The following is a 143,236-nucleotide window of genomic DNA, read 5'->3' on the forward strand; positions in this document are numbered from 1 at the left end:
CTGTCCTCCAGCAGAGAAAAGTTCTTACTATCTGCTTTCTAATGTGTTTCCGAAACTGTGTATGTGGTTGAGAGAGTCTTCTATCCAAAAGTTCAAACTATCAGGTGCCTAATTTACTCGATAATTCGAGTGTTTTCTCCCTTTACTAAACCTTCACAACATTTCTTGTCTTGTAGTTTTTTACTTTTTATTTACCTGGTCCACTATTCAATGTTAGTGCGAAACTAACAGTAGATGGAGAAACAGGAGCCAGGAAGAGAGGGAAAGAGATGGGTTGGTTTGTGAACATCAATCCCCAAGGATGAACACTATTCGACAGATGGACTTATTAGGAGTGACAGATTCCACACCCTCAACGCTCCCCCACAGTGCATTCTAGGATCAATTCAACAGTTTTCAGGGACTTGATAATTTGTGGCCATTGTAGTGTACATTGAAAACTCCTACTACTGTTATGAGATTCGTATGTAAATCTAAACTCCATCATTTGGTGAACAATATAACAGTACAACTGCACAGGAAACCCTGAGAAGGGGAGGGAATCACTTCTGGAAACTTGGGCACTGATACGTGTATACAGGTAAAATTAGTCCAGTCGACTTCTTCCAACACTGAATCTGTTTTTATTTGCCATTTACTATAAAAATTGAATCTTTATTTTACACAAAAGTTATTTTAAAAACAGTAAAGTTTACCAAAACCTACTGAATCTCAGGCAGAGGGATTTACCACCAAAATGCAGATTTACATGGTAAACCTGAGGGCCAAAATCATTCAACTCAAAACAATCTCACATTTTCTAGTAATCCATTATCAGAAGCGAAAACCAATTATGTACATGTTTCAGAACATGTGGCAAAGACAAAAAAACAAATGCTAGCCTTCACTGTGAAGCTAATCAAAGAAAATGTCTCTACTCAGGATTGGCCCATTATTTTGCTGAGAGTGAAACATTTGAAGAGTTTTAAAATATTTAAGCATAAATATTTAGGTTTATATACAACACATATATACACAAACACATCCATTCTAATTCCATGCCCCTTTGTATTTTTTAAATTGCACCGTCTCTGTTAGAGATAATATATAACATGCAGGAGGCATTCCTAATTGTTTTTTCTCAGCAGCAGTGTTCTATACAAGACAAATGCAAAATTTAAATATGAATTAATTTCAACCAGAAGCCAGCTCGACTCAGTACTTTGGTTCATATGTTCTATGTTAATGCTTTAGGGTTGATGAAATTGTTCATATAAAAAAAAAAAGTTGAAGAGAATGTAGTCCATTACCAAAGGTACTTAGTAGATAGTTCCCAGTGGATGTAGAAGTGATGGACCAAAAACAGGAAGAAACCAATTAAATAGGACTGCAGTTTTTTCACTGCTTCAGCTTTCATATCCAGCTGAAGATAAGAAATAATTATATCCAGGGCATTTTGCAACAGTTACTAGTTTAGGCCATTTCATGTATATAATGTCTTCATAATTCAAACCAGGATGCAAAATAACTCCTCCCCTCTCCCACCAGCCTTCCTCTTGTTTCCAGAAAGAAATAAACACAGATTCTGATGCAATATACAGTTCCTGAAAACAAAGTTGATTTACAGTTATATGCTCATGCTGCTGGTACAGATGAGGGATCATTGGATCAGCTCTAAACACTGCAGGGATGGGTCAAGGAGAACTATTCAATTAGGCATAATTACAGGCTCTGGCTTCCCCCCAAATAAATACACGCTCAAGTAGTATCGCAAGTTCTCTAGCACAAATATATTTTGTTACTACATAAATTTAAGGAGATGGGTGAGTGGAGAGGGAAAACAAAATACCTTATGTGGATGGGACAATGCTAAGAGAAAGTGACGATGGAAAGAGCATTTGCTTGAAAATACAAGGAAATAAAGCTATAAGTCCACAGAATAATTGTTTGATTATTTTAATGGTTTCTGAACCCATCAATATTATGCAATACTTTAATTCAACATACAAAATTTGAATCATGAGACACTGAAGAACAGAAACAAATATTTTCACTATCAAACAATAATGTTATGCAGATAACTCACTGCAGCTCACCACAGCACACACATTGGAGCTATGCCACAACAATGAGACCTTGAGGATCTCTATTTACCCTGTTTAACACAAACATTTGCTAAGTGACAGTGAAACATGGTGATATCAGAGGAACAATGAAGACTGAGGATGAAGAATGAAAACACCGTATCTATGTGCCACACAGATATACCCTGATGTATGTTAGTGAAGGAACACCACACCTTACAAGGAATGCTCAAAACCACTTAGGTCGCTGACCAAGTTTGAGCATTTAGTTTTAACATTACAACTAAGAGAACAGAATACTCCATGATTACAAGTAAGGAATAAAAAAGAATTAATATCCTAGCATTAACCTACAACCTCTTACAACTTTGGAGAAATATTAAACATATCCAAAACTAATAAATTACATTTTGTATACATGGGGCGTGTGTGTGTCTGTGTGTGTGTGCAAGCTCATCATTGTGTATCTGTGTGTGTGTATGTAAATAAAATGAACCAATGCTAGCATAAGCCTTCAACTTTGTTCTGAATAACATCCATATTTATTTTTTGGAAAATGCACTACACATTCTTGGAAATCAACTAAAGTCTTAAAATTATAATTGAATAAACTTAATTTTCTTCATTTAAAATCCTCTTCCAAATTGAATATCTGCTCCAACACTGCAGTAAAGGTGGCATCAAACATCACAATTTTGTGTGTTAAGTGGTGGTCTCAGAGTTCATGGCCTCAGTGCTGCATCATTTCAAAAGTTACCTAAACACTGGAGTGTAGGATTGAAATAAAAAAGTAAACCTAAAAACTATGGCATGAAGAACAACAGAGTTTGCATTAGTAACCAAACCCTAGTGTTTGGAAAGAAGCTTACAAAACTCATTATTGATCCTGATAGTAACTTGCTTCCAGAAATTTAGAAGGGTGATAAGGAAGGTTTGGCTAGTGACTTCTGCAGGTGAACAGAACTGGTGACTAGCCGGGAGGAGTTGTAGTTTGTCAGGGGAATAGTAGCAAATCTGAAATTTGTTTTAAAAATTCTTCCTTATAGAAGGGGGTAAGATCTTTCATACACATTATGGCTAATTATATGGCCCAAAACATTTAAACATATTTCCATGTATCATATTCATGTTCCAAACATAAGATAATCCTATCCAACACTGGAATCGGTACACATGACAATTCTATTGTGCAACAGAGATGTGAAACATTAAAATGACAAAGAACTCAACATTCAAAAGATTGAAAATAACATAAAACCCTAGATATGGTCAGAACCTGTTTTCTGAAATCCTACAAGAAAGTTTCATCAGTTGTGCCTGGCTCCCTGAGAACTTGAATGTTCTGACTAAAGGCAAGTTTTGGTAAGAATTGCATTTTTACACTGTTCTTTGTCATTCAGAATAAACAATAATGTTTTAGGCAGCCTTTGGTGTTTTCTATTTTTTATAGCTATTACTCAAATTTCATTTGATGTGAACAACTCTTTTCTCTGAATGTTAGTCCAGGGGTGTGTGGCAGGTGAGGGAAGCTACATTTTGCCATCATTTAGACTTTCATCTTTCTGGAAGGGACAAAGCAAGAAAAAACATACCATACAACACAATTCCATGTTTACAGTACTCTTTACCCATAGTGTTTTCCAGTTTTGTCTAGGTGCAGTTAATAGATTACTTCATAGTTACATCCAAAATGAGACAGCATCACAATGCCTAGACCCATTAGAGAAAAACACATTGAAAATGTACGTTTCCCCAAAATGAGTCAGTCGATTTTATTCATTTTACAATATGTATGATAATAAAAAGCCAAACACAAAGCTCTTTATAAAAAAGAGCAAAATGTATTCCAGAAAAGTTAGACAAAGGCATGAGATGAATTTCAGTTAACCAGATCTATTTCTTTGTGAGCTCTGAGAACTCATTTTAAGCGCTGAATTTTAAGCTGAGTGTTTTACATTATAATCCTATCTAGAGATCATGCAGATGGAGAAGAAAGTATTTTGCTTAACTCTTACTTAATTTCTACAGAATGCTTTAAAATCAGTTTTAAAGATTCAAATCTGCACCTCTCCCCTCCATCACAGTTTTTGAAGTAATTAAGAATTGTACCCGTACAATAGCACAGCACTAGGGAAGAGAGAGGTAGATGATGTGGCCATCCTCTTACAAAGGAAACCCCCCAAATATTTTAGGGCATGAAACACAAGGCTTTTGTTATCCAAAAGTAATTAGTTGCAGAGTACAAAAACATTTTGGAACAGAATGTGCACAAATATGAGAATCATACGCAGCCAAAACCAAGTATATTAATAGTAAATTCTTAAAGAAAAGGATGTGTTTCTCTGTACCTTACAAAAATTATTCTCACAGATTTTGAATCCAAGATTATACAATAAAAATATTTGTATGTTTACATTTAATATAAAAATGATTAGCAAATAAAAAAGGCTTTGATGATATACAAGAAAAAATTTGAGTATACATTAATTTTTAGGATGCCCCGAGGGTGACATGTCCTAAGTACCCTGCTCCTGTTCTATGCAAAGGCCAAAGGCAGGCACTTTCTCAGGGTTCATCATTGTTGTTAAGAGAAAATCAGATGGAGGAAGACTCAAAACAAGCTGGGACAGGAAGTAAAAATTAAGCCAGAAGGAATTCTGCCTAGCACAATGTACCCTGCCTAAAAATATTTAAGACCATAAATCAAAGACAGTGCTCAGTGTACACATCAAGGGAATTTATGTTGATGAGTTTATGGTCTAGGCGATAAATATCAAAACAGGAAGTCAGTTAAAACAAGTATGCAAATAAGTAATACCTAATCTTCAAAAGATACAAACTGCAATGTAGAGATTCAATAATTTCTTGTCCCCATTCCACCCTCCAAGCGTACTTCTTATATTTCCATAAGTTAAAGATCAATTATTCACAAAACTTTAGTTCAGTGTTAATACTTTTTACCTGTTTAATTTAGGGATAGACACTGAGTTGCTTTAATAAGACATTTGGTTATAGTTAGTCATAATTATCCATTGTTCATCTTTATAACTTAGGTAAATTGAGTTCTCAGATAAAGCCCTGGAGTGTACTTTTAAAAATTATTTTCCTCTTTAGGTCAACATTTATCTAAGCATGTCTGCAAACGTTCTGTTACAGGGGGAGGAAGAGTATTGAGCAAATTCTCCTCAACAATCAGACAGCTCCGTTTGAGGGACTGACATCCTTCCAGTTCAGGAGGAAGTGTTTCCAGGTAATTACCAATGAGCTCCAGATGAGTAAGGTTCGACAGCTCACCCACGTGAGGGGACAAGCTCATCAGGCTATTTTTCCCCAAAAGTAAACACTGCAGCTTTTTGCACTGAAACAGCCCATCTGGTAGCATCTCAATCTGGAAAGGGAAAAAAAGAAGCCAGTAAAACTGTTTTTTGATGGCCTACCATAATACATCTATTTATCTATACCCCTACCTTTTCCCAAAAACATTTCTAGACATTTTACAGAGGTACATATAATAATGATGATACACTTGAAGTAGATGGGAAAGATAAAGGAAAAATACGGACATCCTGACATGGAGTCAGGATTGAGGCTACCTTGAACTTCTATAAACCCCTGCTGCATATGCGTGGGCAACAGATTTGGCTCTGAACATTCTAACAAGCAACTCTCAATTCTCAAAGGAAACCTAATCGGTTACATACTCATTGTCCCTGAGATAAAAAACAAATCAGTGGGCTTCCCTGGTGGTGCAGTGGTTGAGAATCTGCCTGCCAATGCAGGGAACACGGGTTCAAGCCCTGGTACGGGAGGATCCCACATGCCGCGGAGCAACTGGGCCCGTGAGCCACAACTATTGAGCCTGCGCGTCTGGAGCCTGTGCTCCGCAACAAGAGAGGCCGCGATAGTGAGTGGCCTGCGCACCGCGACGAAGAGTGGCCCCCGCTTGCCGCAACTAGAGAAAGCCCTCGCACAGAAACGAAGACCCAACACAGCAAAAATAAATAAATTATTTAATAAACTCCTACCCCCAACATCTAAAAAAAACAAAACAAAACAGTGACTGAGGAGAAGTGTAATTATTCTTGAGTCCTAGTCAGAAATCAGGGATCTCAAGAGTCCTCATAACGAGTTTACTGTGTGGGATAATGAGCTATACTCTCAAAAACATCCCGACAACAGACACAAGGCTATTTTTTAGGGTTTCACAGTAGAGACTGAAAACTTTATTCTGTTAAAAAAAAAAAAGCTGACAGGAGTAGAGACAAGAAGATATGACAGACAATCTATACAGGATATGACAATCTATAGATATAGATATACAATCTATAGATATACAATAGATATAGATACACAATCTATAGATATACAATCCATGCAAGATATGACAATCTATACATGCACATTTCATTCCCCTCTGCATACACACTCACGAGTATCTACTCTTCTTCCTGCTCTCTGAGAGTTTCGATTAAGTCATACGACACAGAGAAATCATTTAAAATACGATGAAGAGCCTGCAATTAGGTCAACTCCTACAACTGCTCAACTGAACTGCTCCCCTATTTGGTGGGAAGGTTGCACTGGAGTTTCTAATGGAGCCACAGTATGTATAGGAAATAGGGTTTATTGGGGAAAGACACCCAGAGAAGGGCTGAGCACACTCAATGTCCTCAGCTCTCATCCTGCCACTGAGGGGCAAGTGCGCTCCAGGAAGAGGTGGATTGCATGCACCCCACCCTGTAACGTTCCCCATATTTATACAGGCCTGGACCAGGCATCTTTGCAACTATGAAACAATGTAGGCTCCTTTGTTCCAGAAGCGGCTTTGTTAGAAACAGGGATGAAAGGGGCGCTGCACATTTCAATCTGTTCCTATGATGGGCTAGTGTAGCCCCACGGAGCCAGTTCTCTGCTGGAACTTCCGGGGCCTTCCAGAACTGTCTCTTCCAAAGGATAAACATTCCCTATACAGCATAAAAAATTGGTCAGATTGCATTCAAAAATGCTCATTATGTTGGAAATTGCCTTCTCCTCCATCACCCACATATACTCTCAGTAATGGCTATCCTTGAAAATAAATCTAATGATCACTGTTGCTAAGTCAGCCATGCATTATAGCTCATCATTCTACACCAAAGTACTAGGTATAAGCAAAGGAAAATATCTACCCTTTTATTTCACTCCTTCTTAAGAATGCAGATGAAAAACCATAGATATGTCAATTTCAGTATAGAGCTATGAGAGAGATGAGAGACAGAAGAAATGTAACCTCCTTCTGATTAGAGATTGTCTGCAGCTCAAAAGTAGTGTCAGTGACGTACAAGTAGAGGGAATGATCAGTCCTGTGCAACGTGCTCAGGGTTGAGAGTACCTGCTGGTGCGAAAGGAGTGACTTAGGCAAAGAGGCTGGGAAGAGGGAAGACTTGGCTCACCTGTATTCAGTGAATGCCTGCTGGGAGCCTCATTTTGTGCCAGGTTCCCAGCTAGGTGTTGGGGATAAAGTAGTGAGCAAGACAGACGGGTCTCTCAACCTTGGCATTGTTGACATTTGGGGTGGGATAATTCTTTTTGTGGGGCTGTCCTGTGCATTGTGGAATGTTTTAGCAGCATCCCTGGCCTCTACCTACTAGATGCCAGCACCACTCCCCTCTCTAGTTGTGACGACTAAAAATGTCTCTTGACTAATGTCTTCCACAGCGTAAAACTGCCCCCATTTGAGAAGCACCGGTCTAAAGGGGGAGAGAAATATGAAACAATTATAGAAATCATTAGTCTACAACGGCTGCTAGGAAGAAGAGTGCCTTAACCAGGGCTGCATCAAGGAATCCCAATCTCCCTTCCTCATTCAGCTTCCAGGCCCCCAGCAGGTGCCTTGTTTGATTGTACTGATTTCCTACTGAATGAAGACCCTAAAGCCGTTGTCCTCATTCTCCTTCTGTCTGGCTGTCAACACTACCATGTCTCACCCATCTTCTTTCATCTCTCTCAATTTGTGATTTTAGCTTCTTCTCAGCCCCCAGAGTACAGGCGAGGGATTTCACCAGGCAATGAGAGCGAGCCTCTGGGGTTGGCCCCTCAGTTGTGTCGTAAAAGTGAGTTAAGGACTGTGGTCAGCAGCACACTTCCTGAGCGGTAAGTATCCGTCTCAGGGGCTTTCTCCCAGCATCATCACGCAGCTCAAGCACAGGGCCTTAACTCACGAGGCTGGGGAGCTGTGTTAGAGACTCAAGACTTTCTTTCAAGTAAGCAGTTTTATCTTGAAAAATCGACTTACAAATTTTGCCTGAGCCAATAAATTAAAAAAAAATGTCTAGATAGCATTTATTTATACTGAATTCATTTAGCATGCTCTTTCTTAAACCAAATAATACATGAGCCAGAAAGGAAAAAAATTCCCCAGTGGACCACTGATTTCTTCTCAAAAATCAAAAGAAATGTTTACAGACTATCAGATGATAAACTATATAAACAGAATGGTTTTATAGAATAAACTGTATTACATATATTTAACAAACTATGAAATAAACTGAAAAAAAACTCACTATGGTTACATTATCACTCTATATCCTAGAATTTTCTGGCAACCAAATACTTTCAACAAAATGTATTGAAGCCCCCAGAACATCAAAGGAAGGATAGTTCTCATCCTATATTCATGGCTGACATTGATAATTAAATATTCCACTGTTTCTCAGAGGCTGGGACCTCATTTCAGAATTCTTTTCAGTGTCAGATTTCCTATTTTTCTGCCCATTGACACATGCTATCTCAGAACATGTCAACCTGAATCTATAAAATCCAATCATTTCAAGAAGCAAAGCTGAATACTTCCATATCTAAGTGGTAATATCAAAACCAACAAGGAGCACTGCTACATAAATGATCTGCAGAAGGAATTTCTACATTATTCACCTTCTGGCTAAAGTCTTTGAGTTGCATTAAATGCTGAAATGGAGAAACTGGAAGACCTAGGTGCAAATTGGAGTGGTTTTTAAGATTTGAGGGAGGTTATTAAATCCTCCCCCTTTCCTGTGCTTCTCCATCACATTCAACACCATCATAATCCAGTTACACTTTGGCACTGGATAGAGGTGGATGCTGCCTCTTCCTCTCCCATCATCTACACACACCACTGCTTCCCGTGGAACATCATGTGGACTGATGCATCTGAGCTGTAGGAGAAAGAGCACTAGAGCAGGAGCTGGAACATGGGTTCCATCCCAGATCCATCGCTGGGAAGCTTCGGACCTCAGTCAAATTGCTCTGAGCCTCAGTTTCAGTATCAGTAAAGTGAAAGCGGTGGACTAGAACAGAGATTGGCAAAGTTTTTCTCTAAAGGAGCGGAACAGTAAATATTTTAGGTTTTGCAGGGCAAGTGGCAAAACTGAAAATATTCTGTAGGTACTTACAATAACAAAAGAGAAAACATTTCATACATTTAAGTGATGTAATTAAAAATACAATAACACAATTGAGTACAATTTCTTTGTAATACAGGCCCACTAAGGAGAACAATGCAACTTATTCATGGACACTGAAATTTGAATTTCATATAATTTTCATATGTGATGAAATATTATTATTATTCTTTTGATTTTTTTCCTCCAACCACTTAAAAATTTAAAAACCATTCTTAGGTCAGGCTGTGGGAGGATCTGGCTCCCAGGCTGTAGCTTGCTGACCTCAGGACCAATGACCCACAGTGTTCCTTTCAGATACAAGAGTCTCTTAATCTATATTCCTACTTCTAAATCATAATGATTAAACCTTTCCACTGGGTTTTGTTTCTTGATTGTCCTCTCCCAACCCTTGTGTATGCTACAACCAGAGCCTCCTTTGAAGGTACTGATTCAGGCTAACTGGCACTTTCAGGCTCAAGCCTCACCTCAGCTACTATCCAGTGACTCAAACCTGAACTAGACTGGTAGAATTCAAGGCACTCTCCACCCTGACCCACCTTCTAAAGGCTCCATCTCTTATTACATCTGCCGATGCCTGTTGCAATCCTCTGGGCATGATCTCTATAGTCCTTTCACATTTCCCCAGTCAATGTTCTCAGGAACACTCTTCTCAAGAATTACCATGGAAAAGAACGCCTTGCTCAACTATGTGTGGCAAACGTTGCACACCGTATCTCCCTCTTGGAGAAGCACGGTGCATGTTCATATGTTAACGTCTCTGAGGAATCCTGCAGCAAAAATATGCTCAAAAATGTTTAATGTTTTTTTGTGATAAAACTTATTACTATTCAGTGGAGTAAACTCTGGAGTGCCCTCTCAGTGAATGTCTGTCATTTGGGGGGCTGCCCCACATCTTCTATGTCCTGAGAATTCCCTACCTTATCTTGGTGGGACTCTTGGTGGGAAGCAGAGCCCACTTCCAACTAGAGGAACTGCAAACACAAGATCCTTGTGTTCCCAGATAACTTACAGCTCAAGTGTGAGCATTCTTAAGCTCTATCAGGTGCTCAGAGGTGGGCCTTGTGTCACAAAGCAGCAGAAACCATGAAGAACCGATTTTGTGGGAGGGCAAGGGCCACAGTAGCAGCAGCATCGTTTTCAGGATAGCATTGGTGTGCAGTGCTGGTATGGTCAGTGTCAAGGTATCTTCCTCATTTGACTTTTGTACTATGATTTGGGCTGCATTTCTTTCGCTATCTAACTTTGTGCTTGATTGTTTTCCAAGCTTCATTCTTCAGCCTTTTCAGTGATGAGATACGTGACAGCCTTTCAATAAATGTCTTTTCTGCGTAACCCCAGAGTTAGTATTTGTGGCCTCCATCTATAAACCTGACACACTGCCCAAGTCTTTAAAAAAGAAGAGTCTTATATACACACTACCAAATGTAAAACAGATAGCTAGTGGGAAGCAGCCGCATAGCACAGAGAGATCAGCTCCGTGCTTTGTGACCCCCTAGAGGGGTGGGATAGGGAGGGTGGGAGGGAGGAAGACTCAAGAGGGAGGAGATATGGGGATATATGTATATGTATAGCTGATTCACTTTGTTATAAAGCAGAAACTAACACAGCACTGTAAAGCAATTATACTCCAATAAAGCTGTTTAAAAAAAAAAAAGAAGTCTTTAAAAACTGTTCTTTCAGGAATCTTTACCAACTTCCATTCCAAATGGAGGAATCAACTCACGTTTCTGAGTATATGCACATCTAAGTATTTATGCAGCAGGTTTGATGTTTTATTTTCTAATTTTTATACATATTTTGGTCTACTTCATAGACTCATGAGAACCTTAAGGTTTCAAGAAGGAACCTTGAAATTAGTTAAATCCCTATATGAAACAAGAATCCTTAAATCCCTTTAACAATATTCCTACCAAGTGGTTGACAATTTATATCTGGACAGTTTTATTAATAAGAAAATCACTTCTCCCTTCTCAAATGTTCATTCAGTCTTTGGACAGCTTTCTGGGGAAAGATGAGAAATCTCCTGCTTGTCCAAGCTCTAACACTTACAGCTACTCCCAATAAGCTTTCTTTCCTATGTAAGGTCTTCCAAATATTCGAAGACCAATATTGTGGACTATTCTCTCTCCCTTCCCTCCCCAGTACTTCCTATAATTAGGATACACTATACCATCAGAGAGGAACGTTTCATCTGTCTGGTCACTGTCTTCTGAGTTCCAGTTTCTCCACATCCTTAGCAGGTAAGTCTCTTCATAGCTCTGATGAAGTGATCCTAACCCATTCGAAGGTGTCACAGTCATCGTTATGGCCTGGAGGGCGCTCCACAACTGCTGGCTAGCCCACTTCTGAGACAACACAGCCAAAGACACCGTTGTACTTTGGCCATAAACTTTCTTCAGCATAAGACTTTTCATATGCTACAAAGTACCCTTCAAGACAAAATGTGTCTGATACTAACACCTAGTCTCCCTTTTAGCCACAATCAAGAAGTCAGTAAACTTGGTGTCAAAGGTACCAATGATCTTAAAGTTAACATTGAACTACAGAAAGCCGTTAACCTGCTTGTACATTTAGATAATTCATGGCCCACTGACAATTTAACCAGCCACAACTTTCAAAAATGTATGGAGTGGTCAGGAGGAGCTTCAAGATGGTGGAAGAGTAAGACGCGGAGATCGCCTTCCTCCCCACACATACATCAGAAATACATCTACACGTGGAACAACTCCTACAGAACACCTACTGAACGCTGGCAGAAGACCTCAGACCTCCCAAAAGGCAAGAAACTCCCCACGTACCTGGGTAGGGCAAAAGAAAAAAGGATAAACAGAGACAAAAGAATAGGGACGGGATCTGCACCAGTGAGAGGAAGCTGTGAAGGAGGAAGGGTTTCCACACACTAGAAGCCCCTTCGCGGGCGGAGACTGCGGGTGGCAGAGGGGGAAAGCTTCGGAGCCGCGGAGGAGAGCACAGCAACAGAGGTGCGGAGCGCAAAGCGGAGAGATTCCCGCACAGAGGATCTGTGCCGACCGGCACTCACCAGCCCGAGAGGCTTGTCTGCTCACCCGCCGGGCGGGCGGGGCTGGGAGCTGAGGCTCTGGCTTCGGTCGGAGCGCCGGGAGAGGACTGGGGTTGGCGGCGTGAACACAGCCTGCAGGGGGCTAGTGCACCGCGGCTAGCTGGGAGGGAGTCCGGGAAAAAGTCTGGACCTGCCGAGAGCTCCAGAGACGGGCACGAGCCGCAGCTATCAGCGCAGACCCCATAGATGGGCATGAGACGCTAAGGCTGCTGCGGTCGCCACTAAGACGCCTGTGTGCGAGCACAGGTCACTATCCACACCCCCCTTCCGGGGAGCCTGTGCAGCCCGCCACTGCCAGGATCCTGTGATCCAGGGACAACTTTCCCAGGAGAACGCACGGCACGCCTCAGGCTGGTGCAACGTCACAGTGGCCTCTGCCACTGCAGGCTCGCCCCGCATCCGTACCCCTCCCTCCCCCCGGCCTGAGTGAGCCAGAGCCCCCAAATCAGCTGCTACTTTAACCCCATCCTGTCTGAGCGAAGAACAGACACCCTCAGGTGACCTACATGAAGAATCAGGTCCAAATCCAAAGCTGAACCCCAGGAGCTGTGTGAACCAAAAAGAGAAAGGGAAATCTCTCCTGGCAGCCTCAGAAGCAGCAGATTAAATCTCCACAATCAACTTCATGTACCCTGCATCTGTGGAATACCGGATTAGACAATGAATCATCCCAAATTGAGGAGGTGGACTTTGGGAGCAATATGTATACATATATATATATTTTCCCCCCTTTTTGTGTGTGTGTATGTATATGCTTCTGTGTGTGATTTTGTCTGTATAGCTTTGCTTTTACCATTTGTCCTAGGGTTCTGTCTGTCCGTTTTTTTTTTAGTATATATTTTTTTTCTGCGGTACACAGGCCTCTCACTGTTGTGGCCTCTCCCGTTTCAGAGCACAGGCTCTGGACGCACAGGCTCAGCGGCCATGGCTCACGGGCGTAGCCGCTGCATGGCATGTGGGATCTTCCCGGACCGGGGCACGAACCCATGTCCCCTGGATTGGCAGGCGGACTCTCAACCAGTGCGCCACCAGGGAAGCCCTTTAGTATAGTTTTTAGTGCTTATTATCCTTGCTGGATTTGTTTTTTGGTTTGGTTGCTCTCTTTTTCTTTCTTTTTTTTTGATTACTTAAAATTTTTTATTTAATTATTATTTTTATAACTTTATTTTATCTTCTTCTTTCTTTCTTTCCTTCTTTTTTTTCCTCCCTTTTTCCTGAGCCGGGTGGATGACAGGCTCTTGGTGGTCCAGCCAGGAGTCAGGGCTGTGCCTCTGAGGTGGGAGAGCCAACTTCAGGACATTGGTCCACAAGAGACCTCTCAGCTCCACGTAATATCAAACGGGGGAAATCTCCCAGAGATCTCCATCTCAACGCCAAGACCCAGCTCCACTCAACGACCAGCAAGTTCCAGTGCTGGACACCTTATGCCAAACGACTAGCAAGACAGGAACACAACCCCACCCATTAGCAGAGAGGCTGCCTAAAATCATAATACGGTCACAGACACCCCAAAACACACCACTGGACATGGACCTGTCCACCAGAAAGACAAGATCCAGCCTCATCCACTAGAACACAGGCACTAGTCCCCTCCCCAAGGAAGCCTACACAACCCACTGAACCAACCTTAGCCACTGGGGCCAGACACCAAAAACAACGGGAACTACAAACCTGCAGCCTGTGAAAAGGAGACCCCAAACACAGTAAGTTAAGCAAAATGAGAAGACAGAGAAACACACAGCAGATAAAGGAGCAAAAAAACCCACCAGACCTAACAAATGAAGAGGAAATAGACAGTCTACCTGAAAAAGAATTCACAGTAATGATAGTAAAGATGATCCAAAATCTTGGAAATAAAACGGAGAAAATACCAAAAAATGGTTAATAAGGACCTAGAAGAACTAAAGAGCCAATAAACAATGATGAACAACACAATAAATAAAATTAAAAATTCTCTAGAAGGGATCAATAGCAGAATAACTGAGGCAGAAAAACAGGTAAGTGACCTGGAAGATAAAATAGTGGAAATAACTACTGCAGAGCAGAATAAAGAAAGAAGAATGAAAAGAATTGAGGACAGTCTCAGGGACCTCTGGGACAACATTAAACGCACCAACATTCGAATTATAGGGGTCCCAGAAGAAGAAGAGAAAAAGAAAGGGACTGAGAAAATATTTGAAGAGATTATAGTTGAAAACTTCCCTAATATGAGAAAGGAAATAGTTAATCAAGTCCAGGAAGCACAGAGTCCCATACAGGATAAATCCAATGAGAAACACACCAAGACACATATTAATAAAACTATCAAAAATTAAATACAAGGAAAAAATATTAAAAGCAGCAAGGGAAAAACAACAAATAACATACAAGGGAATCGCCATAAGGTTAACAGCTGATCTTTCAGCAGAAACTCTGCAAGCCAGAAGGGACTGGCAAGACATATTTAAAGTGATGAAGGGGAAAAACCTACAACCAAGATTACTCTACCCAGCAAGGATCTCATTCAGATTTGGCGGAGAAATTAAAACCATTACAGACAAGCAAAAGCTAAGAGAATTCAGCACCACCAAACCAGCTTTACAACAAATGCTAAAGGAACTTCTCTAGGCAGGAAACACAAGAGAAGGAAAAGACCTACAATAACAAACCCAAAACAATTAAGACAATGGTAATATTGTCTTAATATGAACATATGTCTTAATATGAACATACATATCAATAATTACCTTAAATGTAAATGGATTAAATGCTCCAACCAAAAGACACAGACTGGCTGAATGGATAAAAAAAAAGACCTGTATACATGCTGTCTAAAGAAACCCACTTCAGACCTAGGGACACATACAGACTGAAAGTGAGGGTACGGAAAAAGATATTCCATGCAAATGAAAGTCAAAAGAAAGCTGGAGCAGCAATTCTCATATCAGACAAAATAGACTTTGAAACAAAGACTATTACAAGAGACAAAAAAGGACACTACATAATGATCAAGGGATCAATCCAAGAAGATATAGCAATTGTAAATATTTATGTACCCAACATAGAAGCACCTCAATACATAAGGCAAACACTAACAGCCATAAAAGGGGAGACTGACAGTAACACAATCATAGTAGGGGATTTTAACACCGCACTTTCACCAATAGACAGATCATACAACATGAAAATAAATAAAGAAACACAAGCTTTAAATGATACATTAAACAAGATGGACTTAATTGATATTTATAGGACATTCCATCCAAAACAACAGAATACACTTTCTTCTCAAGTGCTCATGGAACATTCTGCAGGATAGATCATATCTTGGGTCACAAATCAAGCCTTGGTAAAGTTAAGAAAATTGAAATCGTATCAAGTATCTTTTCTGACCACAATGCTATGAGACTAGATATCAATTACAGGAAAAAATCTGTAAAAAATACAAACACATGGAGGATAAACAATACGCTACTTAATAACCAAGAGATCACTGAAGAATTCAAAGAGAAAATCAAAAAATACCTAGAAACAAATGACAATGAAAACACGACGACCCAAAACCTATGGGATGCAGCAAAAGCAGTTCTAAGAGGGAAGTTTATAGCAATACAATCCTATCTTAAGAAACAAAAAAAATCTCAAATAAACAACGTAACCTTACATCTAAAGCAATCATGGAAAGAAGAACAAAAAACCCCCAAAGATAGCAGAAGGAAAGAAATCATAAAGATCAGATCAGAAATAAATGAAAAAGAAATGAAGGAAACTATAGCAAAGATAAATAAAACTAAAAGCTGGTTCTTTGAGAAGATAAACAAAACTGATAAACGATCAGCCAGACTCATCAAGAAAAAAAGGGAGAAGACTCAAATCAATAGAATTAGAAAAGAAAAAGAAGTAACAACTGACACTGCAGAAATACAAAGGATCATGAGAGATTACTACAAGCAACTATATGCCAATAAAATGGATAACCTGGAAGAAATGGACAAATCCTTAGAAATGCACAACCTTCTCAGGTTGAACCAGGAAGAAATAGAAAATACGAACAGATCAATCAAAAGCACTGAAATTGAAACTGTGATTAAAAATCTTCCAACAAACAAAAGCCAAGGACCAGATGGATTCAGAGGAGAATTCTATGAAACATTTAGAGAAGAGCTAACACCTATCCTTCTCAAACTCTTCCAAAATATAGCAGAGGGAGGAACACTCCCAAACTCATTCTACGAGGCCACCATCACCCTGATACCAAAATCAGACAAAGATGTCACAAAGAAAGAAAACTACAGGCCAATATCACTGATGAACATAGATGCAAAAATCCTCAAAAAAATACTAGCAAAAAGAATCCAACAGCACATTAAAAGGATCATAAACCATGATTAAGTGGGGTTTATCCCAGGAATGCAAGGATTCTTCAATATATGCAAATCAACCAATGTGATATAACATATTAACAAAGTGAAGGAGAAAAACCATATGATCATCTCAATAGATGCAGAGAAAGCTTTTGACAAAATTCAACACCGATTTGTGATAAAAAGCCTCTAGAAAGTAGGCACTGAGGGAACTTACCTCAACATAATAAAGGCCATATATGACAAACCCACAGCCAACATCGTCTTCAATGGTGAAAAACTGAAACCATTTCCAATAAGATCAGGAAAAAGAAAAGGTTGTCCACTGTCACCACTATTATTCAACTATTCACTATTATTCAACAATAACACCACTATTATTCAAGTTTTAGCCACAGCAATCAGAGAAGAAAAAGAAATGAATCCAAAACAGAAAAGAAGAAGTAAAGCTGTCACTGTTTGCAGATGACATGATACTATACATAGAGAATCTTAAAGATGCTACCAGAAAACTACTAGAGCTAATCAACGAATTTGGTAAAGTAGCAGGATACAAAATTAATGCACGGAAATCTCTTGCATTCCTATACATTATTGATGAAGAACCTGAAAGAGAAATTAAGGAAACACTCCCATTTACCACTACAACAAAAAGAATAAAATACCTAGGAATAAACCTACCTAAGGAGACAAACTACCTGTATACAGAAAACTATAAGACCCTGATGAAAGAAATTAAAGACGACAAAAACAGATGGAGAGATATACCATGTTCTTGGATTGGAAGAATCAACACTGTGAAAATGACTATACTACCCAAAGCAATCTACAGATTCCATGCAATCTCTATCAAACTACCAATGGCATTTTTCACAGAACTAGAACAAAAAATTTCAAAATTCATATGGAAACACAGAAGACCCCGAATAGCGAAAGCAATCTTGAGAAAGAAAAATGGAGCTGGAGGAATCAGGCTCCTGGACTTCAGACTATACTACAAAGCTACAGTAATCAAGACAGTATGGTACTGGCACAAAAACAGAAATATAGATCAATGGAACAGGTTAGAAAGCCCAGAGATTAACCCACGCACATATGGTTACCTTATATTTGATAAAGGAGGCCAGAATATACAGTGGAGAAAAGACAGCCTCTTCACTAAGTGGTGCTGGAAAAACTGGACAGCTACATGTATAAGAATGAAATTAGAACATTCCCTAACACCATACACAAAAATAAACTCAAAATGGATTAAAGACCTAAAGGTAAGGCCAGACACTATCAAACTTTTAGAGGAAAACATAGGCAGAACACTCTATGACATAAATCACAGCAATATCCTTTTTGACCCACCTCCTACAGAAATGGAAATAAAAACAAAAATAAACAAATGGGACCTAATGAAACTTAAAAGTCTGCATAGCAAAGGAAACCATCACCAAGACGAAAAGACAACGCTTGGAATGGGAGAAAATATTTGCAAATGAAGCAACTGACAAAGGATTAACCTCCAAAATTTACAAGCAGCTCATGCAACTCAATATCAAAAAAACAAACAAACAAATCCAAAAATGGGCAGAAGGTCTTAATAGACATTTCTCCAAAGAAGATACACAGATTGCCAAGAAACACATGAAAGGATGCTCAAAATCACTAATCATTAGAGAAACGCAAATCAAAACGAGGTATCACCTAACACCAGTCAGAATTGCCATCATCAAAAAATCTACAAACAATAAATGCTGAAAAGGGTGTGGAGGAAAAGGAACCCTCTTGCACTGTTGGTGGGAATGTTAATTCATACAGCCACTTTGGAGAACAGTATGGAGGTTCCTTAAAAAACTGAAAATAGAACTATGATACGACCCAGCAATCCCACTACTGGGCATATACCCTGAGAAAACCATAATTCAAAAAGAGTCATGTACCACAATGTTCATTGCAGCTCTATTTACAATAGCCAGGACATGGAAGCAACCTAAGTGTCCATCGACAGATGAATGGATAAAGATGTGGCACATATATACAATGGAATATCACTCAGCCATAAAAAAAATGAAATTGAGTTATTTGTAGTGAGGTGGGTGGACGTAGAATGTGTCATACAGAGTGAAGTAAGTCAGAAAGAGAAAAATAAATATCATATGCTCACACATATATATGGAATCTAAAAAAAAAAAAAAGGTTCTGACAAATCTAGGGGCAGGACAGGAATAAAGACACAGATGTAGAGAATGGACTTGAGGACTTGGAGTGGGAAGGGTAAGATGGGACGAAGTGAGAGAGTGGCATGGACATATATACACTATCCAATGTAAAACAGATAGCTAGTGGGAAGCAGCCGCATAGCACAGGGAGATCAGCTGGGTGCTCTGTGACCAACTAGAGGGGTGGGATAGGGAGGGTGGGAGGGAGGGAGACGCACGAGGGAGGAGATATGGGGATATATGTACATGTATAACTGATTCACTTTGTTATAAAAAAAGAATGGGTTGTTGCCTCATGGAGTAACCCTAAGCAGCAGAACTGAAGGGTCTTGGGGTATTATTCTTCCTACATATATTCAGAGATTGCTTAATAAAAGCGTGTTAATCTGTTCACACTGGAAGAAAAAAAAAATTATGGAGTGATTTAACTGTATAGCAACTTGGTGAAACCAATGCCTTTCAAAAGAATTATTTATACTTTTTATTATAGGTTTAACAACAGAAAAAGTATAACCAAAATACTAATACTAATCAACTGCATAATTAAACAACACTTCTGATAAATCTCTAGACCTGTAGTTTTCAAAGTATGGTCACCAGAGCAGCAGCACCAACTTCACCTGAGATTTTTAGAACTGCAAACTGCAGACCTACTTACTGAATCAGAACTGTGGAGTGGGGCTCAGCAATCTGTGTTTTAACAGGCCCTTCAGATAATTCTGATGTAAACTGCTAATCTAGATCAACCTTAAAGGGGTTTTAAAACCTCATGATCCTTTAAGACATGAAGATGTTTTGTTTATTGTATAGTGGGTTCTATCCTTTTACGTATAAGTAAAATCATAGCATTCTAAAAGTCAGTATGAATTGTGCCTCATTCCCCACCTCTCTGGTATTTTTCCAACAATCCATGGTTTCTGAAAATACTGTCTGGTGATTAACATGTTTACTAGCCAACACTATGCTGGTAGCTATATTTAGCATGAAATATGAATTATAAAAAGTCCAGGAGATAGTACCTTTTTGGGTAGAGCAGAAGAAAACGGTTCCCATTTTTAACTAGAGGAGGATCACTTTCATCTTTTGGCAGACCTGATTTCTGACAGGTTTTTTTTTCTTTTTCCCGTATAGATATTACCGTCATTCTCTTGCCCTTTCAGCCCGCATGATTTTTTGTCTTTTTCCTCCTCCTTCACATTTTAACCTAGGAAACTGCTCATTTATTTTGTTTTTTCTTGTTTCAGCAAAGTTAACTTTTCCTTAACTTGGCTTTACTGTTGCAAATTATGGTTCATTTTTAAAGCACAGATGCTGGAAAAAGCTTCTAAGGAGCCCTAGTGTTGCATTATAGAACCAGGCCTTTCATTTTGAATTGTCTTTCTAGACATGCATGGACATTTCAAGTCTTTCTTACTGTATCACAAAAAAGACTTATGAATAATTCATGATCACAGTATTTTTAACAAAAAGTCCTCCTATGACAGATTTGGAAAGCTGAAAAGTTTTATGAAACTTTCTAAATACTTAAGACTTTTCCGAAATGAAAGCAAGCCCTGCCGTAACTAATTAATTAGTTTAAAACACTTCAATTGTAACGTTTATGTAAAACACAGAGAAAGAGGATAAAGAGAACACTTGTTGAGTACCTACTATGTGCCATGAACTGTGCCAAATGTTTATATATTTTTTCATAAAATCTCCATGACAACTTGTAAATTAGATGAAAAACTGATGCTCAGTGTTTTGATAATTGGTCCATGGTCACATGTCTAGAAGTGGTAGTCAGGCCGAGCTCAGGATGCTTAGTATGACTTAAAGTCCATTATCTTTAACTACATCACACACTGCAACAGCAGATGCTCAAATGACTGGCCAAATAAAGGGCAGAACGGATTTACTTACATTGTTGTTGGTCACAGCAAAGTACTGCAAATTACTCAGATACTGGATTTCTTCTGGAATGAAGGTCAGGTGGTTATAGCTTAGATCCAAATAATGTAGTTTGGTGCATAGGAAAAGCTGCAGGGGCAGATTCTCAATGTTATTATGGTCCAAAGAGAGTTGCTCTAGATTAGATAATGCCCCAATCTGGGCCGGAATATAAGCTATGTTATTGTGCCACAACTTTAAGCAGGAAAGATTCTGGAGATGCTGAAAGCTAATGATCTCTTCCACAGTTTTAAGGTTATTTTCTTTGAGGTTTAACTCATGCAAATTGTTCAGACTGAAAATGGAGTGCGGAATGCGTTCCAGGTCGCAGCTGATCAGCTCCAGGCTTTTCAGATTGACCATCTTTTTCAAGTTGTTCAATACAACCAGCTTGCTCCCCTCGTTATCGAGGGACAACTTCTGCAGCGAAGGCAGGAGGTCTGTAATGACTTGTGGGATCCGGGAGATGCTGCTCTTCAAGTAGAGGGTCCTCAGGTTTTTCAAGTCCTGAAAGCCCTCCAACTGCATGGTACTCACCTGCTCAGGTAGAACACAGCCTGACAGGTAAAGCTCCTTGAGATTCTTCAGATGAAATACCCAGCGTGGAATTTTCCCCATTTCAGTAAATTTCAGGCGGAGGATTTTTAAATTCTCCTCTAGAAAGGCCAGGGCAGGATGGTCGACCACCAGAGATGAATGGTACACGTGGAGCTCCTTGAGGTTGACCAGCTGCGAGACCGCAGAAGGCAGCTTGACCTCAGGGATCAGCTCCAGGCTTAGCACTTCAATTTCTGTCAGCTCAAAGACATTGTCTGGAAGACCGTTTAGCATGAAAAGATGCAGTTCTATCTTGTCCTGGGAATTTTTCACAAGCTTGCTTTTCAGTTTCTCGACCGTCCATTCGTTGTTGAGGTTGATCTGTTTCAGTTTGTTCTCACTGACCTCCGACAGGAATATGGAGAAGCGTTTGGAGTAAAGGGGATCGTACTGATCAGCCAGATGCAGAATGAAGGCGAAGTCATTCTTGACATCCGGGATGTCACTGTAGTTGCTTTTTTCTCTCAGCGCCTCAAAAGAATATTGCTTCAGAGAACTCCGCAGCATCCACCACAAGCTGTAGGAGGAGGTAAGACCATAAAGTATAACCAAGATGACATAAAATGAAGCCAGGACCTTAAATATTTCTGCCAAGGAGTAGACACACTGGTAGCGCTTATATCCAGTAAAAGCCTGCACATCCACTGAACAGTCAATTTCAAGAGTAATGTAGGTTAAAAAATACGGAACGTAAGTTATGATGAGGACAAACAAAATGACTTTGACTATTATCTGCTTCAGATACACTCTATAAATGATATCCTTCTGTTCCACGTGCATGCGGAACCTTTTCACTTTTTCAAAGATGGCTTTGGCCTGTTCGCCCTCCTTCTTGTCCAGGACGCTAGAAGTTGGGCTTTCTATGCCAGCTGACTCTAAGCCAGGCTGTGGGTAGGGCAATGACTGCTTGTTGGAATCAACCTCAGCTGAGCACCCTGAGGAAGAAAGCAAAACCTTGGACTTGGAGAGTGTCAGGGGCCTCACTGACTGCTCAGCCACCGTCTCTGACAGGGCACGGGTGGTCCACGGAGAATCGAAGCACTTGTGAAGGATGGCCACAAAATGCTCGAGCCTGGAACTGGTACTGGGGTAGTGCAGCCAAAAGTTGCTGCAGGCTGCGAAGATGAGCGTGTGCAAGAGCACCAGGTAGGGAAAGAACTTTGCGAACCAGTGGAGCTGCTTCTCATAACAGACGGCGTCGATGTAGGAGTACTGCTGTCGGTGGAGGTCGTTCTGGATTCTGAGGGGGAGCGGAAGCGGCGTCCCGGGATCGGAAGACGTGTTCACGCTGGCTTTCAGGATGTCCCAAGGCACGGCGCAGTGATTGTCGAATTCCACCTTACACGGAAGACAGCACAGAACCCTGCTCTGTGTGAGCTGGAGGGCTCCAGCCAGCACGGCCACCAGCAGCATGATCAGGGTGATGTAATACCAAAAGACGTCCCACCACGGTTTTAGGATGTGATAAGACGACTGGGCGTCTGCTAAACATTTTAGCTCTGTTAGTGTAATCATGACTTTCCCTTGTAGGAGGACAGAAACTGGAGGAGGAAAATAAAAGAAAAACCACTGAAGCAAGTACCCCAAATAAGCTTAAACTCTAAGGCTTGTACATAACCAAGTAGGATTTAACTCAGGGGCAAAACCTGGGAAGCAGGGCTGATGATCAAAAGGTATCAAAGTTTCCTGGTTTCATTCGAAACCTTAGGCTATGCCAACTGAGCACTGTAAATTCCCTTAGATGAGAGACCATTTGGTGACAGGCAGATTGGATCTGTAAAGGTATTTATTTGGTGCAGGACGTGAAGCAACTATCTAGTTTCCTCCTGCATCTTCACTTCATGCTAAGCTACTAAAAACCAGAAGCCGAATTTTCTTCAATCAACATTAGGAAAACTTGTTCTTATGCTACTAATTTCTAACAGCCACATTTTGTACCTTCCAAATGGTCTGAATAAGCTCTCTTTCACATTCCACTCCCAAGTCTGGAGCGTCGGGTACAACCTAAGAGTTGTGTTTCAACCATGACAAGGAACTTCCTTTGAGCAAGCACTGCTTTATAAAATTATCCCTTAGGATTAGAGGGATGTACCAGTTCTATGTTCAGAACAAACTGTGATTTAATACATTATCTCCTTTCCCCCCAAGCTCTTGCTTTGTAACTTACGTTTGCATCCAACTTAGAATACTTAAAAGCTGGCACAAAATGGTAATGGCTTAAAAAATGGATGGGGAAGGAAGCCCCAGTTACAACACTGCGGAAGGGACTCTCTCTCATGTTTAATGTTTTGATGGCAAAGTACTAATAGTATAAATGATTAAGGGCACATGCTATTATTATTTTTGCTTTCAAAAACAAGGTGGATTTTGCATTTTCGTATTTAAAGTATTCAGACAATGCTCTTTACAGAAATGATTTATGTAGTATTCAGCCTTACCTAAATCATTTAAAAAATTGTTAACTAGTAAAATCCAGACCACCTATAGGACGGCACAGAGTAAGACAGATAAAGGAAATATTTGGATTTATAACAATTCTGGTTAAAAAAAATCACAGTAGCATCTTTGCTGGTGGTTCAGCTGCAACCTTCATCCATGGACTTCTCTTACACTTTTTTGAGTCTTAAGTCTTATCTTTTCTGGGTCTGAGTTTCTTTCTAGATACCCTAGTACTGGTAGCACCCCCAAGAAAAACTGTTTTGCTCTCATTAGTCTTCCTTCAAGGGACTGGTACCCTGCCTTGAACCCTAGAATCCCATTACAGAGGCTCTGATACCTATGAATAACTGTCTTTTCTTTTGCTGGTCAGCCCTAACATATTCCTGACCATCTGACTCTGAACCCTATACCTTCATGCTCTCCCCCTTGCTAAGGTATCCCAGGATCCTTGATTTTAACTACTAATCTGGAGCACCACTTTCCACCTGCGTCCTCTCTGGCCATCATCATATTATATGGATTCAACTTTCTCTTAGGACCTATGGCTTGATCAAATAATTTTCCAGAGTTTCCCTCCCTTACTCTAGTTTAGTGGGTCTATTTCTAACTCTCAACTCCTCCCCTTCTGCTTCAATCCACTGCAGTTAATCATAACTGTGTGTCAAGACAAGACAAAAACCAAAAACAAGAGGATTATATGCGACAGAAAGTCTGGGCTTAGACCCCAAAATAGCATCAACATGATGGGAGGAAAGGAGGGCAGAAATCATTGCTGGATGAACATGTGAAAAATACCTAAGGATTTTAGTTGACATGAATGCACGCATTAAGCTAATTGTGTCATAGCTATTATGCAAAATATAGCTATATGCTATCTTTATGCTAAATATAGCCATAACATGACTATAATCTGCGGCCATATTAAATCATGAACCCAGATAAAGGCGCAACAATCCTTCTGTGTCTGCCTGGTAAGATCACACCTGGAACCCAACATTCAGTCATAGGTTAAAAACTAATTGGGCAACAAAATAATCAGGAGCTACTTGTCTACGGACCATTTCCTATGGAGGAACACAGGTAACTGATGATACTCAGCTGAGATAAAAGATGACTAGGGGAACCTGAGAATTTATCTTTACATTTTTGCAGGACTACCTCTTGGATTAAAGAATAAGTGGATTTGTTCCAGAGGCAGAACTAGGTGGGTGCACATTTTAGAAAGTGACATTTTGATTTAATCGGTAGTAGAACATCCATAGAAATAGTTCTGTGAAATAGTTCGGGCCCTTCTCCTACCTGGGCTGACCTGAATAAGATGACCATCCGTCAAGGATGTTGCAAAGGAATTTCTTGTAATGGATAAAGAAAGTGAATGACATCATCTCTAAGGGCTCTGCCAGCTCAAAGTCTATGGCTTTGTTTGTCCCCTCAAAGATGCTGGGAGTTATATTCATTTGAGACACACAACTGAAATTGTAGAAGAATGTAAACACAAACAGCTCTAACGATGAGGGTATTTGACAGACAGCAAATATTTATTCAACAAAGAGCACAAGTCAACATTGGCCAAAACAATATACTTTAAATATTTATACTTACTATAATGAAAAAAAATAAATCCAATAAGTTGACTGTGCTTCAGTCAGGAGGCCTACACCTTTTGAAATTTCTTAGACACACCATCTCTGTGATTGTCTTCATTCTGTGAGAAAGTATAGATACCTTGAAATAGCTGTGGTCATACAAACAAACAAACTTGGAGATACTGTCGTTAGAGACCCTCTCCATCATAAAACATTACATGGCAAGTGGATTTTCATAGACCAGTTTACTTTTCACACTGGGAGACATTCTGGCAAAGCTATTTATATAAGACCCCATCCACATACCAGATTGCACTCAGCCTCTGAACTTCCTTAACTTACAGAGAAGTTTCTACAGAAATTTAGATGTTAACATATTTTAAAATGCTGTATCTACAACACTTAGATGAACACTTAGCTTCTTCCAAGCAGTCTGCATATGCTAATTTCGCTCATTCAATCCTCATACACAGTTGGTCTTATTTGCATTCATCAGATGGCCTGTCAAACCATATAATTTCTGCACTTTATGATACATCTATCCAAATGAGACTCAGTGCTCTTAAAATTTAGCCTACTGATTCATTAAATACAGTTACAAGTCAATAACTTTTTAAGACACAGCTCAGAAATATGACTGAAATTCTCTGAAATTATGACATTATTAAATGTAGCTACCTTTTATATTAAAACCTATTGGTTTTTGTTTCTCACCTTATAGATTAATATAAGTCATTTTTAGCATCTACTTCAATCATTTGCAATAGCTTAAATTACATATATACTGATTAGTTTGAAATGTGAGAACATTCTAAAACACACAAAATTTTTTTAGTTGGGTGTGAAAATTGCATTTTTTAGTGCCTATGTATCCTCTGAAAACTTGTTGAGAAGGTTTATATATTTGCCTGGAAAACACAATCCTTTTTTGGTTTATTAAGTACTCAAAATCCGGCTCAGAGTACTGACCCCAAATTGTATTTAAGGTATTTTTAGCAATACTCTTGCAACCTTGTCATTTTCAAAGATCAAAGAGTTAGCATGTCTGAAATTTACTTTGGTTTTACCAATCCATGTGTAAAGCCTTCTTTATAATTACTACTGAAGATCAAATTATTTTGCAGGCCAGAAAGCACAGTTAGTGTGTGACAACTCAGCATGTATTAATTCATACTTAGCACCACTGGAATATGAGTTTCTTATTCACAATTCATTTTTAAAAGACTGACAACATACGATACACAACTGCATTTATGTGTAGTTAAGCACAATAAAGACATTTGATCTTTGAAACACTTTACATATTCTTCTACTGCATTGCATCTGTAATGTGCCAGGAAAGAATTTATTGCATAACTCCAGAATGCTACCCAGCTGTCATGATACTTCCTGCACAATACAGTTTCCTTTAGATGTTGCAAATATATTTTCTACTTTAAGCACAAAAAGAAAGAAGAGTCACAAACCTCCAACTACAGTAATATTTTTAAATAATCAGAATGAGAAACTACTATAACTAACCTGTTAGCAAACCACAACTGACGACAAGTTCGCTATATTTATTCTTTTTCTTATTTTATTTATTTAATTATTATTATTTTTTATTTGGCTGCGTTGGGTCTTCGTTGCTGTGTGTGGGCTTTTCTCTGGTTGCGGCAAGCAGGGCCTACTCTTCATTGCATTGCAGGGGCTTCTCCTGTTGTGGAGCACGGGCTCTAGGCGTGCGGGCTTCAGTAGTTGTGGTACGCAGGCTCAATAGTTGTGGCTCATGGGCTCTAGAGCACTGGCTCAGTAGTTGTGGCGCATGGGCTTAGTTGCTCCACGGCACGTGGGATCTTCCTTGGGCCAGGGCTTGAACCCGTGTCCCCTGCATTGGCAGGTGGATTCTTAACCACTGCACCACCAGGGAAGCCCTGCCATATTTATTCTAACTGAGAACTATTTGTAAAGAATTTTTCCTGTTCATCTTTTTAAGAATTATAAACTTTTCCTCTAATCATCTAATTCAGATTTCCTTTGATGACTTCCTCGTCAATCAGAGAACAAATAAAAATCTGTTATTAATAATCTAATATCTGTTTTCCTACTTTCAAAGCACTTTCATTTACATTAATTTGTTTCATACCTACAACAAACCATTAAGATAAATATTTTTCTTCACATTTTATTAACATGGAAAATAAGGCAGGCCCAAAGGAGTTATCTCGTCCAAGGTGACGAAACTGGCAAGAAATAGTAACAACTAGAACCCAGGTCCTCAGGCTAAAATCTTAGGGCTTGTCCACACCAGACCACACTGTCCAGACCATTTAATCCAATTAAGCCAGTCTGAGTTTTTTCAAAAGCTAAAAAAAAGTTGAATATTTAACTCCCTTACCTAACTGCGACGGACTGAATGTTTGTGTCCCTGAAAAATACATATTTTGAAATCCTAATCCCTCAATGTCATAGTATGAGGAGGTGGGGCCTTGGGAGGTGATTAGGTCATGAGGGTGGAGCCCTCGTGAATGGGATTAGTGCCCTTATAAAGGGGACCCCAGAGAGCTCTCCTGCCCCTTCCACTATGTGAGGAAACAGCAAGAACGTGGCCATCTATGAACTAGGAAGTGAGTTCTCATCAGACACAATCTGCTGGTGCCATGATCTTAGACTTCCCAGCCTCCAGAAACTGTGAGAAATAAATGTTTGTTGTTTAAGTTATCCAGTCTGTGGTAGTTTGCTATAGCAGCCTGAAGGGACTAAGACATCAACTTACCCCAACATCTGCATTATAACTGGGTTCCATTTTAATCTTTGAAAGACAAGGATACAAAGGATATAGCTTTCCACAATGTCTCCATTTACATACTATATAATCTGCTTTCTCAGCTAGACTTTTTCTACTGAACATTTTCCACTGAACAATTTAAGACTTTATATAAATATATAGCATCTGGATTTAATGATGTATGAAAAGTCTCAAGCATTCCTATATGTTAAATGATGTTAATTTTTCTAATTGAAGTGCTTAACTGGAGAGTTAGAGCATAGCTGCCCTTTGTCGTTACAAAATTTAATACTGTTTGTGTGTCCAGGAAATTTTTTCCAGACCGGATTTTTGCAAACAATGAGGATCCAATCCAAATCAGATCTCTATTTCTAATATACAAATGCACTAAATCAGTTCAAAGAAACAATGTTAAAAGTAAAGGATTTTATGGTCCTAATCCCATTCCTTTAGCTTTTAAACCTCGTTAAAAAAATCATAAAAGCTTCTCAAAGCACATGAATTCATCTGACAATCTCACCCCAAAGTCTCTAAGACTGGAACAACAACACTCAAGTTAGCCAGTCTTTACTTCCCACTAGTCCTTGTTTTACTTTGAAAGCATTTCCAAAACAACCAGTGAAAAAATAAACAAATGATGATCAGATGGTATTTAGAGTCATTGTATGATGAGAACTGGATGCTACTTCAAAGCTCTCTGTCTCTGGCCCCAGGCAGGGACACAGCCAAACAATACAGAATGGGGTTTCTCTATACTACTCTCACTGAAAATTGATTTTAAAATCGCCTTACATCCTTTCAAAATGCTTAGTCCTACTTCTCATCAAGATGTTTCTTGGCTCTGGGCTTCCCTGGTGGCGTAGTGGTTAAGAATCCACCTGCCAAAGCAGAGGACACAGGTTTGAGCCCTGGTCCGGGAAGATCCCACATGACGCAGAGCAACTAAGCCCGTGCACCACAACTACTGAGCCTGTGCTCTAGAGCCCACGAGCCACAACTACTGAGCCCGCGTGCCACAACTACTGACGCCCGTGTGCCTAGAGCCTGTGCTCTGCAACAAGAGAAGCCACTGCAATGAGAAGCCCGTGCACCACAACAAAGAGTAGCCCCTGCTCGCCGCAACTAGAGAAAGCCCGCACGCAGCAACAAAAGACCCAATGCAGCCAAAATTAAATAAATAAAAAAATTTATTGAAAAAAAAAGATGTTTCTTGGTTCTAACATATATCTAACTGCAATTTTTTTTGTCTTTCTTTTTTTTTGTTTAACATCTTTATTGGAGTATAATTGCTTTACAATGGTGTCTTAGTTTCTGCTTTATAACAAAATAAATCAGCTATACATACACATATATCTCCATATCTCCTCCCTCTTGCGTCTCCCTCCCACCCTCCCCATCCCACCCCTCTAGGTGGTCACAAAGCACCGAGCTCTTTGAGTTCTCTCTCTGAGAAACGATGCGTCAGTATCCAGGATTAATTTGCTCCTTTGCTTTATACTATTATAAATAACCCCCTGAACCACTCTTCAGAGAACTGATGACAATTACTTAGCATTTTGCAAGCACTTAAATGATCACTAGCCAGACACTAGTTTTGAGATCTAGAAGGGAACTAGGATTCATCTAGTAAAGTGTTTCTCTAACATCAATGTTCATATATCACTGGAGAGCTTATGAAATCACAATGTGATAGGTCCCACCCTCGGAGTTTCTGATTCATTAGGTCTGCATTAGGCCGCAAGAATGTGTATTTCTAACAAATTCCTAGTTGATGTTGCTGGTGCAGAGACCACTTTTTGAGAATCACAAATCTAAGACAGTGGTTCTCAACTTTGGCTTCACATTAGAATCACCTGGGGTACTTTTATAAGAAACGTAAACCCAGGGCCACTCTTAAAGAACACTTTAATTGGTCTAGGTGAGGCCAGCAATTTTTTTTTTTTTTTTTTCAAATCTCCCAGGAGGAGAAAGCTCACAGGATAGATTGGCAATGAAATATCTGGGGAAAATGCCTACCTTTTAAGTCTTCCTGAAGTTTCAGATGTCTAGAGTGCTCCCCACAAACTACAAAGTAACAGCTACCATCAACTACAGGAACCTTCAGAGATTCAGGTGTAAGGTGGGGGAATACTGAGTCACTGAGCTAGAGAGATTTGCAGGATGGATTTGAGGAGAAGGATTAGAAACAAGGGGCTTGAAAGGCTATTTCAATCACGTGGGCCAGAAATAATATGGAAAACTTTTGTAATATATTTGAAAAGAAGACAGTGAATGAAATAGTCACTGTAAATGAAAATTCAATGCCACTTAGCAACATCAAATGTCCTAAGAGAGGTCCATGGAGAAACGGGGTCCAAAGGATTCCGATTCTGATCCTGTGGTATTATAGGATCTTCCACAGTTTATAGCACATAGTGTACAGTAGGTATTTGTACAATAAATAACTGAACGTACAAAAATGCAGAAGGCCGAAGAATATTACGTTCACATGTTAGGCAGGGTGTATCTAAGGTGATTAAGCCTTTCCACAGAGAGGCTAGAACTTGGAAGCATATAGATGGGAAGGATTTGGCTAACTATTCTGCATATTCCAAACCTTAATAGCTTAAAATAGTTTTATTTCTTGTGATTCTGTGGGTGGTTCTTTTATTTCCTGGTGTTGGCTGGCACAAAGATGGCTGGAAGGTCCAAAATGTCCTCATTCATCAGGTTGGTAGTTGGTGCTGACTGCTGGCTGGTACTTTGTGTGAGACTTCTTGTGGCTGTTTGAGTGTCCTCGCATAGCTTGGTGGTTGGGTTCTAAAATAGTGCATTCCAAGCAAAGAGATAAAACCTGCAGTTCTTTTATGGGATAGCTCTCAAAGCTACACGGTGTCATGTCCACTATATTCTGTTGGTCAGAGGAGTCAGGTACCAGCCCAGATTCAAGGAGGCAAATGCCTCCTCTCAGTGGGAAAAGTGGCAAAGAATGTGCAGCCGTGCTTAATCCACTGCAGTCTACTCTCTGCCCACAAATGATTTACATTCCTCCCACATGAAAGCCTCACCCTCTGCCAAGTCCCCCAGAAGTTTCATTCTGCTACGGCATCAAGTTCAGGCTTGAAGTCTAGGATCTTGTCCTCTAAATCATGTCCAGGATGCTATGGGACAACACCCTTAAGATTCTTAGAAGCCTTTCTATCTAGCTGAGAAGACGCACTGCCTTAAATCTTTTTGAAGTCCTAATACAGGGTCCTATACCTGTGCCCTGGCTTTTATTTGCACCTTAAGACCAAGTTTTACTGCACTAGTGCCACTCTGGATCTGATCTTTCAACCTGAGGCCATTTCTTACTTTGAAAGAAACAGTTTTATTCACGACCCCAGAAAATTCTGGATTGGAAATATGTCCTCTAAAGTCTACTTAAAATCTGAACCATTTCTTCTATAATTAATCTCTCTCTTACAATACTTTGGTCATAAGTGGTTTAAAAAAGTCAACTGGTACTTCCAATATGGGAAATCTAAGCTAGATCCACAAATCAGTTAGGTTCATTTTTTATCTTCCATGTTACTGTGTCAATCTTGTTAATTTTTTTGTCAATACATAACAAAGGTACCGTTTTATATCCTCCAATAGCAATTTCCTCACTGCTCTTCGAGCCACCATTAAGAATCTTCTTTTTTAAAAACTTTTATTTATTTATTTATTTATGGCTGCGTTGGGTCTTCATTGCTGCGTGCAGCCTTTCTCTAGTTGCGGTGAGTGGGGGCTACTCTTCATTGCAGTGCACAGGCTTCTCTTTGCAGTGGCTTCTCTTATTTTGGAGCACAGGCTCTAGGCACACGGGCTTCAGTAGTTGTGGCTCGTGGGCTCTAGAGCACAGGCTCAGTAGTTGTGGCGCACGGGCTTAGTTGCTCCACGGCATGTGGGATCATCCCAGACCAGGGCTCGAACCCGTGTTCCCTGCATTGGCAGGTGGATTCTTAACCATTGCGCCACCAGGGAAGTCCAATAATCTTCTTACTTCCCCTTCAGGTTCACTGCTACCTGGTCTCAAAGCCAATGCCAGATGTTTTCTTGTGGCAACACCTTCCTTCTAGGTACCAATTTTTGTTTTGGTTCCTTACTGCTATGTAACAAACCATCCCCAAACTTAGCAGCTGAAATAACCATTCATCATTTCTGATGAATCTGTGGGATGATGAGGCAGTTCTGTTGCACATGGTGTTGGCTGGAACGCTGTGATGGCTGGAAGGTCCAAAATGCCTCAGTCACAGGGCTGGCATTTTGGCTGGCTGCTGGTCTGGAGCTCAGCTTGAGCTAATGACCAGGGTCTTTGCCACTCCTCCACATGGCTGTTTAGGCTGCCTTGGAGCAAGGTGACTAAGTTCTAAGTAGGAACGTTACAAGCACACAAAAGCAGAAGCTACAAATCTCCTCAAGGTCCAGCCTTAGAAATTACTCCACACCATTTCTTCCTTTTGATGGGGAGAAAAGGAAACAGATCCAGCCCAGATTCAAAAGGAAGGGAAATAGACTCCATCTCTTGATGGGAAAAATCACAAAGTATTTGCAGCCATCTTTAATCCACTATAGGAAGTTGAGAGCATTTAAGTAGTAGATGGTGCCACAGAAATGAATTAATTCTTTGAAAGCATTTAGTGAGTGAAGAATAGAATCTCTCTCCCCTTTATAACATATCAGATGAGGAAGGACTATCAGACAAGGAACAGTAAAGGGGGATAGAATAGCAGGGTCAGTGAGGTGAAAAAGCAGCACAGTGTTTCTGGAGCACAGAAGTCAAAGGGTTTGACATCATAGTCAAAACAGAGAAACCAAAGGAGAATAGTGATGTAACTATCATTCTGCAGCTTCTAACACAAAGCCGTAGAGTGGAAATGGATCTGTGAAACAATCAAATAATATGCTAAATATTAGAAAAATTACCCATATCATCTGAAGTCCCAGGAGAAAGTTACTGAATACGACAATTAAGAGCATGTGAACAGCTCTAGAAATCCTAATTAATCGGAGTTGTTGAACTTTAAGGAACATTGTTTCACTATTCCTTGTTTCTGATGGTTACGAAATACATCGTGCATTTAATTTAGATGGTAATTGTGTTTTTAGAAAAAGACCTCTCAATTCTTTGATGCTTTAAGTAAGCTACCAAATTATCTAGAATACATTTAAAATGAAGAGAAGCTGCAGTCCCATTACTGTAATATTAACACTAGAGCATAAGCCACCAGTGGCTACATAATTCCTAGAATGTGTAAACAGACAGCAATCTCAAACCCTTCTCCGCCATCTTCATTGTTTATAAAACCGTTTTCCTGACCCCCTCCCATCACCCCAGAGTCGCAAGCCATAAAGTCGAGCCAAACCCAGTCCCTGTGCAGTCCCTGGGGCATCACACATGCTCTCCTTTCAAATGACTAGCTGATAGCACTGATCATCAGCCCATTTGCTTCTACAGTAATTCTTCCATAGGTGACCTACCTTTCACAGGAGCAGAATCATATGGACTATTTAACCCAAGAAGAAACCGCAGAGATCAGAGTCTAACTCTTCACAAATAAGGAAACTAAATTTCAAAGATGTTCAAGCAGCTTCTCTAGGGTCACAGGGTAGTAGAACATGGGCTCAAGGCCACCTTGCCTAATTTGAAAAGAACTGGGAGGCTGAAAGCATTGCTTCTGGTCACCTACCCTAAGTAATAATAGGCCAAATAAAACAGGGTTTTGGAACATGAAGTTGCAAAAATAGTCCAGAACATTTCTGTGTTATAATTTTTTAAAACTATAAATCAAAATGAGATTTTTTTTTTAGCTCTGGGACACACAAACCAGTGTATTCTAGAAATACTTAAACATATGATTAAGCCACTAGTCTTAACCCTTTCTCTAAAGTTAACATTTATATACATTCAATTATGGAGGTTAGGACTACAAAGGCATACCAAGGAAATATGAGGCCTTGTTTCTGCTTTCATGGGATTTACAATCCTATTGTGGAGAGAAGACATACATAGTTGAGAGTTAGCAGCACCATCTTACACTGTCATTTCAGTGCCAAAATGAGTGGGATGATGGCCAAAAGTAAGCAGTGCATTCGGTTCTACACAAACAAAATATCCAAAGAGAATGGGTGAAACATTACTGAGAATGGTAAAGCAGTACTTGTCAAACAAAGGTCAGGATTTAGTCTGTTCATGCAACAAATATTTAGAATGTTTACTATGTGCCAGGCAGAGTTCTAAGTGTTAGGGAAATATAGATGTGCAAGACACAAGATCCCTGCTCTCAGGGACCTTACTGTGTAGTAAGGAAAGAGAGAAAATCAAATCCACACACATGATAAAATCAGAAATGTTGTGAAGAATACATAGCTACTTCAGACTGGGGAGTGAGGAAAGTCCTCTTTAGAGGGACTACCATTAGAACACAGATCTAAATGGAGCCTACCAGATGATGATACTGGGGAAGATCATTCCAGGGAGAAGGAGCAAGAAGCTTAGGATGCGTGCAGATCAGAAGGGAGGACACCTGGCTGGAATGTCAGAAGCCTGGGGAAAGTACAGTAACAGAGGGCCTGCAGTCAAGATAAAGAGTTTGGATAGTAAGTAGTATAGGAGTGGTGGAAGAGCCACTGAAGAGTCATAAGGAGAAAAGTAGCTGATCTGTTACTAGCTTTTAAGAATTCACAGTCAACTCAATGAATCAGCAGGGAAATGCGGATATACTCGAGAAGTCCAAGTATCTACCTTCATCTGTAAAAAGAATGGTGTTCATTCTTTTTACGGCAGGGGATAGATCTACTGTCCTCACCACTGCTTTACCTGGACTATATGTTCAGAGCTGGGTGACACAGCTTTAAGACATGTCATATTCACAACACTGGAGAGCCATGCAATTTAATACAGTGTACAGATTAATCATTCATCATGTCAAAGTCAAAAGCTCTGCCACAGAGCTAATTCAAGATTAAACTTCCACAACTGTAAAAGATGAATGATGTTTGCAGGAAGCAACAGGATATAGAACTTGTTTATTTCTGACTTACCTACTCTAGGAAAGCATGGCCATGTTTTCATTACCGAAACATGGCAAACCAATTCTATACATTAAAAATGCTACCCTAGGGACTTCCCTGGTGGCGCAGTGGTTAAGAATCCGCCTGCCAATGCAGGGGACATGGGTTCGAGCCCTGGTCTGGGAAGATCCCACATGCCACGGAGCAAATAAGCCCGTGCACCACAACTACTGAGCCTGCATGCCACAACTACTGAAGCCCACGAGCCCAGAGCCCATGCTCCGCAACAAGGGACGCCACTGCAATGAGAAGCGTGCACCGCAACGAAGAGTAACCCCCGCCCGCCACAACTAGAGGAAGCCCATGCGCAGCAATGAAGACCCAATGCAGCCAAATTAATTAATTAATTAATTTTTAAAAATGTTACCTTAAACAAAGATCAGAAAAATATAGACATGGAGTCATGGAGTCTAAGTCTCTCATAGACATTTATTATATTCCTTAGATCTTTAATGTTAAAAAATGACAAATATCAAACACGTACACATATCCTTTCCTACATACAAAACTAACAAAGGATAGGAAGATGACATTTTACCAAAATGTATACAGATTTAATTTTCTGTTTAATTGGTTTAAAAACATCAAAAGGACTTTACTCAAAACATCTGTAAGAATAGTAATCTCTTTTTACACACTAAGTATTCAGTACTTATTTGCCCCAAGCTACCAGTGTAATAGTAATTATCTTTACCATGTGTTCACAATTCAGAATATTAATCTTACCCTATGAATGCCTGGTCAACCGGAAACTCTGCAATTAGTTTCTATTTGAAAAATTCCTAAAGAGAAATCATAAACATATTGTTATATTTTATGCATCATAGGACTGCAAGACAATTTATCCACTTATGTGGTTCTAAAGTTTCAAACATCTATAATAACTTTATGAAACATATAAAAGATAACTTTTTTAAAAAGCCACTGCTGTTAAAGAGATCACCTTCTGACCTCTTACAAAAGGTGTCAACTAAAACCCAGGGAGACAAACAAAATCACTGTCACAAGCTACACATTCCCATCACCATGGCAATCTACAAGGCATAAAATATGAACTTTAAACTTTTAATGAAGAAAGAGGTAAGCATTATGAGGCACCACTCATTTTATAAATAAAAGATAGAAAAACTCATGGAAAATATCTACGCTTCTTACAGAAAATAGGGAAACATGGGGAAAAAACAACTTAATGTTTAGGATCGTTTTCCCCTTCCAGTTTTGTTTTTGTTTTTGCTGGCCTGCTAGTTTTACACAACTATGCCATTATAAAGTTCAGTGTTATGATATTGAGATCTCTTTTTGCCTCATCATTTCTCATAGGCTTTCTCGATGTTGTTGTAGTTTCTTGAAACATCATTTCTGAAGCATATATATATGCTTATATATATAGTTCATACATGGCTATGTCATAGGTTACAAAATCATTTCCCTACTGAACCTTATGTTTTCCCTTTTTATTACTAATAATGTTGTAAACATCTCTAACTCTGTTCATATGATTTCCTTTGCATAGACCTCCAAAAGTAAGAGTAATAGATCAAAGAGCATGAACAGTTTAAGGCTTCTGATATATAACATCAAATTACTTCCCAAGAGGATTATACTAATTTTCTCTCCTATAAACAATATGAGGAGGACTCTCACCAGATGTGGGAATCATCATTAAAAATAAAAGTCTTTGCTAATTCCACACATGAAAAGGATCTTGTTGCTTTATTGTGCATTTCTTTGAATTGGGTTGAATGCTTCCCAACATGTTTTAACAATGAGTTTCATTCCTCCTTTCTGTTTCACATTTACCTAAACCAGAGTAATATTTTGCTGAGAAGATATAAATGCAGAACTTAATGAAAGCTCTCTCATAATGACAACTTGTCATCTCAGAGTGCAGCCATTGCTGCCAAGTAAAAAAACAAAATGTAGCTCAGTTTCTGTATCCAGCTTAAAATCACTCAAACTAATTTTAGAAACAACAGCAAACATTATCACCTTTCTTCCTCCCCAGCAGCGAACCAAAGTATAAGTTGCAAGAATGAAATGTGAAAGTACTAAATGGCAACGCTTCTAAGAATAGAAATAAACAGTCCATATTAGGCAAGATCAAAACAGGACTTGGACTGTCACAGTACTTGTGACAGACCCAGCTGCTGAGGAAGCATCAGTGGGCTCCCCAGCTAGCTATGCTGGATGGGTGTTATAAAACCGGCTTTACCTACCCTCTGAAAAACATTTACTCTCCCCAGGGGCAAGACACAAGATGTGTATTTTCACTGAAAAATTCAATTCCAAGATAACCTAAAAAAATATATCCTGGAAGATTTGGAGATGACAAGCCTAGCACTGAGAGCTCCCTTTCTCAAATAAGAGCTCCTTTCAGAAGGTTCCCAGTGAGGGACACAGAAGGGAATGCTCCCAAGTGACTGTGGATTAAGGAGCAATAGGGGATAATCAGCTTTCTGATAGAAAAACAAAAGGCCAAAAGGCTTTTACTTTGAAAACTGAGAAGTCTGGGTGCTCTTATTTCCTTCTGGTCAGTGGAGACAGTGGAGACTGACAAAACAAACTCCTTTGTAGTAAAAGCAAAGGCCTACTATAAAATTTTAGAATCTGAGAAAGGCTTTCCATTTGGGAGAATTTGTCTTTCAGTGATAGATTCCTTTTTTATTTTTATTTTTATTTTTGCGGTACGCGGGCCTCTCGCTGTTGTGGCCTCTCCCGTTGCGGAGCACAGGCTCCAGATGCGCAGGCTCAGCGGTCATGGCTCAGGGGCCCAGCCACTCCGCGGCATGCGGGATCTTCCCGGACCGGGGCACGAACCCCTGTACCCTGCATCGGCAGGCGGACTCTCAACCACTGCGCCACCAGGGAAGCCCTAGATTCCTTTTAAGATTTAGCAAGAAGTCAAGAATCTTTGCAGATCAATATGGCAAGAATCCCTGCAATGTCACACTTATTCAACCTGCCTTGTGCAATTCCATAAGATTAAGGCTTTAGGTTGCGTAAAATTAAAGTATCCTATTTTCATCAATTTGAAAGGTTCAAACTCTGAATACCAGATTTACTTAAGAGAGGGACATTTCACTTCACCATCCGTCCCACCCTAGGATCACTCCATGAATCACCGCCATAAGCCACGCTGACCTCCACAGGCTGCGTTCACTGCTCTTCCATCTGCTTTCTTGGAATACTTTATCAATAGTTCTCTCACACTGTTTTATGACATGTAATAAGCTACTGCCTCAAGTTCCTTGAGGACTGGGGCAGAATCTTATTTACCTATATTCTCAGGATCTATCCCAGTATCTCTTTCCGAGGCTAGGTTAAGCGCCTCGATATTACGGCAGCTTCCCTGTACCAATTCATCAATGGGGTGTTGAAACATCTTTGGAAAGTTAGCTAAATTAAACTAAAATAGTATCTACCAGACTTTTCTCAGGGGTTGTTCAGAATGTGGTTGGAAGGAAAGACAAAGAGACTTCTGGTCAGTTGAGATCCTGGGAACTGGCAGAAGGGGGAACTAGAGGGGCTCTTTGGCTACCCTCCTCCCTCTCATACAGCTCCTGGCTTCTATTCAAAATGTTGTGGGGCTTCCCTGGTGGCGAAGTGGTTGAGAGTCCGCCTGCCAATGCAGGGGACACGGGTTCGTGCCCCGGTCCGGGAAGATCCCACATGCCACGGAGCGGCTGGGCCTGTGAGCCATGGCCGCTGAGCCTGCGCGTCCGGAGCCTGGGCTCTGCAACGGGAGAGGCCACAAGAGTGAGAGGCCCGCGTACTGCAAAAAAAAAAAAAAAAAAAAACACAAAAAATGTTGTGAACAAATATTTAAAGAATAGCAGTCTGAAGTGACATCAAATCGTTAGCCTGCCCAGAGTGACAAGTTAATAGCCCACCTAGGGGGCTCCCATGTCTCAGTCCTGCCCCTGCGCTCATCGTGAATATTGAGTAAGCAATTATTGAGTGAACCAATAATACCAGATCAGGTTTCCCCACCCAGTTAGGAACCAAGGGTATGGAGGAGCAGGCCTGGCTCTCTGGAAGACCTGTGCACACATCTGCTGTACAGACACGGTGGGCCTGGAAGGGTGATAAGCAAAGCAGTGGGGACAGAGCCTCGGGCGTTGCCACCTGCTGAGATTCAGAGGCAGAGGCTAAGCCTTCACCCTTCAGAAAGAAAGGAGAAAATTTCATATGTGCCAGCTTACTCACCAAACATGACATCTCACAAGTCTGAATGCAGAAGTGCTGCCAAACCCAGCCTGACCGGCTACATTATAATGACAGTGAGTCAGCGTGAATCAGTGACGGACCAACGCATAAATGCCACAGCAGTCTTAAATGACCTTAATATCATATCAAATTATGATTTCAAAATTCTTCTTTTGTACAAATTAACAGTATAATGCAACAGGAATAAAGCTGGGACCGGCAGAAGCGTCAAGATACCACCCAACAAGGATACTGTGTACCATGCTGTTCTGTGCCCATTTCTTGCCCAGTCCACCTTCCCCCAAGACCACAGGCTCTGGGAAGGTAAGGACTTTGTCACCCAGGGCCTGCCACATATGAGATGCTCCCTAAGTGTCGTAGTTCTGCAACCCTGTATGCTATTATCAAGCTAACAATATTTCAGGTACAGGGATGGTTTCAGTCTCATAAAACCAGTAACTTCTGATCGTGATCACTATAAGGAATGCTATATCTGCTCTACCACATTGCTAACCCAACGACAAAAATCAAATTGCCATGCATTGCAAATCAGACTAGTGTTTACATCAAGCTCATTTCTAACCACAAAACACAAAAGTTTAAGGTTCACCAAGTACTGAATGACCGTTAAACACAAAAGATGTTTAAAATAAACACTGCTACTCACTCAACCCCCTCCCCCCACCCCCAACAAGTAGTTATTCCATACCTGGTGCTTCTTTGGCATCGAGGGAATGGTGAGTGCTCTACCATTTCTATTAAACTGCATCACAAATAGCTGGTCAGATGCCTCCCTGCCTCTCACTATGAGCTCTTAGAAGAGTTCAGTGTGCAAGACAGGAGCTAACACACAAGAAGTTCTCAGTAATTGTCTGTTGAATGGAGAAAGGTGGTGGGAGGTGGAAAGGGGAAAGCTACCATTTTACTGTGCACTTAGTGAGGTACATATTATGACCTCAACTCAACGGTGGGAAGGGTGAGGATGGGAGGAACTAAGAAGCTTGCTCAGGCTCAAGCTCACAAAGGAGAAGAATTCACACCATCTGCTACACCACCTCTCCAATAAGCTATGTTAAAAGGAGTTTTACATAGAATGTGACATCGCTTAAAAAAACACCGACAATATCTTTTAGAGAAACTGAAAGGCACAATCTAAAAATCAGATCTATATAGTTTCCCTGTTCATTACTCAGTATTCCATCTAGTGAAACAGAATCAGCAACTGCTCCCTCCATCCTGCTTGCCTCTATTAAGTAATGAAGATCAGCGTGAACAGGAGTGCATCCTACTGACACAACCTCTTACAGAGAAACATTCACCCACCCCGTAACGACAAGAGGAATAACCCAAGTTTAATCTGTATTTAAATGATCTTTTCCATGGGTTTTCTTCCTGGCCTTCCTATTAAAATGTGGTTAAACTAAATTTATGCCACATCACCTAAATAGGACCTTCTTTCTGAATGACTTAATAAAGAAGTATCGCATGTCTTCAATCTGTTAGTTACTTTGTTAGGCTTAGTTCTTACCTGACACTCTTAGGAGGAAGGGAGTATAGCAGGATGGTTAAGATCAAGTTCTGACTGTGTCATTTACCATCTGCTTGATCTTAGGTAAACTCAGTATCAATTTTCTCATCTGTAAAATAGAGATAATAATGGAGTTGTTTCAAGAATTAAATGAGATAATTATAAATCTAATGTTTAGCACAGCAGGAGGTACAAAGTAAATGCTCAAAAATGACAATTTATTAACTGAGTAGTAGGTTTATTTAAAGTGAATTCTTTAAAGGTTGGCTTTAAATTATCCTGTAAAGAGAAACCAGACTGGATATTAGGGGGTTTGGTTTTCCACCCAAGCTAGAGATTTCCATGCCATGTTTTGCAATGTGTCACATGACTCCAGTTACTAGAAAGTGTTGTGCAATATAAATATAAATGTAATTTACCTCAATTATTTAATATATGACACACAGGGAAGACCAAGTATCGTGAAGCCAAAACAATACAAGGCGATGCAACATTTTTAAAAAGTTAACCTGTGCAAGTACCCTCTACTTTTTGATGCAATGCCTGTCTTCCCAATCAAGATTCATGCTGCAGACAAGTCCGATATAGCCAGTATCACCCAAGGCCATATTTTAAAATCTATAATCACAGATGCACAACAATGTGAACGTGCTTCATGCCACAGAACTGTACACTTCAAAATGGTTAAAATCGTAAATTTTATATTACATATATTTTACCACACAAAAAAAATCTATCATGTAAAACAGGAAGACTGTTCTGACTGCTTTAAAATGAACACAAATGGATTACACAAAATAAATATACAGTGGGCCCCCATGTACTAGAAAACATACCAACACATACAAATATTATTTTACTGTGTCCAATTTGCTTTGTCCATAATTCATAGGTTATTAGAATAAATACTAAATATTTCACTATCAATTTTTTTTACCTTTAATTGGAAGGATTTGGGTGGGGGAGATATGTTCTCACTAATTTGCCTAGAAAAGGTGTGGGTCTCTTTTATACTAGATAAACAGCCATATATGAAGCTAACACATTCAAATATCTTCTAGTGACTAGCTAGGTAAACACACACGAGATCTTTTTTTCCTCCTAAAATAACCACTGAAGCACCCACATGTTTACAGCAATCAATAATAACTTGAGATGAATTTGCAAAGTATTTGATCCTCTTGTTAATCTTTTATTTAGAGGTCAATTCAGCAGAAAGCATCTAGGACAGCCTTACAGGGTGCGAGTTGGGGTGAGGGAGAGGTTGGTGGTAAGGCAGAGAGATTGTGTGTGTGTGTGTGTGTGTGTGTGTGTGTGTGTGTGTGTGTGTGTGTGTGTGTGTGTAAGTGGTTAGAGAAGAGCCAGCATAATCCTTTACCTTAGTCATAGCAGACATACTTATCAGGCACTTACACTAGTCAATCAATCAATCCCTGAGGCTTTCACAATAACACGTATTTTTGTAGGACTGCCTTGTTACTTCCTTGGTCTCTGGATTATGTGTGGTAGAAATGTCCATTCAAGGCACGAGTGAATAAAGGTAGTGATCCATATCAAATGAGAGACAATTTAATAGCAATAGCTGCTCTGCCTCTCTGTAGGGCTATACTGAAGAAGGATGAGGGAATGTAGTAATGAAACAGGATGTTTAAATGAAGGAAAGTAACCATCACCATGGCACACAGAAGACGACTATGAGGCATCACACCCTAACAGAAAGAACCCTGACTAAGTGTCAGGAGACCCGATTTCTACTCTCTACTTTACATCTAACTGACAGTATAGTGTTGGGCAAGTCATCTCACATCATCTGACCTGACTTCCCTCACTTGTCGTGTTCGAGAGACAGACAAATGATAGCTGGACCCTCCACTTCCTGCAATCCACTATCCCGCGAGTTGATTAATTGCTGCTGGAGCTAAGGGAGACCCAATCTGAAGAAACTCCTACGGAGTGGTGAGAATCAAGAAGGGCTTTGAAAGAAGAAGGTGACAGCACCAGGAAAAGCATTAACCCGAAGATGGCTGCTGCATGTTTCCTTAGAAAGAGAGCACACTGAATGATCTGCAATTGGAAACTAATAAATTGGGCTTGCCAAAAAGAGTAAAAGTGGGTCATAGCAAGAAAAGAAGGTCATCAGGTCAAGCATATGAGGAAAGCATTGATTTTAATTGAAGGGAAAAAGATAAGAGGGAACCTTGGAAGGGTCCTAATACTACCATCTCTCAGGCAGCGGGATTCGCCAGGATTCAGTCACTGACCAGTAGCTTCTCTGCTCATGCACATGCTCTCCTGGGATGACATCCTCTATTCTTAAGAATTATCCAGGGCTTCCCTGGTGGCGCAGTGGTTAAGAATCTGACTGGCAATGCAGGGGACATGGGTTCAAGCCCTGGTCCGGGAAGATCCCACATGCCTCGGAGCAACTAAGTCCATGCGCCACAACTACCGAGCCTGCGCTCTAGAGCTCGCAAGCCACAATTACTGAAGCCCTCACACCTAGAGCCCGTGCTCTGCAACAAGAGAAGCACTGCAATGAGAATCCTGTGCACCCCAACGAAGAGTAGGCCCCGCTCCCTGCAACTAGAGTAAGCCCATGCGCGGCAACGAAGACCCAACGCAGCCAAAAATAATTAAATTTAATAAATTTAACAAAAAAGAAGATAAAGGAATTATCCACCACCTCCCTGTAGATGATTCCCCAAAATTATATGACAAGCCCAGCTCCCTGATCCTAAACTGCAGAATCATCTCCCCGCTATCTTCCCAGCTATACACTGAGATGTGTAGAAAACAAACTCAGCATGTCCCAAACTGAACCTGCCATTTCTTCTCACACCCACACCAAACCTGCTCTTCCTGAGTGCCTGAGTATTGGAAGCAACATTAACACTGAGAGCTGAATGATGTTGAAGGTTGACAGCAACATCAAGAGCTCAGGCACCTAACCCCAAACCTTCTTTTCCTCTATTTTCTGAAATCAATTGGTTCTTTTCTTAAACTACTCCCTTCTTTTGCATCCCTGCTACCACTGCCTTGGGTGGAGGCTGCCTCATCTTTGAGGAAGACAGCTGAAATATTCTCTCTTCCCTTCCTTCGTCCCATTTCCATGTTGCAGCCAGAGAGCTCTTTCTAAAACACATCACCTCCTGATGTGGTTATTTGTTATTATAAGGACAATGTCTCAGGGAGGTGGTGGGGGGCAGCAGCTGGCACTGGAACACGACGGAAACGAGTGCTATCCAGCTTCTCTTGTGGTTTTATTAGCTCTTGCTATTTCCTTCCCAGGAATGCTAGTGTCTGACCACAAAAGGCTGGGCAGACTGGACATATTCTGTGATCACTCACTTGAGGACAGCTGGAATAGGAAGAACCACACGGCCACATGGCTCACCCTGGGCACGCACACAACCTCACAAGTTGGATATGGCTGCCTTTAACTTCAGCTCATGCTGCCCGCGTCATGGATTCTGATACAGTTTGGACTACTGCTGTGAGAGGAAGGAATTTTTAAAGCCTCTGGCTCTGTTTTCATCTACATGTTACTGGTGTCTATGCTCCCAGAGATCAGGCATTTTTACAGAAGTTTTATTCTGCTTCCTGGACAGCAGCAGTCATTGCTAGGGCAGTCAATTCTGGAAGCATAGAGCCATGATCACTCCTCCTGCTGAGATGTTGCTCTGTGGATGTCCTGGAGCTGCTTTAGGTAACTGCAAACTGCCCACTTTTTATTTATCTTCATATCTTTTGTTCCCCTAACTCTCCACTCCCCCCACAAGTGAGGGTAAGAGGTAGGGGCTGGTTTTCTCTGCTCCCGGTGTGGAAAATATGCACTGGAACGATTCCCAGGCCCGTCTCCACCGCCATCTGCATGGGCTAAAGCAAACCACTCGCCCAAGTCCAGACCGCCATGTCCTCGACTTCAAAACGTGGCCAATCATACTGGCCCTAAGCTGACAGTAGTGGTAGAAGAAATACTGTGGAAGCATTCTGAAATCATTAAAGGTGCACATAAATGTAAAGGGGAACTCATTAGAGAAAACTTTTTTTTTTTTTTTTTTTTGCCAGTAATTTTAGAAGAGGATGTTTTTGGCCTTGGAGCATTATCCTAAACTGAAACAAAACAACCCATGGGGGCTTCCCTGGTGGCGCAGCGATTGCGAGTCCGCCTGCCAATGCGGGGGACACTGGTTCGTGCCCCAGTCCGGGAGGATCCCACATGCTGCGGAGCGGCTGGGCCCGTGAGCCATGGCCGCTGAGCCTGCGTGTCCGGAGCCTGTACTCCGCAACGGGAGAGGCCACAACAGGGAGAGGCCCGAATACCGCAAAAAAACCCCAAAACAAAACAAAGAAAAACAACCCATGAAATGAGTCTTATTTACACCATCTTGGTTCCAAGGAAACAAAACGGCAAGTGTTACAAGGTCACTGACACCCCCTCACACTTAAGTCCTACTACAAAGTCAGAAAGAATTTTTTTAAAAGGCACAGGGGTCCAGGTAGAAATATGTGACCAAAACACAAAACTGGCAGTAGTCTCCTCACTGTGAGAAGATAATAACGCGAGCAGAAAGTTCTTCTCCAAATCCACCTTGCAATGATGGACTGAAAATGGACCATTCACACTATCAACTAGGGATTTAAAAAAGAAAGAAAAAAACAACACCTGCAACCTCTGGCTCACAGTGCCAATGAACTGCAGCCATGCCTGTCTGCCCAACCCAGCGAGGACTTTGAAAACATCACGGTCAGCCAAGACTGCTTATCTCTTCCAGCTCCTATTTTCGCTGGAAGAAGGTGTGGGAAGTAAAGGATTGAGCAAGAGAATTAAGAGAGAAATAGGTCAGTTTCGAAAAAACCAGCTCTTGTGTCATCGGTGTTTCAGGTAAAAAGTCCACTTTCACCTCGGTGTTAAATCAGTGCTTCATGTTTGCAACTTGGTTAATGGCTGCTGGTGGTCAAAAACATTGGTTTTCATTTGCTCCTCTGCTGGAGCAGAAAAATGTCTGGTCTCCATTTAGGATAAACATAGTGAGTTGTCTCTTTTTCCGACATTACCTTCTCTGACACCACCTGGGTGTCCTGCGATGCAATCCTATCCTGATACTTAAGTTAGTGCAAGATTCCACAGGTCTAAGTGCTCAGTCCCACAAGACTGCCCCCACTTTAGATGCCAGTCTCAAGCCCCAGTTACTCAGATTACCCACACTTTTGTTCAACTTAATTACAAATTCAGGGGCTCCCACAACCCCCTCCTCAAGGTTGATAATTCACTAGAATGACTCACAGAACTCAGGAAAACACTTTAGGTTTACAGGTTTATTGTAAAGGATGCAACTCTGCACCCGTCAAACGGAAGAGATGCATAGGGAAAGGTATTTGGTGGTGTGTGTGGGGAGGGTGAGTGGTGGGTGTGGAGCTTTCACGCGCCGCCTGAGTACGCCACCCTCCCAGAACCTCGATATGTTCATTCACCTGGAAGCTCCCACACTCTGTCATTTAGGGGTGTTTCTGGAGGTTTCATTACATAGGCATCATTGATTAAATCACAGGCCATTGGAGACTGAAAATCTCTAGCCCTTCCCCCGTCCTCAGAGGTCAGGGGGTAGACTGAAAGTTCTAACCCTCTAGTCACCTGGCTGGTCCCTCTGGCAACCAGTCCTCATCCTGAAGCTCCCTAGGGGCCCATCCAGAGTCACCCCATTAGCATAAAGCCAGGTAGGGCTGAGAGGGGCTCATCATGAGTAATAAAAGATGCTCGTGCCAGGAAATTCCAAGGGTGTTAGGAGCTCTGTGCCAGAAACTGAGGGCAAAGACCAAATATATATGTATTTCTTATTATACCACTCATAGACTCCCACTGCATGAGAATAGTCTTACAGGAGGGCTAATTCTTATTCAAACTAGCTGCAATTTGCAACAGTGCCAAGCAGTCCACTTAGAAGGCCAAGCTCACCTGCAAGGGCCAAATAGAGCAGGCAGTCATTTAAGCCACGGATGTCCTGAGTTAATGACTTAGAGAAGTTACTTCTTAAGGGACCCCTTCTCTGACCAGGCCCTTCACAATGTGTTCTTTTAGTTCTCTATTCCTTGTTTTCACAGCACTTAGCACACACCTTCGTGTAATTGTTCGATTAAGGTTTACTTCTCTCCCACTAAAGTATAAGCTCTATACTTTAGAGACATATACATGTCTCATGCTCATCATTGTATCCCCAGGGCTTAGTAGGCAGAAGCTGCTAGTAAATATTAAATGAACATTAAAAGAATTAAAATTAGAACCCCCTCCCCCCCCTTGCTTGGAGCAAAGACCAGAACAACTTCCTATAGTGACCACAGTATCTTATCTTCAAATCACCTAATTCCACATGACATGCAAAGGCCGCTGAATCCTTTAGGAGATAAAGTCTCTATTCCAGCCCTATCAAAAAGAGAAAAGAGATTTAGCTTAGCCATGGCCTTAAGAATAATTTGAGGCAGCTCAAATTATTACTGAAGTGATCAGATACTGAAGTGATCAGAGTAAGGTCAGGCTTCTAAAAGAACCCACAAAGAACTAATAGCAATCAGGTAGATTGTCCACATTCCAAAGAAGGTGAGTGGTAGGGTTTCTGCACATTGGGTTGGCCTTGGGCTTTAGAATTCAGAGGACTCTGCAGCTTCACTTGGTGTTAGCAAAGAAGAGAAGCCACGTTCTCTCTGGAACTGTGATGGCTTCCCAGGAAACAAAAGCCACATTCCCAGTCTGGAAGTTTAACACATGACTTCTAAACGAGGGTGGGGCTTGGTGTGGCTCAGGGACAAATCCAGCTGCACAGCGTGCATCCTCTCCTGTCAGTGACCGAGTTTTCTCCTTTGTGCACAGCAAATGAATCTACGGTTATTTCTTAGCAACAGACTTGAAGGTAGAAGGATTGCAGCAAGAAAGCTAATGGTGTCTTTTCTTCCTGTCTCCATTTTTTTCCCCCTAACCCCTACACAAGAAATAACATTTTTCTATTTACATTTGACAACATCTTGTGTTTCCATTGTGGGAAGTCTTATTCACTGAAGGAAGGCAACAACTTAGTCACTGTTAGTTGAACAGAGATAGAAATGAAGAGGGCCCTATGTGCCACCAACTTGTGTCATGGCCAGAGATGGGGTACCGAGAGAGTATAGGAGGACTGTCACATCTTGCATCCACTAAGTGTCCTCAACAATCATGACCTAGCTTCTGCTGGGTGCGAAGCATCATCATCCCAGATTTTGAAAGGGACAGAAAGGTGTCAAACTCAAACATGAACTTCAAAAAGACCTTATGCTTTGGTAAATAAAGCGTGAATACAAGAAAGATCAAACAAATGGATTACACAGTTATGTTTTAAGGCAATATATGCCAAAGAAATAATAGTCATTGCACAGGTGTTACGAGTTGGACCAAGAAAAATGCATAGGATTTATATAAATGGGAGGTGAAGGGATGAGGGGTAGAAGGGAGGATTAATATTTTTTGTGAAGGAATGAGGAACAAATAAAGAAGGTAGGAGGAAGCCAGGGTGAATTTAAGGAGTTAGTGAAGAGACATGTGTGGGTGGAATGGAAGTTTTGAGACAGTAATAATGGAGATAAGAGTGGAAAGTAGATTTGGGTCAAATGAAGTCTAGAATGTCAGGCTAAGAAGTTTTCAAGACACAGCTCAGCCCTTAGCATATAACAGGCACCTGAGAAATAACTGTTTTGAAATAAAAATATCACTTGTTGAATTAACAGTCATATATTTTTATGAGAGCAGAAAGGAATTTAGATTTGATCATACAAGCAGTAGGGAATCACTGATGGTATCTGAGCAGAGGAATGATGGAAAAAAATACATGTAAGGACATATTAGTGTATATTAGGGAAATTAATTTGTAAGCATCAGGAAGAATTCATTGGAAGGGATTTGAGAATGAGAGCAGGAAGCCTAATTCTATATATAGAATTATATAGAATATAGAATATAGAATATATTCTATATAGAATATATAGAATATAGAATATATAGAATATATTCTATATAGAATATAGAATATATAGAATATAGAATTCTATATAGAATATATAGAATATATATATAGAATTAGGGTATATATCAGATCACCTTGTGAAATAAAACATAAAGGACTTCATAATTAAAATATCAAGTAGAAAAGTAGTTATGCTTAAAAAAATTACGCTTTCAGATTAGCCAGTAAAATGATACAACTGGACAAAACAATTAGATTTTGAGGGAGCAGACTTTTCCTAAAAGTCTTAATTGATGTTTTCAAAAGAGAAGTGGATTTGATTAGGTTTTCTACACTAGATGGTACTTGAAAACTTTGGTAGAAATTAGATGCATTGGGATAAAAATATCAGTTTTAGAATTAGTAGCCAAATATTTCATGCAATGTTATAACACATAAGAACAGTCATTTAAAACACACACACACACACACACACACACACACACACACACACAATGGTGCCTGATACACTAGTGGCCATGTTAGATACACCCTAAGCAAGCCATCAGCCCAAGAGTATACCGGGCCTTTCTTTTGGAAAAATCATTAGGCATTATGTCACTCACCATGCAATCAAATCTCTGTTTAAAATCAAGTTACAATTACTCTAATTATGGGCCTACATTTCACTTGATTCACAGCTGGTGCCTAATCAAACAGTTCTGTAGGCTTCAACACAAGGTAACTTAATTAAATTCAGTGGAAAAGTTTTTTTTTTTCCCCCTTAAGTTTTCTTTAAGCAACTGACTTACCAATTTAGGCATCAGAAATCTTATTTCTATAAAAATTACTACATGAACTAAATCTAAATCAAACCAAAATGCATCTATTAAAAAACAATACTCATGTCTCATAAACACTTTGTTTAAATATTTCCCAGCAACAGCCTTGTGTGGACAAACCGGGAAGTGAAACCAAATATGATCATATTGTGAAAGCAGAGTAAAATGAAAGAGTACATTTGGAATTAGCTGAAGCACTATTAAGATTTCATTTAAAAACTCATCCCTTGGAAACATCAATTTAATTAAAGCAGTAATAAGAGGAATTGCAAAAGCAGAAGTCTTCATTTTGTTGTCTGGCCATTTCCCTCAATGCGAATGCCTTTTCCTGTGGCCAGGTTGGCTCATCTGAAATGCTAGCGCTTACCTGGTGAATGCAGAACAGGGTTAAGCTATCATTTTCATGCTACTAAGTCAGCCCTGCAACAAAACAATCACAGTCTTTAATGACTTACTTTGGAGAAATGTACCTTTTGCTTCTAAGGTAACAAGCAAATCCCACTTCTCCTAATTGTTTTGCTGGGATTACTGTCATTTCCTGTATTTTACTTTAAATTATAAACTCCTTAAAAACAGGAACCATATTTTACAGTTGGATTAGATTGTTTTTTAACTGAGTATGAAGACTCAGTGACCCAGACATAGCAAGAGTTATAAATATATAACGATTATTCTTATTATTATTCTTATTCTTATTGTTCAAGGATAGTGTCATCAAACAAGACTCGTCACAGTTCATATTTTCCTTCTAGTCAGAATCATAAATCCCTGCACTCCACCACCATATCCCTCATTCCTAGAAGAATGCCTGGGGAAGAGGCAGCTAGAAGATACCTGTGCAAAAACAGAATGAAGTCTCACTATTATTTTTTATTCTTATTTTTGATTTTAAGCAGGATTTGAGTAAGCTTAATATGAGAAATAATGCAATATTTGTACGGGTATTTCTTAGCAATCTAAATAAGGTAGTTCCTAAACTACTTATGACTTCAGCAAGTAATCAGGTACCCCCTGTCAGACACTGCACAAACACAACGCAAATGCGAACATCAGTGCTACTCTGCAAACAAAGCAGACACACTGCTGCTACACACGAGGATGAAATTTAAAGGGAAAAAAACCTATGTAAGTAGTGACATCCATTGGCATGTACATGAGCCTGTATAAACATGTGTGTGTGCATAATAGTATACATAATCATGCGGGTAGGGAATTCGATAAACATTTGCTAGCCTACTCTGTGCAAGAAGTGTATTACTCCTAAGAAGATGAGGCAATTCTATTGCCATCGCGTAAACAGATTGAAGAGACTGCCTCTGGGTCTAACGAGCTCGGCTATGAACCCATAAGTCAGTATGGAGGCAGGCCAGCTGCCTAGGCCGTCTCCTTCCCTCTGCTCACCTCATTTTCTCCTGGTTACCCTCTCACTCCCTGTACTTTCACTCTAGTGCCTGATACTTTATGCTTGTAATTACTGGATTCTCTTGACGGGGGAGAATTTGTTGAACATTTGCTGTGGTGTGGGCTAAATAGGACAAGAAGGAATGACAGTCACTAAATGACAATTTATTTTACTTCTGCATTTCACCTCATATCTACCCTTAAAATACTCAAAGTTAGGGAGACGGGAAACATACACAAAATGAATAGGGAACAGGAATACATATAATCAAGAATTAAACAGCATAGTTGAGACAACAGTGAGATACCTCTGCATAATGCTTTCAAGTTTATGGAGCATTTTTTTCCCATAAGTCATTTAAATCACTCACCTGACTTTACGATAAGGATACCAGCTCAGAGAGAAAAAAATAAGCTGCCTAAGTCAGATGTCTGGTGAACAAGAGCTTGATCCCATAACTGACACCAAATATCGTGTTGTTCTCACCATCAGAAGCTGCCTCTCACAAAGGCCAACAATTATAGTTCAGGGAATGGAGAAAGCAGCACAGCTGATGTGCGTCTGAGCCTTTCGGGATATGCAGGAGCTAGATCAGGAAGGGCAAGAGCAGGGAGTCTTGAGTGGGGAAGAGCAATGAGGCAGCAGGTCCCACTGGGGACGGAATCTTCATAGCCAGAGATGACTTCACAAATAAGTGAGGCACTTAGGACAGTTAGGACTTAAGATTCCAGAATGAAGAGTATGGCTTGACCTGACTCACAAAAGAGAACCATTATAGATTCTAAAACAGAATGCAAGCAATGTTTTAGGAGAAGTAACCTAGTGGGGCATGGGAGATACACTGGGGCAGGAGAAGGGAGGGGAGGCAGAATGGAGGCAAGGGTACCAGGTAGGATCCTACTGCAGTAATTCAATAACTGAGTAGTCAGGACCTGAACAGGGGAGTGTCAGTGAAAATGACAGGAGTGAATTTAAGTAGCAGTAACAGAAAAAATCGGACACTATTGGCTGATGGGAGAGATGAGGAAAGGAAATAGGAATAAAGTTGGGTGAAAGGCTTGATCATAAAGTGTGAGTTAATATTCCAATATTCATTGGAAGATCAATGAGCAATCTGGTGAATTTGCTCTTTCACTATGAATCAAGGATAATTTACTAACATAATTAAGGTTTTATACCTTTATTAGGGATTTGGTGTAGCTAAGTTTTGACCAAGTACTGCTCTTGGGAGTGAACCCCATGGAAAAGTTGAAGAAGGTGAGGTAAAAAGGCCATTTAGGTTCAGATCATAAAGAGACTTGGGTACCATGCTATGGAATCCATGAAGGTTTTTATACAAGGAAGTGAAATGATCTGGTCAGTGTCAAATTTCAAATTTAGAAGTTTAGTATTTGCTGCTTTGATAGCAGCATGGAGGGTTCATTAGAAGGGGGAATGTACGATATAAGTTAAGAGACCAGATCAATAGTCCAAGGGATAAAAACAAGAAAGAAGGCTTGAACTAAGATGTGACTAAGCATGAGGAGAAGGGGGGATAAAAGCAAATACTTTTAAGCACTTTTAAGTACCATCATTCTTTAGTACTTTCAAGCAGGTACTCTGCTAAATAGTTTATGGGCATGGATTCTAGAGTTACTCAGGTGTTGATCAGGACTGGTGGCAGACTAGATATTAAGCCAAGGCTGAAGGACAAAAGACCACCCTGGTTTTGGCCACAAGGTCAATGGTGAAAATTGGTCAGTGGAGGCTGATGAATGTGGTTTTTAAAAACACTGAGTTTGCAGTACCTGTGGGTCATTTAGGTGGTGAGGTCTAGTAGGCAGCTGGAAATAAACTGGAGCCTGGGGAGAGGAGAACATATGTGTTTGTTAGACTGTTCGTTTTTGCTGCTGACCTTGGCCAATGTTGGATTTCAAGGCTTGCACTTGGTAATTTGGAATAGAGAAGTAAACATAGACTGAGTCCATCTCCTGCATAAAGGAGTTAGTTCACTTAATACTTGCCTTTGTGAATATTTCTATTTAAAGATGAGACAATTTAATTTTTTAGGAAGGCAATCAAGTTGACTAAAACATGTCTATATGTTATAAAACACACACACACACACACACACACACACATCTCTTTGTGTGGCTTCTACTTGTCTGCCCAACTGGAGGTAAATAGGACTCGAAGATTTTTTTTTTTTCACTACGCGGGCCTCTCGCTGTTGTGGCCTCTCCCGTTGCGGAGCACAGGCTCTGGACGCGCAGGCTCAGCGGTCATGGCTCACAGGCCCAGCCGCTCCGCGGCATGTGGGATCCTCCCGGACCGGGACACGAACCCGTGTCCCCTGCATCGGCAGGCGGACTCTCAACCACTGCGCCACCAGGGAAGCCCAGGACTGGAAGATTTTAAATAACTTCCAGGCTCCCTGTTGTAGGTGCTCACTACCATCCTGATCATGAATGGCCAACTCTCTAACAAAATGTGTAAGGGCATATTTTTCATTGTACTTCAGTGTAAAAAAGCTGCTCTCCCATGCTAGTTAAACTTCATTTTGCGCTTTAAACCTGCTGGTTGGTTGTAGGAACAGTGAATATATTTAGCTCATCAACAGAGTTAATAGAAACAGGAAGGAATTTCAGATGTGGTATGTTTTGTATTTTTATAAATATCAATCTTTCCTTTGCTAGCTTTGTTAGAATTGGGAAATGTATCCTTGGGGAATCTAATTCTGAAGAATACTTCTTGTTTTGTTCTTCTCTATGTAATTTATCTCTGTTTAATGTACTATATAATTATTTTGTCTATTTTCTGTGTCTAGGCGGTAAGCTCCAAGAGCACAGACCTTTTATCTGTAAGGTTCAATGATGTATCCCCAGCTTTTAACTCAGATAATAGGAGCTCAATAAATAACTGCTGAGTGAATACATCACAGTCCTGTGATTACTGTACTTCAAGAACTTGACGTGTTTTTCCTTAGCAATCATGACTCAATCTCCACGTTCCAACTTCTTCTTGAACCATGCTTTCTATTTACATACTCCAGAGAAATTCTTTTAGGACCTGTATCATGGTGGGATCCTGCAGGGCATTGAAGGTTATTGGTACAAAGAAATGAACATGGGGAAAACTGTAGTCAAGTGTCAAAACCTCCTAGGTTCTCCAGGTGATTCCTCTGCGTAGTTCTGTCTTATAAGGAAGAGTTATGATTCTTCTACCCTCCTACCCTGACTTCTGGTTTCCTGATCTCAATTCCTGTTTTCAGCATCTGCTTCAAGCTAGACTTCCCTTTGGTATTCTGACCCCAGCTTACCTGAGTTTGACATCTGTTATTTTCATTGCTTGACATTTTGATTTTGTGGGGGGGGGGGCGGGGGGGGTTAAACCTAGAGAATGGTCTAAGCCTGTATTTCTTACACAGCCTAGAAACTCACATAACTTAAAATTATAAGATATTATAGACTACTTTCCCCTCAAGGTTCTTATTGCCCTTCCCTGTCCCCCTTATAAATCTAACAATTTCCGCACCACTCTGTCTGATGGGCTAATCACCGTGACCACTTGCATTCCTTATTCTATATAAATTTTTTTTCTGGTCAACTACATTTGGTAAGTAGGAATTATTATACAATCAAAGACACGAAGAAAACCACTACCATTCTCCAGATGCATATTACGAATGAAATTTAAAAGGACTTCAAACTTAGAAAAAAAGAGATGTGTTCTAAGCTACAAATTTATGCTACAAACTATCCATTTGATGTCTAGATATATACTAGAAAAAATACTGTACTTCTGCACTTTTTTGTGAGATGTAGTCAGTATACAACCTAGGCTATGTGCTTTAAGTCATTGGATTGGGTCTAATTTAATTCATAGGCCAACAATTCCAAACGCATCAATTCTACCAGCAAGCCAATGTTTAGAAAGGCTCTCTTCATCTGCAGAGAAGACAATTCACTTGACAGCACTCCTTTCTTGAGAAATGACTCAAATCAGTTAGACTGAAAATAAATCTAGAGGGTACACAGCTGTCATACAGCCCAAAGTAGTCCTCTGAGCAATAACTTGATTCATTTTTCCCTAACTGTACAACTGGTTCTGCAAACAGGATTGCAATCCAACAATGCATTTTTGCCCCACTGTGAAGAGAGAGCTTTTCAGTGCCCGTGTTGGATTCCTTTATACTTACAGGTATGGTAAACTGCACATAGTGATTCCTTGATTTTATTTAATGAGAAACAGACATTTAAGCTCAATGATCTATGTCAACCAGTTACAAATAAGGTCTCTAAAATTAGACAATAATATTTTATCAATGTTAGCATCAAAGTCTGAGGGACAGACAGGTACCAGATTGCCTCCTGGGTATAGGCAACTTATTTATTTATATTGTAACATTCCTTCATTATTAACTTTTTATTATGGAAAATTTAAAACATACACAAAAGTAGAGAGAGTAGTAGTATAATGAAGCCCATGTGCCCATCACTCTGATACAACAGTCCTGATACCCACTCTAACTGGATTATTTGAAACAATTTCTAGACATTATATTTTATCTGGCTTATTTCAGTATGCATCTCCAAAAGGTAAAGAGTTTAAAAAATATAACCACAATATCATAATCATACCCAGTAGTGTGCTGATAGGTATTTTACAACCAGTTCTCTGGCCAGGGGGGCGGGGAGGGAGGAGGGGGATGGCCCTGATTTGTAGTCTTTGCCAATTTCCGTGGGGTTGATAATAAACGTGCAGCACACATTCAGTACCTCGACTATGCAGACATTAGCTATAAATAACCTTAAGAGCACAGATAACAGCAAATTATAGAAAAATTAGTAGGAAGTGATAAATTTTGGGTGTTACTTTTATTTTAATACTTCAAGTTTGTGTAATTTTTTAATGCTTGTGTTTAACAACTGGCTTGCAAAATTCCTGAAAACATAACAATCGTCTCTTGTCAACTCTAGCATACCACTGAATCACATCCAAATAATTAATAATTCCTTAATATTACCAACTATCCAAATTTCTCTCCTATTTTTCCTCAGCAATAGAGAAACATTTTAAGCAGGAAGGAAGAGGGAACTTTGCTTCAGAAAGCTACAGCAAAGAGTTAGGCTTTCTAAACGGTTGGGTGCTTCTGTGTGTAACTGTCTGCTGTTAAAGGCTGTTTCCAGGTGGTTAAATTAGGTGCCGTCATGCATATGTGCCTCTATATTACTGGGCAATCAGCAGTGTTTTTATTTCGCTTTTACTGCCCATTCTCAGGCACACGAGAGAGAGAGTTTAAAAAGGAGTAGAGAAGGAACTTGGCAGATGGGAAAATAAGTCCTTTCCAGGTAAACAACCATAAAATGATGGAGTGTTCTACAAGAAAGATTCCTAAGATGTGACACCTTCTGTCACACCACTGTTGAAACTCAGTTTGTAAAAGCCCTCTTTAAATGTGCCTTCCAGAACTGAATACGGCATGTCAGGTGTGGTGGCGGCTAAGACACCCCCTAAGTGGGTCTGCTGTCATCCCTGATGAGGATGCCAGGCTGCACTGTGACCCCACCTTCAGCTCATAGTCAAGTCCAACTTAAGTCTCGTAAATGAACTAGTGTCTACCGGCACTCACCCAGACTCCAGAGTGTACATTCATGAACTCCCTCCCACCACCAAATGCGTTTCCAAACTATCTTTCCAACATCATTTCCCACTGTGCCTTTGAACAAACCCTTTATTCCAGATAGGCCAGCCTACCCACCGTCCAAAAATATTACGTACCATTTTTATATTTTAAACTTTTTATTATGAAAACTCCCTAATACAAAAGTATAAATAATAGTATAAGGAAGCCCCATGTACCCTTCACTCAGCTTCAACAATTATCAACTCATATCACACCCATGCCCAGGATTACTTTGAAGCAAATCCTGGACGTATCATTTCACAATTATTTCAGTACTGCATACATTCTGTCCCGTACGTCTCTGCTCAGATATTTCCCTTCCACCCCCTTCACCTTTCCAAATTCTATCTCATCCTGCCAGGCTCAGTTTGGGTCTCACTTCCTACATTGTTTCCACTGAACTTGTCACTTAGTTATATGTCTCCTTGGGCATCTCTCTTATTGCTGTCCTGCTGTTCTGTACCTCCTAAGCTGTATACTCACAATGTCATTAGCCTGGAAAGCAGGAAACTGCTCTCACTACACAGACAGTGCAATGATAATGCTTAGTAGGAAGAGTACTAAAGAATAACAACCTGGTTTTAGAAAGTTTATTAAAATTTGGTACACCAATTTCACACAGCATATTGACTCAATTGCTTATATGGCAAATGTCTCATGGCATAGAACAGGGTGTGCCCACAAAGTATGACAGGCCAGAAAGAACACTAGACATGAAGCTAAAAGAACTAGCTCTTCTCCTAGTCCTTCTGTTTGTGTGTCATGTTGGGTTATATTGAGTGACTTCTCAAAGTCCACCTATAAAATAGGAATTAACTGTAGCCATTCTCTATCTCTCTCTCTCTCTCTCTCTCTCTCTCACTGGACTGTCAGAGTCAAATGCGATTATGTATGTAAAGATGGCCTTGTAATTACAAAGCATGTTGTTGATACAAATCATTACCGGTAAATGCAGAAACGGCTGGCCATCTGATTTGATAATAAGAAAAACTATTGCTTTGGATCCTGCATATATGAGAATAAATTTAAGCTCTCAACAGGGAAAATGGGAATGTGAAAGATAGTACAGAGATCAGATGGGATTTAGAACCAACAAAATTAACCCTAGAGGAATTCAGGAGCATACCTGGATTCTAGTTCAAACACCACTGCCTTATAATTAAAACAGACCAATTAAGGGACCCCGAAAAAGAGACTGCAAAGGAAGCAAGATATACTGTCAGCTATTTAAGAAAAATTCCTGTTACGTTACTTAAATGAAAAGGCAAAATTCAACATCTGATGCCCTCCTTCAAATAAAACTGCAGAATTATCCCCCAAAATGGCTATAATTCTGAATTTATTTTCTCCTAGGACATTTTCAAAGTCTTTGACTTCTCAACTTTTCCTTTTGCTTTGTCAAAGAACAATCATTACTATCACTCTGCAAACATTTATCATATTATACTAAACACTACTTAAATTACAATAGAATTGAGGTCTCTCCTTCCTCCGGCAGAAAAGAGGATAGATGGCTTTATCAAAAAAATGCTGTTCTGCAACTGACACTGCTAGCTGTCATTGGAGTCCTGTGAGAGACAGGTTCAGCCTATCTAAACCATCCATTAGAATATTAATATTATACGTTTTCTTGCAAGTAAACGAAAATTACAAGGGGTGAGGAAAAGGCTTAAATTTTTTAAAACTCTGGATAATCTAGGCCAATGTAGAAAAAAGGGTTTTTCAACTTTGGACATTAACAGAATTTAGCAATAGTTGGTAAAAACAACAGCTGCTAAGCCTGGTAAACCCACATGAGATTATTAGGTCAAAAATCACAGAAATACAGAGAACATTTCAAAACTCCCAGCACACTGACAACAAAGCACCAAAGTGAAATCTCATTAGGAAAGGAAATGGTTTTAGAAAGAACTTTTTTTTTTTATAAGACTGCTGCACCATGTGTAACATCTCTGAGGACTTCACTAGAGAGGAAAAACACAGAATCAAGAGTGAACTACAGAACAGTTTCCTTCCTCTGTTCCCTTTCCCCTCTCATCATTCTCCAATGCACACACCAGGCAACTCTCTGCATCCTTACAACTCATTCTCCATTCACAAAAACACTGATACAGAGATTTAAAAAAAAAAATCATCATTTTTCAAAAATGAGATCATATTGTTAGAATAAACTTTCTCTCGTCTAGATCACTTTAAGATAAGGAAACTACCAGTCACTGATTCAGTCACCTTCATGCAGAACAGGAAAAGAAACAAAGGAGCTCCAAGGCTTCTAACAGATAAAAATGAGAATTTTATGCTCTCTAGATTTATGTGGCTTCTGAGTATTGTTACCCATGCCGATCAATTATCATGAAAGACTTTTCAAAGTTAAAGTCTACACATCGCAAAATATGCATTAAAAATGTGAAGGACCATACGTTTTTTACTTGTTCATTTGCTGAATAATTCAAGGTTGAATTTCAGAGAATGTGAAGATTGAACAAATTTCAGGCTATAACAAAAACTTAGAGGCTTTTCCAATCTGGTCCTGGGACAGCTATAATTTCTTCTAATTTGTAGTGTTCCTGTACAATCAATAACTATATAAAAGCCTAATTTTCCAGCACTAGGTACTTTGACTCTAAAAATAACCAGGAAAAAGTCCATTTAAGCCTAGTTAACTGAAACAACAAATTATAAATCATCAAAAGACAAATCAAGTGGAACCTACCCTAATAGTTCTTCCTAGGTAGATAAGACAAAACAAGCCCAGTGTTTTGTGAGGCCCTTACAAGTAGCTGATGTGAGGATGAAGTAGTCAAGTTCGCTCAGTATATTGTAACACTCAGTTGTGGAAGCTAATGCTCACTCACCACAAGATAACCAACCACATGTAAATATTCTTCTAAGCCCTTTATATCCATTAACTAATTTATGCTCCCAACAACTCCATGAGGTTATCTCCACTTTACAGATGAGGCAACTGAGACAGAGTTATGGGATTTATCTATGCCTGCACAACCAGTAAACTCGTAAGACTGGCAAGAATGTGAATAATCTTCAAAGACATCTCTGAGGGGAATAAAAAGTAGCTCAGCTCAATAAAATGAACAGCACACTAAACGTACATTCGTTCATTCACCCCTTCCTTCAGTCATGGGTGTAGCAGGAGGAGTCAGCAAAATGACTAAGGAGAGTGAACTCTTATCCTGACTAACATCTACCTTATTTGCGAGCTAAGCTACACAGTCTCTCAGAACACCAGCTTAATCGTAAAAATAGACATAGCTCTACCTGGCCTTTCTCCCTTCACATTGATGATAACATCAAATGCAATGGATACTCCTTTCGCCCAGGAGGCTTCAGAAAACAACTGCCCATGAAGGAGGAAACTCCTGGCAAATACAAGCCCTGCTCCCCCCATAAAACCTACCCAACGTGCCCACAGTTTTCAAGCCTTCTGGGAAACAAGGAACTGTCCTGTGTGGAGTGATTACCTGCTTTCCACAGACTTCTCCTGTGCAAAAAGAGTCATTATTCTTCCCACAGAACACACACTACTTCTCCCAAGTCTTCTCTCATTTCTAGTAAGACACTCATGTTTAGAAGCTGTCTTAATCCATTCGGGCTGCTATCACAAACTCCCATAGACTGGGTGGCTCAATCAACAACATTTATTTCTCACAGTTCTAGAACCTGAGAAGTCCAGTACCAAGGTGCCAGAAGATTCAGTGTCTGGTGAGAGCTCACTTGCTGGTTCACAGAAGGACCTCTTCTCGTTGTGTCCACACATGGTTGGAAGGTCAAGGAGCTCTCAGAGTCTCTTTCATAAGGGCACTAATCCTATTCTTGAAGGCTCTGCCCCCATGACTTAATTACCTCCCAAAGACACCCCCCCAATACCGTCACCTAAGGGTTAGGTTTTAACATATGAATTTTGCGGGGGACATACTCAGCCTATAGCAAAGCTATGATTTTTAAAGTTGTGCTAATATAAGTACATTCACTGGTAACCTGAAATTTGAGGATTTGGGGGACTCCATAAATAATCAGAAGGAACTTAGTCCCTTCCTTCTACAAAAAACTGAAAAGTTATAAATTATAGTAAAACTAGTAAAACTTCAGTAAGCATAGATGGACTTATGTAATTACCATGGGATGCTTGTGATGAAAGAAAATGAGAATATGTACTCCTATGACCTCTTCCTCAAGTTTCTTTCATAAGAGCCTCCTCTGCTCCATCCCCACTGCCCTACTGGGTCTCCCAACATGACCTCTCACATCTCCAACACATCCTCCACATAACGGCCAGCATCACTTCCCAAAACAAATCTGATGTTACCTTCTGCTTCAAAACCTTCCTTGTGGCTCCTGGGCTCCTCCTGATGAAGCTGAGTGCTGCTTACGGGGTTAAAAATGTATCTCTAAGGCCACCCCAGGCAGAGGCTGAGCCAGAATCAGCACTGGGAGTTCCAACTCCCACTCTAGTCTCCAGCGTTCTCATTCTTGCATTCATGACACAAAGGGGAATAGCTGACTTTGGCAGCGAGGGCTACACTGGGTATATATTTAAAAAACTCAAAGTGTGAGATTGATTCCAAGCATATTTTCACATCAGTGTAAGAGACATTATAGCAGATAAAACTGGCAAAATACTATTTCATCAGGCAAAAAGAAAGGAGCCACATGGCCAAAGAAATAAGAATTTAGAGCCAAAAAGAACTTCAGGCCCTCATGCCACAATGCAACAGACACATAGAATGTTCACCTACTTTAGCTCCAAAAATTTGATTCACATCCCATGACTTTACATACTAAAACATTGTGCTAAAAACTATTTTCCCTCTACATAAAACACAAACATAAAACATAAGTGATGCGTAAGTGTTTTATAAGTGATTATAAAACATAATATTCGGGGCTTCCCTGGTGGCGCAGTGGTTGAGAGTCCGCCTGCCAATGCAGGGAACGCGGGTTCGTGTCCCAGTCTGGAAGGACCCCACATGCCGCAGAGCGGCTGGGCCCGTGAGCCATGGCCACTGAGCCTGCGCGTCCGGAGCCTGTGCTCCGCAACGGGAGAGGCCACAACAGTGAGAGGCCCACGTACCGCAAAAGAAAAATAAATTAATAATAATAATATTCAATTTAAAAATAAGTGTCTGGAAATTGGAATTGGTTAATTGGAATATTTTATTTAATCTTTGGGTATTTCATTATGGGTGTCTAAGAACCTGATACTTGAAGACGTAATATATGAAAGAATGAACATACATGTGGGAAGGTTAAAAACTACCTGTGGGTACCTTCTCCCAGATCTTATGGAAAACACTAATTTCCATAATATAGAGAGAATATTTAATTGTAATTCTAAAACAAGCACAAAATAAGTGCACATTAGTTTAACCACTTATTTTTAAAAATTCAATGGATGGGAGCAAATACTGCAAGCTATCAGTAATCAAGACAGATTTGTATTTAATTTTTTAAAAAGTCTAATACTGATAAATACTTTGAAGGGAGGAAAACCTAAGCTGGCAAATCTCCTCTACTGAATGATTAAGTTGAACAATACTAACTCAAGCATAGGATTAACAACTGGTAAACCATAAAACCAGCCCAAGATTCCTCCCATGTAATATGCTCCAGTAGATTTGTCTTTTGCAGTGGGGTGACTCTGTGGCATTTATTTCTGTACTACATCCCCTCCACAGGCTTCTAATGCTCTTTGCTCACCTTCATGATTATGGGTAAAGAAAGGTCTGGTGAAGTGTAGAACAATGGGAAAAGTAGGGCCTGAATCAGCTCATAACCCCAGTGCCCCCTCCCAGTTGGGTTGGTCCAGTTCTACCACCAATAAAGAACCACCCATGCCTGAAAAAACCCAGATCCCTTTTTAGCATTGTGAACCATGTAGGAGATGCTTATTATATCTGCTTTGTTCTCTATTTCTACGGTGCCCATCACCATAGCAACAAGGCACACAGATGGAAAAGTAGGCTAGAAATACCTAGAAATGGGGGTGGGGATGGGGACTATGGAAGAAAGGGCCTTTCACTGGTTAAGAGAGAAAAAGGCTAGAGTTCTTCTATCAACACAACACTACGGGGCACTTCTAATGGAAAAAGTAGGTTTTCTTTGCAACAACAGAAAGCAGCCTAAAAACTCAATAAATATGAGTGCTTGTAAGAGGTAGAGTGGCTAACTTTTGGAGGTTTTAAAGCCAGGTCTATTTTATTAGAAAATCTTGTGTGCAAATCAAAACCTTTACACAGCATCCAATTTTGGAAATTACACATTAGTTCCACAGCGTGTATGATTACTACTTAAAATTTTTGGTTATTTTGTTGTACTAAAAGTTGAGACATCTGTTAAGGAAGTGTGGCTGGGAAGATAAGTTGATACAATGAACATTTTCCTGAAAGTGACAAGTTTATCTTCCAAGTTTTTGTACAAAATATCCCCAGAGGAAATCACTGGGTGGAGCGGTGAGGGTGACTGTTGTTTCACCCTAGGGAGTCCCTGTCCCCGTCCCATCAAAACTGGGACAAGGCCTTTCCCACCTCCAGGCCCTCTGCTGTCTGTAAGAACATCTTCACACTCCAAGGTCTCTATTTTGGTTTTTGTTTGTCTTTTCCTTTTCTACTGCCAGCCTGAGTCCTCCTTGTTCATAATTTTCTAGGACATTTGGAATGCTTGGGATATTATTTATATTGTTACTGGTCAGGAAATAGAACAAGGAGCCACACTGGCCACATAAGCTACTTGGGGAGGTTTTCTACGTAAATAAAAATGGTGTATATATGAAAAAACAAGAGATGCTTTATGGACCAAATTGAGAGAGTTTAACACTAGCAACTTAGAGAGTTTAGCAGAAAAAGCAATGGACAACTTTATGGGAATCTTAGGTCCTTGACTCAGCCGCTAACTAGCTGTGACACTGGATGATTTTTACTTTGCCTTTTTCAACCTTAATGTGTTATCAGTAAAAAGAAAAACTGAGATGGAACAGGGATATGAACTTGAGGTGTTCTAAGGATGATTTCAAGGCATGTTAAAATGTTATGCATATGTGTGTAGTATTCTGGGAAAGACCCTCAAGGATACCTATAATATAAAAAGGTTAAAAATCGATACTCTGTAAGATCTCTTCCACACAACTCTACAATACCATGACTTGAATCAACTTACCCAAATAAACTCAAGGCTTTGAGCTCAGACTCAGGTGAGTGTAATACTCAGGTCTTCTCAAAAGTCCTCACCCAAGGGACGCTCTCCCTGACCACCCTGTGTCACCAACCACTACCAGCCGCCAACCGCTCTCTAGCCCTGTACGCTGCTTCACTGTTCATCAGAGCACTCAGTACATGATATTATATGTTGGATTTGCTTATCGTCTATCTTCCCTCCTCTAGGATGTACGCTCCATGCTGTTTTCTTCATTGTTGGATTTATTCTCAGTGCCTGGCAAATATTAAGTGCTCAAAAAATATTGAATAAGTTTTTTCTTAATCCACAAAATGAAGCATGGCAGACCCAAAATTCAAATACATTTTTTTTCTTTTAAAAAATCTGGCGGGGGGGAGCTTCCCTGGTGGCGCAGTGGTTGAGAGTCCACCTGCCGATGCAGGGGATGCGGGTTCGTGCCCCGGTCCGGGAAGATCCCACATGCTGCAAGAGCGGCTGGGCCTGTGAGCCATGGCCGCTGAGCCTGCGCGTCCGGAGCCTGTGCTCCGTAACGGGAGAGGCCACGACAGTGAGAGGCCCGCGTACCGCAAAAAAAAAAAAAATCTGGGGGCCTGCTAAGAGCAATGTACTCTACTAAGCATTTTGTGAGCGTATCTGTCTTACTTAATCTTCATATGATCACATTAAGGCAAGCTTTTCAATTTTTAGAGCCTTCTATAAAGTAACACATCTGGGAAAAGGAGGCAGGCAACATACTGTAGAAAAAGTTGTTTCATCAGGTACCAGATCTACAGCTAACTTGCAGAGTCTGCTGAGACAAGCCACAATCCCCTTATAAACTCAGTATCCACATTTGTACCCTGGGAATAACACTTGCCCCATCTCCCACAGGTCATCAGGAGAATAAACGTGCATATAAATGCTTCAGTATGTTAGAAGTGATGTACAAATGTATAATAGAGTAAGCAATGTGGTGGGGGGTCCCTGTAAGGTGTTTCAGTAGGATCTGCTACAAGCTGCTGGGAGAAGGCAAGAGCACAGGGGACATCTGTACAGTGTCCTTACATACATGGTGTCAAGAGCATCCAGGATCCAGGAGGACCCAGTAAAGACTTACTAATCAATGGGAATGATAGCCAGGCTCAACTCCTCTCCCTTCAGAATGCATTACTCTGTAAAGAAAAAAATGTCCCAAACCTAGCCTGGGACCAAACTTTTTTGCATGTAATTCACAACCTCCTCTTGGAAAGAAATTAGCATTCCTGATAAAACACTGCAGAAAACTTTTTTTCAATGGGATTAAGACTTGCTCTTAGAAATCAGTCACCCACTGACCTAGGTGACTGTCAGTCAAGCACCTGGTGATCCTTACCAACATTCTATTTGTATATAGTCTAACAATGCTTATAAAAAATTATGTATTATTTCTAAATATTCTAGGAGAGTTTGAGTGTACATCCCTAAAATGGATAATGGTGATTCTATCACTTTGGTATCAAATTAGCTTCCATCAAATCTTTTTAAAAGAGTGATAAGCTCTAACCATGTTCTTTCCCTTTTGAATGTTTTTGTCCACCAAGAAGAAATCTTTAAATTGGCCTATTGGGGCCTTTTTCCTTAGAGTTGACAAGCGAATTTGACTGAAAAGTTTTCTTTAGCACCCAAACCAGTTGATCTTCAAAGTGGGGTAAGGGGTTTGGGGGCTTTTTGTTTTTGGAAAGGAGGAGCACTCTGGTAGAATCTACTTCCAGATCACCAATTAACCTTCGTCTAAAAGTATGTGCTTCAGAACACCTGATGTCCAGCTGGTTCCTTCTGGCCATCTCCCTTTTTTCCCTTTTCACAGTCATCCGCTCCCCACATTCCACAAGAAAGGTAAACATCTCATTTCTCAGGAGTCTGCTTGTGGTGCATTGCCTTGGGGAGTAAAAAATCTCCAGGGCTCCAAGCTGAGGGTCATTTGAAATACCTGTAGGGTTCTAGATGTTAAGAAAGTGATTGACTTTCAAGACTGAGAAATCCTTTTGGGAGTTGGGGAACGTATCCATTTCTTTGCTTCAAACAACACTGGAGGGAGACCCAATCAAGTTGTTAAGACAACAGAACATGGAAAATCATTTTTGTGATCAATCACTAGGTAACTTTTGTCATACACCTCAGGAGTTTAAAAAATAGAGTGGAATTATACTGCCTTCATTCCCATGCACTTATATATGTGGTAAGGTGTCTTAAGCATTGACACTTAAAAAGAAGCCTTGATTATGAAGCCTATCTTATTTTAGCAATAAGTTTACTTATGCATAAGTAAACTCTTTTTAAGCCCCAGGCATCTCACTGAGAAGTTATTTTCCATAAAATTTTACCTATGCTTAATACTTATTCACCAAAATTCTAATATACTTGTTCTGGTCAATCGTATATTAGTCAAAATCATAAAAACTCAATCCAAGTGAAATTTTGTTTAACATTTAGAGGCTTATTGTCACAAGAACTTAAAAAAAATATAGTGTGTATGTATGTGCATCACAAGAGTATGATAAGGTAATCAATGAAAGATTTTCAAACATAAGACTGTCAAATGGGGATTAGGTTATATAGAAGAAGAATGAAATGAGTTCCACAAGGGAAATAACTATGTAAAAATTCCCAGCTTTTCTAGACCAGCTTGTTTGTGTGTTTTTTAAATGGATGACATGGTAGATATGAAATCACTGTGGTATTTAATTTAGCTTCCACTGGGTACATTAAAAAGAGTGTTTTTTTAAATCAATATTTATAATATCAGAAGTGCCATTTTTTACAACTATAAAAAAATTTAGACATTAACTTCTAAAATGTATGAGGAGAGGACACAGTGTTTCAAAATCCTTTTAGGGGGTACTGGACAAAAATCATTATCAGACACTTATTCTAAACTCCTTTATTCTAAGGACTTCCCTGGTGGTCCAGCAGTTAAGACACCACACTCCCAATGCAGGGGGCCTGGGTTCAATCCCTGGTCAGGGAACTAGAGCCCACATATCACAACTAAGACCCCATGCAGCCAGATTAAAAAAAAAAAAAAAGGGCTTCCCTGGTGGCGCAGTCGTTGAGAGTCCGTCTGCCGATGCAGGGGACACAGGTTCGTGCCCCGGTCCAGGAAGATCCCACATGCCGTGGAGCAGTTAGGCCCGTGAGCCATGGCCGCTGAGCCTGCGCGTCCGGAGCCTGTGCTCCGCAACGGGAGAGGCCACAACAGTGAGAGCCCCGCGTACCGAAAAAAAAAAAAGTTGCTTCTATCTTGCTGTCCTCTGTGCCCAAGTTTAGTCCCCAAAGCCTGGAATTGAAAGCACCCTTGGGGATCCTAAACTGCCTGTAAGCCAAGAACCTGTGCTGACCATCTAAACTTTTGACTTCTAATAGAAAGAGCCAGAGTTATTTCAGTAAAGTCCAACCCCTGAGTCAAGCATCCCCTGCAAATGGCCAAATCCAGAACTCTAAACACAGTAAACGTTCAGTAAACACTAGCTCATTAACAAAATATTTTGGTCATTCAACTGATATCTATTAACAGCATATATACAATAACTCTTCTTCCTACTTCTAACCTTCAAGGAAATCTTTCAGATTTCCAAATACCAGTCAAAAGTACATTATTGAAACAAAGCCCTGGACTAGATAATAAGTATACTGAATTTTATTGCCTAATTCTTTCCCACATATCAGTTTACATGCCAGGTATAATGCCTGGCTCAGGAAGCTCACTCGGGAGATGAACAAAATTCATCCTTTATCATGAAGGAGCACCTAGGAGAAGGCAGAGGCATTCTCTGGCAGAGGGAATATAACAGATGCACAAGCATCAGAGGCAACACAGGGAAGGGATTCAGGAGCTCCTACGAGTGGTAGGCAGAGGGAAGGGTCTGGAATGGTCTTTCACAATAGGTATGCTTGAACTGACTCTTGAAAGATGGGCAGGTGTTTGACAAGGGGATATGAACACAGAGAGAGAAAAGGAAAAAAAAGCCACGGAGTGAAGCCATCTGGCTACCTTGTACCTTCCTCTGCACTGCAGACAGTTTAGGATGGCTGGTGCATGGGGGTGTTACTGTGCACGCTGTGTCCATGGTGCACGCGTTGGTGATTTAGAAATGACGGGGGTGGGGGGAGCGGGGGGCAGTGAGAGGTGAAGCTGGAGAGTTGTAGAAGCAGACGGAGGAAGACTGTATTATATGGCTCTCCAAGGCATTTGGAATCCATCCTTTGGCAAAGCAAGTCATTAAAGGATTATTAAACCAGGTAGTCGTGGTATGAAATTTGCCTTTCACAATGATTATTTTCCTGTTGTGTGAACAGCCAATTTTGTGGGGGGAAGATAGGAAAGACTACAAACTGAACTACCATTTGGAGGCAATTAGCAGCAGTCCTGGAAAAGACTCAAGGCAGTCAAGAGACTGTAAAGGAAGGGCACTGTTGGGAGGTACCTTAAGGGTGTGGCCTCTGGACAAACTGGTCACCATCCTTTAAGGAGCAGTTAAGGGGGGAACAAAGCAAAGAGAAGCCCAGAGTGAGTTCTACGCATTTTAGGGTTATGTAATTGGGTAAATGGTATTGCTATTTGCAAAAATATGGAATCTAAAGATGATTAGCAAGTTTTGGTGGGGGAAAGGGTATCTTTGGTACACTAACTCCAGGCCCTTCCTGTTCTATAAGGCAGGTAGCACCGGTGATATCATCCCCATTTTAAGTTCAAAGGGGTAATTTTTTTTTTTGCCCCAAATCACATGTAGCAGTTTGGGGAGTCCAGGACACACCAGGCTTAACGGCGGATATACAAGCGAGCCAAGATCCATGCTTTCCCGTAACTTGTATTCTGGCGTGGGCGGGGAGGGAAACAGAAGATAAACAAGCCAGCAAACAATAAACCAAAGCCTGAAAGGCTAGGACGGAGAATGGCAAGGGTACTTTATCTGAGGTGATCAGGGAAACTATACCTGAGGTCATTGGAGCTGACCTTCCATTGAGAAGGAAGCAGCTACGCAGATTCATAAGAGAAGAGCGTCCAGGCAGAGAGCAGCAACTGAGAAGCCCCAGAGGTAGGAACAAGGTTGGTGTGCCCTGGAGGAGGAATTCCAAATACTGGCAAGTGGTGAGCGACAGGAAGCCCCAGCTCCAAAGGCATTCCTGGGAGGGCGGAGGTGAAAGCCTTGAGCCCCCTTAGGGCAGTGCTAGCAGAGCATAAATACTCTGGGAACCTGCCCACCAAGCACAGCATTGTGCATCCAGAAACTGCATCATGACTCACACTTTTCGAAGACAAGTCATTGCTCAGTTGCCTATTTCGGCATTGAAATAGGGCCAGGAACAAACTCACTTAGTTTTGCCTAGAGAGATGAACTTTAAAATCTTCAGATGAACAGAATTCATCTGCTCAGAGCAAGAAATAACCTGCAGTCCAATGGCAGGCGATTCTGCCCCCAAGGCTCCGTCATGTCCTCACATGTTACACGGGAGCAGAGCCTCCCAGCCACCCTCCAAGGCCCTCAAAGGGACTAGAGAGGTAACATTTTCCCCAAAGGATGCCCCATGAGCTCAGCTGGAGAGGATAAGGAGAAATGGTACCCCAGTGCCAAGGTGCCAAGCTGGGTCCTGTCAATGAGAGCCTGAAAGCCTTGGAGAGACCGGATGTTCGGCTGCCTGCTGGCTCTGAGACGCGCATCCCAAGCACAGCAGTCCAGCCAGCTCTCTGGCACACACTGCCTACGCCTCCCCTCCTGTGGTCATCTTCCACTGCTGCTTTGTGGTCTACCTATTCTGCCAACATTCCTTCATGTGCCCCCATTCAGCCAAATGCCTTCAAATTCCCCTCGCTAAGGGTGATGCAGATCAACCCTCTGACCCTCTTTGAAAAGATCCTACTTTACAGCCAGTTTTCTCAGATGCATCTGCTTGGTGTATCCAAAAGAAAAAAGTAGCTGAATTTAAAGTCTGTCAATATAGCATGAATAAATTAGAAAAGAATTAAATTGTTCCTGAATTAGGTGACCCCTTTCAGAGGATCACATGGAGAAGTTATATATTATGAACACTTAAAGATGACTCCAAACATTACGGCCGCTTTGGAACGGTGCTGGAAACCTGTGGCACACTCTGATCCCTGCTTAAGGCAGGCTCATCTCACGTCCAAGCTCATTTCAAGCCACACTTCCACAACATCTCTGCTCCCGCTCCCTGGCCAATTTTTGTTCCTAAAGTCACCATACAACCTCCAACCATAAGACGCTTGCACATACTTTCACGACACCTGTATATCTCCTTCCTAATAATGTTGGTAGTAGCAATTTTTCATGTATTTGCAGTGATTGATTCTCCTGTCTCCCCCAGTAACCTGTAACCTCCATGGTGGTATGGACCACGTGCATTTTTGCTTACTGTTGTGTCCCTAGAACCCGGCACGGTGTCTGGCACACAGTAGGTGCTTAACAAATAGCTGCTGGAAAAAAATACTATGAAATATACTCATTGGTGGAACGTTTCTGCTTCTGAGAGTGCATGTGGCAAAAAATCATTCAAATCAAGGCTGGAAAAGGTTAAAGCTGAGCTATTCTGGTTTTTATATATATATATATATATATATATATATATATATACACACACACACACACACACACACACACACATACAGGAAAGACTTTGCTAGGTTTAAACTGATTTTGGGGACAATTCTCAAAAAGTCTGACTAACAATTTAACAATACTCATTTGGATATGTATGGAGGTGACCAATTTTAAAACTTTTTTTTAATGGAATAAGAGCTCATTTTCAAAAAGGTTCATCTAGATTAGGCCAAATTAAAAAAGAAAAGCTACCACTTACTTCATCAGGCACAGTTTATTAGGTAATCTACATACATTTTTTTCATTTACTCCTCATATCTGAATCTTACCCCCAGGTTACAGATTAGGAAATTGAGGATGCAAGAGGCATACTGAGTAAGTGGGAGAGCCAGGATTCATACCCAGATCGTTTTGATTCCAAGAGCTATATCTTAAATCTAAGCCACACTATAAGCTAAGAAATAGGTGTGACATTGAGTAATAAGGCGTTGCTCCCTCCCATGATAAGGTACAAGACTACAGTCTAGTACCATCGATTGGGGCCAGTATTTAAAATAGGATTTGGATGCCAACGATGTGGTAGTAGAGAAATGAGACAATTCATGAACAAGGAATAAGGAGGAATATGAACTAACATTTACTGAAAGCTTGCTTTATGCCAGATACTGGATACTGGATTAGATGCTTTCATGTTAAGAGTTCTTTTAATCCTAAGAATCCTGTGAGATGGATAACAATAGTCAAGAAAAAAAAAAGGTGTAGAATAACAGTGGTGTTCGACTACTCCAATGTTCCTTTCCCCCATCTCACTAAGGATGCGAAAATCCCACCTTTTAGCTGGGCATAAGGTTGTCTCCAGTAAGGACAATATTCTCCAGTCTCTATTCCAGCTAGATGAGGTCATATTGCTAAAGTCTGGTCAATGAGATTTAACAAGAAATGTATGACAGCCTCCAGGAAATTTCCTTAAGAGACCCTGGGCTCTTGCTTTTTCCCATCTTCTTCCCTTCCTTTCATCTTCCCTTCTACACTTGGAACCTGGATGTGATGGCTGAAGTTCCGCTTAGGACCATGAGATTGAGGGCCTCATTTGATGTTTGGTAGTTCTAAAAGGTGGAACCAGCCTAGGTCTCAGAGGACCTGTAAAGTCATAATACCAGCTCTGGACTGTCTCTCCATAAGCTTTTTTTTTTAATGTAAAAGAGAAACAAACATCACTTTGTTTAAGCAATTTTTCTTTGAGGTCTCTGTAACTGACAGCTAATCTTAACTAATCCAGCAACCCATCCAAAGTGATAGCGTAGGGTTCAGACACAGGCTCATCAGTCTGCACAGTTCACGCTCTTAGGCAGAAGCCTGAAGAACTCCTGATTATAATCTGCAATAGACTTGAGGGGGAGATGTAAAAATGCTGAAAAAAATTTGAAAGAAGATAAGAAGGAAGGTTTGAATATGCTTTCAAATCTGCACACCTGAGACAATCAAAGGGAATATGCTACTCGACAGTAAAAAATTTAGTCTCCATCGTAGATGGACTGAGGAAGATCTCAGTCACCTGCATGGAGCTGGAAAGAGAAGAGAAATAGAAGCTGTGTAGCTGATAATGTCTCTGAAAGATGCTGTTGACCGAGGAGTGGGCATTGAAGAATACAGCCCTGAAAATGGCCACAGGATGAAACAAACAACAAAGAATTACAAGGAATCCTGAAATTGAAGAAGCAGGAGATGAAGTTCAAAGATACACAGTCTGGAAAGAAACAAGCAGAATCATATGACCCATATCAAGCAGAATCACATGACCCATATCAAGACCAAAAAGGCCAAAGTAAAGGTCAAGGTTGAAGCTCTGACAACTCATTTTAATTCATTTCCTTTACATGGGTTCACAACAGCATTGCAGAAGTGAATTTAAATTGTGTTGCAATTGAGTAGAATCCTAAATAAGAGGAAGTCATAGAACAGGGAGTTTATTATCACCCTTTGTTCAATTTCTAAATGAACAGCACTGAAAAGAACTTAGCAGAGAGATACAGTGATTGGAGTTAGGTCTAATTTTATTTAAGATCAATCTTAATGATCCAGAAAAGGAAAAATAAGTTGTTATGTCTGCCAAAGACATTATTTTAAACACGAGAAGAAAACCTAAGTCATAATAAAGGCGTGTAGGAAGTTTCGAAAATATAGATAGGGAATAAAATGCAAGTGGGCAATAGCAATAAAAGAAAAGGCAGCAATATGAAAACAGACATGACAGAAATTAGAATGCATTTTACAACTGGTTAAAGAAATTCTATACTATAATTGGGCCTCCCAAATTCCTATGAGTGGTCGCAGGTCTGTACTGTTTGCAGAGTAAGCAATACTCCCTGCGTCAGGAGAGCAGCGAGGGACATGCTATATAGGAGGCAATGAAAACCATGCCACCGAGTCTGGAGTTAACACGACAGATTCAGCATACATTTGTTTCTGATAATATCAGTGTAAGCTAGAAGGATGCTGGAAAGAGAAGCAAAAAATAAATTTGGAAATTCAACTTGAGAAACACTAAATGAACATCAGATATTAAATAGGCTATTTTTTATGGGCAGTAAAAAATCAAAAAGGAACATAGAAATACTTGGATACCATCAAAAAAGATTTTAAAATTACAAAAACTTTTTTATAAATAAAAATTTTGGCTCAAGCAAGAATCTTCTACATATTATTTCCAACCTTCAACTCCAGAAAACAAAACAAAAAATCACAAATTTCAAACCACTGCAGGAAAATACCCACACAGCCTAAAAAAATGTGGAGGGATAACGGAATATTATTCAGTACTAAAAAGAAAAATTATCAAGCCATGAAAAGACATGGAGGAAACTTAAATGCATAATACTAAGTGCAAGAAGCCAATGTGAAAAGGCTACAGACTGATTCCAACTATAAGACATTTTGGAAAAGGGAAAACTGTGGACACAGTGAAAATATCAGTGGTTGCCAGGGGTTGGGGGGGCAGGAGGGATGAATAGGAAGATCACAGAGGAGTTTTAGGGCAGTGATAATATGATATAGTATCATACTCTGATGATATTATAATGGTGGATACATGTTGTTATATATTTGGCCAAACCCATAGCATGTACAACACCAAGAGTGAACACTAATCTAAACTATGGTCTTTGGGTGATAATGATGTCTCAGTGTAGGTTTATCTATTGTATCAAGTGTACTGACTCTGGTGGGGGATGTTGATAATGGGGGAGGCTATGCATGAATGGGAGCAGGGGGTACATGGGAACTCTCTGCAGTTATTCTCAATTCTGCTGCGGACCTAAAACTGCTCTAAAAAATAAATTCTATTTAAAAAAAAAAAAACTTGAAAGACCTGGTACTCTTTTCCAGTGATATTGATTAGGGCCCTTTTCATTTTAATTAACGTTGGTGCTTTCATTCTGAGGATTCGGAGGAATGAAACAGCAATGGGGAGGGGAATGGTCTTTAAAAAGCAAATCTTAACTAGTCAAATGAAAACACTCCCAATGTGAGAATCTTCCTGTTAGGCTGGACATGTTGGAACACTTTTCCAATTTAAGAAAAAAAGAACGTTTCAAAGAATAGTAAATTTAATTCTAACATGTAGTAGATGGATAGTAGGTATCATGACTCAACTGTACACTCAGCAACAACACTGTCCCCCTCATTACCTGAACTAAGAGTAACGTCTGATATGTTAGGGGCCCAGGCACTTGTAGGATTGGCTGACATTTTATATTCCTTCAAGGGTGAAGCTGTTGACTAGGGAAGCCAGGGGCAAAAGAAAGTCACCTTGGCACTCACAAATCAAAGAGCACTTTCGGTTCTCAGGAGGTGGAAACTCAGCACGTGGAGGGTACTGGAATTTTTAAACAATTATACTGCAGTTTGATTGCTTCTGTGTACTACAACCTGACACTTAGGTTTTAGGAGACCTAACAGTCTGATAAAGGCACATACCATTTCATTTCCTCTTAGAAAGCAGTGTACACTTTGCCTATTTTAAGTTGGTTAACTATTTGCAATTTAAAAATTTCAGGGCTTCCCTGGTGGCGCAGTGGTTGAGAGTCCGCCTGCCGATGCAGGGGACACGGGTTCGTGCCCCGGTCTGGGAAGATCCCACATGCCGCGGAGCGGCTGGGCCCGTGAGCCATGGCCTCTGGGCCTGCGCGTCCGGAGCCTGCGCTCCGCAACGGGAGAGGCCACGGCAGTGAGAGGCCCGCGTACCGCAAAAAAAATCAATAAAAATAAATAAATAAAATTTTCATACCGATATCTTTTTACGGACTTAAAAAAAAAGTTTTTGGCAAGGCGAATTTATTCAAGGAAGTTCACAGGTAGGTTTTCGTTTTTAAATCAGGTTTATCCTTTTTTTGGGGGGGGTGGGAAGGGGGCTGCTGAGAGGGAGTCTTTCTGACCACAAAGAAGTCTTCCACAAATGTCATCTGACTAAAGGCAACCTATGGACTTTGGGAAGTCAGGTGAGGACACAGAGTGATGAGCCAACACCCAGCCTCCCCCCTTCTGACCTCTCAGCACCTGCTCAACTGCAGCCCAGTAAGGGGAAACTCTTAGCTACTCCCTCGAAATGGGTATAGGTTGCTCCCTTCTCCTTCAAACAAACGAATGCCAACACCACCGTTAAACTGTAGGCGAACAATTGTAGATTTCCCACGAGCAGAAAATGTTTGCCAACCAACAGCGCCAGGGCAGGGGGCAAAGGAGAGCGACCCAAGCGCGGACGCCCTCCGGAGAGGTCTGCTCATCTAGGGAGGGCAAGACTCCAGCCCAGGAAACCAGAACCCGGTTTCCGCACCACCCTGAGGACTCACACTCAGGTGCGGCGCCGTGACTGCTGGGGGAGACATGCGACCGCACCGTCGCGCCGCCCACTCCTCCTGCCCCGAATGATCCCAGCACCCAGAAGTCCCTCGGGGGTATCACTTCTAGCCCAGAGACGAGGGAGTGGCAAAACCGCGCCTCATCTCTCTAGCCCAGCCACCTGCCCGCAGGCCCGGCTCGCAGGTGAGGCGCGGACAGGTAACCGCACCTGCTCGGCCACCCCCACCTGCTGCGTCCCCTCACCCGGTCCTCCGCCCCCACCAACTGGGTCGGCTCGGCTCCTCCTCGGTGACCAGGGGCGTCTCGCCCCGACCTACCTGCGTGCCTCCGGCCCCGGGATCCGGCGCTCCTCGCGGGGTGCGCCCCGCGCCGCTCCGGGCGCGCCGGCGGCGGCCCCGCGCCCGCACTTCCTTGCTGCCGGCTGCTGCGGGCTCAGCGGGAAGCCCCAGCGCTGCCAGGCTCACCGCCTCCAACCGGCTCCATTGTGACGCGGCGTGTTCCGCCGGCCAATCGGGGCGCGGCGGCGCGAACCGCTGACTAAGTTCGCGGGGGGAGAAGGAGGGGACTGGGCGGAGGCAGGAGGCGGAGGCGTTGGCCGTGCGGCGGCGGTGGCGGCTGAGGAGAAGGAGGAAGGGGAGAAGAGGGCAGCAGCTGCTTCGGTAGTTGCTCCTGCTGTTAAATTTGCAGCAGCCTCGGCCCGAGTGTTTGCCCAGCTTAGGGACTGCGGGGGCCTGTGACTCACCCCTTGCTGATGGAAACAAAGCGCGGCTGCCATCACCCCGGGAGCGCGCCATGTGGCCGCCCGGCCCGCTCGGCTGGGGCTAGAAAAGCGGGGGGCTGTTTTCAAGAGACGGCAGAGGGGCTTAGGGCTACCCAGGTGCACATGCAAGGGACTTTGGAAGTACATTTATGTGTCGGACCACTGCCTTCTCACATGTGCACCCAGAGTAACTTGTTATTTACATAACGTGTTTTGAACCTGAAGGGAAGGCTCGGGTGGAGCTGCGGGAAATCCCTTTACCTTTCCTTATACTGCGTACTTAAGATGCAGGGCCGAGCCCCTGTGTGGCAGTTTACAGTTGTACCAAACTAAGCGGCTTAAGATTCTGGGCCTCCAATAGCATCCGTCTCTCTCAATATGTCGTTATCCTCGGGATGCGGAGGGAACAACGTGATAGAGGGGTCTCGCTTTACTCATAACTAGGCTTTTACTGCTAAGAAACTGCCGGTCTACCCTATCTACTGACCCGCTCTTCTCCCTCTAAGTGGGAAAAGTTATAATGTGCCTTACAGAACAAACGAAAAAGTAATCCAAACCCAGGAATTCGGGGGACAAAATTTTTATCATCCTCATTCACCCCCTACTCTCATCCCCACCCCAGATTTAAGTCAGTCTTTTTGCAGACTATCATCCTCAACACTGCGATTCAATTAGGCAACATTTATATCTTTGAGTTGCTATGGCAATCACATTACCATTAAAAACAAAGGTATGGGAACCTCCAAAAGGAATAAAATAAAGACTATAAAAGGCTCAGCATTTGGAGCATATCTGATCATTTTGTATAAATGGGAGTAAAGAAAATGGAACGACTGAGTTATATGAGACCAAGTGGTGTCAGACAGAGACTGTTGAGATTAGGACTACAATTTAAATTACCCCAAAAGGGAATAAGAGGGTTGTCTTTGTGACACCACTGCTCTATTCCCTCCTTGTCCACTCCATTCTGGGTTGGCGGCTGTCTTGGAGGAAAGGCTGAAAGAGCATTTCTTCATTTAGTCATTGATAGAGTCTTTATCGAACTTCTGAGGGTGAGACACTGTGTATGTACAGATCTGTTAAGCTAATTTAGATTTGAATTTGGTCCTCAAACGGCTTACAACCTGGAGAGGAAGATAGAAAGTATTCAGAATTAAATATGAAACGAGGAAAATGAGTGCTATGAGAAATACTGATTGGTTGTAAAGTCATGGCATTAAAATTTTTAAATGTCTAATTTTCCATATGTGTCTTTGAATGTTTAGAAAGGCATATTGTCTCCCCTTCCAAAACCGCGAACAGAGAATCCATTCTTCTATCACAGCAATATCACTACTTGTGTGACTTGGAGTAGTAACTTAACCTCCTTGGAACTCAGCCTCTTCCTCTATAAAATAAGAGATTAAAAACTAGATGATCTGTTAAGATTCCAATTGCCATGAGGGTATGAATAAAAAAGTGACTCCCATGCTTGGTAACCCAAGTCACCATTAGCAGGAAGTTAAAGTGCTCAAGTTCATTAAAACTGTATTAGCTCTGGGTTCATCTCAGATATGTGGCTTATGAATGTATTTATTCCAATTCTCATTAACAAAATCACTCTCCATGGTGACAACATTTATTACTGACACTGAAGAAATTGGGCTTCTGATTTTGTGATATATTGCTTCTGGGAATCCTCCTCTGAAACTGTAGCATCAAACAGGTGTTTCTCTTGTTTCTTCTTCCTTCTGTTTCACTTCATATAAGCTCCTGCTTATATCACAGGAGAAAAATGAATGACCCCAAATGCTGTTCTCATAGAACTTTAATACTCTGCACATGATTCAAGCTCATAAAGAAGAGTATTTAGTAGTAACTAGAAATTATTGGCCCTGGGTAGGCCTTATAATGAGAAATAAAAATACTGTTTGACTTTTTATGCCTGTGCCCAGTTTTTCTACTACACTGTAATCTCTTTGAAAGCAGGACGGGTGGAGTCTTGAAATATGCTGTCCTTAGAGGAGTATCTGAAATTCTCTAAGGGACTCTGATCAATTATTTTGATCAGAGAAAGTCAATTATTCTGATCCAAGGAAATTCTAAAAGACTCAGTCACTATTTCCACAGCCAAATTCGTTGAAGTCTAAAATAGTGTTTAAAAGTCCCATCACAGATATGAAGCACTTATGTCACCATCAATATGCTAGACATCGTGGACAATACCAGAAAAGCATCAAACTTTGTCCCTGACCTCAGCAGCTCATAAGTTAGATGAACACATAGAAAACAATCAAGTGCTACTTATGCTCCAATGAAGAGAGGGATCAGTGCACATGGTAATAGACAAAGTCTCATGAAGAAAGGGAAACTTTAAGTATTGAAAGAGAAGCAAAATTTAGAAAGACTAAATCCTATACCTTTGTCTTATCTACCCCAAATATTGTCTTAAAATGACCAATCAGGGCTCAGTCAATCTCTTTCTGGTAAGCCGAGACTGTCTAGAAGAAGCAGAAGTAGAAATACTCTATTTTCTACAACATCCCATTGAGTAGAATAGCTAGTGGTAGGTTGATCACGTTCATATGAAAAAGAGGATGACTATGGACAGCACATGTGGCTGGTTCCTCTGTCGAATGACACAAATAATAGAAATAAAAGGATCACTGCAATTTGGTCATCTGGTTGTTGAACTGCATGACCCACATGAAGTAATCAACTAACTCCTGGGTTTGGCAGGTCCCTTTTGAGCTGATTCCCTGAAAAAAAATAATCTGAGTGACATCAGCATTAAGCTGTGCTCCATGCGGCTGCCTTGATAAGGGTTCCATTTTCTCTTTGTCTTGAGAATTTTTATGATTAATGGAAGGCAGAATATGATCCAGTATTAACAGTTCTTTTCTAATTCTAAACTGATTTCTGATAATGAAAAATCCTCTATTTCTTTAAATTAATTAAACATTGAATGTCTGCAGTGTATAAAAGAAAACACTGGACATCTGACAGAGGTGAGGGAGAATACCAAGATAAATATAATAATTCCTTTCCTTAAAGATATGTACTCTAGTGGAGAAGATTTATCCGGATAGCATATAGCATCTTAAAGGGGAGAGGAGGTTGGTGGGCTATGTAGGGTTGGAGGAGAATCATATGAACTTGGGTCTGAAGAAGTTTGGCTAGCTTTAAGGTTCTAAATTGAAATATTACTTTTAACTATTTTCTGAGCGTTATGGTTCAAGTTTGTTAGTTCTACCAAGACATCAGATCAGAAGAAAAGAATAAGAGCAAGAATGCATTCAGGGTTTTGCATTCTCAGAACGTTTTCCAGAATCCTCCTGGTTCAGCTGTATATGACTGAGCATATTGTCACTGATAAAGACTTTTTATTTATTTTTGACCAAACACTTCACCACGTTTTCCTGACCTTTTCAATCTCCTGGTTGTGGAGGTTTAACATGAGCTTTCCTTGGGCCTGCGGAAAATTCTGAGAATGACACCTGAGAATGAGCTCAGTAGTGAGAATTCCAAAGATAGGATGAGTATTGCACATGTTTTTGGAATAAGGTAGCTTGACTAGAAGCTAATTGCGCAGGGCCGGCTGTGCACTTCTGTGTGAGTTGATCCTTTATCATGGTCCCAGTATGGAATATTCATGACTAGTTACTCTGTGTTCTTACTACCCACTGTGCTGATTGCCCCCTCTGCCTTAAGTATACACTGCCCTTTCCTTATGAGACAGGGGCTAGGAAGACGACTTTCCAGCCTCTTCTCCAAAGGAAAAACAAGAATTCCTGCAGCAGGATGCCCAACATTCCCAGTTGATCTGTCTTCTGGGAAGATGCCCAAATATTTCTTTGGAAGCTTCCTACGCATCCCATTTAAAGACTTTGTACTGTCATCTGGGTCACATATTGGAATCCACCACACAGCAGCCAGCCAATTATTGACTCTTGTCCCTTTCCCATCCATAAAAAGAAGACTTCTAAGAAAATATTTGCAAATGAAGCCAGACTGAAAGCTTAGAATTAAAGCAGAGCTGGTGCCCCTCAGCTCCTGCAAAGTGGTCTAAAAAAAGCCTGGAGGAGTTCTGCTAGTGGCTGAGACAATGCTTGCTGAGATCCCTGTGAGGATTCAATCTGTGTTCCCTAAACCATGTTGAAATCTGGTCAAAAAGTTTCCTGGTACTGTAAAAGCAGCTGGTATCTGAGGGTCCCCAGGTCTAACACCAGCCAGACAGTGACTCTCTCCACCAACTCCCACCCTTTTTTTCTCAACAGCTGTCTGTGTATGTGCTTCTGTGTGTGTGTGCTTCTTGGCCTAATATAAGGCCATCTGTTAATTATAATACACATCGAACACTAGCCTTCAATTCTCATATAAAATGATTCTGTAAGAGTAGGAGCTAATATATATATTATATATATATATATATATAATATATATATGTGGTTTATAAAGAATTTTAAAAAATAAAAATAAATTGTAAAAGAACAAGATTCAGAGCATTTTAGAGATGGAGGAGAAAGAGATATATGCCAGAAAGAACACAGAACCTGGTGTCTTGGGTTCTACTGGTGGCTCTTCTGGCCATGAGGCCTAGGGCAAGCCACTAACAGTCTAGGCAGGAGTTTCTAATTTCCAATGTGTTTAATATATCTATCCTGGACTGTATAAGGAAAGAAGATAAGTATAGTTCACGTTTCAGATATCTCAGATTTCATTTCATTTTAATCATTTACCATCCAACAAATATTTATTCTGTGCCTACTACGTGCAAAACACTATACTGGTTTTTGGGGGTACACTGGTCCATGTGATAGATGTGATCTTTGCCCTCCTGGGGTCTATAGACTCCCAGCACGCCTCCAGGGAATATAAGACTGGACATGATAAATCAGTGAGGACTGACTAACCAAACTCTAGTGTGTCCCCACAGCACCATACTCTCTGGCTTTATCTCCTGAACTCTACGTACCCAAATGCAGACACACCTTTGAATTATCTGCTTCTTCTTCTACTAACTTCTCTCTGCAGACTTCTTTACATCCAATTCACCATCTGCATGAAATTGCTGTTTTTGGAGCATAATAGAGCAATAAGACATGTGCCCTGAAGAAGCTTAAAGTTTTTAAAACTTAAAAAAATAGAGGCAAATAGGTAGCTGGTTATATGAGCAAATATGGGGCCAAGTAGGATCTCCTAATACAGGATATTATCATGGTTCAGAACCTACAACTCAAATACACTTTATAATAGCTGTATATAACTAGGTTACCTTATAAAAAAGAATAGTAAGATAATAAACCAGGTGTCCTTTATCTCATTACAAAATTGAAGGGCAAAGGTAGTCAGGTCTTACACTGGTAGAGGAAAGAGTGGGTTAAAGTAGGGAAGACTTCTCAGAGAAGTTCAGACCTAATGGGTAAATTACTTAGGGCTCAAAGGAAGCCTGTTGTTTTGATGAGCAGAACAGCTTTTGGTGGCTGACAAAGGCCTCTGTGTAGGTGGGGGAGTTACAGACAGTTTGATTACAAGTAAAGATGAGGCAGAAGCAAACTGAAGGATGAAAACAGATATATGGGTGGGTGGAAATTTATAATTTTATCTCCTTTGAGTGAACTCAATTGTCAAATAAAATTCCTGGATTTCCTTAACTTACCAATTCAATAAGCAGATATAATATTTTGTTCTCTAGGGTCTTCAAGGACAAAATATAATACAAATAATTTCTATTTATGGACTATTTTATAGTTCATGCAAATTACTCAAATAGTGTATTATAGGCGTTTCTAAACAATATGCTCTTACCTCTATAGTCTGTATACCTAAGAGTGATGGCATCTATTAGCAGTTTCTAGCCTTGCTGAGTCACTCTGTTAATCCTCCTGCAGCTCAGTCATCATTCAGAGGCCCAAAAGGTTGAAAGTTGACAACTGCTTAACTACAGATCCCTAACATCCTCTGGAGGAATGCTGCGAGACTGTGGAACTCAGGAGGGCAAAGGTCACATCCATCACATGGACTAGTGCATCCTCAGAAACAGGTTCAGTGTTTTGAACATAGTAGGCACAAAACAAGTATTTGCTGGGTGATAAATGAAAGAGTGAAATGAAATGAAGTCCGAGACTTCTGAAATGCACATCTTCTCTATCTTGTGTATTCTAGGGTCATCTCAGGATTTAACCCCTAGCTCTGTCCACTTTAGTTCTCATATTTTAACATGTTCTTACTTGATTGAAAAATCAACAAATTTAAAAGACTGGGATTTGGAAGTGGGAGGGAGTATATGGGGGTGAGTCAAGAAGACAAGGGAATGATATACAGGTGGCAACATTCATCAAAGTTAGCTAAAAAATTACTTATTACAAGATTACTTATTATATTTCTCATGGCTATATATGTCTTCATCTCTTCCTCCTGGTAACATATATATCCACATCGAATTGGGCCACTTTTTCCAACTTGAGTGTCTTGTGACTTTAAAGTGCTATAATATCTTAAGATTTCTTTGATAATTTTTGACCAAAGGATTGGCTTTAGAGATGCTGGAAACCATTTTGCTAGCATAAAGTAACAAGACAGTATAAAGACATGAGTCAGAAAGTCATGACTACCTTTGGAAACAGTTACTTGAACACAGCATAGTGTAAAAGCAGGGATTCTGGATTAAGACTACTTGGATTCAAATCGTGGCTTTGCCCTTATGAGCTGCTTGACGTTTGTCATTACTTAATTTCTCTGTGCCTTAGTTTTCTTGGAAAATGGGTTGTAAAGATTAAATGAATAGTATGGTTAGAGTAGCTCCAAGTACATAGTAAATCCCATATTAATCTTAGCTTTTATCATGATCTTGGGGAAGTAATTTACTGGGTTTAGAGTTTCCATGTATAAAATGAGAGGCTTTGACTAGATTATCTCTAAGGCCCTCCTGTACTTACTGTTTTCAAGTGAAGACAGTCCAGGCATTTTTCTACCATATATGTATGTGGTTAGAGATGGGGAAGTGCATGAGTAGTTAGTAAATGCTTTCCTTGACTGATGGAAGACGGGGCTATTGGGAGATTGAGATAAGTTTCTTCACTAGACTCTAAATTCCTTGAGATTAAGAAGTATATCTTTTCCTCTTCAGGATCCCAAGGACTAACATGGTACCTGAGGGGAGTGAGTGCTCTATAAATCGTTAATGAATGTGGAATAAATGTCTGTGTCTTATGTTCCCAGGTGTGTGGGAATGGAAAAGGGTCATGACTGCTTCCTAAGCCTTTTCTAGCTTAAAGCTACTTACACAAAATATTCAAGAAACATTAGTGCTCTCTACTGGAGATATTCATAGTGCAGGAATTCATGATAGATTGGATTTTTGATGGCAGATTCTGACTTGAGTTCAGAAGTCTTGGATTTTAGAAATGGAATATAGCAGGTAGACATATTTTGCTGTGTTGCAAGTACAGATTTGGTGTTATGGCATTGAGAATGGCGTGATTTGCACTAAAACCCAAGACTCTTTCCTTGCCTTGCATTTCTGCCCTTTCTCCAGAGCACTTGTATCTACACATTTGTACCAATGTTGTGTTCTTTCTCATTCATTTTAAATAAAAACAGAGGGGTAGCATTAAATATAATATTAATGTTAAGAAAGTGAAAAGACAACCCACAGAATAGTAGAAAATATTCACAAATCGTATATTTGATAAGAGGCTTGTATTCAGAGTATATAAAAACAAAACTCAGCAATAAAAAGAAAAATAACCCAATTTTAAAATGGCAAAGTATTTGAATCAACATTTCTTGGGAAAAAAAAAAAGATACTGATGGACAATAAGCACATGAAAAGATGCTCAATATCATTAGTCGTTAGGGAAATGCAAATCAAAATCACAAGGAGATACTACTTCAAACTCATTAGGATGACTAAAATAAAAAGAAAATGAGAGATCTCAGTAAGGATGTGGAGATACTGGAACCTTTATAACATTCCTGGTGGAATTGTAAATTGGTGTATCCACTTTGAAAAACAGCCTGGCAGTTTCTCAAAGTGTTGAACACAGAATTACTATATGACCCATCAATTCTGCTCCTAGGAATATATTCAAGAGAATTGAAAACACATGGTCACAAAAAAACCTGTACATGAATGTTCATAGTAGCATTATTCATAATAACCAAAAGGTAGAAACAGCCCAAATGTCTACCAACTGATGAGTGAATAAACAAATTGTGGTATATCCATACAATGGAATATTTTGTGACCATAAAAATAATGAAATATTGATATCTGCTACAACATAAATGAACCTTGGAAACATTATGCTAAATGAAAGAAACCAGTCATGAAATGTTACATAATATGTGATTCGTTTATATGAAATGTCCAGTATAGGTAAATCCACATACACACAAAAGAAGTTTAGTGGTTGCCAGAGGTTGGGGGAGAAGGGACAGAAGGTGACTGCTAATGGGTACAGGGTTTCTTTTGGGGGTGATGAAAATGTTCTGATATTAGATAGTTATGATTGTTGCATAACTCTGTGACTATATAAAAAAATAGCGAATTGTACACTTTAAAAAGGTGAATTTTGTGAATTGCATCTCAGTATACCTGCTGTTAAACAAAATCAATGTCCTCTAAATATACACAATTCTAGTAACCATAGGACAAAATTTCAGGCTTTGGTGGATCTTTTGAATCTGGACATTGCCCTATAAAGATTTCCTGTAGGGCTACGCCTGTCAAGGGATTTCTGGGGTTTTTTGTTTGCTTTTTTTTAACCAAAGAAATAATCTGAGATTGTGTCTTTTTAATGCCAAAAGAACTGATTAAGAAGTAACAAAAGCAATCCACAGCTTATTTTGGTTTTATCAAATTTAAACTTTTTGCCTTTTATTAAGCAAACTATTAGTTATATTAATTTTTAAAAATAGAAACTATAAAAGAATGAATCCTCTCTCAAGTATTCCCCAAACTGCATTTGGGGTCTTATAATAAATGCTGGCCAGGGTTTAAGGATGATGTGATAGGGGGAACTTTATGTAAACACACTCACCCCTCTGTATCCACAGGTTCTGCATCTGTGGATTGAATTTTAATTGGCTGTTGATTGAATTCACAAATGCAGAACCTGCAGATATGGAGGACCGACTGTACTATACCATTTTATATTTTATATAAGGGATTTGAGCATCCATAGATTTTGATATCCATGGCAAGTCCTGGAACTAATACCCTGTGGATACTGAAGGACGACTATATATTTCTCTTTTCATTTCTGTCAGTTTTTCTTTCATATCTTTGGTGCTCTATTGTTAGGTGCACATATGTTTATAGTTGTTATATCTTCCTGATGGATTGATAGTTTTAGCATAATAAAATGTCCCTCCAGCTTTATGCATGGTGCATATGTTTTCATTATTTTACTTTCAATCTATCTGTAATTCTGACAATAACCTGTGTCTCTTGTAGACAGCATATATTTGGATCCTTTTTTTTAACCCAGTCTGACAATCTCTGCTTTTTGATTGGATTGTTTTGTCCATTCACATTTGTTATTAATATAATTGAATTTACACTTCCCATTTAAGTTGTTGTTTTTCTATGTCTCACCTTTATTTTTTTTGCATTAATGCCTTCTTTTTCATTAATTGAATATTTTCTAATATTGCATTTTAATATCTTTAATGATTTTATTGCTATATATGTTTAGTTGTTTCCTTTAGGGCTTAAGATATACATCTTAACTTATCAAAAAAGGCTTCAGAATTATACCAGCAATTCCAAGGCAATGTAGAAACATCGTTCCCATATAGCTCCATTCTCTTTTCTCTCTTATTGTGGTATTACTGTTATAGGTGTTACCTCTATACTGTTATAAACCCAACAATACATTGTTATAATTATTATTACTTTACATAATTTTATGTCTTTTAAAGAAGCTGAGAGAAGAAAGGAGAGCAAGTATATATGTATAGCTTTTGTTATATCAGCCTTCTTATTTATCATTTTAGGTTCTCTGCATTTGTTCCTATGGATTCAAGTTAAGTATCTGATGTCAATTCTTAACCCAGTATGGCTTTATTCTCACCAAACTCCTGTGCTGTTATTGGCTAATATATTAAATTTCTGTATGTTATAGGCCCATCATACAATTAAATATACATTGTTTTACGCTTTTTAAGTGATTAAGAGAAGAAATGATAAGAAACAGGCATTTATACTCTTTTATAATTACATCATTACCTTTATCAGTTCTCTTTGTTGTGTGTGTGCGCACGCGCATGTGTGTGTGTGTGAGCTTGTGTACGCTCACGTACGTTGTATGTATTCAAATAAGTGTCTGAGGTCACTCCCTTTCAGTCTGAAGGACTTACTTTAGTATTTCTTGTAAGGCAGGTCTGCTAGCAACAGATTATTTCAGTTTTTGTTTATCCTAATATCTTTATTTCACCTTCATTTTTTTGAATGATAAATTTGCTGGATATGGGATTCTTGATTAGCAGTTTTTTAAATCTGAGGACTTAGAATATGTAATCCCATTGCCTCCAGCCCTCTATAGTTTCTGATAAGTCAACTGTTAATCTTATTGGAGTTTCCTTATAAGTGAGGAGTCATTTTTCTGTTGCTGTTTTCAACATTTTCTTTGGAAATTTTACTATGATGTGTCTATTCATGGATCTTTTTTAGTTTATCCTATTTGTAGTTTTTTGAACTTCCTGGTTACGTAGGTTTATATTTTTTCAGTAAATTTGGGAAGTTTTCAGCCATTAATTTTTCAAATATTTTTTCTGCCCCTTTCTCTCTCTTGTTCTTTTTCTGGTACTACCACTACATGTCTGTTGGTATACTTAATAGTGACCCACATTTCTCTGAGGCTTTGTTCATGTTCTCCTCTCTGTTCTTTGAATTACATAACTTCTATTGATCTATTTTCAAGTTCTTTAATTTCATCTTCTGCCAGTTTAAATTTACTACTGAGCCCATTTAGTGAATTTTAAAATTTCAGTTATTTTACTTTTCAACTCCAAAATTTCCATTAGGTTCTTTTAACTAATTGCTATCACTTTATTAATGTTCTCTATGTGATGTGACATTGTCATCATGCTTTCCTCTCTTCTAAAATCATTGTTTCCTTCAGTTCTTTGAACATATTTATAATGGCTTCTTTGAAGTCTTTTTCTGATAAATCTGACATCTGGTCACTCTTACAGGCAGTTTTATTGCTTGCTTCTCTTCTGGTATACAGGTCATATTTTCCTGTTTATTTTTCATGTCTCATAATATGTTTCTGAAAATGAACATTGTAGATAACATATTGCAGCAACTTTGGATACTGGCTCCACCTCTCCCCTCCTCTGGGGCTGGTTGCTGTTGTTAGCTTGTTTAGTTGTTTAGGAACTGACTGGGTTATTTTAGTGAAGTCTATTCCTTTCCCCTCCTCCTCTGCGCACTAAACACATATAAAGTCTGTGATGTTTTTCCTCGGGGGTTCATCCTTGGATGTGCCCAGTCACTCTGGGATAGCAAGGTTTTAGCGGGATTGTTTGTCTGATTACCTGACCATACCCACCTGTGAAACTCCACTAATGGCTGGTTAATTGCTCTATTGTTTGTAACAGTGCCCTGGGGAATAAATTGCTTTACACATTAATCGAATCAAATTCAGGCTCCTTTGAAGTGATAGTTCCTGATAGTCAGTGTTTGAGGTTTATTCAGATTCTAGGAGGGTTCTTGCAGCTGTTTTCTTATTTTTCTCCAGCAACTATTTGTCTTATCATTTAGCCTACATATCCTCAAGTAATTTATCAATCTCCTTCCAATTGCCTCTAACCAACAATTCTACTGTTTTTTTGAAAGTACCCTTAGGCTTGAACTTCACATGCTGTTTCAGATAAAGTTGATTCCTTTGGGGAGAGAATTTGAGCTCTTTGTTCTATGACGGCCTTTATGACGGCCTTTTCTCCCAGGCAAAATCTCTGAGTCACAACTCTGGTGCTGGAGTAAGGAACTATAGCTCAATTCTCTCTAAGTGACACCCCAGATCAAAGAACTAAGTGCTCAGTGGATGTGGGGGCACAGCCCCAGATGTCCTTGTCTTGTTTCCCTTGGCATAAACCCCCTGTCCTCAGGGCTGAGGCAAGAGCAATTGGGACCTTGGTGTCCTACCATGCCCAAGGTAGAACCTTTGTCTCATGAGTGGGAGAAGGGAACCCCCACCTCTTGGCTGCACTTATCCAGAACTTCACCTCAGCAACATGTAGCTGGGGGCAGCATGAGAAATGCTGATGTCTTGTCCCTCCCAGGAAGATAGGCTTCCAATTGGGAGCTGGGGGGAGTCAGAACCTTGTGTTCTCAGCTGTACCAGTCTGGGTGGAGTTCCCATCTCATTGAGCTGGGAATGGTGAGGGATAGTATGGGTCTTGGTTCAAATACCACAGACTCTTGTAGTTTCATGGAGTTTTAGTAAATATACTTGAGTAAATATTTCCTCACGTGCTGTATGCCTATGGGGCCATTTCTATTTTTGTATGCCCACATGGCCAACTACTTTTAAATGGCTGTTTAAAAAATACTTTTCATCAGTTTTGCTGAGGAGTGAGTCTGAGTTGCACACTGTCATGCCAGAAGTGGAACCAAGAAGGAGAAACTGATCCAGTATAGATTAGCATTGTCTTTAGCTGAGTGCTTGAAGTATTTGTGGTTGCTAGTGGAAGGCCTAAGATATATTTGTAATACTACTACTACTACTACTAATACTACTAATTTTCTTAGGTTAGTATCCCAGAGGCAAAGCCTAAGATAGTAGTTCCTGTAGATGATTGGTTGATTGAGTCCTCTCAGAAGAAATCTTTAGAGAAGTGGTGACATGGGAGAATACAAGTTCCCAGGCATCCCTCAAGGGAGGTGGTGTGATCCTGTCTAGCAGCCAACACTCACAGCATCTAAGGATGGATACTGTGTAGTAAAGAGACTCAGAGTAGAGTTCAACAGCAGCTGCTGTAAGAATCTAAATCAACCTCATGAAAGTAATTGTAGTAATAGTAATAAAAATAATATAACAGCTACTTTTACTGGCCACTTTCTGTCTTTTAAGAAAGCTTACACTTACTATCTCTAATTCTCATGACTACACAGTAAATTAGATATGACTCTGTCATTTCTACAGATGAAGAGATCAGACCTGACCTGTTCGAGGTCACTCAGCTTGGTTGTAGATATTAGTCTCAGATGCAACGTGTCTGACTCCAAGGCCTGTCCTCTGTCCATTATCTATACGAAACTGTCCAAGAAGAGGTAAAGAAACAAGGAATGAAAGAAAAATAAAAGGAAAAAACAGAGAAATAGTAAGCAAAAAAGCAGAGGCATGCCTGGGAGTGCATACCAACAGCCCCAGTAGCTATTCATTAGCACAAATACCCTTGGTTTTGGCCTAAGCCTTCTGGGGTCAGCCTTGTCAGGGCTCAACAATGCTGAAATCTCTTGGTTAATATCATCCAAGGAGTGAGAATTTCGGGGAGAATGTACATGGGCCCATTACCCACTCAACATGCTTAAATTATTTGGTTTAGCAAGGAGCAGAGCTATTTCTCTAAAACAAGAATCCCACATGGCAATATTTTCCTTCAAATTAATTGGCAGTGGAGAGACTTCAAGTGGCCCTACATACACCCTAAGCCCCATTGTGGTTCAAGTGCTAAATGTTTAGGTGCTCTGTGAACATCAATTTAAACAGCATCCTGCAGCGATTTATTCCAAAGGAGCCAGATTTTTTAAATAGAGGATACATGCACCTGGTCTTTTTTCAATAAGTGACAATGTGATATTTCTTAACAAGACTAATGTGAAAGAAGACTTACAGGTCGAGCCATACTCATTGTTAGGTGCAATAAATGCTTTCTTTTTACACTGAAGACGTTTCGTGAAGTAGATCGTAGAGATCATTTCAAAACCTTTCCTTTTTTAGGTTAGGTTAAAGAGAAATTGTCATTTGGTAAGAATACAATTCTACTTGAATGATAAGTTAGACATCTAACTAAACTGATCTATACCAGTGAACAGTGTAGTTGAAGTTAGAAATCACTTTCTCACCTTGTCTTGCTCATTTAAAACATATTAGCCTATAAGTAACTTTCTCAATAGCACCTGCGACTCCAAATGGTGTGCCATTTGAGTATCCCAGAAATATTGGAAAGCGGTGATTTTTATTTCGAAACAGGAACACTCCTAATCTCCTAAAACAGAAGTTATGCTTTCAGACCTAGAAACACCAATGCAAACTGACAAGTTAATAACTCAAACAACAAAATTACAAAGACTTCATTGGCATATGAATAGTGTGGAAGTTATAACAAACACATTTGAGAAAAATTTAGATTTATTATATTCAAACAAAAGCCTTTCAAAGTTTAGTCTCACATCTGCTTTTTCAAAGCCAGCCATGATTGGTAACATGATTGAACCATATTTCTAATCCCTTGGGTTTCACATTGTTTTAATTTGTTATGCAAGAATATTTTTTAGCGTATGGCATTTCAATATTTTTTAAGGTTTCTTATAGCAGTTTCTAGGAGAGTTTAAAGCTAAATTTTCCTTGGAAAATGATTCCTTATCTGTACCAGTAGAAATAGATTCAGAAATCACAGCTGGATTAGGCAGAATACATGAAGCAATGTTACTAATGACTGATATCTGTTGCTAGAGGACCACTTCTGATGTTTAATTCCTTACAAAATCAGACTGATTTGTGATTCACTATTATTTTTTATTATTATTTTGATTTTATGATACAACTAGAACAATGGACAGTACTTTAAGACATAATCCAAGGGGAAAATAACCTGTACTCTGCATACACCAATTTTTAATATTTCTATGTGTTTTCTCTCAGATGTATTCCATTTGCAGTGAATTTTTATCTTCAGTGGCCCTGTATTTGCCTTCAATGCCCCACAAGTCCAGACTCTCGGTGGAACGGATAAGACCTTCTCCGTGCTTTCAGTCTTATTTCTCCTCTTGCTAACCCTTAAAAGTCTGCCCCAGTTAAATCAATTCAAGAAGTGTCAGTGTCTGACAATAGCTTAATATTTGTTAAAATCAACAGTCACAAAAAGTCATTAAGCATCTACTATGTACTAGGTGAAGTATACGCTTATATTCCATGTTATAACTACACACGCTCATGCACACGCACACACAAACACACCCATCAGGCAGGTCCTTTCCATGGAAAACTAAAATGTAACAATGGCCCTATTATTACAAAAAAATATTATTCCTGACAAGAGTATGTTTTTATTTTTTAATTTTTATTTAAAGGGATTCTTTCTTTCTTTATTTATTTATGGCTGTGTTGGGTCTTCGTTTCTGTGCGAGGGCTTTCTCTAGTTACGGCGAGTGGGGGCCCCTCTTCATCGCGGTGCGCGGGCCTCTCACTATCGCGGCCTCTCTTGTTGCGGAGCACAGGCTCCAGATGCGCAGGCTCAGTAGTTGTGGCTCACGGGCCTAGTTGCTCCACAGCATGTGGGATCTTCCCGGACAGGGGCACGAACCCGTGTCCCCCGCGTTGGCAGGCAGATTCTCAACCACTGCACCACCAGGGAAGCCCAAGAGTATGTTTTTAAATACAAAATATAATAAACATTATGCAATACTCTTTTTGAAAGTCTATTGACATTGATGAGTAAATATATAATTATAGGCTTACAAAGAACTAAGAAGAGACATATCCCATTTTAGGCAAGATCTTCATATAGGATCCAGAAACCCAGAATTACAAAACAGATTAATTAGGGGTGATTATTTTTTCCAAGCAAGGGTGCCACCTCACATGATTCTTTTAAAGTATGAACTCTGATTTAAAATATTTAATATTTCGATTTTAAAACTTCATATTTGTGCACTAGCTTTACCCGTAATCATTTCAGAGGCATAGATTTACCTCTCTGAGCTACTTCCTGAAAAATATATCCATCTGGACAGAGAGCTAAATTTAGGTCAAATTACTTTTTAAAATTTAAAAACATTGTATTTGATTGTCTCGGAACATTGAAGGTAGAGAAGAAAGAAGCAGAGGTAACTAATATTTATTTAATATTTAATTTTTCCAGACTCTTTGCAAGGTGCTCTGTGTCCTGCTTAGCATCAACAGTTTTTGAGGTGAGTGTTCCTATTCTTACTTTGTAAATCAGAAACAGAGGCCCACAGATAACCATGGTAATACAGCTAGTAAGGACTGAAAAGAAGTTTATAATCCAGAGCCATAGGACTACATAGTGCATGCCTTAAAAACAAAAACAACCCAGTTTATCAACCATAAAAAAAAAGCAACTTAAAAAAGATCCTTGATTTTGGAAGAAAATAGTATGAATATGTTTTGAGTACAAAGGCCCACATTGTTATACTCCAACAACATGTAAATTAACTTTTCTAGTTAGCTTGCTTTAAGGTAAAACAATTTAGGCCCTAGCGAATTGTGGATATAACCTCTTGAAAAATACTGAAAATTTACCAAGCATGAAGAAAACAATTCATAGCACACTGGCATATTAAATGCTCAGTTTTTATGAGCAAGCCATGCCATATATAAGGTAATTTTAGCCATTGAAGTCTGTCTTTATGTATATAGATGTCTGCTCTCACGGGTGCCACCCCGGCAATACAGATGGGCTATTTGTTGCCTGGTGCCAGGCTGTAGAAAGATCTTAGAGTACCACAGATTGGTCTGCTGTTTGAGTTGGAACTGAACCAACTACCATATGATAACTGCAGTCATCTATTTTGATAGTCAGTTCTCTTCATTAGTATTCATTTTTGCTCTGGGGATTCAGCTCTCACACTAAGGGTGGGTCCCTAAAAGCATCTGGTTTCCCCCTTCCATATCACTGGCTTTGGATATTTTATTAATTGCAGTGTGAGTTGGCATCATTTACTAGTTTCAAATACTCTTCAAATGCCATCAGTATAAATAATCCTTTGTTCCTTCTTTGTGAAAAAAAAAATCACAGGGTTCCGAATCTCTGGCCCATTACGATGCTGTATTTTATTTCATTTTTGATATGGAGTGAGCATAGCCAATCTCTCAGAATGTGGTGAAAGATTTTTGCTGTGTGACTACAGCATTTTTCTTGTATGATTTCTTTCCATACTGACTTTCCTTTAATCCATCCTGTCTATTCTTGGAACTCCTTCTACTGCTTCTCTCCAACTTTCAACTCTTTTTCAAAGTGATAGATGTCACATCCATGCTACTTCAGAACTTTCATGTATCCATATTCAAGTAATGCCTTTCACCACCTTTACACTACTATATGAATATGAACCAAGAGGACTCAGGCAACTGAGGGATCTAGGTTATGAAATGCCTGGTTTATCATTTTCTTGACCCACCCTACCTCCAGAGTAGGAGTAAAGCTTGGAAAAATACTCAAATTAGATTCATGAAAATTCTGAAGTGGCATAGAGGTGACATCTATTATTCTGAATGAATCCTATACATTAAAAGCATCAGAGTATCCTATAGCATGCCAGTGTGGCAGCATACTGAACCCTGCCTCAGAGTCTGCAAGACCTAGAAGCCCCATGAGATACAGAGAATGACAGAACTTCAGATGACACATCAGATGTCAGCACATATGCTGCCCTATCTTCTGCAAGCAACTACATTCTGGGTCTTGAGATGGAAACACTAAGATTCATTTATTCCTTGTTCTACTCCTTTATTCACACAAACGTTTATTGATTGCCTACTATGTGCCAAGAACTCTGCTAGGAATAGAGCTCACAATCCTTTTCTTGGCATCATGGTGGTCTTTTCCCTCCTATCCCCACAAATCAAAATGGTACCACAGTTAAGTATTTGCCAAGCATCTGTGCTGTGCTAGGCACTGTGCTGGTTATTTACATAGTATCTCTCATCTTCATCATAATCTTGCATGGGAGATAGTAATATTCCCACTTTATAACTAAGGAAACTGAGACTCAGAAAGACTAGTTATCTTCTCAAAGTAAGTGGTGGAACCTAGAATCCAAGAACCCTAGTTTGGTTGGACTCCAAACAGCTGTACTACAGCTCTTTTCCCCAATAGGCTGTAGAAAACCCTCCTGCACTGAGAGTTAAGGTGCTCAGCGCGCCAGACCAGACATCTCCCGCAGCACTTTGGAGCAGTTCCAGCTCTTGTCCAATCAGGACTAAGTTCAGGCTTCCTTCCCTCTCTAGGGTTTTGGCAACTGAAGGCTCTTCTCCTGAAACCAGCCTTTTTCTCTTGTGTCTCTTGCCAACGGTTGTCTAGTTGCCTAGTTAGCAGATTCAACTCTTATTTTCCTCTTTATAGCCCTTCTCACCTGTGTATCAACAAATTTAAAGTCATTTGTTCTCACTTGTCTTTCCTTTTTCTAAAATGCACTTAGTCTTTTCCTCTATGTGGTTAAAGTTTTTCTGTCATTTCCTAGATCTATTTAATGCTTTATTTTCTGGTGAATGTATACATCCAATTATCAATTCTTCCCCCTCCTATCCCGTGCTGCTTCCTTGCAATCTTATTTAATTTATCAAGCCTGGTATCTGCTGCTTCTGAGCAAGAAATATTAGGCAAGTTGTCTCACCAGTATGTGCCTCAGTTCCCTCATTTGTACAAGGCAATAGTACCTACTTCATAGAGTTGTTGTAAGAAATAAATAAAATAATACAGTACTTCACAATGATTGGAACTTAGTAAGATATAAATGTTAACTGTTGTTATCGTTGAGGTTTAGTAGCGCATGTCAATTCTTTTCATCAGAATAGGCTCATAGGAGGGACAAAGACCTGGCAATAAACCCACCCACAGGGGAGCTGGCACCTGAGGCATGTGCTGGGCTGGAGGTTTAAGCTGTTGGGTAAGCACATGCTTTCTGACTTTCTGAGGGCTGAGTCAGATTCAGTCAGGCAAATAGTTGGTAACAGAATTGACAATGATGTAGCAGGGAGTTCTGGCATTTGAGAAGATACAGCAGTGAAGACTTGAAGATTTGTCAAGTGATATGAAGGCTAGGTTCTCCAGGCTGATTTCCAGGACAGGCGCCCAATCCTTTGGAAAGGACCTTTGAAAGAAGTCCTGGTAAGGAACTGGAATATAGGCGAGTAATCAAGAACTTGGAGATGGTCAGAAGCCCACTGTAAGCCACGGAGGTAGATGTGGGACTTGGGAATGCAGTGAAGGTCCAGATATCAGACGTGGGGCCTCACACCAGAGTCAGATTCAGAATAGAATAGAATAGAATAGAACAGAATGAAATAGAACAGAGCAACATGGGGCTCTGGGACGAGGGGCTGGGGCAGTCCTAGGCCAGGACTAGGGACCCAGCCAGCTGGTGAGGACTTGGATCCAGACCCAGCGATTCTGGGTAGGGATAGATATAGAGATAAGAAACCAGGCTGAGCTGGATCCTTTATAAATCTAATATTTTATTAGTCTATATTAGATATAGACACCCTGAGAGTTTAGATAAGTATGTATATGTAGGTACCTTGATTTGGTGTTAATTAGCTTCTTATTCTGCTACTACTGTGAAGTATCATAGAAATAATGAAAAATAGATGTGAAGGTGATTTTTAAGTTTGCAGGCCCCTCACTGTTGTGGCCTTTCCTGTTGCGGAGCATGGGCTCCGGACGCGCAGGCTCAGTGGCCATGGCTCATGGGCCCAGCCGCTCCGCGGCATGTGGGATCCTCCTGGACCGGGGCACGAATCCGTGTCCCCTGCATCAGCAGGCGGACTCTCAACCACTGCGCCACCAGGGAAGCCCAAGTTTTTTTTTTTTTTTAAAGCTTTTTAAATGTAAGGAATTGTGGCTGTTATTTATAATCATACCTTTTCACAACAGCAATGAAATTTTCCATTTAAATTCTTGTTTTTCTTCATAATCTAGCCTGAATAATATTGCCATTAAAATAAAAACAACTGGTATATTGAATAAGCATAGTTTGAGGGATATAATAAGAAAAGCAATTTTATTTTTGTCTCCCACTGATACTAAAGTGTATTCAGTAAGATAAATGTTTTTCCTGCTGCTGGATAAAAGCTCGAGGGGACTTAATGACAGGAAGTCCCATGGTTGCTTTAACTTGCAAAACAGAGCTTGATTCAAAAATTAGAATGTCTAGGCTAAATTTTAGTTTCATTTGTAGGCAAGAATTCCTTCCTCTTTCCTTCCGCCTCCCATAGCTAGCTGTCTCCTTGCAACTTTGTAAGGGAGGGATTATGGGTTGCTTGTCCCACCTAAGCAGCCTCAGGGACAGACAAGAAGAGGACCAGAAAGTTCTTGCTTAACTGGTACTTTCATTCTGTCTCTTTACTCTCTGGGCCTGGTTGATGTTTAAAGCTGACGTTCTCTCTCTGGGGCCATTCTGGATTATTTGACAGCTCACCTGCTGGGCCTCTCTGACCTCCACTCCACAATGTGGGCCGTGCCTCTCGTTTGCTGACTACTGGCTCCCTCTTAGCTTCTAGGTTTTCAGCAGTCCACTCAAGCCCAGATTCTGTTGGGATCTCTTGCCATCAGGCCAAAGCCCTGTTTGAACAGATGGGAGCACTTTTAAAATGATTCCAGGATGAGAGTCTACCTGTAGTCAGTCTCTGTTGGTGCGCTAACAGCAGCCAATCTCTTGGATGTCTCTGTCCTGATACCTCAGGCCAGCAGCGATAGCATCCAGCCACAGTCCTCAGACTTGTCACACCCCAGTCCAGCTTGCTTCCACAAGTGCGGGGAACACAGATTGTCTCCCAGAGTCTCCTTCAGGATTTCCTCGCCTCATTTGAAGAAGGACAAAGCTCTTTTCCATAGGTAAAACTCCGTTATAATTCCACCCTCTCAATCTGCCCTCAAACATTTATATCATCGAAGTGGGTCAGAGGTTTTAAAGGTACCAAAATTGGTTCTCATAATTTTCTTTGAAAATATATACATGGTCTGGCATCTCACTTTGGAATTCAATATCTATTGTATTGTCATGCATGAGACAAAATTTCCAGTTTGATATCCTACCATATAAACAAAAATGTATCAGTCAAAGAAGCTTCTCAACTATTTATGGGTAGGATACAGAGAAATTAGAGTTCATTAGGCCATAGAATCACTGGGAAAAATAAGAATCCTTACTTATTCTAAGGATTTTAAGCATCCTTACTTATTCTTATACTTGGAGTTCCAAGTCCAAGTATCTCCTGATCATAAGAGAACACGGAAAGTACGCTTGCCCTTTGCTTCCAGTGTACTTGGTATATCACCACTATCATTGCTCTCACCATTGTACTTTTACATTTACTAGATTTAAAGATCCTGGAGAATAAGGACATGTACCTATTTTTCCTTGTATTTTTGGTACCTAGCATAGTATTTGGGATATTGAGGAAACTTAATAAAACTTTATTAAGCTAACTTAAAGAGATATGGATTTCTCCTTGGGCTCTGATGATAACTGGGTGAGTGGCATAGGAATGCGGTATTCCTGTTTCCTAGGCTCCTTATCAGTAAAATGGGGAAACTGCTGTTACGCTAATTAAAAGACGAAAACTATTAAAAATGACCTAAAAACCATTCTGAAAACAAAGTGATTTCTAAATGCTAGTAATTACTTCCATTATGCCCTATCTCTTGCTGCACCATTTCTACAGATGTGCTGTCAAAATGACCTAGAATCTCAGATTTTGCCAGGCTTGTTAGTCGAGGGGGTGACCTCTGTGTTCCTCTACAGGATTTCTTTCTTTCTTTTTTTTAAAATTTTTTGGCCATGGCGCATGCAGCATGCGGGATCTTAGTTCCCCCACCAGGGATCAACCCATGCCCCCCTGCAGTGGGAACATGGAATCTTAACCACTGGACTGCCAGGGAAGTCCCAATATAGGATTTCTTGATTTCACGGTCCTTGATAAGTCTTTATTTATTATGGATAAAATGAAAGAAGCTAAGGCAGCTTTTGAACTGAATTATACTTTTTGTTTTGTTAACCATGAAAGGTCATAGAGTGACATCAGGAGTGGTAGGAATAGCACATAGTCAATTTTTGAAACATCTTTTTTAGAAAAAAAAAAAAACCCTGGAAAACCAAGAGTCCCAGTCTGTTGTTCATTTATGCTTCTATGAAATAGGCCCATCCAATTCAGCATATGTCAATGTATTTCTCATCTAGTGTTATATAAAAAACTACCTCAAACCTTACCAGCTTAAAACAACAAACATATTTATTGTTTCACAGTTTCTGTGGGTCAGAAATCTGTGAAAGGCTTAAGTGGGTGGTGTTTCTCAAAGTTTCTCATGTGGCTTCAATCAAGGTGTCTGCCAGGGCTGGAGTCATCTGAATCTTAACTGGGTCTAGAGAATGTGTTTGGCTGACAGCTACAGCTGTTGGCAAGAGGCCTCAATTACTCTCCTTACAGGTCCTCCATAGGATTGCTCATGACCTGGCTCCCCACACAGTGAGTGGTCTAAGAGAGAGAGAGAAAGAGAGGCAGGAAGTGTGGGTGGTGGGTGAGGAGACAGAGGAGAGAAAACAATTCCCAAAACAGAAGCTTTAATTCTTTATAATCTAGTTTTGGAAGGAACATACCATCACTTCTGCCATATGCTCTTGGTCACACAGACCAACGCTGGTACGGAATGGGAAGGCACTACACAGAGGTCTGATACCAGGAGGTGGGGATCACTGGGATTCAAGGAAGCTGGTTATGGTAACGTGTCCTCTGGCCCCCACTGGTTCACTTCCTCTCCTACTCTCACCTCCTCCCATGGCCCCCATTGCAGTATCCAGAATCTCACCATTTAATCAGGTCCAGGTGTGGATGAGGCTCCTTGGGTGTATTTTCTTAGGTATAGTAGCCTAGATCTATATATTTGTGAACTAAAGAAACAAGAATCGGGCTTCCCTGGTGGCACAGTGGTTGAGAGTCCGCCTGCCGATACAGGGGACACGGGTTCGTGCCCCGGTCCGGGAAGATCACACATGTCGTGGAGCGGCTGGGCCCGTGAGCAGGCCACAACAGTGAGAGGCCGGCGTACCGCAAAAAAAAAAAAAAAAGAAACAAGGATCTGTCCCTCTCAATATTACTCAGTCATAAAAAAGAATGAAATAGTGCCATTTGCAGTGACATGGATGGACCTAGAGATTGTCATACTGAGTGAAGTAAGTCAGACAGAGAAGAACAACTATTGTATGATATCGCTTATATGTGGAATCTGAAAAAAATGGTACAAATGAACTTATTTACAAAACAGAAACAGAATTACAGATGTAGAAAATATTCTTATGGTTACCAGGGGAGAAAAGGGGGTGGGGAGGGATACATTGGGAGATTGAGATTGACATATATGCACTACTGTATATATAATAGATAACTAACTAATAAGGACCTACTGTATAGCTCAGGGAACTCTACTCAGTACTCTGTAATGACCTATATGGGAAAAGAATCTAAAAAAGAGTGGATATATGTATATGTATAACTGATTCGCTTTGCTGTACAGCAGAAAGTAACACAACATTGTAAATCAACTATACTCCAATAAAAATTAAAAAAAAAAAAAAAGAATCTGTCCCTCTCAAAACACCCAGTGATCACTGGTGTGAAAAGCACAGGATAACTGCTATAGACATTTCTGTACAAAAAGGGGGAACTGGGAGTCACTGATCAGAGCAGTTATAAAATCCAGTCAGACATGGTAGAAGTTCTTGATTAGGTCTCCAGGCCTGGAAATACTTCATCATGGCTCTCTATGCCTTTCTCTGGCCTTCTGGCATTGCCCTCTGAGCAATGCTTCCTTTGCCATGAAAGATAGTGTGTGTTTACAGCTGAGCAGTTTTCTCAGCCTGCTTCCTTCCAGTGAAATTTTTGTAGTCCAAAGGCCACTTTTCATATTGTATTGATTCTGTCCCTCTCAGGCCAAGCTGATAAGGTTTCTGAATGTGTAATTCTTTTAAAAACATTGTGGATTTTCTGTGAATCTTATTAAGTTGAACCATTAGACAAAAGCCATACCTACAAACCCTTTTAATGGAGCCCTGGCTCATCCTTGGTTTTTTTCTGAGAAGGCTGAGGAACAATACCCTTAAGCTTTCCAGAGGCCCTATTGTTTGATTGAGAGCATCCGTGATACACACTGTAATTCTCCTCAGAGAGTCTTTTTCTGATTAAATCACACTCTGAGGAACCACCTTTGATGATCCTGAGGTCTAAACAAAAGACTTTTCAGTCTCTGGTTTCATATTTGACCCGTTTCCACCCCCGCCCCCAGCAGTGCTCTGGATTTGTTCTTTGCATAGAAGCTGTTTCTTAATCTTAGGATCATTTGCCATCGTGAAAAGCTAAGAACTTTCAAAATCATTGATTCCTGGCTCCTTTGTGTTTATCAATTCTTCCTTTAGTTTATATCTCTCCTCCTGCCTTCTACTTTAAGCAGCAAAAAGAAGGCAGGTAGCACTTTTAACACTGCTGTTGGAAATCTCTGTGTCACCCAGTTCATTAGTTACATTTTTTTCTTACATTTAACACTTTTCATATAACTATGTGCAACACTGTTTCTGAGCTTTCTGCTATTAAAATGCAAAGCTCTTCTTGATTCTATGTTCCAATAACAGTTGCTTCGCTTTCTTGTAAGCCCTCACTCACTGCCTTATCAAACACTACAAGGCATCTATTAACAGCTACTTCAAGGCACTTTAGGCTTTCATTAATGCTCTCTTCAATGCCCATTGCCCAGTTCCTAAGCCATTCCCACATTTTAGATTTTTGTTATTGCAGCATAACATTGTACATAACATAACAAACATAACTCTCAAACATAACAACTTTAAATAACAAATATTTATTATCCCACTCTTTGCAAAGGAAGGTTGGAGCAGCTTAGCTGGATGGTTCTGACTCAGAATCTCTCACGTGGTTGTAGCTGAGCTATCAGCTGGGCTGCAGTCTTTGGAGGCTCGGGCGGGGTTGGGGTTCATTTTCTAAGTTCATTCCAATGGCTTTTGGCAAGAGGCTTCTGTTCCTCCTTACATGGGCCTCTCCACAGGGCTCCTCATGACATGGCTTCTCCCAGAGTAAGTGATCCAGGAGAGAAAAAGCACATTTGCAAGGAAGAGGCTGCAGGTTTCTTATACTCTAATCTCAGAAGTGAATCCCATCATATCTTCTGTATCCAAATCATTAGATGTTAGTCATTAAAACTAACCTACACTTAAGCTTTACCTCCTGAAGGGAGAAGGTTCAAAGAATTTGTGGGCATACTTTTAAAACCACCACAGGCAACATGCTGACTGGGGAAGACAGTTTTAGATGGTTTTAATTTCTTTGATTCCCAGTAGTCTGATTTTAAGATATAAAATATCTTAAAGTAACCCAATCCCCTAAAAAAGAAGACTTAAGTAATATTAGCTATACATTAAAGGAATTGGTCATTAAATTTCACAATCTAGTTGAGGCAAAAAAGAAAAGGAAAAAGAAATCTTGCATGTGTGGCTAATTTGTAAAGCATTGACATCAATGAACTGAGCATATTGTATTAGCAGTGAAAATGGGCAACTCCTAATGATGACTTTATCTTGTGGTTCAGATTTGTGGTTAAATAATATGTGGTCAGAGGTCTTTCATCACCTACCTTGTCATTATATACACTTCCTCTTTGTTGATAGTTAACTTTGAACAATCAATCCAGTCCAATCTAAATAAGTCTTTTTTAGAGAAAATTCATGAATCTGAAAAAATATATAATAAATGATATAAAAGCCACAATTAAATATTATTAAAGATATGGAATAGATATAGTATAATTGTACCACTTAGGTACAGAATTGTTATAGAACCTTGCTAATTGTAATTTTCTTTCACCTTTTACATTTTCTTACATAGATGCAGAGCAAGGTAGTGTCAGTTCAATAAATACAGGCAACATTCAATGATTATAAAAGGTTGGAATGGTTCTAGAACAGTTGTATTTTCATACATTGTTCTGGTAGGAACTGGAGTTCACTAGGAGAATTGAGGTTAGGAGAAAGAAGCTTATTCCACTCTTCCTTAATATATCCACATGAGCTGTCTGAGTTAAGTATTCAACATCGGGTCCTGAAAATGGAAAAGAGGCCTATACATGAAGTAGAGTTGGCAAACAGGAAAAATACTGCCATTCATTACCTCTTTTTCTTAATTTACCCTTCTTGGCCCTGGACAGAAAATTGTACGGGATTTGGAGGGGCTGAAGCTAGTGATGAAGATGATGTTAGTGATTTCTCTCTTAGCCCTGAATGGCCACTGATCGCAAAGACTTGGAATCAGCTCATTCTGCACCTCACAGCTCCCTTTTGTGGCCAAAACTTAATTTTCTGGCATAATTCCTCTGCTGTTTCTCACAGACCCCTCTTTTAGAGTTACATCGAAAACAAAGGATTATTTCTTACTCTTTACTTACTCCTACAACCAACTCATTAGAAGGGGGAAAACCTAATTATTATGAATTCACCTGCTTTATGTGCTCAACAGTTGTAGAAATCAAGACATCCTTGTCAACACTGACTGGTTGGATTGTCACCGTTGCCCTCTTGTATCTAGAGTCCATACAAGACTTTAAGGCTTGTTCTATTGTTGTTTCCTCAATGCATGATAATTATAAGTAGAAATTTATGAAATCCCTGTATAAGTACGTTGACAAAGTCATAATCTTGTAGGAGATAATAAAATGGATAAAGTCTCGGGACTTCCCTGATGGTCCAGTGGTTAAGACTCTGCGCTCCCAGTGCAGGGAGCATGGGTTCTATCCCTGGTCGGGGAACTAAGATCCCACATACCATGTGGTGTGGCCAAAAAAAAAAAAAGAATAAAATTAATAACTTCCATGATTATGATATTTGTGTATATGGAACAAACTACAGCTACCAGAAGTAGATAATGTCATTAGAAAAGTAAATTAGAATAGTATTAGAAAAGACATCTGATGGTGATTTGTAATGGTAATAAAAGAGGAACTTCCTAAACATCAAACTTAAAAGGCTCTAGTGTGCTCATTTTCTAATAGATTTCTATGATTATCATAGCAGAGGCTATGTATCATCATTAATATTTTGTCAGATAATTTTTTAAAATGAATTCACTTTCCACTGTAGAACTATAATAAGCAAAAGTAAAGGAATACTTTTTCCATATTTCCATTTTTAAATTAAAAAATAGAATTAAATATGACAATTCAGAAAAATGAACAAATTATTAGTGTTCAGCTCAATAAACTATCACAAAATAAACTTACTGCGTAATCACCACCCGGGCCAAGAGACAGAGTATTGTCTTCATTCTTCTTTCAATCAATGCCTCCTTCCTTCTTTCCCAGGAGCATACATTATCCTGACTTCTAGCATCATTTTGGCTGTTTTAAAAGTTTACATGAAAGTAATAACAAAGCATGTATCTATTCTTCAGTGTTTGGCTAATTTTGCTCAACATTATATTTGTGAGTCATCAATGTTGTGGTGAGCTAGAATTCTTTAATTTTAATTGTTATATACTATTCCATTTTATGGATATTACTATGCAATTATTCATTTAATATTGGTAGACATTTGAATTATTTCCAGTTTAGGGATACTAGAAATAATGATATTAGGAATGTTCTTGAGCATGTCTTTTGGTGCACACATGCATGCATTTCTGTTGGCCAAAAATCGAGGAGTGGATCTGCTGGGCAGGGTTGTCTTCATTGGCATGCAACTCGTACAGCTACACAGTGCCCTGTGCTCACAAAAGCTCAGTACTTGGTTTAGTGCTCTGTTATTTCTGTTCTAAAATTCCTTTTCTTTATTGAAGTATATTTGATTTACAATATTGTGTTAGTTTCACGTGTACAGCAAAGTGATTTGGTTATACATTTATGTGTATGTATCTATATTCTTTTTTCTCAATTCTTTTTCATTAGCGGTTATTACAAGATATTGAATATAGTTCCCTGTGTTATATACAAGGTCCTTGCTGTTTATCTATTTTTATATATGGTAGTGTGTATTTGTTAATTCCATCCTCCTAATTTAGCCCTCCCCCACTTCCCCTTTGGTAACCATAAGTTTGTTTTCTATGTCTCTGAATCTGTTTATGTTTTATAAATAAGTTCATTTGTACTGTTTCTAAGATTCCACATATAAGTGATATCATATAGTATTTGTCTTTCTCTGTCTGACTTACTTCACTTAGTATGACAGTCTCTAGGTCCATCCATGTTGCTGCAAATGTCATTATTTCATTATTTTTTATGGCCGAGTAATATTCCATCGTGTGTGTGTGTGTGTGTGTGTGTGTGTGTGTGTGTGTGTGTGTGTGTGTGTGTATGCTACGTCTTCTTTATCCACTCATCTGTTGATGGACATTTAGGTTGCTTCCATGTCTTAGCTATTGTAACTTGTGCCATCATGAACACTGGGGTGCATGTATATTTTCAAATTAGATCTCTCATCTTTTCAACCTCGAAATTCTTAATAATTTTATGTTGAAGCTTGTCTTTTGTAATTGAAGGCTGATGGAATAATGAGCATGTGCATAGCAGAGGAGAAAGGCACAATGTCCATGTTCGCAGTTCCTGGTGGCTTCATTTGCCTGTGACCGAATGCCTGCAAGCATAGAATTCTGGTGGAGCTACTATTCATTGAAGTTCAACAAGATTCAAAACAAATTTAAGATAAGTGTATTACATCTACAGACTGGGCTGAGTAAGCAGGGCACTGACAGCCTCAAGAGGCCACGCTTTCATTCAAATCAGTATTTGTATCAAGTGCAGGGAGAAGGTAATGCATTCTAAGAAAAACGACTTCCCTTTATTAGCCAACCACTTAACTCTGAAAATGATGACAGAGAAGGAAAGGGAAAGATGGGACAAACCCTTCCTCTTAGTCCTTTCTTAGTAAGGGCTAAAGTAAGCCAAAGGTAGAGAATGTAGATAGAATATGAACACATTAAGAAGTGAAATAAAAATAGCAGAGTTAGTTTTGTGCAGTGTTTCCACTGTTTTGTAGAATAAAGTACATCTCCATGTATGGGCTATAAAATACAAATTGTATAATACTGGTGATTCCACATATGAGTCAAGTGCCTTTATATGTGCACTTAAAACTAGCATTGTACAATACAGAGATTAATTGTAAAATTCAAGATAATAATTTAAAATTTTAATTTTTCTTTGCTTAGAATGGCATTAAAGGGCAAATAAACAACATCGTGACATGTTGCCAGAGATACTGTGCAAGAAAGAAAAAATTTTTATGTTTTAGTACCTTTTGAAGTACTTTCCCCCTGCTATTTGAACAGGTCCTGTATTTTCATTTTGTACTGGATCCACAAATTATGCAGCCAGACCCGCTACATAGGTCTGTAGGATGTGCATGACCATTTTAGAAAATAGTTTTTCAAAGTGGTTATACTAATTTACACTCCACCTAAAGGGGACAAAATTTCCTGTTGTGTCATAAGTTTGTCAGCACTTGATATTTAGATTTAGATATTCTGATGGGTGTGTTGTATTTCCCTAACGATCAGTGAGATTGTGAACCTTTTCATATGTCTATTGGCCAGTTGGTCATCATCTTTTGTGAAGAAACTTTTTTTTTTTTTTTTTTTTTTTGTGGTACGCGGGCCTCTCACTGTTGTGGCCTCTCCCGTTGCGGAGAACAGGCTCCGGACGCGCAGGCTCAGCGGCCATGGCCCACAGGCCCAGCCACTCCGCGGCATGCGGGATCTTCCCGGACCGGGGCACGAACCCGTGTCCGCTGCATCGGCAGGCGGACTCTCAACTGCACCACCAGGGAAGCCCAACTCATTGATTTTTGACCTTTTTCTTTCTCTAACATATGTATTTTAAGGCTACAAAAGTTTGGCTTTAGCCACATCCTAAAAGTTTTAGTATTAACTGTTTTCATTATCATTTAGTTCAAAATATTTTATGATTTTCATTGCAATTTCCTTATTGGCTCATGAGTTATTTATAAAGTGTATTTTTAAAATTCTAAATGTGTGAGGATTTTTATTTTATCTTTGCATTATTGATTTCTAGCTTAATTTCATTGCTGTAAGATAATATGTTCTATAGGACAGCAATTTTTGAAATTTGTGATGACTTATTTTATGACCCAGAAAATGTTCAAAAAAAGGATAACTGTAGTTGTTTGGTGTAGTGTTTCATATGTCAATTAAGTCATTATCAGGTTGTTGTTAAAAGTTTTCTAGACTTATTAGTATTTTTATCTCATTGCTCTAGTTAGTGAGAGAGACATGGTAAAATTTCCAACTATGCACATGGATTTATGAAATTTTCCTTGAAGTTTGATCAATTTTTGCTCTATATCGTTTGAGACTCTATTATTATTATTAGATGCATACAGGTTTAGAATTATTATAATTTCTTGGTGAATTGAAATTTTTATCATTAAGTAGCTCTCTATCTATAGAAATGCTATAAAAGAAATAAATTAATGGATTGGAGGGGTTCCACATTTATTACTATGGAAAATTCTTTACTTGTTTAACTAAATGCCTTGTAACATGCTTATTACACTTTTTAAATACATGTATTTTAATTGTACTGATAAATTTGAGTTATTTCTATTCTACTGTAGTTCAAGGTTTGACATAAATGCCATTTCTACCATGAAACCATTTTTGATATCTCAAGGTAAAATAGTTGCTTCCTCTTTAGGACCCCATATTAATTTGTACGGTTGTAAAATTACACTGCAACATTCTATCTTATCTAAATGGAGTTTATTTCCACTGTACAATTAAAGTTATTGGGAAGAAGAAATTGTGTCTCAGCAAAATATATACACTCCAAAACATCTAAGATGATATTTTGAATGTAATGGGAGCTCAATATATATATTTGCAAAACAAATGGAGCGATGAATGAATAAACAAGAATGCTGGATTGCAGTGAAAGGAATGTTGATTGAAATAAGAAAACCTAGGTTTATGTGCCATCTCTACCTTGGGCAAGTGTTTCAAATGTTTTTTGTGTCCTTATTTGTAAAATTGGAACAAATGCCTACCTCAAAGAGTTTTGAGACTTAACATAATTTATCTTAATGTATATTGCAGAACAATATACAAATAGAAGGTGGCCATTTGTATTCTAAAAGCATGAGAAGGGGAAAATATCTGCCTCTAAAGGCATGAAATATCTTTAGACGAATACACAGGAAACTCTAGGCAGGGGAACTGGGTGGTGAGGATACAGGATAGGAATGTGACTTTTAACATTACATACCCATTTGAATTTTGGACCATATGAATATGTTTTACATATATATATTCTTTTTAATATTCCATATGAATATTTTAACTATTTAGAATAAAACAAATAGAATTTAAGAAAACATAATGTATTGTTATTTCATTTTGTGTCAGAGAACTTGGTTCAGTAAAAAACACTTTTCGTGCTGATAGTAATAATGAAGATTGAGGTCATTATGTAAACAAATTAACTTTATGGATAGAGGTTTAAAGAATATGTGAATTAACTACTTTGCGTTTGTTATTTATTAGAAAGTTCTTGCTTTGATATTTGTACTCTAGCTCAGAGGATGGAGCATATATTGATTATTTCTTAAATTCATTATGTAGTTTAGGTTTGTTAGATTATCACATAACTAAATTTGGAAAGGTAAAATAACTAGAGATTTCTGGAATGTGAGGTTCCTTGTCATTTAATATAATTTAGAAATGTTTCCTGAATACCCTGCCACAAATAGAGAAAATTATTTAGGGCATCAGGCAGGGAAGTACACCTACTCATGTATCTTTGGTGATGAATATTGTCCTTCTGGGCTGACCTGGCAGCATGTGTAGGGATACACATGACTTAATGAGAGGGGATAGGGCCCTCAATCGCCTTAATCAATTATCAACCTTGGTGATAAATGGAGTGACACATGTGGGAGACTCCAGAATTACCTCCAGAATTTCTGTAGAGGTTTTCTGAGTCAACTTTTCAGTCATTTAAAATATTTTTTGATATCCAGGAACACTTCCTAACACTTGGCTTTGTCTATGTTCTGGCCATTTTCAATTGCACTAGATGACTAGGGATCTGAAATCCAATCTAAGGAAATACTGTTCTCCTTAAACAGTTCTTGTTGAACTTTAGTGGAAGAGGGGATTGAAACTAATGCCTAGTCTGAGAATGAAGGTTGGCTCTGGAGCTCATTCATCTCTGTCTCCCAGGTTGGCAGGAATAAAGAAAAAATTGACTTCACTCTGTCTGCAGCTATTGTAAAATGATTTCTGATTTATTAAAAACTTTTCTTATCCTCTTTTTCAAACTCGCTAGCTTCACTAAATTCAGTTTATGATGTTTTAAAACTAAATAAAATGAAAAAGACTTTGGGAGGAATATTTTCTATTTATAATTTGTTTAGGTATCCCAGTTTCTTAATCATCTCTCTCAAAAGACTCTTTTTTTTTTTTTTTTTTTTTTTTAGCGGTACGCGGGCCTCTCACTGTTGCGGCCTCTCCCGTTGCGGAGCACAGGCTCCGGACGCGCAGGCTCAGCGGCCATGGCTCACGGGCCCAGCCGCTCCGCGGCACGTGGGATCTTCCCGGCCCGCGGCACGAACCCGTGTCCCCTGCATTGGCAGGCAGACTCTCAACCACTGCGCCACCAGGGAAGCCCCTCTTTTTTTTTTTTTTAATCTCTCAAAAAGACTCAAGTTTCTTATCTTTTAAAAGCTGTTACATGTCCCTTGAGAGGTAAATGAGATGTTTGCCAAGAGCCCTGTAATTTCCAAATTTGAACATTAAAAATAAGTCACTATTGGCATTATATTAACACTTTTTTATAGTCACCACTAACCTGCAAGTAATAAGAACTTGTTGTTTAGCTTCGGCTTGATTAAAAAACTGAGGAAGTCATGACGCAGTCATAATTTTTGGTTCTGTTGCTCAGTGTAAAATGTAGTATGAACCAGTTTTCTAGGTGTTTTGGTTATGTATTGCTTATGATTTAGGGTGGTTTGCTATGGAGCAACAGGTAACTAAAATAAAAGGCAATAAGAACTATTCATTTTCCCCTTATTCCACGATTTGAGGAGGGCTCCGTGTGGATGTATTGCCTTTGGGCCACGTGGTGTTGGCTGGGGTAGTTCAAGCTTCATGTACATGTCTGGTGCCTCATCTGGAGTGGCTGGATCAGCTGGGGGCTGGCTGGTCTTCTCTCTTTCCTTTCAAACTCTCGTATTATCCAGGGCGTCTCTCTCTCTATACATGATTATCTATCTATCTCTCTATGTATGTATCTATCTAGCCAGCATCTATCCATCTATCAATCATCATCTATCTACCTATCTATTCATCTACCCACCCACCCATTCATCCATGCACCCGTCCATCCATCCAAGAGGCTTATCTCTCTAACATAGTAGTTGAACTTTTTTATATGGCTGCTACATTCCAAGAGAATTAAAACAGGGCCGACCATGTTTCTTAAGGCCTAGGCCTGGAACTATCAAAACATCACTTCTGCCATATACTTTTTGACAAAACGAGTCACAAGGACAGTCCAGATTCAAAGAGAGGAAAAACAGATTCCACCTCCTCAGGATGAAGTGTCATGGAATCACAGAGATGAGAGGAAGGTGGCCATCTTTGGAAACAATTTACCATGTCAAGACAGCAAGATCAGTCTATTAAAATATCTCTTCGATGAGTCCCTTTACTCCTAAAAAAGAATTAGTTCGTGCCCCTAAAATGTGTCCTTTCATGGAATCTGGTCTTTTAATCTTTATCTGATCATCATCAATATGCACAGGTTTTTGTACTTCGCACATTACAGATTAGATACTTAAGTTTGCCTTCCTTATTCCTTGTTTTGTAACAACTACACAGACTTTTATGAAATACACACACTCATACACATACACAAAAAACACATGCAAAAAAATGATTTCTACAATAAGACAGATTTAGGTTTTAAACCCAGGTTTTATCACACATTAACTGTATGGCCTCGGACAAGTTACTTATACTCTACGCTTCTGTTTCCTCACCTGTAAATTGGATTGACAGAAATATCTATTTTATAGCATAGTTCTGAGATTTGAATGAGATGGGAAATTTCTCATATATAAGCCTTCAATCATTATTAACTATTATCATATCTTCTCTTATGACTTCAAAATCATTTATAAAATTATGTTTATTTTCACTATTATTTTTCAAGGCTCCTGTAGCTTGAGCAACCAGGGGAATGATAGTGCCATATACTGAGATGAGAAAGATTGAGACGAGAGTATGTTTTGGGATAAGTAATTTTCCTGATAAGCAATTATCCCAGAGGCTATTAGATGATATATGAGCATATACTGAATTGTGCATATATATTCATATATACATGCATACATGTAAATGTATACAAATACATAGCAAGACATGCAGACCCAGAGAGGAGATGGGGGAAGAAGAGGAGGAAGAGAGAGAGAGAAAGAGAGAGAGAGAGAGAGAGAGAGAGAGAAAATAATAAATTTTGGAAACAATGATCCCAACTGATGATGAATGACTAAGGACTATTCATTACTCTTTGCTCTCAAAGGCAGAGATTTTACCTTATTCATCTTTCTAGTTTCCATATCACACACCACTGTCTATCACCTCCATGTGGTAGAGTATTCATATAATTTTTCTCTGCATTGTATTAACACATTCTTTATAGAGTTAGCTTGAGAAACGATCTGGCAACAATTTTTAGAGCTCCTCAGTATTCCACAGATTCAGTTATACCCAGTTATGACTTTCATTTGCTGGGTCTTTGAAATACCTTTCTTTGCTTTCTCAATACTGTCATAGAACAAGGAAGAACTTAAAGTGTGAGTATTCTCTTTGTCTTCTAAGGCCAACAATTTCTATTATAATTTGAACAAAATATATGTCTTGTAATTTATTAACATTCAATACTAATTAACACTTATAATTCATATGACATTTTCATAGTCATTACAGAATTTGATAAAATAAACCCTTGGAGTATCATCACTATGCCTATATGACAGATAAGGAAATGCTCAGGGAGTTTAAGCCTGAGCCGGTGCGTGGCAGAGCTAGGACTCAAGTGCATGTCTTTCAACTCCAGGATCTATGCAATAATAAAAGTTTTGGTAGAAGAATCATCTTTGGGGATGTATGTGAATTTAAATTATTCCTGACTCCTATTATTATGACTATTTTGAAATGACTCTACATATTTCAAAATTTCTAATTAAATTTTGGTAACATCTTTTTAATATGCACCATCTGTGATTCTTCAGCAACTTTTCATGGTGGATCTGTGGTTTATTCTAAATATATAGGTTATTAATTCATAATGAAAGTGACACAATGCTAGTAGAAGAAATTCACCAGAAATGATGATAAATCTATCATTAAAAAAGGATTTTAGTTATTCTTTTGGCTGGTTATGAATAAGATTTTTGAAATTAAAGTTATTCCAATTATAGCAAACTGGTACTCGTTCTAGGTTTTTCCGTCCCACAGCAGGTTTAGTGTTATACTGAACTTCATTCATGGCAAATGGATTCTGTCCTAGCACCGAAATTCAGTGATGTGGAGTTGTGGTTTCAATACCAGTTAATGGACTGGCTACTGCCCTAGATGCTGTTATTGATCATCTGAGCATTTGCTAGGATTGCCTTTCTGAACAGCTACTGATTAAGGCTCTTCTCTTACTAACAATAGCAAACACATAAGCCCTCAGCCTGTGCCAGGCATTACAGAATTATGTTTCATAGAGGTATTTAGTTCCTGACATGTTATGATAGTTTTGTCTAAACTTTCAAGAAAAGATCTAAATTAGATGACACAAATAGTCATTGCTCAAGGGAAGCTGAAACACTCTTGTCGTTTGTATATTCTTAAAAGCTTGCAAAACACTTTCTTAGAATGATCTAATCCTCAAGATGGCTTCAGGGGCGGGTATTATAATTGAAATCTTACAGTAGAAGGAATTGAAGTTTACCCAAGACCCCTTTGGTGGTGGCAGAGTAGGGACCTGGGGCATTGTGGAAAGAGCAAGGAGTCAGAGAGACTCAAATGCAAGTTCCACCATCTTTGCCATTTCCCAGCTCTTGACGTTGGACAGGTTCCTTAAAAGTATCTGAGCTAGTTTCCTCATCTGCCTTGGCTTTGTCAGAAGGTTGTTGGTAGGACTGAGTGAACTGATAAGTGTGAAGTGTCTGACACCTGAAAAGTGTGTGTGCGTGTTAGTTACATTATTTAACCTTTGAGGAGGAGATGGGAGATGGCGCGGCACTGTAGACCACAGCACTTCAAGGCAGAACTGGTTCTAACTAACATGTGCTGCGTGATCTTGAGTGTGTTACTTGAGCTCTCTGGGTCTCTGCTTTCCTCTGTTGTGAAATATGTATCATAATATGACCCTGTGGAGCTGTGAGCATCACCATTGTGACACAGGTGAAGCTCGGAGCACAGCACCAGGCTGTCAGGAGGCACTCAGTGAATGTCAGGGCTCCTCTCTCTGGCTTCCAGCCTGGTGCTGGTGTTAGGACAGCACTGGCTCCGTAGAGAGTGCTGAATGATTTGGTCTAGCATGGAAGAGCTGTGGTGGGCTATGCAGGTCATTCCATGGGTGAGGAATCTGAGACCCGGAAGGGCGAACTGACTTACCCAGATCACAGAGCTAATGGCAGAGTTGGAAGTTGAACCCAATTCTGATTTCAACTCCAGTAGTCTTTTTTTTTCTTTTTACAATATTACAGTAACTTCATAAATAGCATTATTTATACCTCTTTTGCCTTGTGAAAATGATTTTTATTAAGAACTAATTAATATGTGTAGATAGCATTGCTGGAGAAGTTGAATCAAACCTGAATTGTTCTACTTCACTGACAGCCAGGTGTAGGACTTTAAGCGTGGAAACATTTCCTTTCGTATACTGAGCTATTCTCTGTAACAGGACCACAGGGTGTGTCTTTGGTTTCTGTGCCTGGTGTCTAAACCTGTGCCCCCTTAGAAACAAGTCACACACTGTCAATGTCTACTTATTTGATTTCAAATTCCCTGTTGCTATTACTCCAGAGACTTGTGTGTATCCAATGAAAGATGTAGTATAAAGAACCCAGTACTGAGGCATAAAGAAATCCAGATTCTAGTTCCACATTTGGTATTAACTGGTTGTTAAACCTTGTTGGTAACACATCTATTACCCCTCTGCTGGCTCTAAAGATCCTGAAGTGAGTCTGGAATATTTCTATTGCTGCTACAACAAATCACCACAAACAGTGGCTTTAAATGACATAGATTTATTTTCTTATAGATATGGAGGTCAGAAGTCAGAAATGGGTCTTATGGGGCTAAAATCAAGATGTTGGCTCTTTCTGAAGGTTCACAGGAGAATCCATTTCTTTGCTGTTTTCACCTGGTAGAGGCTGTCTATATTCCCTGGCTCATGGCCCCTTCCTGGCATCACTCCCACCTCCTGCTTCCACGATCACATCTCCTCCTCTCTCTGACACTCCAATGTACCCCTGGGATTACACTGAACTCACCTGAATACTCTGGAATACTCTTCCCACCTCCAAATCCTTGACTAGGTCATATCTGCAGAGTCCCTTTTGCCACATAAGGAAACATTCAGCGGTTTTAGATATTAGGATGTGGGCATATCTGGGGGGGGGGAGGTGGGATTATTCAGTCTACCACAGTAACCAAAGTGGTCGATGATAGAGGACTGGGGATTGGAGTAGGAAAGAAGGAACTTGGTTTTGGTAACTTCATTTATTTCTTAAAATTGTGAACAATGGCAGGAAATATAGTACATGAACTTCAGAGTTATGTAGACCTAGATTCAAATTCCAGCTATGCCACTTACTAGCTGTGTGACCTTAGGCAGATAACATAACCTCTCTGAGTCTCTGCTTCCTCATCTGTAAAATGGAAACAATAATGTGGATTATTTTTTTTTAATGTGAGGTTTGAATGAGATAATGCATAGAATGTCAAGCTATTAGATAATGACTAGTACAGGTCAAGGTCTCAGTAAATGAGGCTGTCAATACTACTAAAGCCCAGGTCTTGCTTCGAATTCAGTGTGTGACCTCAGGAAAGCTCTCTCACTTTTTTTTTCTTTTTAAAATTTGGAACTTGGGTGCAGAGTTGAGATCATTGTACTCCTCAGTGCTCATCTGGGCAAGCTATCACTTTTGTTTAATTTTCATTTAGTCAAGTTTCAATATTCTTATCTCTTCCTCTGGTTCTTATTCCCATTTCCTCCACTGCCTTCTCAACAAACCCTCTCGAATGTGCTTGCTATGTGTCTTTGGATTCATGTATATTCTTCTAAGATATACATTATGGTATAATACATGTACATGTTTTAAATTAAACGTTATGTATTGTACTCTACAGTGTGTCTATTTCTTACTTTGTTTTTCACTCACGTTTGCATTGTTCAGGATTTGTCTGTCCCAGACCATATTACTTATCTATTCCGTGGTGATGGGCATCTCTCCCCTCTACAGATGAATATCCATTTACATGCATCTTTATAGACTTGTGCAAAAGTTTCTCTGGGACATACACACAGTAGTTAGAAGAAGGGCAATGGGATAAGTATTGACAGATTGCCCTATAGAAAGGCTACACCATTTCTTCTTCCACCTTTTGAACAAGTGTTCCTGTTCACTTGGTGTTTTTTGACTTTAATTTTTGCCATCTGAAGGGTACAAAAAGCTATTATTTATTTTTCAATTCCTTTAAGCACTATTGGACTTAAGCATAGTTTTATGTACTTGCTGGTTTACAGGTTTCTCTGCTCTATGGATAGAAATAATACACATAATTTATATAGATATTAATTCTTTGCTCATTTCTTTCTTGGCTTAACTAACTTTTTGTCGTTGTTATTTGTTAATTTATTGGTGTCACTTGAATGTTTTAGATGCTACTTCTTTGTTGGGTTTAGACATTTCAAATTTCTTGTCCAAATCTTCATTCTTTGGTTAACTCTATCCATAATATATATTCTAGATATACTCAGATATAGATACCATGTCAGTTATGCTGTCACTAACTTTGCCCAATCACATGTATTTTAAGACTGGGAGGGTTTCTTTGATGAAAAGAAACTCAACTATTTCCCTCTTTATGGTGTATGATTTGGGGTCTTATTGAAAATTTCCTCCCCACCCCGAGATAACAAAGATGTTCTTCTGTATTTTCTTCTACTAGCTTTATATATTCCTTCATACTTTTTGTTCCTTAAACCTTCGAGGCTCACTTTTCTGTATGGTATGAGGTAGAGATCCAACTTAATTTTCTCCCAGGCGATGACCAGTTTTTAAATACCATCTCACACACAACACATCCTTTCTCCCCTTGTCTTTTGTACTGTATCCATCATATGGCACGTTTCCATATGAACATGGACCTATTTCTGAACTCAATATTTAACTCCATGGTCTATTTGTCCCTATATGAATACCATGTGTTTTGAAAAATTACTATGGATATATACTGTGTCTTAATTTCTGGGGCAGAGACCCTTCCCTTTTCTATACTTAAAGAACAATTTTTGGTATTCATGAATTTTTATTCTTCCACATCCTAAATGTGCCAAGGTCCCCTAAAATTTCTACTGTAATTTTGATGGGGATTTAATTAAAATGAGAAGTATAATCTTTGATTTTTGGCACTGGATGAGACATGAAGAGTAATGTCTATATATACTACAGAGCTATTTCTAACATTTACTACAAATTTTTGAGGGATAAAAAGTGCATTTATGCATATGGACTAGGGAGTATCTTTGAAATACAAACTGTGACTTTTTGTTTAACTTGCAATTACAGCAAAAGGTGCAGTGTTGTGAGAATGTTTCTATAGTCATAAAATTATAACATTTGAATAACATTTTATGAAGTCCTTACATGTACAGACACAATTGCCAACAGAAGCTCCCAACTTAAGAGATTCTGTGGCCATGGATCATTTCCACATAACATGAACGCTGTGAGCCATCAAGTTCCTTCTGATGTGTTTTTAGTCCAAAGTCTTAATTCTGGAGCAAGAGATTAAATGTACACTTTTTGGGTGGTGTATCTACAGCTATCTAAACATTTATTTTACTCTGGAAGCACAGTTATTTAAATATTACCATGGTACATAAGCCCTCTGACTATATCACAAAAGCAGATCTCTGTCTCCAGAAACAAATATTCTAAAAAATGTGACCATTGGAGAGATGCCGGCCAGAAAATATTTTGCTGTATTCTAAATAGAGTTGGCCTGGCAGTAGCCGCATTTGCTTCAGTACCCATCTTATGAGTAGATTGGCGCCCATCTCCTATTTAGGTTCTCATTCTCCCACTCCTCATATTCTCAGTCTTTCTTGCTCTCGTCTGTTGGCTCTCAGGAAGTAGTCTGAAGCTCATCCAGATCAAGGCATAAATAAATGGTCCAGAAGACATAAAGTCCTGCACTCCCAGTGATATTTGCATTAGAACAGACAACTCAGTCTCAAACTAAAGGTATGGATCTGCAAGGTAGGCAGTAATCCCTTCTGAAGCCCGTGAAATTACAATTCACGTTCCATTTATGCACAATCTCAGCTTTAGAACTAAGGCAAGGATGCCAGCAAAAACAAAAAACCTAGACTTGTCATTAATTCTTTTTAAATGTACTGTTACCAGGTTACCTGTTGTGACTATAAAACTCCATGTAATTGCTGTCCTGTTCTTCCAGCCCCAAAGGGCTAGATTTGCTGTGATCCTCTTGGGGAAGGGTGTGAAGATTGTCACTTGTCTCCCCTCTCCTCTCCTCTGGGCCTTCTGCAGGAGAGTGAGGGGACATCTAGCACAGAGGAGAGTTCCAGGAAGGCTGCATGACCCTCCCAAACACAGCCTGGCCTTATTGGCTCAAAGCCCATCTAAGACATGGGACTCCAAGGGTCATGTCCTTGCATTTGTCCTAGACAATTACAATTGCCTACAAAAATATTTCATCTGGAAGCTATTTAGCATTCTTGATGGAAAATATGGTCTTAGGCAGCCTTCCTGAGAAGTAACCAGTCACAGAAGAGGCTCTTTCCAGCTAAGTCAGTCACTTTCAGAAGAAATACCACTTGACTACTATAGCAGTTCATCTGTAAGGAATATGATGGTTGTTTTGGTTGAATTTTACTCAAAAGGATTCAACTTAACCTTTAAAAGAAGTTTAGGTCAACAATTAGTCAGCACCTAGTTTCTGCCAAATGTGGACTGAGTTTCCCAAAGGTGTGTTGGGGTCGGAAAGAGCCAATGGGAAAAAGGAAGCAAGGGTCATTCTGAGTTCAGCTCAGGATTTGGAGTGTGCTTTCCCAAACTCTGCCTTACCAGGCCACCCACCGATTAAGTGGGGCAAAATGATTAACAAAACTGTTCGTGTACTGGGGACACAGTCAACATTTCAAAAATGCCCTGATTGGCAAGAATGCATTTCTCAACCATAGGTCAAGAGGAGAATGACCACACTTCACAGCAGATTCTGGACATGCACTGCTTGGTTATGGTGAAAGTCTCAGAAGGTTAATTGTGGAGCTGAATAACTTCCACTCCGTCCCTTCCTAGTTACCTGGAACTCCTTAAAGAGAGAGACAATGGCTTACTTGTTTTGACTCCCTAATGTGCAGCATAATGCCCAGCACATAGTAAATGCTTAATTAATATTTGCTAAGTGATGGGATCACATCAGCAGACTAATGCCAGGGAGCAACTTCATAATGTGGCTGTGCTATGAGGCCTCTCAGTGCGAAAGGATGTGAAGATGTAAGTTCATTGGGGGTGGGGTGGGGAAGCCTCCTCTAACTTATAGCCAATCACCTCTGTGCTTAGAAACTAAAGAATGCAAAACACATAAAGCCAATGATTAGCTTATCAGACAAGGTATCTATCACCTTGCACTGGATCCAAAGGAATGCTATTATTTAGGAAGGAGTGGAAATTGTGGGGAGAAGGGAAGTCTGGGGCTTAAGGGCAGAGAAAAGAGAAGGAGGTACTTTAAAGGAAAAAGGGATTAGAAGAGGTCAGAAGAGACACTTCTACCCCAGTGGGTATTTCAGACTTCTGGGCCTGTGAAACTATGAGAACAGGCAGACTTCCTGGATTTATGGCAGTCCAGAAGGCAGTAAGCAAGTGACCTGTTTTTCATGAAACATTCAGTAAGATGCAGGCAGCTCACTGGTTCCTCACTGGCATTAAGCAATAGGAAAAGTATGGGAAAAAATGAAACCGATTGATCACACCCACATCTACTTTCACCATGGTAGTACATCACCACCCTTTTCCTGTTAGACTCTGACAAGGAAGCTCTTGTCCTTCTTTTCTACCACTTCTGCTCTGTGATCAGAGAAATGGGCTGAAGGAGTTTGGAGTGGAAAGCAAAGGGTGAGGTGTCTCATACCTGGATAAGAAACCTCTGGTGAAAATTCGGAATCAGACATGATTGGGGAAGGATGGGATTCTGTGTCTCCTTCACCCCTTTGTGCCTCTCATCCCCCAGCTGGTGTGGGTCTTTGAGAATAACCACTCTGTAATTACACAGTGCGAGGTAGTCACTGCTGGGGGAATTGGGTGGTGGATCAGCCCTACTCAAACCCTCAAAAGAGCACAGCTTTACCTTCGCACATTTCCACCAGGATTGGTTGTCCAGGCCTCACCTGGGCCTGTGCGGGTCTTTTCGGGCTCTGCCCCAAGGTCTTTTGCAGCAACTCTGGCCTTGCTCTCATTTGTCTAAAATGGGACAGTCACTGCTTCCTGGGGTCTTGCCTCCTCCCTGGCCCCCAGCCTTCAGGGACCCACATCTTTTCTTGTTTATTTCCCCCCCTCCCAGAGGAAGTTTTTTCTCTGGGCTGAGGAAAGTCCCTCTATCCTGCTTGCTTCTTCCAAGACTGTCTGCTTTTAAATTCCCTTTTCCTTTTTATCTCTTCCACAAACCTTCTAAGTTCTCCTGTGTGTTTAGTTTAGGCTTTGTGAAATAAAACCTGGAAATTGTTGCTTTTGGCTGTGCTACAGACCTCTCTGAAAGCAATGAAACACAGAGCCAGCTACTTGTTTGAAAGAGGAAGAAGAAGGGAGAAAATAAAGGGGGGGGGGGAAAGAAACTCCTAAAGGCTTAAAATATATATTTTCAAACTTATATCAAGAATATTCAAGTATTTGTAGGTGCTCTGATCCCAAATAATCATAATATCATAAATAAACAAACGTTTCCATACTTGAAAGGCAGATATTTATAGACACATAGAACCTATGGGACCCTATAAATGGCACTATATATGCAGTTTTCCCCAAGTGAATATAAAACTCCCCTGGGTACAATATCCTGAAATATTTGGTTTGCTGACTAATATTTCCTGCCATCTCCCAAAAAGTTGATTTCTCTTTTTTCTTGACTTCCTCTCTTTTTTGTTTTACTCTTAGGTTCTGGTGGATCAGATTTCCTTACAGCTTCCTCTACCAAATTTGGCTTATTTGCCCCGAATCTCTTCTAACAAACTTTTACAGACTTTACTGAAAGTTTGTAAATTTCTTGTAAACTTGATTCTTTATAAAAGTTGCTTAAAATCTCCCCATCTTTCTCCCTCTTCCTCGCCTTCTCTCTCTGTCCTATGTCTCAAGTCCGAGAGCATGCCAGCTCTTTTAGAAAAATCCCTCTGCTGCCTTCTTGTGGACATCTGCGGATAAGCAGGCATGCTCCCCAAAGCTGCTGAAACTGGCTGGCTAACTGGCTATGGAAATGGGTGGGACGATCACTTGGCTCCCACCAATGAGCTCCTTGACGTTGCTTCCTTCCTGGCAGCATCCAGGACACTGACCCACAGTCGCAGCTACACTTGTTTTTTTATTTAATTGGACGGACTTAGCTAGTTTTCTGTTATTGGCAACTTATGAGTAGTTTCCCCTATTTTTCTGTCTCAGTCCCAAGGTTTCGAGTCAAGGAAGAAAGCAAAGCATTTCATAAATGTCTGAAGCTGCTGCCTGTGGAGAGGGGGCGCCTCCTTTGGAGGGGCAGCCTGACACTCCCTGGATTGTTACAAAGGAGGCGTCAGCCTGACACTCCCTGGATTGTTACTAAAAGTGATCAGAATCGTGCTTCTCAAGTGTCCAGACTGACCTTCATTCTGGGCACCAGGGTGTTACTGTGGGCTACTTATGTTGCTGTTTTTCTTTACCTCCAGAGTGGGACGTGTCTTCTTCTTTTTTTTTTTAATAAAAGTAATATGTTCATTTGTACATTAGAAAAATCAGATAGTGAAAGAAAGACAGTAGAAGTCACCTGTAATGTCAACACACTGACAAGCTGTTGGCAATTTGCATTGCATCATCCTACTTGTGTATCTATATCTATGAAGAGGTGTATCCTATTATAGAAGTGGTTCGACATCCCTCTTCTCACACAACACCATGTTGCAGTCATTTTTCTAAGCTGTGCTGTGTAATTTACATCATTCTTTTCATGCTGTGTAGCTGTCCTCATGCTTGCATTAGTGCCTTTTCACTCGACTTTCCCTTGTGAGGACGGGAAGATTTGTTGACCGACTGACTGAATTCATTCTATGGCTGGACCAACTGTACCAAATGTGTTTAAGTGATTTCTTTTTGCAGAGCCTATAGATGGTACCCTGTATTTTAATATTTTTAGCAACACTGCAAGAATGTCTTTGTGCACTCGGACACTTCTTTTCTCCCTCCCAACATTAAACTGAAACATTTTAAACATAAAGAAAAGTAGAAAGAATGATGCAACAAACAGCCATATACCTTTCCTCAAGATTAAAAATTTGTTAATATTTTGCCACATTTATTTTCTCTCTCTGCATACTCTTTTTGATAAACGTTTTAAAAGTTACAGATTTCACGATACTTCACCTCTAAGCATGCATCTCCCAAGAATAAGTAACTTCTCCCAAATAAACACATGCTATTAGCACACCTAAGAAGGTTAATAATAATTTAAAAAATTTTTTACTGGAGTATAGTTGCTTTACAATATTGTGTTAGTTTCTACTGTACAGCAAAGTGAATTAGCAAAATGTGTACATACATCCCCTCTTTTTTGGATTTCTTTCCCATTTAGGTCACCACAGAGCACTGAGTAGATTCCCTGTGCTATACAGTAGGTTCTCATTAGTTATATATTTTATACATAGTATCAATAGTGTATATATGTCAATCCCAATCTCCCAATTCATCCCACCCCACCGTTTCCCCCTTGGTATCCATACGTTTGTTCTCTATGCCTGTGTCTCTATTTCTCCTTTGTAAATAAGATTGTCTATACCAATTTTTTCAGATTCCACATATATGCGTTAATATAATATATGTTTTTCTTTTTCTTACTTCCTTCACTCTGTATGGCAGTCTCTAGGTCCATCCACGTTTCTACAAATGACCCAATTTCGTTCCTTTTTATGGCTGAGTAATATTCCATTGTGTATATGTACCACATCTTCTTTATCCATTTCTCTGTTGATGGACATTTAGGTTGCTTCCATGTCCTGGAAGCAACCTATTGTAAATAGTGCTGCAATGAACGTTGGGGTGCATGTGTCTTTTTGAATTATGGTTTTCTCTGGGTATATGCCCAGGAGTGGGATTGCTGTGTCATATGGTAGTTCTATTTTTAGTTTTTTAAGGAACCTCCATACTGTTCTCCATAGTGGCTGTATCAATTTACGTTCCCACCAACAATGCATGAGAGTTCCCTCTTCTCCACACCCTCTCCAGCTTTTATTGGGGGTGGATTTTTAAAAAAATTTATTTATTTAATTTATTTATTATTTTTGGCTGTGTTGGGTCTTCGCTGCTGCGTGCAGGCTTTCTCTAGATGAGGCAAGTGGGGGTCACACCACCGCGCGGGCCTCCCATTGTGGGGGCTTCTCTTGTGGCAGAGCATGGGCTCTAGGCACTTGGGCTTCAGTAGTTGTGGTGTGTGGGCATCAGTAGTTGTGATTCACAGGCTCTAGAGTGCAGGCTGAGTAGTTGTGGCGCACAGGCTTAGTCGCTCTGCGGCATGTGGGATCTTTCCAGACAAGGGCTCAAACCCGTGTCCCCTGCACTCGCAGGTGGATTCTTAACCACTGTGCCACCAGGGAAGCCCTGTTTGTGGATTTTTTGATGATGGCCATTCTGACCAGTGTGAGGTGATACCTCATTGTAGTTTTGATTTTCATTTCTCTAATAATTAGTGATGTTGAGCATCTTTTCATGTGTTTCTTGGCCATCTGTAAGTCTTCTTTGGTGAAATGTCTATTTAGGTCTTCCGCCCATATTTTGATTGGGTTGTTTGTTTTTTTGATATTGACCTGCATGAGCTGCTTGTATATTTTGGAGATTAATCCTTCATCAGCCGCTTTGTTTGCAAATATTGTCTCCCATTCTGAGGGTTGTCTTTCTGTCTTGTTTATGGTTTCCTTTGCTGACAAAAGCTTTTAAGTTTAATCAAGTCCCATTTGTTTATTTTTATTTCCATTACTCTAGGAGATGGGTCAAAAAAGATCCTGTTGTGATTTATGTCAAAGAGTGTTCTGCCTCTGTTTTCCTCTAAGAGTTTTATAGTGTCTGGCCTTATGTTTAGGTCTTTAATCCATTTTGAGTTTATTTTTGTGTATGGTGTTTGGGAGTGTTCTAATTTCATTCTTTTAAATGTAGCTGTCCAGTTTTCCCAGCACCACTTATTGAAGAGGCTGTCTTTGCTCCATTGTATATTCTGGCCTCCTTTGTCATAGACTAGGTGACCATAGGAGCATGCGTTTATCTCTAGGCTTTCTATTCTATACCATTGATCTATATTTCTGTTTTTGTGCCAGTACCATACTGTCTTGATTACTGTAGCTTTGTAGTATGTCTGACATCTGGGAGCCTGATTCCTCCACCTCCATTTTTTTCCCTGAAAGTTGCTTTTACTATTCAAGGTCTTTTGTGTTTCAATACAAATTGTAAAATTTTTTCTTCTAGTTCTCTGAAAAATGACATTGGTAGTTTGACAGGGACTGCATTGAATCTGTAGAATGCTTTGGGTAGTATAGTCATTTTCACAGTGTTGATTCTTCCAATCCAAGAACATGGTATATCTCTCCATCAGTTAGTGTCAGCTTTGATTTCTTTCTTCAGGGTCTTATAGTTTTCTGTGTACAGATCTTTTGCCTCCTTAGGTAAGTTTATTCCTAGGTATTTTATTCTTTTTGTTGCAATGGTAAATGGGATTGTTTCCTCAATTTCTCTTTCTGATCTTTTGTTGCTAGTGTATAGGAATGCAAGAGATTTCTGTGTATTAATTTTGTATCCTGCGACTTTACTAAATTCATTGATTAGCTCTAGTAGTTTTCTGGTGGCATCTTTAGGATTTTCTATGTATAGTATCATGTCATCTGCAAGCAGTGACAGTTTTACTTCTTTGCCAATTTGTATTTCTTTTATTTCTTTCTCTTCTCTGATTGCCATGGCTAGGACTTCCAAAACTATGTTGAATAATAGTGGCGAGAGTGGTCACCCTTGTCTTGTTCCTGATTTTGGAGGAAATGCTTTCAGTTTTTCACCATTAAGAATAATGTTTGCTGTGTGTTTGTCATATATGGCCTTTATTATGTTGAGGTAGGTTCCATCTATACCCACTTTCTGGAGAGTTTTTATCATAAATGGGTGCTGAAGTTTGTAGAAACTTTTTCTGCATCTATTGCGATGATCATATGGTTTTTATTTTTCATCTTGTTAATATGGTGTATCACATTGATTGATTTGCGTATATTGAAGAATCCTTGCATCCCCGGGATAAATCTCACTTGATCATGGTGTATGATCTTTCTAATGTGTTGTTGGATTCTGTTTGCTAGTATTTTGATGAGGATTTTTGCATGTATGTTCATCAGTGATATTGGTCTGTAATTTTCTTTTTTTGTGTGATATCTTTGTCTGGTTTTGGTATCAGGGTGATGGTGGCCTCGTAGAATGAGTTTGGGAGTATTCCTTCCTCTGCAGTTTTTGGGAAGAGTTTGAGAAGGATAGGTGTTAGCTCTTTTCTAAATGTTTGATAAAATTCACCTGTGAAGCCATCTGGTCCTGGACTTTTGTTTGTTGGAAGATTTTTTTTTTTTTTTTTTGTGGTACATGGGCATCTCACTGTTGTGGCCTCTCCCATTGAGGAGCGAGGCTCCGGACATGCAGGCTCAGCGGCCATGGCTCACGGGCCCAGCAACTCTGCAACATGTGGGATCTTCCCAGACCAGGGCACGAACCTGTGTCCCCTTCATCGGCAGGTGGACTCTCAACCACTGCGCCACCAGAGAAGCCCTGCTGGAAGATTTTTAATCAGAGTTTCAATTTCATTGCTTGTGATTGGTCTGTTCATATTTTCTGTCTCTTCCTGTTTCAGTCTTGGAAGTTTGTACTTTTCTAAGAATTTATCCATTTCTTCCAGGTTGTCCACTTTATTGGCATATAGTTGCTTGTAGTAATCTCTCATGATCCTTTGTATTTCTGCAGTGTCAGTTGTTACTTCTTCTTCATTTCTAATTCTGTTGATTTGAGTCTTCTCCCTTTTTTCCTTGATGAGTTTGGCAAATGGTTTATCAATTTTGTTTATCTTCTCAAAGAACCAGCTTTTAGTTTTATTGATCTTTGCTATTGTTTTTTTTTGTTTCTATTTCATGTATTTCTGTTCTGATCTTTATGATTTCTTTCCTTCTACTAACTTTAGTTTTTTTTTTGTTCTTTCTCTAGTTGCTTTAGGTGTAAGGTTAGGTTGTTTATTTGAGATGTTTCTTGTTTCTTGAAGTAGGATTGTATTGCTATAAACTTCCTTCTTAGAAATTCTTTTGCTGCATCCCATAGATTTTCGGTCATTGTATTTTCTTTGTCATTTGTTTCTATGTATTTTTTGATTTCCTCTTTGATTTCTTCAGTGATCTCTTGGTTATTTAGTAGCTCACTGTTTAGCCTCCATGTATTTGTGTTTTTTTTTTTTTTTCTTTTTGCTGTACGCGGGCCTCTCACTGTTGTGGCCTTTCCCATTGTGGAGCACAGGCTCTGGACGCACAGACTCAGCGGCCATGGCTCACAGGCCCAGCCGCTCCGCGGCATGTGGGATCTTCCCAGACTGCGGCACGAACCGGTGTCCCCTGCATTGGCAGGCGGACTCTCAACCACTGCGCCACCAGGGAAGCCCTGTATTTGTGTTTTTTACAGTTTTTTTTTCCTGTAATTGATTTCTAATCTCATAATGTTGTGGTTGGAAAAGATGCTTGATATGATTTCAATTTTCTTAAATTTATTGAGGCTTGATTTGTGACCCAAGATGTGATCTATCCTGGAGAATGTTCCATGTGCACTTGAGAAGAAAGTGTATTCTGCTGCTTTTGGATGGAATGTCCTATAAATATTAATTAAGTCTATCTGGTCTATTGTGTCATTTAAGGCTTGTGTTTCCTTATTAATTTTTTGTCTGGATGATCTATCCATTGGTGTAAGTGGAGTGTTAAAGTCCCCCACTGTTATTGAGTTACTGTCGATTTCCCCTTTTATGGTTGTTAGCATTTGCCTCATGTATTGAGGTGCTCCTATGTTGGGTGCATGAATATTTACAATTGTTATATCTTCTTCTTGGATTGATCCCTTGGTCATTATGTTTTGTTTTTCCTTGTCTCTTGTGTCAGTCTTTATTTTAAAGTCTATTTCGTCTGATATGAGTATTGCTAATCAAGATTTCTTTTGATTTCCATTTGCATGAAATATCTTTTTCCATCCCCTCACTTTCAGTCTGTATGTGTCCCTAGGTCTGAAGTGGGTCTCTTGGAGACAACATATATGTAAGTCTTATTTTTGTATCCATTCAGCCAGTCTGCGTCTTTTGGTTGGAGCATTTAATCCATTTAGTAGGGTAATTATCATTACGTATGTTCCTATTACCATTTTCTTAATTGTTTGGGGTTTGCTTTTGTGGGTCTTGTTCTTCTCTTGTGTCTCCCACCTAGAGATGTTTCTTTAGCATTTGTTGTAAAGCTGGTTTGATGGTGCTGAATTCTCTTACCTTTTGCTTGTCTGTAAAGCTTTTGATTTCTCTGTGGAATCTGAATGAGATCCTTGCTGGGTAATCTTTGTTGTAGGTTTTTTTCTTTCATCACTTTAAATATATCCTGCCACTCCCTTCTGGCCTGTGGAATCTCTGCTGAAAAATCAGCTTATAATCTTATGGGGAGTCCCTTGTATGTTATTTGTTGCTTTTCCCTTGCTGCTTTTAATACTTTTTCTTTGAATTTAATTTTTGTTAGTGTGATTAATATGTGTCTTCGTGTGTTTCTGCTAGCGTTTATCCTGTATGGGACTCTCTGTGCTTCCTGGACGTGGGTGGCTATTTCCTTTCCCATGTTAGGGAAGTTTTTGACTATAATGTCTTCAAATATTTTCTCATACCCTTTCTTTTACTCTTCTTCTTTTGAGACCCCTATAATTTAAATGCTGGTACATTTAGTGCTGTCCCAGTGGTCTCTGAGACTGTCCTCAATTCTTTTCATTCTTTTTTCTTTATTCTGCTCCTTGGCAGTTATTTCCACCATTCTATCTTCCAGCTCACTTATTCCTTCTTCTGCCTCAGTTATTCTGGTATTGATTCCTTGTAGTGTATTTTTCATCTCAGTTATTGTGTTGTTCATCTCTGTTTGTTTGTTCTTTAGTTCTTCTAGGTCTTTGTTAAACATTTCTTGTATTTTCTCTATCCGTGCTTCCATTCTATTTCCAAGATTTTGGATCATCTTTACTATCATTACTCTGAATTCTTTTCCAGGTAGCTTGCCTATTTCCTCTTTAATTATCTGGTCTTGTGAGCTTTTATCTTGCTCCTTCATCTGCAACATATTTCTCTGTCTTCTCATTTTGTCTCGCTTACTGAGTTTGAGGTCTCTTTTCCCCATGCTGCAGGGTCATAGCTCCTCTTGATTCTGGTGTCTGCCTCCAGTGGTCAAGGTTGGTCCAGCAGCTTGTGTAGCCTTCCTGGTGGGAGGGACTGATGCCTGCCTTCTGGTGGGTAGAGCTGGATCTTGTCCCTCTGATGGGCAGGGCCACGTCAAGTGGTGTGTTTTGGGGTGTCTGTGGGCTTAGTACGACTTTAGGCAGCCTGTCTGCTCATGGGTGGGTTTGTGATCCTGTCTTGCTTGTTGTTTGGCATGGGGTATTCAGCACTGGAGTCTGCAGGCAGGTGGTTGGAGCCAGGTCTTGGAGTTGAGATGGAGACCTTTGGGAGATCTCTCGCCATTTAATATTACCTGGGGCCTGAATTCTCTTGCGTTTCAGTAACCTGGACTCAGAGCTCCCACCCTGAGGCTCAGGCTTGATCCCTGTCCTGGGAACCAATATCCTGCAAACCACACAGCTCATCAAAAAAAAAAAAAAAAGGAAAAAAAGAAGAAGGAGGAAAAAACAAACAATGAAAATAAAGGGCGGGAAGAAAACAAACAGCCAAAAAGCCCACAACAAATAGCAAAGACAGAAACAAGCAAACAACAACAGCTATTAAAAACAAACAAACAAGCAGACAACCAAAGCCCCAGACAAATGGTAAAAGCAAAACCAAAGAAACAAAAACAAGAAAGAACAAAGAGACACACACACACAAAGAAGCAAAAACAAAAACAGAAACAACAAAAACCAAGAGAACAACCAGCCAAAGAGATGAACCCCTAAATGAAATGGAACAATTAAAAGCAAAACTAACAAAACAAAAACAAAACAAAACAAATGCAGAATGCAAACTGAAGGAAAAAGCAAAGCAAACAAAACAAATACCCCAAAACGCTATAAAAGAAAAGATAAGCACAAATAGAACAAAGGAAAAAAGATAAAAACAAAATAGATAAAGGAAAGAAGGAAAAAACACAGAACAAGAAAAAAGTAAAGTAGAAATAGAATATAAAAAGATAAAAAAATATTAAAAAACTAAAGAAAAATAAAAACAAATAATAAAAAAACCCACAGAATAAAACAATACATTAAAAAAAGTAATAATTATATTTTCCTGGGGTCTCAGCTGTCAGTGTTCTTGCCCCCACCATCAGTCACAGCCAACCTCCGCTGCCCCAGGAGGCCCTCCAAAACTTCTAGGTAGGCCTCTGGTCCCTCTGTGGGCATTGTGGGAGCAGCTCAGACTCTGACCTGGCACAACTCCTACATGTACTAGTCCCCAAAGTCCACAGCTGCTAGAGCTAGACTGCCTTCATTTGTGGGAATACTCGTTGTCCATTCAGATATTCCATAGATATAAGGGTTACCAAGCTGATCGCAAGGATTTGTGGCTTGTGCCCAGAAAGATTTTTGTTCCTCTTCCTTAGTTGCCCTGCCCCTGGGGCTCAGTTGTGGTTTTAGCTCCACACTGGCATGTGGGCCACCCATAGGAGTCTGCTCCTGAGGCTGTCCTGGAGCACTTGGGTGTGCCCCTGTGAGGAGAGGGTGCATATGTGGCATGACCACCTAGGTCATGGGGGCCCTGTCAGTGACAGGTGCATGGGAAAGCCAGTGGCCACGGTTGCTAGAGATCTGGCCCTAGCTCCTGATGGCTGGTGTGAGAAGGTCAGCCCTGGTGGGGGCTTTCCTTAGTACTTGGAGGGGCAGGGGGCCGGTTTGTGGAGAGAGAGGCTGCAATGGCAAATCCACCCACTGTGCATCACTCAAGAGTGGTGCCTTGCTTCTATGGCAGTCTGGGTTTCCTACACAAGCATTCCTGGTTGTGGATTTCCTCCCTCCCTTCCCCTCGTGCTGTCTTCTCGCAGCCAACAGCAGTCCTCTCCCTGGGTTTGCTCTCCAATCCCTATGTTCCAGCTCTCAGTTCCCATGTGCACATGCGGACACACATCCCAGTCTGGGGTGCACAGGGCTGTAACATGGACCACTTGTGTACGTTTCACTCTGTCCTGTATGCCACAGACTGGCCATTTCACCCTCCTCCAACAGCCTCAGGTACTCCCCTTCTGTCCCAACTGATTTCTCCATCAGTGAGGGGCCTTCTCCCAATGTGGGAACCTCTCCTCTGCTTCAGCTCCCCTTCAGGGGTGCAGAGCCTGTCCTGCTTCCTCTCCTCTTCTTTTACCCTTCTTTCTTTCATCCTACCTGGTTTTGTAGGGATCTTTCTTGTCCTTTCCGGTGTCCAAGGTCTTCTGCTAGTGTTCAGCTGGTGTTCTGTGAGAACTGTTCCATCTGTCGATGTATTCTTGATGCATTTGTGGAGAGAGATGAACTCCATGTCCTCCTACTCCTCTACCATCTTAGTGATTCCCAATAATAATTAATAATTCTCTAATATAACCTGATAGTCATCCTATATTCAAATCTCCCCAACTGTGTCTAAAAATACTTTTATAGCTGTTTTATTTATTTATATTTTTGAATCTGGATAAACAGAATTTCACTCCCTGTATTTATTTATATGTTATATCTGTTTAGATCAATCTAGAAGTGTCATCTTGTATTTTTAATTTATTATTCATTTTTTTAAATAACATTGAATTTTTAAATAAATAGATTAATTTTCTTATAGAATATCCCAGATATTCTGCCTGTTTATTTTCTCATGGTGTCATTTACCTTGTTTTTCTTTCCCCCATGTTTACTATCACTGAAGGTAGATCTGGATACTGACTGGGATGACATGATTATAATCACTCATAGTTGTGAGACTTTTTGATGTTAAAATTGTCCCAAATTTGTCCATGAGATGTCCATTTGGCCAGCTTCTCTGTCCTTGATATGACCTCATTAATCTTTGAGTGTGCTTTTGCTTTCTGGCATAGAAATATATCATAGCCACACTTTATGTTTTTCTCCTACACCTGCAATCTGTGATTTCTCCAAGGAGCACTGTTTGCTGTTGTTTTTTAAAAAATGAACAAAAATTATTCAAAAAACAAAAATCTGGGTGCTGCATTTGCTCATTATTATTAGAATTCTGTTGCTTCAAGAACCTTTTAGTGGGCCAAACTGTTATATATATATATACACTTTTTAATTTTTCCATTCAAATTTATGTTATAAAGATTTTTCTTAACTTCTTTTATATTTTTATTTTAAACACTCACCAACCAAAGCTCACTAAAGAAAAAGATTTATTTAGCTTGTTGCAGAAAAGGAAAATGCACACCATAGGGAACCAGAGGTCATCTCAAACTTGGGAAATTAAGAAGAGCACAGGGGATGGGAGTTAAACATACCATAGTCTTGGCAGGAATTATTTAGAATTTGTAAAGTCTGTGAGTTGCTGCTGTCGTTTGTAGTTTTATCTTTAGAACACGGAGTTCCCTATGAGTTTATTGTTAAGAATGTGGTCTCTTCTGAAAAAGGACTATGGGTTGAATGAGCTGGTGTTTGAGCTTAGATAATTTGCCTTGCATGTTATGGTTTGGTGTATTTTATATATTTTGTGAGCTATAGTACAGTTATCTAAGTTGTGGTTTTTCTTTCAGTTACCAGTTCCCCCCTTTAACCTAGCAGCCATCAGGGTTATATTTTTAAAAACAACTTTATTGAGGTAGAGTTGATATACAAAAAGTGTACCTACATAGTGCCTACAAGTGATGAGTTTGGACATATGCATACAACCATGAAACCATCACCACAGTCAAGACCATAGACATATTCATTACCTCCAAAAGTTTCCTTGTGCCTCTTTTATTTTTGGTGAGAACACTTAAGAGATTTACCCTCTTAACAAAATTTTAAGTGCATAATGCAGTGTTGTTCACAATCAGTTCTATGTTGTATGGCAGAATTTATTCATCTTGCATAACTGACATTTTAAACCCATTAAACAACCAGTCTCCATTGCCTCCTCCCTGTGGCCCCTCCACAGCCACCACTTGATTCACTGCTTCTATGAGTTTGACTATTTTAGGTACTTCATATAAGTGGAATCATGCAATATTTGTGCTTCTATGACTGGCTTACTTCACTTACATAATGTTTTCCAAGTTCATTCATGTTGTCACAAATTGTAGGATTTCCTTCCTTTTTAGGACTGAGTAATATTCCATCCCATGAATATACCACATTTTCTTAGTCTATTCATTGGTCATTGGACATTACTGTCGTTGGCTTTGTCTGTCTTGTAGTTCTTTTGTTTCTCTTTTCCTCTCTTACTGTCTTCCTTTGTGTTTTGCTGATTTTTGTTGTTGTTGAGATATTGTTGCTGAAACTTGCCCTCTGTTCACTGGTGCTGAATAGAAACGTGGAGACAGAGTTTTGGGTGAAGTAGAAAAGAGTAGCTTTTATTGCTTTGCCAGGCAGAGAGGGCCACAGCAGGCTAATGCCCTCAAGACTGTGTGACCCACCCTAGGGGGGTAGTGAGGAGTTTTATTGTGTTCAAGGAGCAGGGTGTGATCAACTCATGGACAATTCTTGGATTGGTTGGCATCAAGGTGAATTTTCAAGCAACATCAACCTTCTGGTTTCAACCAGTGCAGGGTTTATGTCCTTATGGTCAGCAGTTTTCATCTGGTGGGGATCTGCTTCCTCTCAAAACAACTTAGGAATGTGTGTCAGGCCTTTATATCTTTCAGGGAACTGTGAGTTCAGTGATTCTGCCATGTGGCAGATTTATAGCCTAAACTGTTACCTGTCCCCCAGCCTAACAGCTATTCTTTGTTTCTACATCTTCGCATTTCCCAATCATCAAATCTTGAGTCAGCCTTTTACTTCAAAAGACAGGGACACAAGGGCTTGTACACAGTTTCAATATTCTTTGATTGTTTTCTCTTTCTCTCTCTTGTTTTTAAGTTTTTTTTTCTTTTGGCTGTGCCATGTGGCTTGTGGGATCTTAGTTTCCCAGCCAGGGACTGAACCTGGGCCATGGCAGTGGAAGCCTAGAATCCTAACCACTAGGCTACCAGGGAACGCCCTGTTTTCTCTTTTTCTTTTTGTATCCTCTGTTGGCATTTTCTTTGTGGTTACCAGGAGGCTTACATAAAATACAATATCTTATAGATATGTCTCTTTTTAAGCTGACAATAACTTAACTTCAATCACATACAAAAACTCCCTCCCCACTTTATGTTTGATGTCACCTTCTATATATTTTTATATTGTGAATCTATTAATAAATTTTTGTAGTTTTTATTCTTAAAACTTTTTCTTTTAACTCTTATACCATAATTAACAGTGATTTATATACCACTGTCACAGTGTTCTGTATTTATATATACATTTACATTTATCAGTGAGTTTTATACTTTGATATACTTTCCTGTTGCAGTTTATTGTCTTCATTTCATCTTGAAAAACTCCCTTTAGTGTTTCTTGTAAGGTGGGTCTACTAGTGATGAACTCTCTCAGCTTTTGTTTGTCTGAGAAAGTCTTTATGTCTCTTTCATTCTTGAAGAACAGTTTTGTTGGGTATAGTATTCTTAGTTGACAGTTTTTCTTCCATCAGCACTTTGAGTATATCATCCTACTCCCTTTTAGCCTGTAAAGTTTCTGCTGAGAATTTCACTCATGGTCTTATGGGTTCCCTTGTATGTTAGTTTTTTCATGCTGCATTCAAAACTCTCTCTGTCTTTGATGTGACAATTTGATTATAATGTGTCTCAGTGTAGACATCTTTAAGTTCATCCTCTTTGGGTTCTTTAGGCTTAGTGAATCTGGATGTTTATTTCCCTCCCCAGATTTGGAAATTTTCAACCATTATTTTTTAAATAACCTTTCTGTCCCTTTCTCTCTCCCTTCTCCTCCTCTTATGCTGTGTACATTGGTTTTCTTGAATGCTCTCCCATAAATCTCATAGGCTTTCTTGACTCTTTTTTGTTCTTTTTGCTCCTCTGGTGGGAGTATTTCAAATGACTGTCTTTGAGTTCACTGATTCTTTTTTCCTCTTGACCAAGTTTGTTGTTGAAGCTCTCTACTGAATTTTTCAGTTCAGTATTTTATTCTTCAGTTTCAGAATTTGTGTTTTGTTCTTTGTTATGGTTTCTATTTCATTTTGTTCATGTATCATTTTCCTGATTTTTAAAGTATTCTATCTGTTCTCTTGTAGCTCACTGTGCTTCTTTAAGATGATTATTTTGAATTCTTTGTCAGCAATCCACTAATCTCAAATTCTTTAGGATAAGTTACTGGAGACTTACTTTGTGTCGTATTTCCCTGATACTTGTGTTCCCTGCTGCTTTGCATTGGTGTCTGTGATTTGAAGAAGTAACTACCTCTTCCAGTCTTTACAGACTGGCTGTGGCAGGAAAAGACTTTCAGCAGTCGGCCTGGCTAGAGGTTCTGGGAGACTCTCAAACATTTTCTATGGATGTGCACCATCCACTGCTCATCTTCCTCTTGGGAGAGAAGTTTCAGGGTTGTGTGCCTTCCTCCAATCTTGCAGAGCTGTGCTGCCCACATTGAGCTGCCATCTTTTTTTACCTAAGGCAGTGTAATGAAAGACCAGGATGTTGGATTCATGCCTCATTCCTCTCCCTCCCATCTAAGGGAGAAGTCTCAAGGTTGTGCTCCTCCCAAACTCACAGAGCTGTGTGAATTCCATATACCACCTGTCCCTTTTCCTAGGGCAGTGCATTGAAAAGCCTGGTCACTGAGTGTAAGCTACCCTTCTCTCCCTCCCTCCTGAAGTAGAAGTCTCAGAATTGTGTGTCATCTCCCAATCTTGCAGAGCCAAGCCAATGGCTGAGAGCAACTCCCCTTTTTTGCTGCCCTCATATTTATTTCTCATTTGAAATAAGGGAGCCTTTAAAAATTTCTCTATGCTCGTTAGTCATTGATAGAAGTGTTACAGCTATAAATTTCCCTCTAAGCTCTGTTTTTGTCACATTTGTACATTTTGACATGTTGTGTTGTGTTTATGTTTTTATTCATTTCAAAGTATTTTCTAATTTCTCTTGTGATTTCTTCTTTGACAAATTCATTATTTAGGAGTATTTGTTTAATTTCCACATATTTGTAAATCCCCAAATTTCCTTCTGTTATTGATTTCTAATTTAATTCCATTGTGTTTGGGGAATATAGTTTACATGATTTCAATCCTTTAAAATGTATGAGGTTTGTTTTATAACCTTGTATATGGTCTGTCTTGAAGAATGTTTCAGGTGTGTTTTTGAAGAGTGTATGTTTTGCTGCTGTCTGGAAGAGTGCTCTACAGATGTCTGGTAGATTTGATAGTGATGCCGAGTCCTTTATATACTTGTTGATTTTGTGCTTACTTGTTCTGCCATCTAATTTAAAGATTTACTTTTGTCCTTGTGGTTCTGCAGTTTCACCATGTTGTGTCTATATGGATATTTTTGGAAACTTTTTTCATGGAGTAATTGGTCTTGAATCTGTGGTTTGGTTTCCTTTCAATATTTCTGGAAAATATCCACCAATACTTCTGTTTTTAAATTTTAAAAAACTGAAGTATAGTTTACATAAAATATTATATTAGTTTCAAGTGTACAACATAGTGATTCAACATTTATATACATTACAGGTTAATCCCTATGATAAGTCTATTTGTCACCATACAAAGTGATTACAATATTATTGGCTATATTCACTATGCTGTATGTTACATCTCCCTCACTTATTTATTTTATAACTGGAAGTTTGTACTTCTTAATTCCCTTCACTTATTTGGCCCAACCCACACTCCCTTCACTTCTAGTGACCACCAGTTTGTTCTCTGTATCTACGAGTCTGTTTCAGTTTTGTTTTGTGTTTTAGATTCCACATATAAGTGAAATCATATGGTATTTGCTTTCTCCACCTGACTTATTTCACTGAACATAATAGTCTCTAGGTCCATCCATGTTGTCTCAAATGGCAACATTTCATTCTTTTTTAATGGTTGGGAAATAATCCATTTTATATGTATACCATATCTTCTTTGTTCATTCATCTGTTGATGGACACTTATGTTGCTTCCATTTCTTGGCTACTGTACATAATGATGCAATGAACATAGGGGAGCACATATCTTTTCAAATTAGTGTTTTTGTCTTATTTGGATAGATATCCAGAAGTGGAATTTCTAGATTGTACATTAGTTTTATTTTTAAATTTTTGAGAAAACTCCTTTCTGTTTTCCACAGTGGCTGCACCAATTTACATTGCCACCAACAGTCCATGAATGTTCCCTTTTCTCCACATCCTCACCAACACTTGTTGTTTGTTGTCTTTTTGATAATAGCCATGAATAGCCACTCTGACAGTTGTGAGGTTATATCTCATTTTCGTTTTGATTTGCATTTCCCTGATGATTAGTGATGTTGAGCATCTTCTGATGTGTCTGTTAGCCATCTCTATGTCTTCCTATGAAAAATGTATATTTGGTCCTCTGCCATTTTTCAATTGGATTGTTTATTTTTTTGGTATTGAGTTGTATGAGTTCTTTATATATATTTGATATTGACCACTTATTGAATATATAATTGGCAAATACCTTCTCCCATTCAGTAGATTGCTTTCTGCTTTTGTTGATGGTTTCCTTTGCTGTGCAAAAGCTTTTTAGTTTGATGTAGTCCCCCCCCCCCTTTTTTTTTTTTGCTTTTGTTTCCCTTGCCTGAGAAGACAGACACCCCCCACCTGCCCCAAATATCTCTAAGACCAATGTCAGAGAACATACTCCTGATGTTTTCTTCTAGGAGTTTTATGCTTTCAGATTTTACATTTAAGTATTTAATCCATTTTGAGTTTATTTATATATTTGTAAAAGAAAGTGGTCCAGTTTGATTCCTTTTCATGTACCTGTTCAGTTTTCCCAACAACATTTATTGAAGAGACTGTCTTTTCCCTACTGTTTATTCTTGGCTCCTTGATTGTAAATCAATTAACCATATAAGTGTGGGTTTATTTCTGGGCTCTCTATTCTGTTCATTGATCTATATGTCTGTTTTTGTGCCAATACCACATAGTTTTGATTAGACTAGATGAACACTTTAGACCGTATGTACATAGAACATTCCACCACAAAACAGCAGAATACATATTCTTTTCAAGTGCACATGGAGCATTCTCCAGGATAGATCACATGTTAGGCCACAAAACAACAAAACAACTACATCTTGGTAGTGTAGTTTTGATAACAGGATGTGTGATACCTCAGTTTTGTTTTTTCTTAAGATTGCTTCGGCTATTGAGGTCTTTTGTGGTTCCATACAAATTTTAGGATTATTTGTTCCAGATCTATAAAAAATGCTATAGGCACTTTGATAAGGACTGAATTGAATTTCTGGATTGCTTTGGGTAGTATGGATATTTCAACAATATTAATTCTTCCAATCCATGACTATGGTATATCTTTACATTTGTTTATATTGTCTTCAATTTCTTTCATCAATATCTTATGGCTTGCAGAGAACAGATCTTTTACCTCCTTAGTTAGATTTATTCCTAGATATATTATTCTTTCGATGCAGCTGTAAATGGGGTTGTGTTTCTTAATTTCTCTTAGTTTATTATTAGTGTATAGAAACACAAGAGATTTCTGTATATTGAGTTTGCATCCTGCAACTTTACTGAGTTTATTTATCAATTCTAATAATTTTTTGTGGAGTCTTTAGAATTTTCTATATATAGCATCATGTAATATTATTTCCTCCTTTTTACTAACTTTGGGCTTTGTTATTCTCTACTTTTTAAAGTTCCTTTAGGTATAAGGTTAAATTGTTTATTTGAGATTTTTCTTGTTTTCTGAGGTAGACCTGTATCACCATGAACTTTTCTTTTTGAACTGCTTTTGCCAAACCCCATAGATTTTGGAATGTTGTGCTTCCATTTTCATTTGTCTCAAGGTACTTTTTAATTTCCTCTTTGATTTCTTTGTTGAGCCATTGAGTTTTTTTTCATAACACACTTTTAAATTTATTTATTTGTTTATTTATTTATGGTTGCGTTGGGTCTTCGCTGCTGTGCATGGGCTTTCTCTAGTTGCGGTGAGTGAGGGCTATGCTTCATTGCAGTGCACAGGTTTCTCATTGTGGTGGCTTCTCTTGTGGCAGAGCATGGGCTCTAGGAGCATGGGATTCAGTAGTTGTGGCACATGGGCTCAGTAGTTGTGGCGCATGAGCTTAGTTGCTCTGTGGCATGTGGGATCTTCCCAGACCAGGGCTCAAACCCGTGTACCCTGCATTGGCAGGTGATTCTTAACCATTGAGCCAACAGGGAAGTCCCGAGCCATTGAGTTTTTAGAAGCATGCTGTTTAGTCTCCACATGTTTGTGTTTTTTTTTCCATTTTTCTTTTTGTAATTGATTTCTAGTTTCATACCATTGTGATCCTAAAAGAAGCTTGATATAATTTCAACCTTCTTAAATTTATTGAGATTTGTTCTGTGGCCTAACATGTGACCTATCCTGGAGAATGCTCCATATGCACTTGAAAAGAATATGTATTCTGCTGTTTTGGGGTGGAATGTTCTATGTACATCTGGTCTAAAGTGTTCATTTAGTCTAAAGTGTTGTTTAAGGCCAATGTTTCCTTATTGATATTCTTTTTGGATGATCTATCCATTAATGTCAGTGAGGTGTTAAAGTACTTGACTATTATTGTATTGCTGTCAATTTCTCCCTTTATATATGTTAATATTTGCTTTATGTATTTATGTGCTCCTATGTTGGGTGCATAGATATTTGCAAATGTTAAATCCTCTCATTGAATTGACTGCTTTATAAATATGAACTGTCCTTTTTGTCTCTTTTTACAGTTTTGTTTTAAATCTATTTTGTCTGATATAAGTATTGTGATCCAGATTTTTTTGTTTCCATTTGCATGGAATATCTTTTCCTATTCCTTTACTTTCAGTCTGTGTGTGTCTTGATCCAAAGTGAGTCTTTTGTAGGCAACACATATTGGTCTTGTTTTTTATACATTCAGTCACCCTGTGTCTTCTGTTTGGAGCATTTAGTCCATTTACATTTAAAGACATTATTGATAGGTATGTAATTATAGCCACTTGTTAATTGTTTTCTGTTTGTTAATATTTCTTTAATATTGCCTCTGCATTACCTCACTTTTGTTCTGGAACACCCATTTAATGTAGTTTAGGTTTTCTTGCCTTATCCTCCAAGACTCCTCACTTCTACTCTTCTCTTCTAAATTTTTTCTCCTTCTCCTTTCCCTTCCCCCTCCTCCCCTTCCTCTTCTGCTTCTTCTTCTCCTTCTCCTTCCCCTCCTCCTCCTCCTCCTTCTTCTTCTCCTTCTTCTTCTTCTTCTTCTTCTCCTTCTCCTCCTCCTCCTCCTCCTCCTTCTTCTTCTTCTTCTTCTTTCTCTTCCTCTTTCTCTCTCTTTTTCCTTTTCCTCCTCCCCCACCTCCTCCTCCTCCTCCTCCTTCTTCTTCTTTTTCTGCTTTCTCTTCCTCTTTCTTTCTCCTTTTCCTTTTCCTCCTCCTCCTTCTTCTTCTTCTTTCTCTTCCTCTTTCTCCTTTTCTTTTTCCTCCTCCTCCTTCTCCTCCTCCTCCTCCTTCTTCTTCTCTGTCTCCTCCCCTCCACCTCCTCTTTCTCCTCCTCTGCTTCCTCTTCCTTCTTCTTGGTGCTGCCATCAGGATATTTTATTCTGACCTGTCTTCCAGTACACCAATTCTTTCTTCACATGTCTCTAATCTGCTTTGAATAATATATTTTGGATTTAAATTTTCAGCTATTCCATTTTTCATTTAAATAAATTTCCATTCCTTTTGAAATCTTCTACATCACTTTATCTTTATTTTAAAGTTTGTCTTTTATTTGTATAAATGGAGAAACCCTATGAGTTTGTAATCTGTATTCAATATTTCCAATATTTAAAATTTGTTAGTCTCTTTTTACACTTTGTGGGTTTTTTGAGGTGGGGGGAGTGTTTGATCATTGTTTCTTTTTGATTATTTTTCTCTTTATTTCTGTTTAATTTCTTTTAAAATTCCTTGTCGGGATTGTATGATGAATAAGGTAAAGTTATCTTCCTTTGTGGAGGATTTAAGCTTAATTTTTAGGGACCTGTGACTATTATTAGTCCAGAATTGCCTCAGGCCAGGATCTTGGCTTGAGTTTCTGGACCATCAAAGAGATGCAACCCTGTAATAACTACATTTTCTATCTTCTGTATTTAATGCTTTGGCATCTTGGGAATTTGCTGTCCCTGGAGAGATTGACCATCCCAGAGCTAACCAATTCTTAGAGATAGAAAGGGACTGACTCCTTTGCAAGTATGCTTTTGACATACAAACCAACCAATCCATAGCCCATATTCCAACCATCTCCTCTATCAGCCCTTGCACTCTGGCCACTATATAACAGTCCTAATCACCTCAGGGTCAGATATCAGATAACTATCGATACCCCTGTAACCTAGAGCCCACTGATATTATTCCAACTAGCCAATCCTAACCCTGTTTGCCGTACCTATTCCTTCTTGCAGAAATCACAATAAAGCTCTTGCCCATGTTTCATCTTGCTCCCTGTGTTCCTAACTGACCCTCATGATTTACTGTGTGGGCATGCATGGCATGGCATATTCTTTCATCATGGGAACTATAAGCAACAAACTGTCTTTTCAATGGCAATCATCTCTGGATGTGTTGGCCTTACCATATTTGAATAATAAAATCTTCTTTTAAAAACAAACCCCAGGCTGCAAATATATGTGATAGCCAGTGATCTTTTTTTCTTTTCTTTTTTCTCTTTTCCATATGTAGCAAATCAACCTTGGACATAAGGCATTGAGAGTGAGGGATGGCAGATTTACTTTTAGTTCACACTTTCTTTGCAGGTTTACTCCAGGTGTTTGCATCCTTGACTGCAATTAGAATCACTTGGGGAAGAGGCCTTAAAAAACACTCATGCTCAGCTCAAAATCCAGACCTTTTAAATCAGAGACTGGTGATAGTCCAGAAGTGAAATATGAGCATTTTTAAGAGAGCATCCCATTGATGTTTATGTGCAGCAAATGTTAAGAATTACTGATTTAGCCTTTTAACATCTAAAAGAGGTCTTCTACGAGACTCTTTTTTGTCCTCCTAACACCCTATACTGACAAAACTTAACTTTGTGCCATTTTGCAAAGGAAAAATGTTTAAAGGGGTCAGCTCTATTTTTTTCAAAATGCAGAATGAAGGGTAGACCTGGAGTTGGGAAGCAATGAATTGATCAACAACACAATCACACTGAGGATCACATGAGGTATATAGTGACCATGCTTAATATGCTAACATTGAACAAGTTTAGCACAGTGCCTGGAATATGGTGAGTGATTAATATATACTAAACTGTTATTATGTTTTCTATGTAATATAATATATAGTATTATACATTATAAAACCCATTCTAATTCTATTATTAAATGAGGCTGGGTTTCTAGTTAATGACTCTAAGAGATGTGAAATAATGGATAATGTTCAGAAGGATGAGGCAGTATCTATTCTCTATAAAGCTAAGAAAAAAACAATTATTCATTTGCCTCATATAGATTAAGGAGCATCCTTATCTGAGATTATCTTTTGAAGCAGAAGTGTAAGCATCTAAAGTTGCAGCAAGAATACTTTGCTAGGGATCTAGTATGGGAATTCCAAGCTTAGAATTTTTAATGTCCAAACAAAACATGTTTCCTCATTAATAAAGACATATTTTCGTTGAAGCTTCATCACGTTTTGTGTCGAATGGCACTATGTTATCATCTCATTAATCTTCAGTGTTCTTGAGAGGCAAGAGTATAGAATTATCCATTCCATTATATTGCCTTTACTTATCATAATTGATTCAATATCATGTTATAAAGCATAAGTTCTTTACCTTTTATTCTTCTTATTGTGAGCCATAGACTAGCAGTTTTTGATTCTGAATTATAATATTTTGTCATTTTGGTGCATTTTCACGTTATTTTTTAAATTGAGATACAACTGACATATAATATTATATTACTTTCAGGTGTATAAAATAATAATCTGATATATGCATATATTTGTGAATTGATAATCACAATAAGTCTAGATAACATCCATTGCCACAAATGCTATAATATTTTTTCTTATAGTGAGAACTCTCTTTTTGGATGATAAAGAATTCAACATTTATTAAGTATATATTATGTATCATGGTAAACAACAGTGACTTCAATCTTTGAGGAAATAGTCTAGGAGAGGGGAGAGATAGAAAAAATTATCTATAATATTTCATCAGTGTTATAACATTACAGAAATATTAGATCATTAATGTGATAACCCCCAAGAGATAAATAAAAGAAGTAAGCTTCAAACCCATGTATATGCCCACCCTAACAGTATTGGCTTTTTTTACAATTACAACTACACACATATTGGCTGCTATAAAGTGTCTGTGGAAGTTCGGGCCTGTACTTTTTTTTTTTTTTTTTTTTTGTAGTGTCTTTGGTTTTAGTATCAGGGTGATGGTGGTTTCAGAGAATGACTTTGGGAGTGTTCCCTCCTCTTCAATCTTTAGGAAGAGTTTGAGAAGGACAGGTATAAGTTCTTTGTATGTTTGGTAGAATTCCCCAGTGAAGCCATCTGGTTCTTGCTTTTTGTTTGCTGGGAGCTTTTAAAAATTACAGATTCTATTCACTTGATGAGAACGTTTAAGATCTACTCCCTTACCAACTTTCAAACATACAATACAGTGTTATTAACTATAGTCACCATGTTAACTGTAGTATATTACAGCCTCATATACTCTTTGGGCAAGCTTTGGCTTTTGATCTCTGGCCCCTAATCTCATAATGCCTTCAAAACTGATGGTACATTCCCTTGTTTGACAAACGCTATCAGGAAAAAGCAGCTTTAATGCTCCACCCAACTCTTTGAGTTCCCACTTTCCCATGAAATTTGACCTAATGATGTCATTCATTACTAGTTTGCCAAAAAATTTTATTGCTTTTAAAAAGATACTTTTTAAAATCCAGAATTGTAAATTGTTTCCAGTACAAGACTTTGTCTGAAAACATTATTCAGATTAGGTCACTGTATTTCCCAATTCCTTGGCTTCAGTATTTCCAGTGCTTGTTATCTGCTCATTCTGTCTCTTGCCTCTATTCTCAAACCCACTGTAGCAGTGCACTCATGGTACCAGTCAGCATACTTCTATGTCCTACTCCAGTGTCTTTCATCTATTCTCTCTCAGGCTTTTCTTCACAGCTGTAAGTTTAGAGGGGTTAAAGACCTCTATGGTAACTCTCAATCAATGAGTTGTTGGGAAAATCCTCACATTTCCCTTCAAAGGGACGCTTCTGAAATGCATTCCATGTAGTTCTTCAGAATATCCATGTTGGGATTGATCTCCAGTTTCCCACAAGGGTAACCAGCTCAATAATTCACCTTTTTGACTTTTCCATTTCCCTCTTTTACTCTCCCTTTCCCCGCTTCTCCCTTCCTCTGGCTTCTTGTCATCACTTCTCAAATAACTATGTGCATCCTAGTCTCTTTTCTGAGAGGGAAAACCCAGGTAGAAACATTTTCTCCAAAGGAGCTTAAGACCATACTACTTCTCTCTTCATTTCAATTAACCTTTAGAGAACTTACATTATAGCCAATGTTTACGTTAGGAAACATATAAAGGCAAAATTATCATTGCATGCATGTGATACATTTGTATATATGGATTTCTACTTTATTATAATTGAATTTCTATAGATTCTATATTGAATTTATATTGAATTCAGTGAAGTACTTTTCACAGGAACATTCATATGTGACTGGATAGATCATGATTTTGAGTTACCACATGATGGCAGTGTCTGCAAGCCTTTATATCTTAGGTTTGGCCTTGTGCCGCATCCTCGGGAACTGTGTTCTTTCATCTGTTCTTGGAATGGACA

The 143,236-nt window shown here is 39.5% G+C and overlaps 1 protein-coding gene across 4 annotated transcripts; it reads right to left on the minus strand.

The window, feature by feature from the left end:
* Positions 1-1,919: 1,919 nt before the first annotated feature.
* LRRC8B (leucine rich repeat containing 8 VRAC subunit B) lies at positions 1,920-76,226 on the minus strand. Of its 4 annotated transcripts, XR_012323890.1 has the most exons (7): positions 76,056-76,224; positions 41,243-41,351; positions 36,235-36,290; positions 25,681-25,783; positions 21,016-23,180; positions 7,496-7,792; positions 5,334-5,451 (listed from the first exon to the last, which is right to left on the minus strand). XR_012323890.1 is itself a non-coding variant. In XM_019920012.3 (6 exons), the coding sequence occupies exons 5-6, from the start codon at positions 23,152-23,154 to the stop codon at positions 5,179-5,181; spliced, it is 2,412 nt and encodes an 803-aa protein (XP_019775571.1). In that variant the 5' UTR covers positions 23,155-23,180; positions 25,681-25,783; positions 36,235-36,290; positions 41,243-41,351; positions 76,056-76,221; the 3' UTR covers positions 1,920-5,178. The 4 variants fall into 4 exon arrangements, 3 of the variants coding, with proteins under 3 accessions (XP_019775571.1, XP_073643630.1, XP_073643637.1); XM_019920012.3 differs by lacking the exon at positions 7,496-7,792 and having other exon boundaries at positions 1,920-5,451; positions 76,056-76,221; XM_073787529.1 differs by lacking the exons at positions 5,334-5,451; positions 7,496-7,792 and adding an exon at positions 5,462-7,027 and having other exon boundaries at positions 76,056-76,226.
* Positions 76,227-143,236: the final 67,010 nt, after the last annotated feature.

This window comes from Tursiops truncatus, chromosome 1, assembly GCF_011762595.2.
Source record: "Tursiops truncatus isolate mTurTru1 chromosome 1, mTurTru1.mat.Y, whole genome shotgun sequence".
NCBI lineage: Eukaryota > Metazoa > Chordata > Mammalia > Artiodactyla > Delphinidae > Tursiops > Tursiops truncatus.

Bases quoted from the DNA above. Each gene is read 5' to 3' on its own strand.
- LRRC8B (XM_073787536.1), bottom strand. From the start codon at position 23,154: ATGATTACACTAACAGAGCTAAAATGTTTAGCAGACGCCCAGTCGTCT. The intron at 7,028-21,015 runs GTAAGTAAATCC...TATGCTGTATAG, and splicing joins TTGCTGTGACCAACAACAAT to GGAATGTTTATCCTTTGGAA.